Source organism: Littorina saxatilis, linkage group LG3 (assembly GCF_037325665.1).
Source record: "Littorina saxatilis isolate snail1 linkage group LG3, US_GU_Lsax_2.0, whole genome shotgun sequence".
Lineage (NCBI taxonomy): Eukaryota > Metazoa > Mollusca > Gastropoda > Littorinimorpha > Littorinidae > Littorina > Littorina saxatilis.
In genome coordinates this window covers 7867253-8011431 of record NC_090247.1, presented here as the reverse complement: position 1 = coordinate 8011431, position 144179 = coordinate 7867253, and the positions used below count along the sequence as shown (strand labels likewise).

The 144179-nt window shown below is 40.5% G+C and overlaps 7 protein-coding genes and 2 long non-coding RNA genes across 13 annotated transcripts in view; 4 read left to right on the top strand and 5 right to left on the bottom strand.

Moving 5' to 3' along the window:
• LOC138961511 (zinc finger protein 431-like) overlaps nt 1-15851 on the bottom strand; it is an 18645-nt gene extending 2794 nt beyond the window's left edge. The window contains exons 1-3 of one of the 2 annotated variants that reach the window (XM_070333164.1): nt 15498-15851; nt 8021-8200; nt 1-2696 (exon numbers count right to left, since the gene is read on the bottom strand). The exon at nt 1-2696 is cut by the window's left edge and continues 2794 nt beyond it. In XM_070333164.1, coding sequence (XP_070189265.1) covers nt 397-2696; nt 8021-8120 — 2400 coding nt within the window. In that variant the 5' untranslated portion in view covers nt 8121-8200; nt 15498-15851 and the 3' untranslated portion in view covers nt 1-396. The remainder of the gene's footprint in view (nt 2697-8020; nt 8201-15497) is intronic. The other variant, XM_070333163.1, reaches the window with a different exon arrangement.
• A 9822-nt stretch (nt 15852-25673) lies between these two features.
• LOC138961510 (novel acetylcholine receptor chaperone-like) lies at nt 25674-33441 on the top strand. The gene is made up of 4 exons (XM_070333162.1): nt 25674-25809; nt 25997-26132; nt 30101-30252; nt 33045-33441. The coding sequence occupies exons 1-4, from the start codon at nt 25699-25701 to the stop codon at nt 33141-33143; spliced, it is 498 nt and encodes a 165-aa protein (XP_070189263.1). The 5' UTR covers nt 25674-25698; the 3' UTR covers nt 33144-33441.
• A 13045-nt stretch (nt 33442-46486) lies between these two features.
• LOC138961507 (uro-adherence factor A-like) lies at nt 46487-79621 on the top strand. 2 transcript variants are annotated; one of them, XM_070333160.1, is made up of 14 exons: nt 46487-46916; nt 47932-47987; nt 58726-58808; nt 59126-61376; nt 62018-62109; nt 64214-64451; nt 66994-67140; nt 69597-69759; nt 70603-70736; nt 71689-71753; nt 72346-72516; nt 76314-76369; nt 77798-77831; nt 78358-78481. In XM_070333160.1, the coding sequence occupies exons 1-13, from the start codon at nt 46871-46873 to the stop codon at nt 77827-77829; spliced, it is 3534 nt and encodes a 1177-aa protein (XP_070189261.1). In that variant the 5' UTR covers nt 46487-46870; the 3' UTR covers nt 77830-77831; nt 78358-78481. The 2 variants fall into 2 exon arrangements, with proteins under 2 accessions (XP_070189261.1, XP_070189260.1); XM_070333159.1 differs by lacking the exon at nt 77798-77831 and having other exon boundaries at nt 78358-79621.
• Nucleotides 79622-79775: 154 nt separating this feature from the next.
• LOC138961508 (zinc finger protein 493-like) lies at nt 79776-85011 on the bottom strand. The gene has a single exon (XM_070333161.1). It carries the CDS (start codon nt 83504-83506, stop codon nt 81074-81076), a length of 2433 nt encoding a protein of 810 aa, XP_070189262.1. The 5' UTR covers nt 83507-85011; the 3' UTR covers nt 79776-81073.
• Nucleotides 85012-102989: 17978 nt separating this feature from the next.
• On the bottom strand, nt 102990-109364 carry LOC138961506 (uncharacterized). Its single transcript, XM_070333158.1, has 3 exons — nt 106259-109364; nt 105411-105692; nt 102990-105060 (listed from the first exon to the last, which is right to left on the bottom strand). The coding sequence occupies exons 1-2, from the start codon at nt 107406-107408 to the stop codon at nt 105412-105414; spliced, it is 1431 nt and encodes a 476-aa protein (XP_070189259.1). The 5' UTR covers nt 107409-109364; the 3' UTR covers nt 102990-105060; nt 105411.
• Nucleotides 109365-116378: 7014 nt separating this feature from the next.
• On the bottom strand, nt 116379-124889 carry LOC138961505 (uncharacterized). Of its 3 annotated transcripts, none has more exons than XR_011454208.1 (6): nt 124730-124889; nt 123896-124071; nt 123073-123279; nt 121097-121205; nt 120049-120160; nt 116379-117683 (listed from the first exon to the last, which is right to left on the bottom strand). It is a non-coding gene; the product is annotated as an uncharacterized lncRNA (long non-coding RNA). The 3 variants fall into 3 exon arrangements; XR_011454207.1 differs by having other exon boundaries at nt 123073-123187; nt 123896-124248; nt 124730-124884; XR_011454206.1 differs by having other exon boundaries at nt 123073-123187; nt 124730-124881.
• A 6769-nt stretch (nt 124890-131658) lies between these two features.
• On the top strand, nt 131659-137639 carry LOC138961502 (zinc finger protein 431-like). Its single transcript, XM_070333156.1, has 2 exons — nt 131659-131782; nt 133661-137639. Exon 2 carries the CDS (start codon nt 133878-133880, stop codon nt 136131-136133), a length of 2256 nt encoding a protein of 751 aa, XP_070189257.1. The 5' UTR covers nt 131659-131782; nt 133661-133877; the 3' UTR covers nt 136134-137639.
• A 2067-nt stretch (nt 137640-139706) lies between these two features.
• LOC138961504 (uncharacterized) lies at nt 139707-141196 on the top strand. Its single transcript, XR_011454205.1, has 2 exons — nt 139707-139865; nt 140347-141196. It is a non-coding gene; the product is annotated as an uncharacterized lncRNA (long non-coding RNA).
• Nucleotides 141197-141355: 159 nt separating this feature from the next.
• The window catches only part of LOC138961503 (pre-mRNA-splicing factor SYF2-like), a 14632-nt gene continuing 11808 nt past the window's right edge, over nt 141356-144179 (bottom strand). Inside the window, exons 6-7 of the mRNA XM_070333157.1 lie at nt 143332-143430; nt 141356-142318 (exon numbers count right to left, since the gene is read on the bottom strand). Coding sequence (XP_070189258.1) covers nt 142153-142318; nt 143332-143430 — 265 coding nt within the window. The 3' untranslated portion in view covers nt 141356-142152. The remainder of the gene's footprint in view (nt 142319-143331; nt 143431-144179) is intronic.

The window sequence follows — 144179 nt, the reverse complement described above, 5'->3', positions numbered from 1 at the left end:
ATTGCGTTCAGTTTCATTCTGTGAGTTCGACAGCTACTTGACTAAATATTGTATTTTCGCCTTACGCGACTTGTTGTTCTTTTATTCTGACCCTCAGGTTAGCTAAATTCACCCAATATCAAATAAAGGCTAGGGACAGGAGACTTGACCAGTCTGCTATTCATTTTTGACCGAGTAATCTGCTGGGTGGTCTCCGGTGAGTGGTTAGTTTAACGGTCCAATTTGTATGATAAGTAAGTTATCTTTACAAGTGAATACAATGGAACCCCCTTTTAAGACCCCCAATATAAGACTCCTTCCCCTTTAAGATCGTATTACTCAGATTATCTTTTCATATTCATAACCTCTGTAAATTCACCTCCATTTTAATATTTGATTATCCCAGATTTTCGGAGGTCATGGCTTTTCTCCAGTATGCGTTAACATATGCATCTTTAAACTCACTTTATGAGCAAATTTTGCTGAACATCGTGGGCAGGAATGTGGCTTTTCTCCAGTATGTCTTAACATGTGGATCTTTAACCTCCCTTTCTGAGCAAATTTTGCTGTACACTCAGGGCAGACATGTGGCTTTTCTCCTGTATGTCGTAACATGTGGCTCTTTAAACTCTCTTTGTGAGCAAATTTTGCTGAACATCGTGGGCAGGAATGAGGCTTTTCTCCAGTATGCGTTAACATATGCTTCTTTAAACCCACTTTTTGAGCAAATTTGGTTGTACATTGTTGGCAGGCATGTGGCTTTTCTCCAGTATGTATTAACATGTGGGTCTTTAAATTTCCTTTCTGGGTAAATGTTGCTGCACAATGAGGGCAGAGATGTGGCTTTTCTCCAGTATGTGTTAACATATGCTTCTTTAAACTCGCTTTATAAGCAAATTTTGCTGCACACTGAGGGCAGACATGTGGCTTCTCTCCTGTATGCGTTAACATGTGGTCGTTTAAATGTTGTTTTGTAGCAAATGTTGCTGTACACTGTGGGCAGGCATGTGGCTTTTCTCCAGTATGCTGTAACATGTGGCTCTTTAAACTCCCTTTGTGAGCAAATTTGGCTGTACATTGTGGGCAGGAATGTGGCTTTTCTCCAGTATGCCTTAACATGTGGATCTTTAAACTCCGTTTCTGAGCAAATTTTACTGTACACTCAGGGCAGACATGTGGCTTTTCTCCTGTATGTGTTAACATGTGGTTGTTTAAATTATGTTTTTTGGCAAATTTTGCTGTACACTGAGGGCAGGCATGTGGCTTTTCTCCTGTATGTGTTAACATATGCTTCTTTAAACTCACTTTTAGAGCAAATTTGGCTGTACATTGTGGGCAGGAATGTGGCTTTTCTCCAGTATGCCTTAACATGTGGATCTTTAAACTCCGTTTCTGAGCAAATTTTGCTGTACACTCAGGGCAGACATGTGGCTTTTCTCCTGTATGTGTTAACATGTGGTTGTTTAAATTATGTTTTTTGGCAAATTTTGCTGTACACTGAGGGCAGGCATGTGGCTTTTCTCCTGTATGTGCTAACATGTGGATTTTCAAATTATCGTTTTGAGCAAATTTTGCTGAACATTTTGGGCAGACATGAGGCTTTTCTCCTGTATGTGTCAACATGTGGCTCTTTTTGCAAGCAAATTTTGCTCCACGCGTAGACCCATCTAAATCGTTACTTCCTTCTTTCACTAAAGCTCTACTTCTCCTACTGATGGGTGTTCTGAGCACTGTTCCTTTGTCCTTGGTATTGTGGCTTGTCTCTTTGTCCAGTGATCTCTTTGTCTTATGTGAAGAGACCACAGATGTACCTGCAGTAGCTGAACATGTTTCCACCTCAACTGATTTAGTGTCAGTGGATTTCAAGTCACTGTGTTCCATACTCACGACGTTTTGTGCTAAGTCTACTGGCTCTTGTTTGACTTGCACTTGACAATCACAGCCTGTAGGCACAGGAGAGAATGCATCTTTCACACCGCCACACTCACACAAAATTGTAGCAGTGCTGTCTTCAGCATCTGAACTGCTCGTCTCAGTCAAAGCTGGGAATGCCTCTGTCTTGACTTCAGCTGCTGAATTGCTCATCTCGGTCGAAGCTGGGAATGCCTCTGTCTTGACTTCAGCTGCTGAATTGCCCGTTTCGATCAAAGCTGGGAATGGCTCTGTCTTGACTTCAGGTGCTGAATTGCTCGTCTCAGTCAAAGCTGGGAATGGCTCTGTCTTGACTTCAGCTGCTGAATTGCTCGTCTCAGTCAAAGCTGGGAATGCCTCTGTCTTGACTTCAGCTGCTGAATTGCTCGTCTGAGTCAAAGCTGGGAATGCCTCTGTCTTGACTTCAGCTGCTGAATTGCTCGTCTCAGTCAAAGCTGGGAATGGCTCTGTCTTGACTTCAGCTGCTGAATTGCTCGTCTCAGTCAAAGCTGGGAATGCCTCTGTCTTGACTTCAGCTGCTGAATTGCTCGTCTCAGTCAAAGCTGGGAATGGCTCTGTCTTGACTTCAGCTGCTGAATTGCTCGTCTCAGTCAAAGCTGGGAATGGCTCTGTCTTGACTTCAGCTGCTGAACTGCTCGTCTCAGTCAAAGCTGGGAATGGCTCTGTCTTGACTTCAGCTGCTGAATTGCTCGTCTCAGTCAAAGCTGGGAATGCCTCTGTCTTGACTTCAGCTGCTGAATTGCTCGTCTCAGTCAAAGCTGGGAATGGCTCTGTCTTGACGTCAGCTGTTGATAAAGAGGCACATCATTTTTGTGTAATCCATGTGTGTCACAATGAAAAAAGCAACACAACCAGAATCTCCCGATGTGTCAATACATATGAGTCATTCTTCAAAGCTGGTGAATTCTTACGTCGGTCACTTAAAATGAAATTTTCACAGAAGCAAATGTGTATGAAAAATGAGAACAGGCTCGGTACATATATTGGAAGCTACAGTTTATTTACACCATAAGTTGATTTTGGATGATTTGTTGAAAAGTCACTTTGTGAAACGATAAAGGTTCATTCCTGTGCAAATGTTTTTTCCTTTGTGTTTGAGACCCCCAAAAATGAAGTTGAAAAAGCGTTACGTACGCATCGAATGTTGTCACGCTCACTTAGATTTGTCCAACCTCTGTTACAATTATTAATTCTTTTACAATCAAGTCAACAAGTGTAGAAGATGCAAAAAATGACGAATTTGATGTCACAGAGTTTTTTGTGTCACAAGTGATGCATTCGTAACGGCCATTTTCATTATAAAGCTAGAATCAATTCAACTGAATAAAAGCATACATTTTCACGTTTGCCCCTTTGTTTATCACCCAGCCATACAGATGCGTGACACTTTTTCACACAATTTGTCGAGAATAATGACGTCTTTAACGAAGACATTTTGGAAGGGTACATTCGTAACGCCCTTTGCTATCGGCAGATATGCAGACCTGGATTGCTTGGACATATTTCTCAGCATTAACATCAGAAAGTTAACTGGTTATGTGAACTGCTCAGATCATGGGTAAAATTGACACCTCCAAAATAAAATTCTCATTTTCAAGCCATCCATTTGAATTAGAAGGAAACAAAGCATACTATGCTGCTTAGCTTGAAATGAACAATAAAGAAATGAAAGAACCAACAACATTGTTTTGTGTGTGTGGATTTTAAACACATTATATTCACAACACACAGTAGAAAATGGTGACCGATTGGTTGCACAACGACAGTACACTTTTTCAACCCAGTCCAGTACTTTCATAAATGACAGAAGAAAGCAATGGAGGCTTGCATACTACAGTCTTATTGTTTCTCTACGTCCCTGAGTGATAAAATGCTGCAGTTAACTGTCTTTTAAAATGTTATAGCACCCAGCAGATTTGTCTTCCGTTGGTGTCACAAGGTATGGGCAAAATTGAGGCAGGTCGCTTTCTTGCAGAAAATCATTAACAACAAAGAAAAGTCATTTTTTTCTCTCATAGAAATAGAGAAGGTTTACCATAATAATGTGCTTAAAAAAATAAAAACATCTAAGTGTCGGCAGAACACAACTCATTAAAGGCTCAGTAAGCCTCCCATAAACCATCACAGATACTGTCAAGCTTTTACACACAGTAAAAACACTCTTTCATTTAAGCACTTACCGCTTGAGAACATCCTAGGTGCCCAGTATCTGTGATGGTTTATGGGAGGCGCACTGTGCCATTAAGTCAAATAAGTTTGGTGTCACAGTGTTATGAGCGGAAGATTGTGTTCAAACGCTGTAGTAGTGGCAAATTTTATTGAAAAATTGCTGTCTGTATCATAATCAGCACCCATAGACTTTCAATGCACAAAGTATTGTGTAAAAACATGACGCAATTGAGAGGGTGACCTTATTCTTTGTGGCGTCACACTTATCCAAACTGTTATGGGTGGGTTTGATCATAAGATTTGATCATATCTCAAAAACAGGCAATGGTTATGGTGAGCATGTGCAAATCAGGGGTTAGAATCAATAACAGAGCGAGAAAAACAAGAAAATGTTAAAAAATTAAGCAATTTTGCGATGTTCGGCCCGCGTGTGTTATCATTAGGATTACTAGCACCTTGGTACTTATCGTACACATAGCCCAACCATTTCCCTACCTTATTCTTTCAATATCACACGAGCACGCTGCCCACACGACTTACCACAACGTTTTTCCCCAAGCAAGTGACGGAAATGAGGCCATATGAACGGAAACATCGTGCGGATGAACGGAAACATTGTGCGGATGAACAGAAACATCCGGTGGATGAACGGAATCAGTTGACACACCGTGAAACTTAACAAATTCGGATCGTTGAATTAAAATTAAATTTCCAAGCTCAGTGCAGCCGATAACAGGATAAAAGCACATCATTACAAGTGCGGAACACGCACATGACGTCATACTGAAAGGTGATGAATTATGGCTTCTCCTTCCCACATTTTATTTCAAACATAGTAAAAATTGTAAAGGGGTTTCTTTCTCAGATTATATTGTGTCCTCTGTTTATCTCTCTATGTCTCCGTCTGTCTGACTGATTCAATTCAATGTGTAATTCCTTAGTTTTGCAAAAGTAAAACTTAGTTTGATATATCTAATCGATACAGGTCTCTAAATTCTAGAGTAGAAGAAAGTGCGTTTACGAGCAGAAAAAGCCGTTCAAAGTCAAGAATCATGTTTTTGTTTCTCTATTTTCACCTTGTAGCTTCCTACAGACACTAAGCAACAATGTAGTACCAAATAAAGTGCAATATCTTGTACTCTTTTTTTTTTTACCATTATGCAACACTTGATTGAGCCATGATCTGAGCTGTCCACATATTCAATATCATGAGAATGCTATTTGATGGACACTAATCAAGTTGATGTTGTTTGTTCTATTTTCACAGTTATTCCCCTTATCATAATGTAAGAGCAATTTCCCACAAAGTAAACAAAAGGCAAAGTGAAAAGCAAATGCTTATGTGTCTCACCTTTTATCATATGTATTTACAGGAATCAAACATCAAAAATGTGCTTTTCTTTTTTATTTATTGATATGAAGTCTTATATCGCGTGCGTATTTCCAGACTCGGACTCAAGGCGCAGGGATCTATTTATGCCGTGTGAGATGGAATTTTTTACACAATACATCACGCATTCACATCGACCAGCAGATCGCAGCCATTTCGGCACATATCCTACTTTTCACGGCCTATTATTCCAAGTCACACGGGTATTTTGGTGGACATTTTTTATCTATGCCTATACAATATTGCCAGGAAAGACCCTTTTGTCAATCGTGGGATCTTTAACGTGCACACCCCGATGTAGTACAGCGGAACCTCCCTATTAAGACCTCCCAAAATCTGACAAAATCAGGTCTTAATAGGGAGGGGTCTTAATAGGGAGGCTGAACCAAGACCTGAAGGACAGACAGCTAGTGTAAAATGTAAATAAAACCCCTTAATGATGTTTCAGTTCTTTTTTAATGTCACGATTGCCAGCTCAACACATTATTGCATGTGAACACAGAAAGAAACTATTTACGAAAGAAATCAGAAATTTTCCTTTGTGGCAGTGCAGACTTCTTCTTGACATAAATTTGTTGGATCACTCCTTGCATGTTGTCCATGTTTTCAAGTTCAGAAAGAGAAAGAGAGAGAATTGAATTGAACTTTATTTTACAAGGATTTAGATTTAAGGCTACGCCTTTTCTTACAATCTGTCCTTGGGACGCATAGACACACAATTATATAATTAAAAAAAAAAAAAAAAAAAAAAAAAAAATTAAAAATTAAAAAGTTAAAAAGTTAACCAACAAAAGGAGGTCGGAAAACGTGATAATAAAGATGAAGATGATGATGATGATGACGATAATGATGATGATAATGATGATGATGATGATAAAGATGAGGCATGAGAGAGAGAGAGAGAGAGAGAGAGAGAGAGTTTTGTTCTTCGATGACTGTGTACGTTGTTTTTCTTATTTTCGAAAGTTTCCTGTCGCCCCTCTCACCACTCTCCCATCGCGCAAGGACAGAGTCTTTCTCCTTGATGATCGATTGAATTTGGGTTTTTCCCACCTGCAGAGACGTTGCGATGGTGATGCACGTTTCACCCTTTGAATGGCGTTACACGACTTTCATCCGGTCCGCTAGAGTCAGCGCCTTTCTTTTTCCCGATGTTTTTTTTTGGAGTCGATATTTTAAACTCAGCACATGTTGTGTTCTTTGCGGAAATGGACAGTAAAATCGGAACCGGAAGCCGCGAATATGTCAACAGGGCAAATAACGCTTGCGGAGAATGGAGCCTATTTGAGCAGACAACATCGCAGTTGCGATGTGCTCGTCAACTGTTTGCTCAATTTCCAAAACAATATCAAGGTTTGCACAGTTTTAAACTTCTTCTTGGGAATAACAAAGTCGCATTTGACCATGATTTGTCAGTCGTATGTCGGGTTAAGGAGGTAGTCATAGGATGAGACGAAAAACCGAGGTCCCGTGTACACTACATTGGGGTGTGCACGTTAAAGATCCCACGATTGACAAGAGGGTCTTTCCTGGCAAAATTGTATAAACATATATAAAACAAATGTCCACCAAATACCCGTGTGACTTGGAATAATAGGCCGTGAAAGTATATACTCGCCTAACACGCTTGAGATTTACTGGCCGATGTGAATGCGTGATATATTGTGTAAAAAATTCCATCTCACACGGCATATTGTAAACGCCATGAGCCTCCCTCTGGGAGGGTATGTGCGTAGAAATACTCACAAATAACAGAGGATGTAAACAGAGTAAAAAGGATCGGTCATGAAATTTAAAGTCCTAACTTAGAGGAAGTGGTAATAAGGAAGGTCTTAATAGGGAGGCTCCACTGCAGTACCTTCACATGATAATGCCCAAGAGAACGCTGATTTCCTATTTGTTGATCCAAACTTGATCCTAATCAGGCTTATGCAACATGTTGAGACCTTCAACATTAAATATTTGAGAAAATCAGGTCATACAAACAAAAGAGTCTTAAAATGGAGGTAAAGTTACAGAAGTTATGAACTGAACATCTGAAAAAGCAAAGTCTCAAAAGGGAGGAAGACAGCCTTGAATCTTGACATCTAGAGCACGTATCAAGTAATCAATATTGAATGTATAACGGGGATGGACAAATCTCAATAATGTAACTCTCCAGCCAGGCGAGCAACTTCAAAAAAGTCACTAGCCCGCCAGAAATGGTGCTGGCCCGGTGGATTCCACACAGAAAACTTAGGATTGTCACCGTCACAATGTCTCCCCATCGAACTCCCACCACTCCCCCTCCCACCCCCCCCCCCCCCTCCCCGCCGGTTATCAGTATTCACTCTCCAGTGTTCTTGGAGTGATTGATCTCTTTTCTCTTTCTGCCTCTGTTTATTTTCCTCCTTTCTCTGTACCGGTCTTTAAGAAACTTGAAAGTACAACCGAAGAGTCATGCAAGCTACCAGACGTTTTCGACTAGCCCAGCGTTTTACTTGCCCCTGGCGATCGGGCGGACGATTTTGCCATCCCTGTACAAGATCACTGTCCACACAACACACTTACTGCTTGGCATCCTGTCCATCCCATCAGAGGCTGCAGACGGCTCTTCAACAATTTCATACTCGATCTTCACCACAACAGTAGACGGCCGCTTCCTCTTCATCCTGATATGTCAGGTCGTCTTCCCCTGGTAGAGTTGTCTTCCCCTGGTGAGTTGTCCTCCCCTGGCAGAGTTGTTGTTACCTGATAGACACATTCACATAACATATCTATTCAAGTCACTCTAACAAATTGCCAAGAATTTATTATTGCACTGTCACAGCTCTATAGAAACAGCCCTGCCGAAACAGCATTACTGCCGTATATATATAGGGTATGTAGCTAAATCCACGTAAAACTTGGGTTTCATGTGCGTGTGTGCGAGCTTCTTTTTACCTGCGCTATGTCTAGAGTTTAACTAGTCAGTCTGCCTGTTGTTCCAGGTTCTGTTGGGGTAACATCGCTGGATGTATAATACACAGGCTCAACTAGACAAGACCCTTTGGACCAAGGACCTGGGTGAGCAAACGGTTTTATTGTTGAACATAAAGGTAATTCTTTTGTGTATGCCATCGTTTAAAAGACCGCTTTACATTTTTGTAACTGCTCATCATTGTTTGGTATCTTAGAAGATGTTCTAGGTTTTGTTTATATTATACTTGCCTCATCGGCAGTCTACTTACGTATGTCCGTGTAAGAATGGAAATAGCTTATCAATTGAGTTATTCATATTGTATTTGTGGAAGCATAGCCTTTTTAGTCTCCTAGTTTTATTTTAGGGTCTGGAGGTGATGAAATAACCCGGAGGGTTTTGCTGCCACCACGAGGGAGACCGGTGCTAGCATGTAGCCAGACCGCCGTGGGGGGGCCGCGCCCCCTAGAGTGCACTTGTTTGGTCAAGTCTTGGTGTCATTTTATTCTACTGAACATAGTTTCTTTGGCAGTGTAGCCGACAGTGATCTGCTGCGTGAGGCATATTTGAGACCCGACTTCGTAATTATTATTATTGTGTATTTGTCATCGACAAGCGATTAGAGGATTCTTTCAAGTTCAACATATTCTGGACATCATCTTTGGACTACATTGTTTGTGTGTTAGGTGCGAATCCTCGAAGAATTATTAGTCAATGTGGATTGTAATGTATGTGAATATTTGATATGTAAACATTGTGGTTGATTGTGTGTATTCCCGTAATGTGTATCTTAATTATGGATGAATATACTTATCCCAGCGAAGCTGGAGGTATCCCACAAACGCTATACTGTAATCGACTTGAGAAATGTCCATACCGATAATACATGATAAAGAAGAATTCTTTGTGCCCGGCTAGGTGCTACAGTTGAAGATGGAAGTTCACCAAAAATTGGGAGCATACTAACAAAAATACGGTGGGTGCAATAGGCGCCCCCATTTTTTGAGCATACGCCACCCAAGGCCGCTTTGGACGGGTAGAAATTCCGTAGTTTCCAAATCTATGGATAAAGCTCGCGTAAGAAGATTACGTCACGGTCGAAAGTCTTTGACGTCAATTAATGCATCATGACGTCATGCCTCCCTGTAGTCTTTCTCTCTCGCGCGGTGTGTGTGTTTGTGTTCATTTTGTGAACATGTGTTTGTGTTACTGTTTGTGTGTGTGTGTGTGTGTGTGTTGTGCGCGTGCATGAGTCTGTACTCGTATGTGTGTGTGTGTGTGTGTGTGTGTGTGTAAGAAAGAGAGAGAGAGAGAGAGAGAGAGAGAGAGGGAGAGAGAGTGTGTGTGTGTGTGTGTGTGTGTGTGTGTGTGTGTGTGTGAATGAGTTTGTGTGTATGTTTGTGTGTGTATAGTGTGTATATGTGTTTGTTTGTAAAGGTGTGTGTGTCCGTCTGTCTGGGTGCGTATTTGTTTGTTTGTTTGCTTAACGCCCAGCCGACCACGAAGGGCCAAATCAGGGCGGTGCTGCTTTGACATATAACGTGCGCCACACACAAGACAGAAGTCGCAGCACAGGCTTCATGTCTCACCCAGTCACATTATTCTGACACCGGACCAACCAGTCCTAGCACTAACCCCATAATGCCAGACGCCAGGCGGAGCAGCCACTGGATTGCCAATTTTAAAGTCTTAGGTATGACCCGGCCGGGGTTCGAACCCACGACCTCCCGATGACAGGGCGGACACCTTACCACTAGGCCAACCGTGCCGGTCTATGTGCGTATGAGGGTGTGTTTTGTGTGTACAGTACAGTACAGTACAGTGTGTACAGTAAAACCTGTAGAATGCGGTCACTGGACTTAACGGCCACTCACACAATACGGACAGTCTTTATTGGCACGGATCGTTTCCTTCATTAAAATCACTGTACTTAGCGGACACCTCGGAATTGCGGACGCTTATTTTAGGTCCCTACTAAATTGTGTAACTGCTCAATACGGACAAAGGATGTCCGCTTAACTTCAAACATCATTGCGATTGTCTGTCTTCTCTCTCTCGCAAGATTGATTTGAGAAGTAAAAGAAGCTTAATCGGGATTGGTCGGCTTTGAGCTGAAACTGAAACAAGCTTATTAGCGATTGGTCAGCAACCTTTTAGCCAATGAAATGCATCGAAAGTATTCGACGGAAGTCGGTACATTTGTAAACAACATCGAAGATTCTCACACACCTGCACAGCTGATTCACATCTGATTCAGTCGCGTTTTGCCGAAGTTTGAATGAATCACGATGGCTTCCAGGTTGCGGAAGGAACGAAACGCTCTCACTTTAGAGCAACGAATGTCTGTGGTGAAAAAGCTGCAGAGCGGACAATCATGCCGATCGATCGCGCAAGAGCTGGGCTGTGGAAGGACGCAGATTTCAAGCTAAAGCTGTTGTGATAAGTTGTCTTTAGGACCAATTATTTTTACTTTAAATAATTTATATATTCTTGTTCTGCCTGTGTTTACAACAAGTGATAAAGTTTTCTTTTTAAGTCCTTCTCTGTGAACTGGATCTGTTACAACTGGTAATAAAATACTGTATTTCACTGTTTTTACTTGTTATTTTTTTACTCTTAAACATGTATAGCACTTTCCTTTTCGCAACCACATTTGCTTGAACCTGTAAAAAAGGACACCTGCAGAAAAAGGACACTTTTCACTATTCCCAAGGGTGTCCTTATTTGACAGGTTATACTGTATGAGATTTGTATGAATCAACGTGTGTGTGTGTGTGTGTGTGCGCGCGTGTGAGCGTATGTACATGTGCGTATGTACATGTGTGTGTGTGTGTGTGTGTGTGTGTATGTTTGTATAAGAGAGAAAGAGAGAGAGAGAGAAAGAGAGAGAGGTTGGGTGTGTGTATCTGCGTGTGCGTAAGTGTATGTGTGTGTGTGTGTGTTTGTTTGTAAAGGTGTGTATGTCCGTCTGTCTATATGTGCGTATGGGTGTGTGTGTTGTGTTTATGAAATGTGTGTGAGAGAATGAGTGAGTGCGTGTGAGTGTGTACATGTGTAACTTGGGTGTGTGTGTGTGTGCGTGTGTGTTTGAGAGAGAGAGAGAGAGAGAGAGAGAGAGAGAGAGAGAGAGAGAGAGAGAGAGAGGTTTGTCTTTTGCTGGGGTATGCAGTGCCTTGGCGTTGCACTTCTACTTAATTGTTATTTATTTCTGTGTTTGGATTGCGATTTCCGTATGAGAGGGAATGAACATGCGGGAGACAGATCGGAGTCAAATGTGTGTGATAAGTCGTATGCTACAGGAATTAAATTCATGGCACAAATAGACTGCCAACGTTCGAAAATTCAGAATCAAAATTTGATAAGACAACCAATCCACAGGGCAACCACTACCCAGGGGTGTGTCTGAAACTGAAAGACATGGACAAGGAGCAAGTGTCGATTATTTGTCTCACTAAAACTAAAAGCAAGGATATATATATATATATTACCCTTTCACAATCCATACAAACCTGACAAGAGTTATTTCCGAACATCGTCTATTTTCACGCTAAACTTCAACATTAATGATAACCCACAAATAACTTTGTAACCCGATGACCACTACCACCACCAGGTGACTTTTTCGCTATTCTTGAACTTTAGCGTTGTAAATTCATAGCTCAAAATCCAGTGGCATTTTTTACTTATTTTTGATAAAAGTCCCTTAAATCAAGCCAATTCTTTTTTATCGTGAAATTGATTGACGGATTGAGATCCAAACTTAAAGCTTACTTAATTAATTCGGTCGTTTGATCACGAAAACAAGGCTATGCCGATGTTTTTTTTATTAAAACATATGTAAATGAAAAGCATCTGTTCAAACTTCAGTTCATTCAGCTCTTCAAAGGTATCTAAGTTGGCTTGCTATGCTTTCAAGATCAGGGGCCAGTTTCATAAGATAGCAGTGAACCGACTGACAGTCGATCGACTGCCCAGTAGATCGACTGTGGTTGATCGCCGGGTCAGAGACTATAGAGTATACAGAGACGCTTCATCCTTCTTTGCGCTGCGGTGCGAAAGTGAGACTGGCCAGCCAGCGCGCGGGAAAAGAGCCACTCCCTGCCGCACAAGGAAGTTCGCGTATAGCGGCTGCTGTCGGCTGTGTTTATATCACGTTTATATTAACATACTGTCTCAGTTGTCTGTTCTGTCCGGCTGACAGTGCTGCAAAAAGTAACTGAACGAAAAAATATGTTTGTTTGTGAACATCCTTTTTAAATGACCATAAAAACACCGCAGAAAATGGTGTAGAATAAAACTAAATCAAATGTACTTAGGCGGCAATACCCGCTGCATCGCTGTAGTTATGCAAACATGATTCAAGTCAGTGTCTTTTCACGAACTAACCGTCGTTATTTTTGTGTGTTTTAGTCAAATACAAATACATACTGTATACATGGTCACTTAAGCCTGAGAAAATATGTCAGGAATAAATCGTTAACGAAATAGTTCCCGGTCAAATCGGTACCTAAGGCATTTAGTCAACTTGGCGTCGTCAAAGCACCTCTAAAGTGAAATGGGTAGTCAATTGCACGGTGCTAAGAAATTATCATGTAAGGAAAACTGTAAAATACAGCAACTTAAACAACATTATTGTGAGTAGCTGACTTTAATTAAAGAATCTTGATCGATCGCTGATTGTCTTATTTCTTATCGGTTGCTTCTTTCTTGTTCAGAAAGCTTTCTCTCTCTCTCTCTCTCTCTCTCTCTCTCTCTCTCTCTCTCTCTCTCTCTCTCTCTCTCTCTCTCTCTCTCTCTCTCTCTCTCTCTCTCTCTCTCTCTCTCTCTCTCTCTCTCTCTCTCTCTCTCTCTCTCTCTCTCTCTCTCTCTCTCTCTCTCTCTCTCTCTCTCTCTCTCTCTCTCTCTCTCTCTCTCTCTCTCTCTCTCTCTCTCTCTCTCTCTCTCTCTCTTTTTTTTTCTAGTCATAGTTATAGTAAAATAGTTTAGTCCCTCTTTAGGGCGAGGGCCAGATGCAAAAAAGCATATCTATGCTTATTCTTGTCACCCTCGAAAAATAAAGATTTGTCATTGTCATTGTCTCTCTCTCTCTCTCTCTCTCTCTCTCTCTCTCTCTCTCTCTCTCTCTCTCTCTCTCTCTCTCTCTCCCTCTCTCTCTCTGAGTCAGTTACACATACACACACAAACACACGCATGCACGCACACACACACACACACACACACAAACACACATACACACACACACACACACACACACACACACACACACACACACACACATGAATTGAGATGAATTAACGAGGTACGGACCGACTGGATGACACTTTGAACAGCATCGTCACAAGTATTCTAGTTTGAGAAGTTTTCGACTTTTGCGCTTGGACGAAGAATAGAATCAATTGTTCAGTTGTCCTTCAAAACAAAATTAAGCCTGATGTTAATTAAACAACTGCGCAATCACATTGTTGAGCTTGTGTACAGTGTGTGTTTTCTCTGTTCTGGTAGAATACACGCAGTTCGACGCTACACTTTTTACTGATTTTCCGACATTTAACGAGAGAAAAAAAACAAAAAAAAACAATCCTCACTTGCTCTCTTCCTCAGGAAATTTGAACATCCTGAAGCCTTTGGCATGTGAGTTTGAGCAATTGATGGCCAAAGACCATGCCCCGCTGTGTTTTCTTTTTGGTGCGGCCATGGTTGTGCTGCACGATATCGCTACTGCTGTGGAAAGGGAAAGTAGGTTTTTACATGTTTCCGCGTGGTGGCGCCACGGGGCTTCCTGTTTCAATTTTCAGCGCCGAATGAAGCGTCTCTGTGTACTCTACAGTCTCTGGCCGGGTCACCGAAAAGCGCGTTTCATGAGCGAATCACCGTCACCCGCGGACAACCGCAGTCGACCGACTGCACAGTAATCCGAATGGCCAAGTCGAGGGCTAAATTTAGCAACACTACCACTTCCGTTTGCTCATTCGCACGTGGAAATGGCCGATTTCGAAGAAAAACTAGTCTCGGCCCGCTCAAAATAACAATGACCGAGACTTTCAGTAATTCCTTCGCGTGACGTCTAACCCTCTTACGCCATAATGTGACGTCTTCAAGACATAACCCTGACTTGTCTCCTGGATTACTGCGTCATGATAGATACATTTCGAAGAACAATCACAAGGTTTGGCTCACAATCCAAAAAAGTGTGAGCATTCTGCCATTGACTGTGCGGATAATTACATTTATTTTTGGTTTACCGCAGTAAGCCGAACACAGTGTTGGGGGGGAGAGCATCACCGTGTTTGGCCGACTTCCGGTGAGACGACCCGCAGTCGACCGACTGAAATTTTGTTCGTGAAACCCGATAACGTCGGATTACTGTGGTTCTCTCGGACAACTGCAGTTGGTCGACTGTGTTTCTGGCTTATGAAACTGGCCCCAGGTTCTGCAAAATTGGAGGCTCAAATTGCAGTGGATTCATAGCTATGATTATGAATTTACAACGCTAAAGTTAAACATTACCAGCAAGGGTATTTGAGACAGTGACAAAAGGTCAGGTGTCATGTCTACTGTCCCGAATGACACACGATTGCTGACATTTCACCATTGCCAAAAGAATAAACAAATAAGAAATAGGTAGAAAATGAATGTGAACACTGACTTTGATTGTTGATCAGTATTTTCTATGCCACTAACAAATAATCTACTTACACATAGCTGTTTGGCAAATGTATGTTGCATGGGACACACCGACATGAAAGTGGAAGATGTTTTTCCCTCTAGAGAAACTACATATCAAGTTACACTTTTTGTGCTCTTCCATTCCAGTTGGCAATCAATTGTTAACGCATGTTATTAGAAAAAATAGAACGAAAACAGATTAGATAGAATGAAAAATGTACTGGTGATGTCATTTGGGACATACTGACATGAAAACGTCACCTTTTGTCATTGTCTCATTTACTCTTTCCCAATCTATCCAAACCTGACAGTTATTTCCGAACAAACTTCAACATTACTGATGAATTACAGTTATCGCGTAACCCTAGTACGACCAGGTAGCTTTTTCATGGATTTTCTTGCTCGCACCACGTGCTGTATTACCTTTCAGTTACCTTAAGAGTTTCATTCCATTAGTGATCTTCGTTAAATGGCATTGCCTTTGTGGCACAATCATGTGTTCATTGTTGAGGGTGAAAATGCAGCGTTTGTCCCGGAAACAAAATAGTAGTGACTTCCCCTTCCTGGAAATGTCTTTCTAGCGAAGTCCAAGGAAATATACGGCTTGGTGGTCAAATCAGCAGAGAATTAAACCAGCAAGACCATGTCCTGTCGTTGGCTATGGAAACTTCACAAACTCAGATGTTAAAATGAAGGTAAATGGTGACTGACTTCATTTCTTTTTTGTGTGGTCATAATTATATGGGTATGAAATACAGAAAACAGGACATAAACAAGAACAAATGTGGTTTCTTACGGCCTGCACTGCATGCGTGATTCCATGTTGAAGTCGGAGTAACACCATGGAATAATTATGCCCCCGATGGCTTAACGGTGAGGGCGATACAAAAACAACCCATTATAATCATCATCAATTTAATGGCTGCGCAGTACACACTGAGTACACTATGAGTTTTTCTGATGTTCTGTTCATAACCCCTGTTAATGTACTTTCATTTTGAGACCTTCGCCCGGCCTGCTTGTGTTTCAGATCTTGGGAGGTTTTAATCAATCAATCAATCAATATGAGGCTCATATCGCGCGTATTCCGTGGGTACAGTTCTAAGCGCAGGGATTTTTTATTTTTTATTTTTTTACTTTTTTTTAAAACTTTTTTTTAAAGGTGGCTTAAAGGCACAGTAAGCCTCCCGTAAACCATCACAGATACTGTCAGGCTTTTACACACAGTACAAACACCCTTTCATTTAAACACTCACCGCTTGAGAACATCTTATGTGCCCTCCGTAAAGAGAAGGCTTATTAAAGAATTTATTTTTGCGTGGTTTATCTTACCCCTGAGCCATCGTGAACCCGTGTGATCCAGTTTCCTTTTTATATTTAGTCAAGTTTTGACTAAATATTTTAACATCGAGGGGGAATCGAAACGAGGGTCGTGGTGTATGTGCGTGTGTGTGTGTGTGCGTGTGTGTGTGTGTGTAGAGCGATTCAGACTAAACTACTGGACCGATCTTTATGAAATTTGACATGAGAGTTCCTGGGTATGAAATCCCCGAACGTTTTTTTCATTTTTTTGATAAATGTCTTTGATGACGTCATATCCGGCTTTTCGTGAAAGTTGAGGCGGCACTGTCACGCCCTCATTTTTCAACCAAATTGGTTGAAATTTTGGTCAAGTAATCTTCGACGAAGCCCGGGGTTCGGTATTGCATTTCAGCTTGGTGGCTTAAAAATTAATTAATGACTTTGGTCATTAAAAATCGGAAAATTGTAAAAAAAAATAAAAAATTATAAAACGATCCTACGTTTATCTTATTCTCCATCATTTGCTGATTCCAAAAACATATAAATATGTTATATTCGGATTAAAAACAAGCTCTGAAAATTAAATATATAAACATTATTATCAAAATTAAATTGTCCAAATCAATTTAAAAACACTTTCATCTTATTCCTTGTCGGTTCCTGATTCCAAAAACATATAGATATGATATGTTTGGATTAAAAACACGCTCAGAAAGTTAAAACAAAGAGAGGTACAGAAAAGCGTGCTATCCTTCTTAGCGCAACTACTACCCCGCTCTTCTTGTCAATTTCACTGCCTTTGCCATGAGCGGTGGACTGACGATGCTACGAGTATACGGTCTTGCTGAAAAATGGCAGCTACTTGACTAAATATTGTATTTTCGCCTTACGCGACTTGTTATATTTAGTCAAGTTTTGACTAAATATTTTAACATCGAGGGGGAATCGAAACGAGGGTATGGTGTATGTGCGTGCGTGTGTGTGTGTGTGTGTGTGTAGAGCGATTCAGACTAAACTACTGGACCGATCTTTATGAAATTTGACATGAGAGTTCCTGGGTATGAAATCCCCGAACGTTTTTTTCATTTTTTTGATAAATGTCTTTGATGACGTCATATCCGGCTTTTCGTGAAAGTTGAGGCGGCACTGTCACGCCCTCATTTTTCAACCAAATTGGTTGAAATTTTGGTCAAGTAATCTTCGACGAAGCCCGGGGTTCGGTATTGCATTTCAGCTTGGTGGCTTAAAAATTAATTAATGATTTTGGTCATTAAAAATCGGAAAATTGTAAAAAAAAATAAAAATTTCTAAAACGATCCAAATTTACGTTTATCTTATTCTCCATCATTTGCTGATTCCAAAAACATATAAATATGTTATATTCGGATTAAAAACAAGCTCTGAAAATTAAATATATAAAAATTATTATCAAAATTAAATTGTCCAAATCAATTTAAAAACACTTTCATCTTATTCCTTGTCGGTTCCTGATTCCAAAAACATATAGATATGATATGTTTGGATTAAAAACACGCTCAGAAAGTTAAAACAAAGAGAGGTACAGAAAAGCGTGCTATCCTTCTTAGCGCAACTACTACCCCGCTCTTCTTGTCAATTTCACTGCCTTTGCCATGAGCGGTGGACTGACGATGCTACGAGTATACGGTCTTGCTGAAAAATGACAGCTACTTGACTAAATATTGTATTTTCGCCTTACGCGACTTGTTTTTTTTCACAATGTAGTCGTCAGTTTGTGATTTCCAATGCGACTCGCTGTAAACTTATCTGCAATAGCACGTTATTATGTACTTCCAAATCTAAACGCACCAAACGGCTGTGAGTCAGTTACACGAAATCTAGCGACTGTTAGAGGACTGGCGATAGGCATTACCGTCGTCTGCTACAAGAACCACGACCTTGCGGGACCCTGCTTCCGGGCTTTTCTTTTTTCAAACTTTCAAAACTTCGAATTGTGCTGATCTTGTCTTGATGAAAAAAGAATTCTTTTATGATTTAAGAATGTTTGTGAAATAAGCTGTCAATTTATTATTTAGATTTTAAAAGTTAGGTCTAGCGCCAAAACGCACCGTCCGATTTTGTTATCAGACATTCCGCAAAATTATTTCTTTGAAAATTGCTCGCTCTTTACGTAGGATGTTCAAAAGCGGTGAGTGTGTAAATGAAAGGGTGTTTGTACTGTGTGTAAAAGCTTGACAGTATCTGTGATGGTTTACGGGAGGCGTACTGTGCCTTTGACCTTACACAGAAAATGTGATTGTTTCCATTTAGCAAACTTCACCCACATCACATGCAGCAGCAAAAAAATGTTTATGATTGATTTAAGATAAATAGAAAGGTAAAAGCATGATTGATTTAAGATCAATAGAAAGGTAAAAACAAAATGACAAAGTAAGACAAAAACACCAAATAATTTATAATTTTGTAGAGAGTTATTGGGACGCATACTATTATTCTGATTGTGTTGGCCGGAAATTAAAAAACTAATTTGGAATTTTGATGTGTGTGTGTGTGTGTGTGTGTGTGTGTGTGTGTGTGTGTGTGTGTGTGTGTGTGTGTGTGTGTGTGTGTGTGTGTGTGTGTGTGTGTGTGTGTGTGTGTGTGTGTGTGAAGTGCAACAGTTAACAATGACGATGAGACAGAATGCTAAAACACAGATCCTTTTATCTAACAATCTATATCAAATGTTGCTGTGTTAACAAACGTTCTCCGAGCAAACGTCTATCTAATGTTTTTGTCATCACATTGAAAGAATTTCTTCTGAGTAGAATGAAGCTGAATTAAAATGTAAAGAAAAACAAGTCGCGTAAGGCGAAAATACAACAATTAGTCAAGTAGCTGTCGAACTCACAAAATGAAACTGAACGCAATGCAACGCAGCAAGACCGTATACTCGTAGCATCAGTCCACCGCGCACGGCAAAGGCAGTGAAATTGACAAGAAGAGCGGGGTAGTACTTGCGCTGAGAAGGATAGCACGCTTTTCTGTACCTCTCTTCGTTTTAACTTTCTGAGCGTGTTTTTAATCCAAACATATCATATCTATATGTTTTTGGAATCAGGAACCGACCAGGAATAAGATGAAAGTGTTTTTAAATTGATTTCGACAATTTAATTTTGATAATAATTTTTATATATTTAATTTTCAGAGTTTGTATTTAATCCAAATATAACATATTTATATGTTTTTGGAATCAGCAAATGATAAGATAAACGTAAATTTGGATCGTTTTATAAATTTTTTTTTTTTTTTACAATTTTCAAATTTTTAATGACCAAAGTCATCAATTAATTTTTAAACCACCAAGCTGAAATGCAATACCGAACCCCGGGCTTCGTCGAAGATTACTTGACCAAAATTTCAACCAATTTGGTTGAAAAATGAGGGCGTGACAGTGCCGCCTCAACTTTCACGAAAAGCCGGATATGACGTCATCAAAGACATTTATCAAAAAAATGAAAAAAATGTTCGGGGATTTCATACCCAGGAACTCTCATGTCAAATTTCATAAAGATCGGTCCAGTAGTTTAGTCTGAATCGCTCTACACACACACACACACACACGCACACACACACACACACACACACACACACACGCACGCACATACACCACGACCCTCGTTTCGATTCCCCCTCGATGTTAAAATATTTAGTCAAAACTTGACTAAATATAAAAAGTGTAGTCCGACTATATCGGACGGGCTGCCAAGAGACGCCCATTCACAGGCGCGAACCTACTACTGCGCGACACGGAGACTTCTGTCTGCTGTGTTTCCACCCTGGACCGGTTCGTCTCTCCTTATTCAACCTGGACCCCCGGGGCTCCCCCCAAGGGCCCATATTGATGCCGGGCTTAGTGCGGACACCCGATCGACATGGCACGCCTGCTGACAGGACCCCCGCCCTCAAACCGTCCCCACTCTCGGTCTCCAAGTAGCTGGATTACAGGAGCACGCCACAACTCCCAACCGACAGCTTCACCTTCGGTTATACATTTATACTTTTTTTCGTCACCGAATTGCCGTTAAATGTTGTACAAAAATGCACAAAGTGTATTAATAAGGTATGTATTTGCTCAGCTTTCTCACATTAAGGTGTGTGTGGAACGATAGAAAAAGACAAGAAAAGCCCTGACACGATTTCCGGTACGCCATTGCAAACCGGCACACGGCGACGTGGCAACTGTCGTTCTTACAGCTTTGCAACATACTGTTGGTTATTTTTGGAAAAATCGCTACTGAAAAGCGTAGTGCAGTGAGTCTAGTCTAGAAATGTAGTGAAACAACATTCAAATTTGCCATTACACGCGTGAAAAGGGTGATATGGATTTAAAATCGAAATGCAAAGAAAGTGACACACGAAAAAAAGACAAATATTCCCATAGCAAAAAAAGAAGAAAACAAGTCGCGTAAGGCGAAAATACAATATTTAGTCAAGTAGCTGCCATTTTTCAGCAAGACCGTATGCTCGTAGCATCGTCAGTCCACCGCTCATGGCAAAGGCAGTGAAATTGACAAGAAGAGCGGGGTAGTAGTTGCGCTAAGAAGGATAGCACGCTTTTCTGTACCTCTCTTTGTTTTAACTTTCTGAGCGTGTTTTTAATCCAAACATATCATATCTATATGTTTTTGGAATCAGGAACCGACAAGGAATAAGATGAAAGTGTTTTTAAATTGATTTGGACAATTTAATTTTGATAATAATTTTTATATATTTAATTTTCAGAGCTTGTTTTTAATCCAAATATAACATATTTATATGTTTTTGGAATCAGCAAATGATGGAGAATAAGATAAACGTAAATTTGGATCGTTTGATAAATATTTTTTTTTTTTTACAATTTTCCGATTTTTAATGACCAAAGTCATTAATTAATTTTTAAGCCACCAAGCTGAAATGCAATACCGAACCCTGGGCTTCGTCGAAGATTACTTGACCAAAATTTCAACCAATTTGGTTGAAAAATGAGGGCGTGACAGTGCCGCCTCAACTTTCACGAAAAGCCGGATATGACGTCATCAAAGACATTTATCAAAAAAATGAAAAAAACGTTCGGGGATTTCATACCCAGGAACTCTCATGTCAAATTTCATAAAGATCGGTCCAGTAGTTTAGTCTCAATCGCTCTACACACACACACACACGCACACACGCACACACACACACGCACATACACCACGACCCTCGTTTCGATTCCCCCTCGATGTTAAAATATTTAGTCAAAACTTGACTAAATATAAAAAGCAAGGAACACAGACAAGATAAAACAAGTCGCGTAAGGCGAAAATACAATATTTAGTCAAGTAGCTGTCGAACTCACAGAATGAAACTGAACGCAACGCAACGCAGCAAGACCGTATACTCGTAGCATCGTCACTCCACCGCCCGTGGCAAAGGCAGTGCCCGTGGAATTGACAAGAAGAGCGGGGTATTCGTTGCGCTAAGAAGGATAGCACGCTTTTCTGTACCTCTCTTCGTTTTAACTTTCTGAGCGTGTTTTTAATCCAAACATATCATATCTATATGTTTTTGGAATCAGGAACCGACAAGGAATAAGATGAAAGTGTTTTTAAATTGATTTGGACAATTTAATTTTGATAATAATTTTTATATATTTAATTTTCAGAGCTTGTTTTTAATCCGAATATAACATATTTATATGTTTTTGGAATCAGCAAATGATGGAGAATAAGATAAACGTAAATTTGGATCGTTTTAAAAATTTTTATTTTTTTTTACAATTTTCAGATTTTTAATGACCAAAGTCATTAATTAATTTTTAAGCCACCAAGCTGAAATGCAATACCGAACCCCGGGCTTTGTCGAAGATTACTTGACCAAAATTTCAACCAATTTGGTTGAAAAATGAGGGCGTGACAGTGCCGCCTCAACTTTCACGAAAAGCCGGATATGACGTCATCAAAGACATTTATCAAAAAAATGAAAAAAACGTTCGGGGATTTCATACCCAGGAACTCTCATGTCAAATTTCATAAAGATCGGTCCAGTAGTTTAGTCTGAATCGCTCTACACACACACACACACACACAGACAGACGCACATACACCACGACCCTCGTTTCGATTCCCCCTCGATGTTAAAATATTTAGTCAAAACTTGACTAAATAAAAAGAATACCATACTGTCGTAATGACCATCATCAATTCAATCAGCCATCATCATTATCTTCAAGTATCACTGTATATTTCAATATTATCATTTGTTGATGTTCAAAAATAACTAATCATGTACGCTTTGCTCCCCTCACCCCACCCCCCCGCCCCCCTCACCTCTTAAAAAAAAAGACACGAACGCTTTATTTAGAAAAAAAAGAGTCAAATAAAAAATAATAAAGCAGGAAACGTAAAGAAAATGGAATTGCCAAACAAGGAATCAAAATTAATTAAAACAGAAAAGAAAAACAGTGTCAACAGAGTTCTGCGGTAATAGGCCTACTGTCCTGACATAAGTTATGTCAGTTTGCAACAAAACAAAAAACAAAAAAAGTGTAAAAAGAGTGTGGTCCGACTATATCGGACGGGCTGCCAAGAGACGCCCATTCACAGGCGCGAACCTACTACTGCGCGACACGGAGACTTCTGTCTGCTGTGTTTCCACCCTGGACCGGTTCGTCTCTCCTTATTCAACCTGGACCCCCGGGGCTCCCCCCAAGGGCCCATATTGATGCCGGGCTTAGTGCGGACACCCGATCGACATGGCACGCCTGCTGACAGGACCCCCGCCCTCAAACTGTCCCCACTCTCGGTCTCCAAGTAGCTGGATTACAGGAGCACGCCACGACTCCCAACCGACAGCTTCACGTTCGGTTATACATTTATACTTTTTTTCGTCACCGAATTGCCGTTAAATGTTGTACAAAAATGCACAAAGTGTATTAATGAGATAGGTATTTGCTCTGCCGTTGTTTTACATAAAGGTGTGTGTGGAACGATAGAAAAAGAACAGAAAAGTCCTGACAAGATTTCTGGTGCGCCATTGCAAACCGGCACACGGCGACGTGGCAACTGTCGTTCTTTCGGCTTTGCGACATACTGTTGGTTATTTTTGGAAAAACTCATAACTGATAAGCGTAGCGCGTAGTGGAACAACATTTAAATTTGCCTTTACATTCGTGAAACGGGTGATATGGATTTAAAATCGAAATGCAAAGAAAGTGACACAAAAAGCAACAACAACCCAAAAGCAACACACAACAAGTCGCCTAAGGCGAAAATACAACATTTAGTCAAGTAGCTGTCGAACTCACAGAATGAAACTGAACGCAATGCCATTTTTCAGCAAGACCGTATACTCGTAGCATCGTCAGTCCACCGCTCATGGCAAAGGCAGTGAAATTGACAAGAAGAGCGGGGTAGTAGTTGCGCTAAGAAGGATAGCACGCTTTTCTGTACCTCTCTTTGTTTTAACTTTCTGAGCGTGTTTTTAATCCAAACATATCATATCTATATGTTTTTGGAATCAGGAACCGACAAGGAATAAGATGAAAGTGTTTTTAAATTGATTTCGACAATTTGATTTTGATAATAATTTTTATATATTTAATTTTCAGAGCTTGTTTTTAATCCAAATATAACATATTTATATGTTTTTGGAATCAGAAAATGATGGAGAATAAGATGAACGTAAATTGGGATCGTTTTATACATTTTTTTTTTACAATTTTCAGATTTTTAATGACCAAAGTCATTAATTAATTTTTAAGCCACCAAGCTGAAATGCAATACCGAAGTCCGGGCTTCGTCGAAGATTGCTTGACCAAAATTTCAATCAATTTGGTTGAAAAATGAGGGCGTGACAGTGCCGCCTCAACTTTCACGAAAAGCCGGATATGACGTCATCAAAGACATTTATCAAAAAAAATAAAAAAACTTTTGGGGATTTTATACCCAGGAACTTTCATGTCAAATTTCATAAAGATCGGTCCAGTAGTTTAGTCTGAATCGCTCTACACACACACACACACACACACACACACACACACACACACACACACACACACACACACACACACACAGACACACACACATACACCACGACCCTCGTCTCGATTCCCCCCTCGATGTTAAAACATTTAGTCATAACTTGACTAAATGTAAAAAAGAGAGGAAAAAACAGAAGATAACAAGTCGCGTAAAGCGAAAATACAATATTTAGTCAAGTAGCTGTCGAACTCACAGAATGAAACTGAACGCAATGCCATTTTTCAGCAAGACCGTATACTCGTAGCATCGTCAGTCCACCGCTCATGGCAAAGGCAGTGAAATTGACAAGAAGAGCGGGGTAGTAGTTGCGCTAAGAAGGATAGCACGCTTTTCTGTACCTCTCTTTGTTTTAACTTTCTGAGCGTGTTTTTAATCCAAACATATCATATCTATATGTTTTTGGAATCAGGAACCGACAAGGAATAAGATGAAAGTGGTTTTAAATTGATTTGGACAATTTAATTTTGATAATAATTTTTATATATTTAATTTTCAGAGCTTGTTTTTAATCCGAATATAACATATTTATATGTTTTGGGAATCAGCAAATGATGGAGAATAAGATAAACGTAAATTTGGATCGTTTTATAAATTTTTAGTTTTTTTTACAATTTTCAGATTTTTAATGACCAAAGTCATAAATTAATTTTTAAGCCACCAAGCTGAAATGCAATACCGAAGTCCGGGCTTCGTCGGAGATTACTTGACCAAAATTTCAACCAATTTGGTTGAAAAATGAGAGCGTGACAGTGCCGCCTCAACTTTCACGAAAAGCCGGATATGACGTCATAAAAGACATTATCGAAAAAATGAAAAAAATGTTCGGGGATTTCATACCCAGGAACTCTCATGTCAAATTTCATAAAGATCGGTCCAGTAGTTTAGTCTGAATCGCTCTACACACACACACAGACACACAGACACACAGACATACATACACCACGACCCTCGTCTCGATTCCCCCCTCTACGTTAAAATATTTAGTCAAAACTTGACTAAATATAAAAACACGTCCCAGTCTCAGTCACGGTCTGTCAGCCTGTGTACAGAAAACAGCTATTTCTAGTTGCTTTTTGGTGTCAGCAGTCTGGCCCAACCCCTAGGTAATGTATAACTGAGATCCATTACCTAGCAAATCAGCGTGTGTGTTTGTTTGTGTGTGTGTGTGTACTTGGGCAAATGTAATTATTCTTAAATGGTATTATCCCCAGAGTGCGCGTTTTGTGTGTCAAAGAACCGTCTTGCTTTTCTCGTTCTGGACACTCAAGGGACGTAAGCAAAACCGCAGCCCGAGCTGAACAATGGCTTCGATCGTTTTGCGAGTTTTGGCGTTAACGCTTGGCCTTTTCTTTGTATTTGTGGGCACTATAAAACTGACTCCTTCAGTCAACACAGAAATATACAAGGAAATGGTGAGTAGCAATTAAAGTGCGTGCATGCGGTTGTTCTAAACCCCGCTGTCGGCGACTACATCTAACGGTTGGTTAGCAAGAACACATTTCGATAATAAACGCCGTTATGTTATGAAGGCATTCCTTCAAATTTTCGTCACTTAAAATGTTTTATAGTGCTGACAGATGTCTTCTTTTTTTTCTCCAGAGAAAAACATTTATTAGGAAGTCGAAAGTGTTTCCTTTGGTGAAGCAGACGGGATGGAAACCAAATCCACACACTTACCGGAAAGCAGTGGGGACAGCAGAGGTTGTATGCGGTGCAGTATTGGCATTTGTGCCAGGTGAGTATTATTGTGATGATATTTCCATGCCTATTCACAAGCTAACAAGCAACGTGCTTGCAAATTAACTCGTGGAGACCGATAGGGGAAAGTCATAATAAGAGATTTCCAAAGCAGCAGTTAGATTTCCTGTTTTTGCGGCAATCCCCTTTTTATATTTAGTCAAGTTTTGACTAAATGTTTTAACATAGAGGGGGAATCGAGACGAGGGTCGTGGTGTATGTGTGTGTGTGTGTATGTCTGTCTGTGTGTGTGTGTCAGGGATGTCGTTAGACGTCGGACATCGGACATATAACGATGAAAATCCCCAAATGTCCAATTCACTTTGCCGCATGTCGGTCAGATGTCCTATCGTTTTGGCCTGAGCGTGGTCATTGTCCGATATGTACTCCATTACTTTGGACAGCGCGATATTCGTTAATTTTCATTTCAAGATACAAATCTTCTAAAAGAACGAACGCTCTCGTGTTCAGCTGACACTGAAGTTGCCAGTGCCGCGTGCGGATTTGTTCTTTTGTCGGGAATTCTCGAACCGTTTGGGTATAATCGTCTCGGTGCAGCGCACTGATCTAAAAATAGTGGATTATTTTTAGATCAGTGCATGGGCAGGGATGTAGCTCAGTCGGTAGCGCGCTCGATTTGTATCCACTTGGCCGCTCTCAGCGTGAGTTCGTCCCCACGTTCGGCGAGAGATTTATTTCTCAGTCAACTTTGTGTGCAGACTCTCCTCGGTGTCGAACACCCCCGTGTGTACACGCAAGCACAAGTGCGCACGAAAAAATCCTGTAATCCATGTCAGAGTTCGGTGGGTTATAGAAACACGAAAATACCCAGCATGCTTCCTCCGAAAACGGCGTATGGCTGCCTAAATGGCGGGGTAAGAAACGGTCATACACGTAAAATTCCACTCGTGCAAAAATCCACTCGTGCAAAAATCACGAGTTTCAGCCCACGAACGCAGAAGAAGAAGATCAGTGCATGCTACAGGAGTACGGGAGACAACTCCAACTGACTAAATTTGTCGTCTGCTTTTGTTTTCGATACGAGACGAAGCACTGAATTATGCCGCTGAAAAAAACAACTAAATCCTGCAAAAGATCAGCATTAGATCAAACAGATCATTTTGTTTTTCAACTTTTATCCAAATCATGCAGTTTGTAATCAAAGTAAGAGCTCTGAAGTTGTTCATGTTGGTTTCTTTTTTGTGGTTTCTTTGAAACTAAACAAATACAACATTATATGCACACTGTGTTGATGTATTTACTATATTATGTGTGTTGTTCTACAGCGCGCGTGCATGGGTGTGTGTGCGTGTGTGTGTGGGCGCATGACTTTGGAACAATTCCATGGAATGTGTTATAAGCTGTTTGGCGCAAAATCATAATGTCCTATTACACTTTCTGAAAGCGGTCAAATGTCCTATTGATGCTCATATCAAGAACTCAGGACATTTGTCCAAAAGGTATGAATTTGAAGCAACATCCCTGTGTGTGTAGAGCGATTCACTGCATTCAGACTAAACTACTGGACCGATCTTTATGAAATTTGACATGAGAGTTCCTGGGAATGATATCCCCGGACGTTGTTTTCATTTTGCCTATAAATACCTTTGATAACGTCATATCCGGTTTTTTGTAAAAGTTGAGGCGGCACTGTCACACCCTCATTTTTCAATCAAGTTGATTGAAATGTTGGCAAAACAATCTTCGACGAAGGCCGGACTTTGGTATTGCATTTCAGCTTGGTGGCTTAAAAACTAATGAATAAGTTTGGTCATTAACCCTTTCACTGCCAATCAAAAGTTGCGTATGTGCATTCCTGACTGCCAGGGAATATTGGAGTTCGGGGTGTAATAATTCACAAAAAATTCTAGCTCCAAACTGGCAGTAGGTAGGTAAGTAAAACATATGTTATTTTTAAAGGAAATTGAACCAAGAATCTGTTTTTAGTGTCTAATCATGGAAATAATAATTAGTTTGGCTTATAATGATGTTTAAATATGAACTTTTGAAAAATCAGTCCGGCACATCTTCAAGAAAGGATTATAATCACTGTCATCTACCTGTTTCCAACGAATCGTCCGAAAGAAGATCTCCCCCTTCCCCTGTCAGTATCCATAATCATTTGCACCGCCTGTACCGTCAGTCCGGCTTTGTTTTTTCCTACTAGGGCCCAGTCGACTGTCACCGTTAGCCATTTTGACGAGTCGAGATTTCTCTCCCCTACCCTGTCGCCAAGGCCGAAAATAGCCTTCAGACGCAAAACCGCGTCACCATTTATGTTTATTCATGAGAATTAGGTATCCTTCCAAGCCATTGGCTGCTATTTGTGTGTCAGCAGTGATGTATCATTTCTGGAAAATTCCTGAACGGAGAAGACGGGTAAACCCGTCCTAAGGCGCTGCGGCTGCACAAGCGCATGACGGGTATACCCGTCCTAAGGCAGTCAAGGGGTTAAAAATCGGAAACTTGTAATTAAAATTATTTTTTATTAAACGATCCAAAAACAATTGCATCTTATTCTTCGTCATTTTCTGATTCCAAAAACATATACATATTGCAGTGCTTCATTTTGTTTTAGAGCATGAGGGGTCAAATGACCCCTGACCACTGAAAATGAGGGGTCAATTTCATATGGCATGGGCCAACACCATCGAAAAGCAGGAAAAAAAAAATTGTGGGGGGGGGGGGGGGGGGAGTATAAGAGACTGAGAGAGTCGCTCCAAACAGCAGCAACAGTAAATTTGAATAATCTCAGAAGTCGGAGAATCTGTGTCCAAAATCGGAAGACAAACAGAAAAGATGTGATGTCAAACCCATGTGCACTGCACACCCTTACCCATTTTCCCCTTCTCCCACGGGTTCAGTAAAAACAGAAAATATTTACCTTCGTCAGACTCACTGACAGCTACAGGAAGCTTGAAAGTGAGTTTGGTCTGTACAAGTCCAGTTAGCTTTGCCTTCAGCTTCTTCACAGGAGGAGGCGGCATGGCGAAATTGTTCGTGCTCAGTTTTTGAAACACAAGCGGAAATGAAAGACGCTTTCTGATTAGTTCCTCTCTGCAAAGCCAATGAATCAAATTCACTGACACACTTGTAATTCAGTGACTCACTTGTTTAATCTCAAGTCGGCGACCTCCGATCGCTAGCGTGGAGAAATCGGCGACTTAAATGAAAAAAAAAAAAGTTTTTGAATGCGCATAGCACGGCGTCATTTTGAAAAATGACGCGTGAATGGCGCGGGCGCCCCGGCAAAATGAAGCACTGCATATGTTATATTTGGATTACAAACAAGCTCTGAAAATTAAAAATATGAAAATTATGATTAAAATTAATTTTTCGAAATCGATTTAAAAACAATTTCATCTTATTCCTTGTCGGTTCCTGATTCCAAAAACATATAGATATGATATGTTTGGATTAAAAACAAACTCAGTAAGCTAAAAAGAATAGACATACAGAAAAGCGTGTTATCCTGCTCAGTGCGACCACTACCGCACTATTCTGCATGGCTTGTCGATTTCACTGCTTTTGCCACGAGCGGTGGACTGACGAAACTATGAGTGTGTGGTCTTGGTGAAAAAAGCAGTGCGTTCAGTTTCATTCTGTGGGTTTGACAGCTTGACTAAATGTTGTTATTTCGCCTTACGCGACTTGTTAATTTTATACCAATATCATACGAGTTAGGACCTGTTGCTTTTATTTATGTGTTTACGGTTTGTGTTTTTTTTTGGGGGGGAGAGATTTAAAAAAAAAACACCACAGATTCAGCTATGAACAATGTTGCGTTCAGGGATGTACTCAGATTAGCAGTTTTCGATCCAGACTACGGCTCAGCATCTATCCCATGGCTCTCAGTCTCAATCACTTTCATCAAAATCAGATCACTTGATGACATGTCTCTTGGTGGATATTTATAATAAGGTATTTAATTGTACTGAGTGACAACATAATGTTGAATATTTGCAGGTGCACTGAAGGAGGTGGGAAATGTTGCACTGCTGGGCATTATGCTGAATGATATATACGCACACTACTCACTGGATGAAGGCTTGGAAAAGATGAGTCCTAGCATTGTGTTTGCCCTCCTGCTGTCATGTCGCATTATCATTTACCTTCAGGTGAGGCCTTTCTTCTTTTCCCAAATGCATTTCACTGATCTTACAGGTACCCTTCCTGTGTAAACCATCTTTCAGCGTTTTCATTTCATTTCTCTTGCTTTGTTATCCCATCATTGGGAAATTCAGCTCTCCCTCCCTCCTAGTGGAAGTCTTGCAGTAGCAGCAACAAGAGTCGCGCTACCCATGTGTTTACGTGTTTACTTCTGTGTAATTAGCCACCTGCACTCATGGCAGAATGACCAAGGTCTTTTTTAGTTTTACCTGCCACTGTGGTCACATGGGGGTTGGACATGGATATCGTCTCTGAGTCTACACATATAGTTGACCCATGTCTGTCCAGGTCAGATTCAAACCCGTGACTAAAGGATCACAAGTCCAAATCCAATGCTCTTCCAACTGAGCTACCTGTACCAGTGTTGTTCTGATCGAGTCTTCGGTCACTGACTCATACTTTTTTGATCTGACGCCTTGTTCTGACCCCTGGCCGGTCGACGGTCCAATAGTTTTGACATAATCTGGGAAGTTTTCTGACAGAGCAGTGATTTTTGAGTCACTTGAGAAAAAGTGACTCTATGTAATCGGTCAGTGTTAGTCTGTCCGTCCGGCCGGCCGTCCAGCCGGCCGGCCGTCCGGCCGGCCGTCCGTAGACACCACCTTAACGTTGGACTTTTCTCGGAAACTATCAAAGCGATCGGGCTCATATTTTGTTTAGTCGTGACCTCCAATGACCTCTACACTTTAACGATGGTTTCGTTGACCTTTGACCTTTTTCAAGGTCACAGGTCAGCGTCAAAGGAAAAATTAGACATTTTATATCTTTGACAAAGTTCATCGGATGTGATTGAAACTTTGTAGGATTATTCTTTACATCAAAGTATTTACATCTGTAGCCTTTTACGAACGTTATCAGAAAAACAAGGGAGATAACTAGCCTTTTCTGTTCGGCAACACACAACTTAACGTTGGGCTTTTCTCGGAAACTATAAAAGTGACCGGGCTCAAATTTTATGTGAACGTGACTCATTGTGTTGTGAATAGCAATTTCTTCCTGTCCATCTGATGCCTCATATAATATTCAGAACTGCGAAAGTGACTCGATCGAGCGTTTGCTCTTCTTGTTAGCTTTTAAATTTGGACTGATGCATATATTTCAATCGAGGTTAACACTAATTGTTTGGTAACAGCACTGCTTCTGAATATAAGCTGACACAGATCTGTTCAGGCTTTTGCATAGGGTATGAACATTCTTCACTTTAAAGGCACAGTGCAGCTCACAGCCTTCGTTTTGCGTTTTTGTTGCAGCTGAGTGCATTTACAGTTCAAAAATACTCCTATGGTAGTGAAACAAACCCAAAACTACCCAACGACGACATCTGTGAAGCTCGACAGTTTCTTGTTCACGCGAGTGCATAAATTAACCTAGTTATTACGTGGTGTTTGGTCGGAGTTCAATTCAACTGAGTGATTCCGGCCTCCATTTTGTTTTACACAAACTCATGATGACGTCTGACATAGTTTGCTAGTGACGTGTCTTTTTGTGCATGATGTGGTGATCTACCTGATCTAAATTTAGATCCAAAAATAGGCCAAGACCAGCCGGGTCCGAGTACGAAATTAATTCGTAAAAAAATCGCAGTTCTTGACTCTTTGGGTGCAAGTCAATGAAACTTGGTAGTTCTTCTAACGGATAGCTACCTGAGGTATGACTAAAAGCCCCAGGGGCTCCGTGCACCTGGATTTGACAAGTTCAGTATCTTTAAACACATGCCAAAGATCTATTGTCTGGCTAATTCCTGTGCAGAGTAGACTTTCTGTTCAAATTAATGTTGTAAATGGCACACGTGTCAATCTGCTAAATTAATTCAACTAAAAGTTCCCATTCTACACAGAAAGCAGCCAGGCTGTTGGATTTTGGTATGTGTTCAAGTGAAAGGATGCTATCGTTCCATGTAAGGCCAAAAAAAATAAATAGTCTGTTTACGGTAACCCGACCGACCCTATTTTTTTCGCGCGACCCTAGACTTTTTTTTTGCATTTGGGAAAAAAAGGAAAAAAAAATCTTTTGGTTTTTTTTGCAAAATAACGTAAAAATATGGTTTTTTTGGAGGAAAAAAAAAAGAAAAAAAATCCCGACCTACCGAACCTATTTTTTTGGCCTATGTTACCGTAAACAGACCTTTTTTTTTTTTTGGCCTAACAAGCCTGGATAGATTTGTGGCGCTAAATGATTGTGGTTGCGTATGTAGGAACTTGAGGAAGGACGCTATTCTTAAGGGTAGTAAATATTACTTCAGATCTTTAAGGTCAAAAAGAAAAATGTGTCTGTTTCCGGTAACCCGACAGACCCTATTTTTAAGCGCCGACCCAAAAGTTTTTTTTCGCTTTTCGCACACACAAAAAAAGAAGAAAAAAACGGGAGGTAATCGGTCGATGAGACTTCACAATCGAAGAGACTTACCTCCCGTTTCCGTCGTCACGCGAAAAAAACATGGCTGCCAATGACGCCGGGAATCCCTTTGAAAACGTAAGAAAAAGTTTTTAAAAAAATAAATAAATAAATAAATAAAAAAAACGACCGACCAACCCTATTTTTTTCGGCGATGTTACTGGAAACAGACATATTTTTCTATTTGGCCTAAGCATACTGACATTTTCGTAAGTACATATTTTTCAATAGCAATTTGCCTGATATGCTAACAAGTGTGCTGTTAGGTCATGACAACAGATGATAACAGTTTTACTATTTTGGATATATATATATATCTAATCTAAACATGTGACTGTGTGGGCAGGCGCTAGCAGCGGAACCCAAGTCAGTTTTTGACAAGAAGCAGCGATTGGACACGTCAGCCATGGACACCAACAAACCCGAGGAAAAGAAAGAACTGTGACCAGTCCACATACCGCTGCGAGGATTACCTCTCTTCAAAAGCACTGTTAACACCAGAAATAATGCAAACGAGACATGTAACACTATTCACACATGCTTAACAACAACATTTTGAGTCTTGCTCCTTTGGTCACATGACCATAAGATCTAGTAAAGTGTCTGCAACTCTTGACACTGTACCTAAAGGATTTTTGGTTTGAACTGTACTCCTCAAAAGCCAGAAAAACTTACTGTTAGTGCTTACTCAGTGAATATGTTTCAAATAAAAACCAGACAAATTATCAGTGATTCTTACATAGCTTCAATTCCCCTTTTAGACTGTGCCAGGAACCTGAAAGTATCAGTATAAAACTAAAAGGGCGATTGGTCTGACGTTTCTAAATTAAGTTTGTCCTTTCTTGAAAGTACTGCATACCGTAGTAGATTCAGTAATGGCTGTAGGAGGGGGATAATTCAGTAATGGCTATAGGAGGGGGGATAATTCAGTAATGGCTATAGGAGGGGGATAATTCTGATCCCAGACTAGTCATGACAAATGAGAACTCTATATTTTTCATTTTCAACTTCAGTATTATGGACAGTGCTATAGTATTTGTTTCAGTTCCCAGAAATGTTCATCGCTTGTATAATATTTTATTACCAATTCAGTGCCCCATATGGCTTTTTGACCAATCAGGACGGATTCTAGGTGACCCTCTAAATGTTATAACGTTCAGGCAGGGACCCTTTTTGTTTATCACGCTAAAAATTAATAAGACAAAGTAAAAATGTAATTCAACAATATCAGCGTGATTTATTCTAAAGAATGACACTTCAAATGCTGTCAGGTAATACTCTCTTTATCTAAAAAATACTGAAAAGCGAGTTTTGTCGGTGGGTGCGTAACGGAACAGCAAGGCACCGCCCATCGTCTGAGTGTGCAATGCCGACCGCTCACTTGAAATCTAAATGATCAAAGTTCGAGAAAATCAAGTGAAATTGCGCCACTCGCTTTACATCAAATGTATCTTTACGTCATTTCCCATCCGTCTGGAGTCGGTTCTAAATCTGTCGCTCTCTGTTCAACGAGAAAAAGCGAAGCAACCGAAACGCATGTTCAACATGGTTTCTTGTGAGATTGTTGTGTGTCAAAGGCATTTGACCTGTGAATATTCATCACGTCAGGTGTGTTACTCTGATTGGCTGACTCAGGTCACGAGAATTCTTTGACTGACAGGCATAATCAGGTAGAAGCGCTCAAGTTCCCATTGCGGCTGTTCTGTCTAATTCGCGGGGTTGCTTCGAAATTTCTTTTGGTCGAATTAAACGGTAATAAAACCGTTATTTCTAATATGCTGACTGTTAGCAAATGATAACAGACATGTCTCACAAACGATATCAGCATTCGCCTAAAAGGCTCATGCTTGATATCTTTTTTCTCGACATGTCTTGTTATCATTTGCTAACAGTCAGCATATTAGAAATAACTCATAATAACCTGTCATGCTACATGATATTTTCATTGTACAGATACACAGAACAAATTCCATTCATTACATTTTTATTGTTACACCCTAGACCTTTCTGGTAAGGTCATAGAAAGGAAGTGTTCTCGCCCCCGCGGGTTAGGGGGAAGAATGTACCCGATACCCCCCGCGGGTTAGGGCGAAGAATTTACCCGATGCTCCCCAGCATGTCGTAAGAGGCGATTAACGAATTCTGTTTCTCCTTTTACCCTTGTTAAGTGTTTCTTGTATAGAATATAGTCAATGTTTGTAAAGATTTTAGTCAAGCAGTATGTAAGAAATGTTAAGTCCTTTGTACTGGGAACTTGCATTCTCCCAGTAAGGTCATATATTGTACTACGTTGCAAGCCCCTGGAGCAATTTTTTGATTAGTGCTTTTGTGAACAAGAAACAATTAACAAGTGGCTCTATCCTTCCCCCCCCCCTCCCCCCCCCCCTTCCCCCCTCCCCCCTCCCCCCTCTTTAAGTTATGTAATGAGATTGAAAAAAAGGACCATACAGTGTGATATACTTTCAGTCTTTTTTAATTCACAAATCTGTATGCTGCTGAAAAATGAGGTGCCCAGTTTTATATTTTCTGTAGTTCAGTAGCCTATGCCCACACATTTTAAATTGTGTGTGCAAAATAGTTATCTAGTATGATAGCAAACTTGAGCCTGATAGACCATATTATCAAAAACTTCAACTGGTGTAATCTACCAAATTGTCTGTTTTTCAACCAGCTTATATTTTATTTTACCCAGGTTTTTCTCTTCTTTTTTAATTAGTGCATATAATGAGATACGCATTCGTGCTGTACATAATGCTTGAAAGGTACATGTTCTTCTCTTTCAACTTGTTCTGCAGTTTTTGTTTCTTTGGTTTCTACATTTTTCTTTTGTCTCATAAGATGAAATTGACCTATTTCTGCCAAAATATGGAATGCTCATGTCAATTTTGGTTTGTTTGTTTTTTGGCAGGGGAGGGTTATTTTAATTTAAAAAAAAAATTCTTTCAGTGAATAGATAGCTGGCTTTTGCCCCAACCTGCCACACTGAAAATGTAATGTGTGTGTTTGTTATCTTTGCTTACTGACAAGATTACACAGTAACAAAAAAAGCAGTTTTGTATGTATCGCATGGATACTCATGTGTTAAAGACTCTTATTCACTTATTTTACAATAGTTTCTTAATTTGTTCTTTTGTAGTTTCTCATTCTAGTGCAATGGAAATATGTGTTTGATCTTGTGAATCATTTAAACCGATCTCACAAAAATATTTCATTTAATAATAATAATAATAATAATAAATGAGCATTTATATAGCGCAACATCATAACTTTACAATTATGCTCTTTGCGCTTGACACATTTAAAATTAAAACACAGTTATACAAGCATTTACATCTACATTCATAGTCAGCAACGCTTAATTAAAAGCATACACCATCAAACATACATACTAAAGATTCTTCCACTAATTAAGTAATAAAAACATGAATAAAATAGGTAGTGAAAACAAGGAAATACCAGCTGAATACCCTTAATCAAACAGAACATGTTATCAACCATACTGAAAACAGCCCTAGATGTTTATATACATTATCAAATTATCACTAAAACAACAAATACACTACTTGTAGCCTACTGATGGACTGAGAAAACAAAATCAGGGGTTGTATTTCTTGAAGAGGTGCGTTTTAAGTGCTCGTTAGTAAAACCAAGGAAATACCAGCTGAATACCCTTAATCAAACAGAACATGTTATTAATACTGAAAAACAGCCCTAAATGTGTATACACATTATCACATTATTACTAAAACAACAAATACACTACATGTAGCCTACTGATGGACTGAGAAAACAAAATCAGGGGTTGCTCGTTTGAATGCTTGGGGTGACTGAGAGTGGCGGATGTGAAAGGGGAGATAATTCCATTGTGTGGGCGCGCAGAAAGTAAAAGTGCGTTGTCCGTATGTTTTGGTTTTGGTGTGTGGAATGGTGAGGATGCGACAGTCAGAAGAGGCACGGAGTTGTCTTGCTGGAGAATAGACGGTGAGGAGTTCAGAGAAGTAAGCAGGAGACGAGCCAAAAAAGAAGTTAAAGCAGAGGGTGGACAGTTTGTAGTCAATGCGGGCTTGAATAGGTAACCAGTGCAGTGTGTGAAGAAGTGGTGTTGCGTGATCTCGTTTTCGTGCTTTCAGAATGAGGCGTGCTGCCGAGTTTTGGACTTTTTGTAGTTTATGCAGGAGGTACAGAGGACAGCCAGAGAGAAGAGAGTTGCAGTAGTCAAGTTTAGAAAGAACAAAGGCACAGACAAGAGCGTTAGTTGTTTGAGAGGAGAGTGTGTGGCGAATGGTGCTGATCTTACGAAGCTCAAAATAAGCTGCTCTATATATGTTTGTTAAGGGTCATGTCAGATGAAATAATAAAATGATGAGTATGGATTAAGGTATTCTGTCAGTGTCATGCTAAATTACATGTATAAATGTATAAACAGAAGCTTACTATAAAGTAGCAATTCCTCCAGTGTTAAAAACTAGCAGGGACTTAGTTGAAATGCTAATACTATTAATGCTGTAAGTGCAACACCACTTTCTCTTTCACTTTTTTTTCTCACTTCTGCCTTTATGACTCACCCAAGTAATCAGGAGAGTCGTAGTAATGAGGAGTTTTAATTAAGTCGTCTGGCTGGCTGGCCGTGAACAAAAAAACTGAACGTTTTGTTTTTCTCAGATGTTTTTCATGTTAGACTTAGAGCCTCTGATTTTCACACATTGGTAGGTTTTAAAAGTCTTCAAAGAGGACAAAAGTTGGGTGTACCCGAGTTTATATTTCAAGGTCACAGTGGGGTTAAGTTTAAAAAAAAAATTTATGTTCAATAATATTCACCAGGAAATTGATACATGTAGTGCGGTTGCAAGCTTAGCATTTATTTTGTATGCATGCTGAAGCATACTCTTTCTGCTGAGTGTCAAATGTCCTGAATATTTCCCAGTTTTCCTTTTTATATTTAGTCAAGTTTTGACTAAATATTTTAACATCGAGGGGGAATCGAAACGAGGGTCGTGGTGTATGTGCGTGCGTGTGTGTGTGTGCGTGTGTGTGTGTGTGTGTGTGTAGAGCGATTCAGACTAAACTACTGGACCGATCTTTATGAAATTTGACATGAGAGTTCCTGGGTATGAAATCCCCGAACGTTTTTTTCATTTTTTTGATAAATGTCTTTGATGACGTCATATCCGGCTTTTCGTGAAAGTTGAGGCGGCACTGTCACGCCCTCATTTTTCAACCAAATTGGTTGAAATTTTGGTCAAGTAATCTTCGACGAAGCCCGGGGTTCGGTATTGCATTTCAGCTTGGTGGCTTAAAAATTAATTAATGACTTTGGTCATTAAAAATCGGAAAATTGTAAAAAAAAATAAAAATTTATAAAACGATCCCAATTTACGTTTATCTTATTCTCCATCATTTGCTGATTCCAAAAACATATAAATATGTTATATTCGGATTAAAAACAAGCTCTGAAAATTAAATATATAAAAATTATTATCAAAATTAAATTGTCCAAATCAATTTAAAAACACTTTCATCTTATTCCTTGTCGGTTCCTGATTCCAAAAACATATAGATATGATATGTTTGGATTAAAAACACGCTCAGAAAGTTAAAACAAAGAGAGGTACAGAAAAGCGTGCTATCCTTCTTAGCGCAACTACTACCCCGCTCTTCTTGTCAATTTCACTGCCTTTGCCATGAGCGGTGGCCTGACGATGCTACGAGTAAAATGGCATTGCGTTCAGTTTCATTCTGTGAGTTCGACAGCTACTTGACTAAATATTGTATTTTCGCCTTACGCGACTTGTTATATTTAGTCAAGTTTTGACTAAATATTTTAACATCGAGGGGGAATCGAGACGAGGGTCGTGGTGTATGTGCGTGTGTGTGTCTGTGTCTGTGTGTGTGTGTGTGTGTGTAGAGCGATTCAGACTAAACTACTGGACCGATCTTTATAAAATTTGACATGAGAGTTCCTGGGTATGAAATCCCCGAACGTTTTTTTCATTTTTTTGATAAATGTCTTTGATGACGTCATATCCGGCTTTTCGTGAAAGTTGAGGCGGCACTGTCACGCCCTCATTTTTCAACCAAATTGGTTGAAATTTTGGTCAAGTAATCTTCGACGAAGCCCGGACTTCGGTATTGCATTTCAGCGTGGTGGCTTAAAAATTAATTAATGACTTTGGTCATTAAAAATCTGAAAATTGTAAAAAAAAATAAAAATTTATAAAACGATCCAAATTTACATTCATCTTATTCTCCATCATTTGCTGATTCCAAAAACATATAAATATGTTATATTCGGATTAAAAACAAGCTCTGAAAATTAAATATATAAAAATTATTATCAAAATTAAATTGTCGAAATCAATTTCAAAACACTTTCATCTTATTCCTTGTTGGTTCCTGATTCCAAAAACATATAGATATGATATGTTTGGATTAAAAACACGCTCAGAAAGTTAAAACAAAGAGAGGTACAGAAAAGCGTGCTATCCTTCTTAGCGCAACTACTACCCCGCTCTTCTTGTCAATTTCACTGCCTTTGCCATGAGCGGTGGACTGACGATGCTACGAGTATACGGTCTTGCTGAAAAATGGCATTGCGTTCAGTTTCATTCTGTGAGTTCGACAGCTACTTGACTAAATATTGTATTTTCGCCTTACGCGACTTGTTTTTTCTTATGTGAGTAGCATTGATTATTGTTTGTTACATGGAAGTTATTAGCTTCTGTTTGAGAGAAATGATTGTTTTGGGGTTTTTCTTTGGTTGTTTGACTTTCACGTTGCAGCACTAAAATGGCTGAGTGTACATGGAGAGTATGAAAGGGGATGGGAAGTTCTTGTCTCTTCCCTGAGTTTTTGTATTTAAATTAATGTATGTGTTGACTTACGGTTCTGTATTTACTTAATTTGTTGTTGTTTTTGTTTTCCTGTTTTTTTCCCACGAAGATGAATTTGTGTGATGTTTAAAGAATACTCATGTGCTTAGTGTTTGTGACACCATTCAGTGTTCAGTGAATGAAATGGGAATAGATGTTTTATTTGCATACAGGTGACTGGTATGAGCATAATATGTTTTTTTGCTAAAATGTAATGGGACTTCTGTGAGTGTGAATATTTATGACACAATGCATGCTTTTTTCAATCTGTAAATACCTTTAGAACTTTGCATAATATGGACTAAGAAATGCAACATCAATAATTCGAATTAGGGAGGAGGAAGAGGGGGGGGGGGGGGGGCGGGGGGGTTCAATGGGTTCAGCAATCTTCAAGACTGAGACGATTTAATGCTCTTACATACATGCTCACAATGAAAATTAACATATGATGCTCATACAGCTAAAGTTGCTTGTGGCTAATTTTGTTTAAGGTAAAAGGTTTCTCACATTTAAATCCAAGAGCATTTAGAAGTTAATTGGACACACTTTTGCTTTTATTTGGTGTGAAAAATGGTCTTCTTAAACTATGTCATATATGATATAGAAGTGATTTCTAAGATTCCAAGGCTCAAATTAGCATACGAAGCTGTTTCTTCAAAATTTGTTTAAAAAAGAATCATAGAAGAATGGTAAGGTGTATTTGTTATTGTTCCTTTTTCTTTTACTTTTAGTTCAGCAAACACTAGGAGAGTGGAAAAAAATCATCTCATTTCTGTTTGAGAATACAACAGGTTTACTTGTCTTGGATAAATCATTGGTGTGGTTGTGTTTATATCCTTGGAAGGTACTGCTTGCAAAGTTTGTGTCCAAAGATGGCTTCATATCTCTCACAATTGCTGTTCATTGTTTTGTTTACATTTTTACCCAATTTTCACCCAGTTCTCGTTTTACCTTGTGGATCTGCTGTTGCTTTGTGATTCATCTCTTGCTGAATTTGTCTGTAAGTGTAACTTTGTGCATTGTACAGATTGTCTACAATGTTTCAGAATTGTTCCTCAACTTTTTAAAAACATTTTTAGGGTTGTCAACCTGAATTTGTGTTGATTGCTTGACTGTGTAACTGGAGGATTTTTATCTGCGTTGTCCTAGATCTGTTTTTCTTGCTTATTTGTGCACATTTGTTTCCTATTTTCCAGAACCTTTTTCACATTTATGTGTGTTTGTTCCTATAGGTTTGTTCTTCTTTCCTTGATGAAACTGAAATGAGTGTCTATTTCATTGAGAAAAACAATTATTTCTACTCTTTTGAAATTGTAGGTTAACTGGGGTCTGCACAAAGCTATAACTTGTATATGTAAATATGTGTTTGCACATGTTGAATTTCAGCCTGTTTTCTCATAGAGGCAAATTTACAGTGAGTGTTTAAGCCAAAATGCTTTAATTTGAGTACTATACATTGTATTTCAAGACATATGTACAAAGCTGTCATCAGAACCTGTACTGAACTGTAGTAGAATGTGTGTGTGTGTGAACTTCTGAAAGTTTATTTTGCTTTCCATATTCTTTTAGGTGTACAGGTAATACAGACAACTTATGTTGTTTACTCACATTGATTGTAATGTTCTGAGTACTGTATTAGTTTCATCAAAACATGACTCTCACCCTTACTCAGATGAGAAATAATCACCCCAAAAGTCTGAGCACAAATTAGTATGAACCAAAGAAAATGAATAAGTTACTTGGAGCGGTAGTACGAATGTTGTTTAAGGCTGTCCTTGATTGAGCCCGAAGTTGACTATGTGAAGACTTCGCCAAGTCTTTTTACCGAAAACTCAGTGCTGAAGGTCCGTGCGGCCAGCTTCGCAAAGTATTATTCGCGTAGTCGACTTGGCCCAATTAAGAACAGGCTTTAGCATTGGCAGGCGGCAAAGCATTTGAACCTATTTTATTGCCCAAAACATTGGCGTCATTTTAGCAGAGCTCCCAAGCTTTCTTAGAGGGGAAGGTGGGGCAGGAAAAGTGATGCCTGGGACTACATTTGTAACTTAAACTTCCAAAAATTGCCGAAACTTTCATTGCCACTTTAAACACATTTGCCTAAGAAAATAAATCCTAGCAACTTTCCAGGCATTAGTGATGCCTGGTAAAAAATGATATTAATGAGATTGTATTTATGAGCTGAAACTAAGATCAAAGAGCAAATCCAAAAACAAAGAGACTGCCGTGCCAACGTTCCAAAATTCAGAATCAAAAAACAAAGATCAAAGAGTGTGAAAGAAAAAACTTACATGTAAGCTGTTTTTTTTAAGAAGTCCTGCGTAAGGTTGTGTCTGAAGCGGTTTTCTCACCGTCAGGTGAATTATTCGGATTTTGCTACAGTTGGAGAATGAAATGAAATGACCCAGACCCATTTCATGTTATTTTGTGGTTATAGTGCAATACAAAGCTACCACATTTATTAGCACTGGTGTGAAAGTTGTAAATGAGACGCAAAGTGAAAACTGTGCTACATGTATTCGTAACCAATCTTACTTTCTGAACACACACTGCTAGTAACCTGATCAAAGTGGTGCTAGATAGAAATATAGCATGAAAGAGAGAGAAACATAGTGAGAAAAGAGATGGAGAGTGTCAACCTTTGAGAATGACAAAGCTACAGTCCAAAGTATAGCTACAGTGTTAGTTTTCTGTCTCCTTTCTTCTTTTTTTCTCAGTTTTGTTTTGTTTAGATTTGTGCGTTTGTCCATGTGTTTTTAAATTATTTTTCATCAAGAGAAAAATTATGCGCATATGCCAACAAAATGTATACAACATTTTACTCCAACATTGTCATTCTGGTGGAACTGTCTAGGTTTAATCTGCCAGACAGATCAAACCTTCTGTTTTAATAAGCTGCTTTTCAACACTAAATATTCAAAGTTTTAAGATGCGGTCATGTCAGGGCACTCACAGCAAGTACAGATGGATCGCGATTTCTGTACTTTGTAATAGGCCTGGGTTTGCTCAGTTATTAAAAAAAAATCAAAGTCCCTACCTCTGATAGAGGACTTACTCCTTAGTAATGCTCTTGCGCAATAGTCAGATGATTTTTAAGTTTTCCATTTCTTAAAATGTCCACCTCAAGTTGTATGCTTATGATGGCAACATGAACTGCTATTCTAGGATAAATTTAGAAGGCCGCAAACTCCCCAGCATTTCTCATCCCAACCCAGTGGTCAGGCTGTCTGTTGTAGACTCATATTACACAGTACTGGGTGGCCGAGTGGTAACGCACTTGCGCTCGGAAGCGAGAGGTTGCGTGTTCAGGCCTGGGTCAGGCCGCAATTTTCTCCCCCCTTTCCTAACCTAGGTGGTGGGTTCAAGTGCTAGTCTTTCGGATGAGACGAAAAACCGAGGTCCCTTCGTGTACACTACATTGTGGTGTGCACGTTAAAGATCCCACGATTGACAAAAGGGTCTTTCCTGGCAAAATTGTATAGGCATAGATACAAATGTCCACCAAATACCCGTGTGACTTGGAATAAAGTGTAAAAGAATTCCATCTCACACGGCATTAAGTCTCAGGGCTTGGAAACATGAATACACGCATGCAGGAAAAAAAAAATGGGTAGCGCCGTATACTGTATGGCAGCTCGCTTTCCCCAGGGAGAAAGCAGCCCGAATTTCTGTGAGGTTACCCTCATGGACTATATAAAATCTTATCCTTATCCAGGGCCGGACCCAGGGGGGGGTTCCAGGGGTTCCGGAACCCCACCCCTGGAAAAAGCATGTACCTTGCTTTGATTTTTACTAATTTTAGCACCAAAACAATGCTGCTCTTAACCCTCAAAACAAGGCCCAGAATGCACCAGATTGCACAGATTTTAACCGTTTTTCAAAAATTTTCCGGGGGAACATGCCCCCGGACCCCCCTAGTTCGCGCGCCTGCTTTGCAGGCGCGCGCTTGAGGCTTCGCCACTTTGCTGATTTGCCCCCCAAAAAAGGAGGAACCCCCCCCCCTTACAACTCATTTGGTCCGGCCCTGTTATCCTTATCCTTACTTTGGATAACTCAGTAGCTCTTGTTGTTTTTCTTCTTTTCTTCTTCTGGGTTGTCTTCACGTGTGGCGTACATATTGATACACAATGTACAGGGTATTTCAAGGTGTTCTGCCTGTGGATTTGTCTCAAACTTACTACAACAAAGCATATAAAGTTTTCACTTATGATAAGGTGAAACAGAGCTGTGTGTTGAGAGCTGATGAACAGAACAGGTTGATTTAGGCGGAACAGCTTTTTGTTTTCGTAAGTTATCTGTTGGACAGTTATTGCTTTTTTCTCTCAGTTTTAGATTAAATGGCTGCACAGGTTAGTCTTTGTGCCCCCCGCGGGTTAGGGGGAAGAATTTACCCGATGCTCCCCAGCATGTCGTAAGAGGCGACCAACGGATTCTGTTTCTCCTTTTACCCTTGTTAAGTGTTTCTTGTATAGAATATAGTCAATTTTTGTAAAGATTTTAGTCAAGCAGTATGTAAAAAATGTTAAGTCCTTTGTACTGGAAACTTGCATTCTCCCAGTAAGGTAATATATTGTACTACGTTGCAAGCCCCTGGAGCAAATTTTTGATTAGTGCTTTTGTGAACAAGAAACAATTGACAAGTGGCTCTATCCCATCTCCCCCCTTTCCCCGTCGGGTTATAACCTTCGTGGTTGAAAACGACGTCAAACACCAAATAAAGAAAGATCCATAGAATGTTTGTTTTCCAGACGGATCTTGTAGAAGAAAGATCTTTTCTTTACCTTTAATTTATATTTCATGTCAGTTACTGCTAATTGCTTCATTGAATTCATCTGTAATTGATTGTAATAATTTGATGGAAACAAGAGTGACAGCTAGGACAGAAATATGGTGGGTTTTAATGCTGTTTTCTTTTGAAAGTTTTGTGGTTCTTTGATTTCTTCGGCAAGTAAAAATGTCTAGGTGCGAGTGTTGTCCGAATTTCAGTATTTTTTCCTGTTTCGTTGTTGTAGTGTGACAGCATTATTCTATTACATACATGTTGTTTTACTTTTCCATTTTACACATGTGTTAGTGACATTCAAGGTTGTCAGTGACTGTGAGGTTGTATGTTGAATAAATGCTTTCATTCACGTTCTCATTGGTCATTTTTGTCATCCCGACAAATGAGCACTTTGTGCAGGTGTGTGTGTGTTTGTGTGTGTGTGTGTGTTTACATGTGTGTACGCATGAGGGATGAGAGAGAGGTGAATTGTTTTGATGCTTTCAGGGTAAAAAGGACTCCACCATTCTATTTTCATGATGCACAAATGAATTTGTATAATTGCCTAGCGACCTTGGTCGGAACTCATTTGGACTCCGTGACCTCATTACTTTTGCTTACAACAAAGCAAACTATTAGTGCTAAATGTACCATACTTTTCACGAGGAGCTCGGCTTCAAAGTATAGAGGACTTCCAATGATTGATAACAACATTATTTTATTTATACACAAGGCACTATCAAGTGTAGAGCCCACTGCAATTTTAATGTCTGAGTAGGTTGAGTACATGTAGTATTGCAGTTCTGAGTTGTATTACTGATATGAAGAGTGCATTGATGGAAAGGAATGCTGGAGAAAAACAGAGCAAGGAAGACCAGTTAACCCCCCGCGGGTTAGGGGGAGTCCCATATTGGTTGGGACGATAAAGAATTTACCCGATGCTCCCCAGCATGTCGTAAGAGGCGACTAACGGGTTCTGTTTCTCCTTTTACCCTTGTTAAGTGTTTCTTGTACAGTGTATAGAATATAGTCAATTTTTGGCTCACGTAAGTGTAGCCTATGCGATGATAAACTTTGTCTGTCTGTGCGTGCGTGCGTGCGTGCGTTCGTGCGTGCGTGCGTGCGTGTGTGTGTGATAGAAACTTTAACATTTCCGAGTCTATGGATAAAAGCTCGCATAAGAAGATTACGTCTCGGTCAAAAGTGTTTGACGTGTGTGATAGAAACTATTTGAAGACGTCACATTATGACGTAAGAGGGTTAGACGTCACGCAAAGGAATTACTGAAAGTCTCGGTCATTGTTATTGTGAGCGGGCCGAGACTACTTGGCCGATCCAGGGTCTCGCTTTCTTGCACAGTTTCACCTGCTTACTGTGTGTGTGTGTGTGTATGTGTGACGGAGTGATTGAGTTTGTGTTACTGTTTGTCGATTTCTTACGTGAGCCTTGAAGGCTTCGCCTCTTGTTTTAAAGATTTTAGTCAAGCAGTATGTAAGAAATAAGTCCTTTGTACTGGAAACTTGCATTCTCCCAGTAAGGTAATATATTGTACTACGTTGCAATTCCCCTGGAACAAATTTTTGATTAGTGCTTTTTGTGAACAAGAAACAATTGACCTTGACAAAGCAAGACCACCTATCTACGTACAATGACACAGATGATCATGCACACAAACACTGCACATGCACACGCATAATATGTACATTCACATAAATACTGGACTATTTTGAACAATTAGACTAAGTTTGAGTGTTGTCTTCCTTGTTATTAGGCGATAAGTAAGTATGCTAGCCTCTGATCATGACAGGAAACAAAGTTTAAACAAATCATTTAGTACCTATACTATTCCCTAAAGATTGAGTATAAGTTGTTTTCTTTAATGTTTTCAGTTTTTTTAATATGGTTTGAGTAAAAACTAGCAATACAAAAGTCACTCCTAGCAATGTTCTAGTTGTGGCATTTTTAGTAAAAGAGAAAAAATGGAGAGGGAGTAGGGAAAGGTGTGGGTTTGATGGTTATTGGAGAAGTAATTTAGTTTTAAAGGCAGTGGGCCCACAATCCGGCCAAGGTTCGCGCATCAAGGGGGACAACTTTTAGATGCCTTGCGCATGCGCGTCGATGGGCGGCCATTTTTGTTTGAACTAGCAACAGAAGGTCTGTGTGGGTTTTTTTCTCCATTATTTTTTGTTTTGTTTATTTACAGCATCAGCCTCCAACATTTCAATTTGAAGGGCAGAAATAATCAGCTTTCACCTGTAAAGGTGAATCTTGACGTTCTTTGTACACACACAATGCTTGTTTTTTCTTAGCTGAGACTGAGAGAAAAAAGTTAGATGTAGTCTCACCCAAACTTCAAACTGACAGTACTCAACGTTTACATTCCACTTTTTTTCTTTATTTCTTCGCGTGTATTCATCCTTATAGTTTGTTTTATTTTGGCGCAATGGAAGCAGTGGTCTTTTCTACATGAATTCAGTCTCTTGTCAGAGAAATCAGTCTTCAGTTTTTGAAATACTCATACTACATTTCTGAACGGGAATCACAATGACGTTTTTAATGAAACGCGTTGTCACTGCTTCTATTTTGGAAGGTACTTTGTGCTTTATGTTACTTGTTATCGTCCTTAGTTTTATTCTGTGCATTTATGAAAATATACGACATAAAGAAAAAAAATAACTCAGCTGTTCTCTTTATGCACCCCCCACCCCCCTCTCATTCACACACACACACACACATTCACTCACTCACTCACTCACTCACACACACACACATACACAAACACACACTCACACACACACACTCACTCACACCCCCACTCTCTCTCTTTCTCTTTCTCTTTCTCTCTTGCACACACACACACACACACACACACACACACTCACACACATGTTTATAAAACAGAAGCTTTGAGCAGGGTTAAACCCTGGATACATGCGCTATAGAAATATTATGCATTATTTATTATAATATGTTTTCTATACATGCATGATTTCCATACTCCACACTAAGATCAAATGACATTTCTGAGCTACATAAGGTTGAAGTTCTCTTAATTTTGGAACACTGACCTTTTGACAAAGAAGTAAATCAGCTTGAAAAAGTATGAACAGTCAATTTTATGACACCAGTATTATGTACAGCTAGCAGACCAGGGAACCCATACGATTTTGCTGTACGTCTGATTGTCTAAAATACGATCAGTACGGTCGGTAAAAAAAAATTCTACGACAAAAAAATCCTACACTATTTTTCTTTACTAGCTCATCACTGTCATTCACTGTTTCTTTAATGATCAATAATAACTGTATAACTCGACATTTGATCAACGGTTACAGCTTTTGTCATTAAACATTGAAAGAAGCATTTGTTTTAAAATGTATTGGTAAACTTAATCAACGGTGCAACGGGCGCGTGCGAAGCATATGTTTGAATCATCAATGTTCAAATGTTGTGTGGTAATAAACTTTTTTTTTTAAACCACCAAGTTTGTTTGAGAATACTCCAAATACAAAACAGGTCTGAGCTAGACTGTTTCTAGCGATATAATCAGTAATTTCTCTAATCAAATGCCTGTTTAATTTGTTCCTTACAAATTTATCATGCAGATAACACCTACTCAGACGTTATAGCCTTTGCTTTGCTATCTCCTGATGAAAGAAGAGTATATCTATGATTCTTGAATTTCCTGCATTTCTGTTCTGTTCTGAAAACATTCTGTTGTTTAAGAAAGTTGTTTTTTCTTTATTTTATGTTTTGGTTTTCAAGGACATTTGGAATGGTTTTCAGTGCTAAATTTGGTACATTCATTCCACACCTTGAAGCTGATTCTCTCCATATTAATTGATTCCACTAGCTGTCTTCCTTGCTAGTTTGTTTTATTAGGTGATGCAAAGAAGATGGTTTTTGCAAGAGAGTGCATGGGTGAAACTGATCAGAAATGAAAATAAGGAAAATGAGGCCGGGGTCCAGGGGCCGCCCAGGCCCTGGTGGGGTACAGGGGCAACGCCCTGCTAGGGGGCCCAGGGGGGCAAAGCCCCCCCCCCCCCCCCCCGAAGAAAACGAAAAATCAGGCTTTTAAGGGTAAAAGTAGGCCTTGCCTGGTATCTCAAACACACAATTTTGCACATTAAACAATGGTAACAAATGCCAAGCTGTAGTCCGATAATTTGCGCGCCCAGTGAAACAAAGACTCAGCGATGTTCGGTCACTGTGTTAGGGGAAATACGGATCGGATCGCCTGCGAAAAAAAAATAATTTTTTTTTTTTTTTTACAGATTTTGAAAATAAGGAATTCCTTATTTGACCAATTTCATTTGGCGGATTTCCGCCCTGAGGCGGAAAAGTTTCACCCATGAGAGTGGGTTAAGTGTTCTGAATTACTTTTGTTGATGCCCGCAGGAGCGGTGACTCTACTTGAAATGGTTGGGAGAGGTGGCATGGCCCGTTGTTGTTACCATTCTTACGAGATCAGTTACTTTTGTTTTGTTTTGTTTTTCCCTCCTGATTTATGCATTTTCACATCTTTTCTTGTTCATGTGTCATACACGGTGTCAATAGGAAAAACGTGCACTCGAGAAGGTTTTCACTTGAAAAACAACAAAAAACAACGATGTCCCTTTCAACCCGTATGGGGCCCCACATGATGTTAATCACATTCCAACATGTGACAGACTGACCAATCGACCAAACCCATTCGTTCTTCGAGAGAAGTTTAGCGGGAAAACCTTTTCAGTGCCTCTGTAATACAGACGAATCTATGTGCTATGGCGGGCAAAGTGTAGCAGACAACATTATGGATGGATTTATCATGACTCACAGCCATCTAGTTTGACCGTTTCTGGAATCTACAAATAGTTAACTATTTTGTGTTTGTGTTAGAATGTGTAATCAAATGTTACCAAACAGAATAAAGTTATTCGACATTGATACTGTTTGTTTTAACAAGAACACGTACTACCCACCCACCCACCCCCCTTTTCAAGTGTTCTTCCATTTTCTTTTTCTCGTCTGGTGATGCCAGTTCACCGCTAGCTCTGTCGCTGCGCGAGACCCCACAGTCATTGCGTAAACCGCTCCGACACAAACTGGCCGATCGGCTCATCACAAGGGCTTGAATCAAAGCGCCGATTGGTCGAAGTATCCTTTTCCTAGTGTATGGTCTCTGCTTCGACAGAATATCTGACACCTCTCACTACAATCAGTCCCTCATCAGTGTTGCTGAAATACAAAATATAATTTCTTTGTTTTCCCCTTACAGGCAGATGTCCATGTTAGCTCAGTTGTTAGCGATAAGCGCTGCTGAGCATGAGATCGTCGGTTCGACCCCTGCCATAACCTTTCTTTTTTTCTTTTTTAAAAATCTGTTTAACTTCTGTTGTTTTTTTAATTTTTTTCATAAAATTGCCTTTCATTTGTAATTGCTCTATTTAGAATTCTACTTTATTCTAAAGCATTTTGATGATTGAACAGAGATTGAAACAACAATGCTATAGTGAGTCACGAGTCACTACAAACCAAGCTGCAAGGTGAAGTACTGGTTTCGAGGCTAGAAGCAGCATTTATAGTTGACAAAACTTCTTCCGTACTCACTGAAATAAACATGGAAAATCAGCAATTTGTCGTGCATCTGATACAGTTTATACAAAAATAAACAAAATTTCACAGGCACAAACTGATGCATCATTGCATACACATTCTTCTTCTTCTTGTTGATCACAACATACACACTCTTCAAAACCACGACTCCTCGTTTGCATTCCTCTTTTTAATTCCACGTTCCTGCCTCGTCCCAAAAACGGCACAAGAACAAATGTCCACACGATAAAATAATACAATCATAATGTACAGTCAGACATGTGCACATCTACGGTTTCTCCGTAATTTCTCCGATTTTTATATGCAGAATACGGTGCTACGGATTTTTAAATAAAATTCCGAAATTCCGATGGTTTACTCCAAAAAAAAGTTTTTGTACTTTTTTTCTGTTTTAAGATATTTTGACCAATTAGTTGGCCGTTGCGCTGAAAAGACGTTTTCTGATTTACCGGAAGCGCACGTGTTCTCAGCATTGAGTCTTTGTTCTTAGACTTTGTTCGTCCAGCGTCTGCGTGGCAACTTGTGATTGAAGTGAAATATGGAAAAGAAAAACAAGTCGCCTAAGGCGAAATTACTACATTTAGTCAAGCTGTGGAACTCACAGAATGAAACTGAACGCACTGCATTTTTTCACAATGACCGTAGTCCGCCGCTAGTGCAAAAGGCAGTAAAAGTGACGAGCCTGTACATGTTTAGCGCGGTAGCGGTTGCGCTGTGCTGCATAGCACGCTTTACTGTACCTCTCTTCGTTTTAACTTTCTGAGCGTGTTTTTAATCCAAACATATCATATCTATATGTTTTTGGAATCAGGAACCGACAAGGAATAAGATGAAATTGTTTTTAAAACGATTTCGGAAATTTAATTTTAATCATAATTTTTATATTTTAAATTTTCAGAGCTGGTTTTTAATCCGAATATAACATATTTATATGTTTTTGGAATCAGAAAATGATGAAGAATAAAATAAAAGTAATTTTGGATTGTTTTATAAAAAAAAAATTGTAATTACAATTTTCAGATTTTTAATGACCGAAGTCATTAATTAAGTTTTAAGCCTACATGCTCAAATGCAATACCGAAGTCCGGCCTTCGTCGAAGATTGCTTGGCCAAAATTTCAATCAATTTGATTGAAAAATGAAGGTGTGACAGTGCCGCCTCAACTTTTAGAAAAAGCCGGATATGACGTCATAAAAGACATTTATTGAAAAAATGAAAAAAACGTCTGGGGATATCATACCCAGGAACTCTCATGTAAAATTTCATAAAGATTGGTCAAGTAGTTTACTCTGAATCGCTCTACACACACAGACACACACACACACATACACCACGACCCTCGTCTCGATTCCCCCCTCTATGTTAAAACATTTAGTCATACATGTAACTTGACTAAATGTAAAAAGAGTGCGAGATTCAGATAGTGAAGAGGAGACACCAGCTCTGTCACCAAAGAAGAAGAAAACGGCACAACAATGCAGGCGAGGAAACGCCAGGCTTGCTGCTGTCAAAAAAGCCTTTAGGTCACCTACGCTAACAAGATGGCGCGAGCTTCCATTCAAATTAGCTTAGGCAACGAAGGTTCGATGACGTCATCCAATAGTCGCATCACAGAAGGAAATGTACACAGGCTGAACGTAGCCCATTTTAGCTCGACTTACATTGACAGAGAGTCTTGAAGAGAATGATAATAACAAAGTCATTAACAGAGTGCAGACCTCAATGGTCGTAAGAACGCACAATTTTTATATTTAGTCAAGTTTTGACTAAATATTTTAACATCGAGGGGGAATCGAAACGAGGGTCGCGGTGTATGTGCGTGTGTGTGTCTGTCTGTCTGTCTGTCTGTGTGTGTGTGTAGAGCGATTCAGACTAAACTACTGGACCGATCTTTATGAAATTTGACATGAGAGTTCCTGGGTATGAAATCCCCGAACGTTTTTTTCATTTTTGAGTCACTTGAGAAAAAGTGACTATGTAATCGGTCAGTGTTAGTCTGTCCGGCCGGCCGTCCGACGGCCGGCCGGCCGGCCGTCCGTAGACACCACCTTAACGTTGGACTTTTCTCGGAAACTATCAAAGCGATCGGGCTCATATTTTGTTTAGTCGTGACCTCCAATGACCTCTACACTTTAACGATGGTTTCGTTGACCTTTGACCTTTTTCAAGGTCACAGGTCAGCGTCAAAGGAAAAATTAGACATTTTATATCTTTGACAAAGTTCATCGGATGTGATTGAAACTTTGTAGGATTATTCTTTACATCAAAGTATTTACATCTGTAGCCTTTTACGAACGTTATCAGAAAAACAAGGGAGATAACTAGCCTTTTCTGTTCGGCAACACACAACTTAACGTTGGGCTTTTCTCGGAAACTATAAAAGTGACCGGGCTCAAATTTTATGTGAACGTGACTCATTGTGTTGTGAATAGCAATTTCTTCCTGTCCATCTGATGCCTCATATAATATTCAGAACTGCAAAAGTGACTCGATCGAGCGTTTGCTCTTCTTGTTTATATTTAGTCAAGTTTTGACTAAATATTTTAACATCGAGGGGGAATCGAAACGAGGGTCGTGGTGTATGTGTGTGTGTATGTGTGTGTGTATGTGTGTGTGTGTGTGTGTGCGTGTAGAGCGATTCAGACCAAACTACTGGACCGATCTTTATGAAATTTGACATGAGAGTTCCTGGGATTGATATCCCCATACGTTTTTTTCATTTTTTTGATAAATGTCTTTGATGACGTCATATCCGGCTTTTCGTGAAAGTTGAGGCGGCACTGTCACACCCTCATTTTTCAACCAAATTGGTTGAAATTTTGGTCAAGTAATCTTCGACGAAGCCCGGGGTTCGGTATTGCATTTCAGCTTGGTGGCTTAAAAATTAATTAATGACTTTGGTCATTAAAAATCTGAAAATTGTAAAAAAAAATAAAAATTTATAAAACGATCCAAATTTACGTTTATCTTATTCTCCATCATTTGCTGATTCCAAAAACATATAAATATGTTATATTCGAATTAAAAACAAGCTCTGAAAATTAAATATATAAAAATTATTATCAAAATTAAATTGTCCAAATCAATTTAAAAACACTTTCATCTTATTCCTTGTCGGTTCCTGATTCCAAAAACATATAGATATGATATGTTTGGATTAAAAACACGCTCAGAAAGTTAAAACAAAGAGAGGTACAGAAAAGCGTGCTATCCTTCTTAGCGCAACTACTACCCCGCTCTTCTTGTCAATTTCACTGCCTTTGCCGTGAGCGGTGGACTGACGATGCTACGAGTATACGGTCTTGCTGAAAAATGGCAGCTACTTGACTAAATATTGTATTTTCGCCTTACGCGACTTGTTTGATAAATGTCTTTGATGACGTCATATCCGGCTTTTCGTGAAAGTTGAGGCGGCACTGTCACGCCCTCATTTTTCAACCAAATTGGTTGAAATTTTGGTCAAGTAATCTTCGACAAAGCCCGGACTTCGGTATTGCATTTCAGCTTGGTGGCTTAAAAATTAATTAATGACTTTGGTCATTAAAAATCTGAAAATTGTAAAAAAAAATAAAAATTTATAAAACGATCCAAATTTACGTTTATCTTATTCTCCATCATTTGCTGATTCCAAAAACATATAAATATGTTATATTCGGATTAAAAACAAGCTCTGAAAATTAAATATATAAAAATTATTATCAAAATTAAATTGTCCAAATCAATTTAAAAACACTTTCATCTTATTCCTTGTCGGTTCCTGATTCCAAAAACATATAGATATGATATGTTTGAATTAAAAACACGCTCAGAAAGTTAAAACAAAGAGAGGTACAGAAAAGCGTGCTATCCTTCTTAGCGCAACTACTACCCCGCTCTTCTTGTCAATTTCACTGCCTTTGCCATGAGCGGTGGACTGACGATGCTACGAGTATACGGTCTTGCTGAAAAATGGCATTGCGTTCAGTTTCATTCTGTGAGTTCGACAGCTACTTGACTAAATATTGTATTTTCGCCTTACGCGACTTGTTTGTTTTCTGATGGTTATAACCGGAACTTGCTTTGGATCATGGGGCAGACAACTCCCGTAAACCCTTCAAGGCTTACTTCCCTTCTTTGTTGCCGTTAGTTTCATGGCTGACGAACTTCGGAACAGCTGTTACTTTTCGTTTATGTAATATTTAGGGTTTGCTTTACGTGCAAAGTAATGAAGTATGAAGAGCAGATGACAGAAGAGCACTTGATATCTTTCGTGTATGTCTTATAATTTGGTTTGCTGAACGTGCTTCGATAGCTGCATGTGAATGTAAGTAACAACTATTCGTCAGCCATGAAACTAACGACAACAAAGAAGGGAAGTAAGCCTTGAAGGGTTTACGGGAGTTGCTCCATTATCGAAAGCTACTTCCGGTTATAACCATCAGAAAACAATAAATTATGCGTTCTTGCCACCATTGAGGTCTGCACTCTGTTAATGACTTCAATTGTTATTATCATTCTCTTCAAGACTCTCTGTCTAATAAGTTGAGCTAAAATGGGCTACGTTCAGCCTGTGTACATTTCCTTCTGTGGTGCGACTATTAGATGACGTCATCGAACCTTCGTTGCCTAAGCTAATTTGAAAGGAAGCTCGCGCCATCTTGTTAGTGTAGGTTCCTAAATGTCAAAAAAGCTGCTGCCGGAAAAGCTGCTGGCAAATGAATGTCAGAATGACGAGACCAAAGACATTTTCAGAACAAATATTACAACAGTGTTGATATTTCACCTTGGCTTGTTAATAAATAGTAATTCCCATTCTACTGCGTCATAGTGTTTCAGTTTGTGTGCTTTGTGAGCAGAATTATGTCTTGAACTGTCGTTACAGCTTACTACTGAAACATTTTAAAAACTGATGAAATTTGGTTTGTTTACTACTGATGAGCGTTTTGAGTGTGCACAGGTCTGTACAGTACATGTACAGCATGTTCTATCCATGATATAGAACCGTAAGGGCGGGGATATAGCTCAGTTGGTAGCGCGCTGGATTTGTATTCAGTTGGCCACTGTCAGCATGAGTTCGATCCCAGGTTCGGCGGAAATTTATTTCACAGAGTCAACTTTGTGTGCAGACTCTCTTCGGTGTCCGAACCTCCCCCCGTGTACACTACATTGGGTGTGCACGTTAAAGATCCCACGATTGACAAAAGGGTCTTTCCTGGCAAAATTGCTTAGGCACAGTTAATAATTGTCTACCTATACCCGTGTGACTTGGAATAATAGGCCGTGAAAGGTAAATATGCGCCGAAAAGGCTGCAATCTACTGGCCGTATAAAATTTCATCTCACACGGCATCACTGCAGAGCGCCTAGAACTGTACCCACGGAATATGCGCGATATAAGACTCATTGATTGATTGATTGATTGATTGTAAGAAGCAACATTTAGTTAATTGACATTTGTATGTGAATGCAGCACTGGTGCAGAAACAGTCGACCATTATTTCTTTGAATGCCCAACTTATTTGCAAGAACGCCAGGATACCATTTATACCATTCAGAGTCGTTGATTTAAAATGTCATATTATAAGAAGGGGATATGAATGCAAGTCAGCTTGAAAACATTAAAGGCACAGTGCAGCTCACAGCCTTCGTTTTGCGTTTTTGTTGCAGCTGAGTGCATTTACAGTTCAAAAATCCTCCTATGGTAGTAAAACAAACCCAAAACTACCCAACGACGACATATGTGAAGCTCGACAGTTTCTTGTTCACGCGAGTGCATAAATTAACCTAGTTATTACCTTGGTGTTTGGTCGGAGTTCGATTCAACTGAGTGATTCCGGCCTCCATTTTGTTTTACACAAACTCATGATGATGTCTGACATAGTTTGCTCAGTGACGTGTCTTTTTGTGCATGATGTGGTGATCTACCTGATCTAAATTTAGATCCAATAATAGGTCAAGACCAGCCGGGTCCGAGTACGAAATTAATTCGTAAAAAAATCGCAGTTCTTGACTCTTCAATCAATCAATCAATATGAGGCTTATATCGCACGTATTCCGTGGGTACAGTTCTAAGCGCAGGGATTTAAAAAAAAAAAATTATTTTAATTTTTTGTTGTTGTTATGCAATTTATATCGCGCACATATTCAAGGTGCAGGGATTTATTTATGCCGTGTGAGATGGAATTTTTTTTACACAATACATCACGCATTCACATTGGCCAGCAGATCGCAGCCATTTATCCTACTTTTTTTGGCCTATTATTCCAAGTCACACGGGTATTTTAGTGGACATTTTTATCTATGCCTATACAATTTTGCCAGGAAAGACCCTTTTGTCAATCGTGGGATCTTTAACGTGCACACCCCAATGTAGTGTATACGAAGGGACCTCGGTTTTTCGTCTCATCCGAAAGACTAGCACTTGAACCCACCACCTAGGTTAGGAAAGGGGGGAGAAAATTGCTAACGCCCTGACCCAGGGTCGAACTCGCAACCTCTCGCTTCCGAGCGCAAGTGCGTTACCACTCGGCCACCCTTTGGGTGCAAGTCAATGAAACTTGGTAGTTCTTCTAACGGATAGCTGCCTGAGGTATGACTAAAAGCCCCAGTGGCTCCGTGCACCTGGATTTGACAAGTTCAGTACCTTTAATATATTTAAAACCGTTCAGGAATTGTGTAAGACTTAAACTTGCTGGTTTGGACAAAACCTCTCTCTCATTCTCTCTCTCTCCCCATGTACTTCTTTTATTTTATTCTCTTCTTCTTCATTCCAAAGCTTTTGAGTGTTTTTGCATATTGTGTAAGTGTACTAGACTGTCTGCTATGTTCCTATCTATGGTTGTAAGTTTGTGTTGAAGGCAACACCATACGCCGTAGGCTTGTTGTTTTCACTTCATGTCAATGCAAACTTCATGAACATATGTAATACATGAATAAAACATTGTTTTAAACCAACCGTACGAAGCACATTCTTTGATCATCTATCAAATTCTATCTGCGCTCAGAGTAAGTCACAGTTCTGCTTACTTCTGCCAACAATCTCAAACCGTACCCTACCAAACAGCACATAATAGCGTCAATACAACCAATCACCATCAATCAATCAATATGAGGCTTATATCGCGCGTATTCCGTGGGTACAGTTCTATAAGCGCAGGGATTTTTTTAAATTTGTAAAAAAATATTTTATGCAATTTATATCGCGCACATATTCAAGGCGCAGGGATTTATTTATGCCGTGTGAGATGGAATTTTTTTTTACACAATACATCACGCCATCTCCAGAATAGAATTGTATCTCTTTGGTCAAACGCATCACAATCTTGCAGCCAATGCATGGCTGGTCCAAATCGTATATCTCACTCCCTACTGTGCGATTTTTCCTATGCTTTCCACTGTATACTGGCCATTTGTATTAGTTGGTAAAACAATCATTACTAAAGAAGTACTCAACACAGATATTTGAAACTTTCAGGGTTTACTGTTGATATGTTGATGCCCTTCAGTGCAAAGTTTCAAGTGTTTTACTTAGAAAATAGCTGATTTAGGTGGGGGGTATAAATAACCCTTTTTCTAGCATCAAAATTACGCTGAACGCAGGGCCATCACTTCAAATTCGCGTGGTTTACTCACTCACTACGAACCACTGCTATCGCAGTGGTCCCATGCACACCACTTCCCCACGAACCACTGCGATAGCAGTGTTGCAGCATGTGGCAGTGTTTCAGCACGTGTCGTACTGGTAGACACCATTGTTGTTATGCAAATTTGCACAAAGCCAGCGAGTACGAAATCAAACCTCGCGTCATCGTTCTACGGCAGACAGAAGTGAAACTAGCTTGGTAATTTGCAGACGATTGGTTAAACTTGAGAGCCAGCCTCTCTATTTTCGTACAAAAATTGACGTCATTGAGCTAAAAAAAATCCAAAGGTCAAACACTGCTATCGCAGTGGTTCGTGGGGAAGTGGTGTGCATGGGACCACTGCGATAGCAGTGGTTCGTAGGGAGTGAGATATCCTTTAACCACATGTACCATTGTATATTCAGTAATACAGTACCGCCGTTTCAAATACTCTGCAACACATGTAAGTTTTGTAACCCAAATACAACATGATGGAGTCCGTACATATAACCGTTTCTTTTATTGTAACTCAGATTCGACCCCTGTTGATTTTAATCAACCAATTTTCTTGTTCCTACATGTAAGTTTTTTCAAATACTTCGCAACACATGTAACCCAAATACAACATGTGTCCGAACAATACCGCTTCTTTTATGAAAACACAGCTTATTATTCGGCCATTGTTGATTTTAATCAACCAATTTTCTTGGTTTTTTTTGTTTTGTGTTAAATTCATCTTTGTAGGTCACAACTTCTTTGGATATTTCGGTAGAAGTGTGTTCTGCTGGAGTCTGCCCAAGGAAGATTATTTTTCTCAACTTTGTACATTGTGTCGTAATATGGACCTGTTTGTAACAGATTTATTGTCATCACACACACACACACACACACACACACACACACACACACACACACACACACACACACACACACACACACACACACACACACATCATTTCTATAAATTCAAATCAAGGTTGATTGCAATGATCACCGAAATGGTTAAACATCTTATTCTTGACAACAGGTGTGCTAAAGTTGATCTTTCTGATAACATGAAATGAGCATACATTCGTGCAAGGACCACTGCTGTGTGTGTGTGTGTGTGGGGGGGGGGGGGGGGGGCTGACTGACTGACACCCACACACAAATGAAGAGAGAGAGAGAGAGTTGAACCTGCTGATTCTTTTTATTGTACTTTCAGTGGGTAGTCAAGAACCTTCCCCCAAATTTTGAACATGTTGCTGCTATTCAGATTCAGAGAATATGGAGAGGTCATAGAGTCAGGTAAGTTTTACAAAGAGAGAGAGAGTATATGTGTGTTTGAACGTGTCTGTTCGCGCACGCGTGTGTTTCAACATTTCCATTTACCTATCTAAATGTTCTCTTAATCACGTTGTAGAGGTACCAAATGTTGATGCTTGCTCACAAGAAAATATGAAAACTTCAGATAGCTCAAAAGTGGACATTTCTGGACCACATGATGTTTTTATTCAACACACTTACAATCAGAATTTTAAAACGTTTTTTGTTTAAAAGAAGAAGAATGTTCTTGATGCTGTCTCTTTTGACTGTGCCTTAAAGAACTTTCTTCTTGTTTGCAGACGGATAATCGGTGATTTCTTTGCATATGTACGAACCCAATTGGAGAAAGAATCTCCAATTTCGGTCTCTGAACACAACGCTGAACTAAAAAACAATCCTCGTCAAAGCAGACCTCGCATCAGAAAACAGCAGAGTCAGGAACAACCAGTTTCCACATCTGAGGAACAGCTGAGCACAGAGCAGTCACCTTCGACCAAACAGCCGAGTATTGATGAACAGTCCTCGTTTCAGGAGTTCAGCACAGGACAGTCCTCTTTGTCTGCAGAAGAGCTGAGCACAGGACAGTTCTCTTTGGCCAAGCAGACTAGTAGTAGTACAGAAACGTTCTCTTTGGCGAAAAACTACTCTTGGACTAAACAGAAGAGCAGAGATATCACAAAAAAGCCAGGCGTAGAACATTCCTATTCTTCGCATGAGCTGCCCACAAAGCAAGTCAGTTTTGCTAAATTACCTGCAAGCATAGAGAGGCGATCTTTTGGAAAACTGCAGAGCACAGAACAGTCCTGGTCTGGAACAGAGCAACCCTCTTTGGGCAACAAACGAAGCCTAGAACGGGTCTCATCTGCAACACAGTCGGACATAGCACATCCCTGTTATACCAGACAGCAAAGTGAGGACCTGTCCCTGTCTAGAAAACGGTCAATTACAGAGGACTCCTCTTTCAAGCAACAACCAAGCTCAGACCAGTCTCTTGGCGGTAGGCAGCCAAGCTTAGAACATCCATTAGTTGATAAATGGCTGAGCTCAGAACATCTTCTACTTGCCAGAACGCAAAGTGTGGACCTGCCCCTGTCTAGCAAACAGTCAATCACAAGCACTGAGCAACCTACCCCTATTCCTCCAGCCGGTACTGACAGACCGCTCGTCCAACCTAGAACTGACCAAAGCTTGGGAGAAGTGGGCACAAATAACACTGACAGGCTGGTCACCCAGGTTCTAAAGGGAGAGTCTGTGGAGGAAACACAACCAGAGAAACAGCAGGAAAGTGAGCCGCTTCAGCAGACCAGCTTTCAACCGCCACGTGAGCCAGTGCTTTCAGAGAAAGATTTATCTTTGAAAACAGAATCGGCAGAGAAGATACTAACAGAGGCACAGCCGGAAAGTAAGCTTTTTCAACAGACTAACTTTCAACAGCCAAGCGAGCTGCTTCCAGAGAGGAAATTGTCTGTGGAAAAGGAATCAGTGCAGAAGGTACAACCAGAGAAACTGCAGGAACAGACCAGCCTTCAAGAGCCAAGCGAGCTGCTTCCAGAGAGGAAATTGTCTGTGGAAAAGGAATCAGTGCAGAAGGTACAACCAGAGGAACTGCAGGAACAGACCAGCCTTGAAGAGCCAAGCGAGCTGCTTCCAGAGAGGAAATTGTCTGTGCAAAAGAAATCAGTGCAGAAGGTACAACCAGAGAAACTGCAGGAGCAGACCAGCCATCAAGAGCCAAGCGAGCTGCTTCCAGAGAGGAAATTGTCTGTGCCAAAGAAATCAGTGCAGAAGGTACAACCAGAGAAACTGCAGGAGCAGACCAGCCATCAAGAGCCAAGCGAGCTGCTTCCAGAGAGAAAATTGTCTGTGCAAAAGAAATCAGTGCAGAAGGTACAACCAGAGAAACTGCAGGAACAGACCAGCCTTCAAGAGCCAAGCAAACTGCCTCCAGAGAAATTGTTTGTGCGAAAGAGTTCAGTGCAGAAGGTAGCTGTGAAACTTACGCTTTTTCAACAGACCAGCTTTGAAGAGGTAAGTGAGCTGTTTCCAGGGAAGGAATTGTTAGTAGAAAAGGAATCAGCACACAATATACAACCATCTGTGGAACAGCAGGAACGTAAGATTTTTCAACAGACCCGCTTTCTAGAACCAAGCGAGCTGCTTCCAGAGAGGAAATTGTCTGTGGAAAAGGAATCAGTGCAGAAGGTACAACCAGAGGAACTGCAGGAACAGACCAGCCTTGAAGAGCCAAGCGAGCTGCTTCCAGAGAGGAAATTGTCTGTGGAAAAGAAAACAGCAGAGGTGATTCAACCACGTACGGTGTTTCGACAGACTAGAACTCAACCAGCAAGTCGACTGCTTTTAGAGAGGGAATTGTCTGCAGGGACAATACAACCACAGAAACAGCGGGAACGTAAACTGGTTCAACCGACTAGTTTTCAACTGCCAAGCATTCTTTTCAAAGAGGCCAGCCCCAGGCATTTAACTGCTGACAGGCATCATAAACCAGACTTAAAGGAGGAACCTGCAGCTAAAAGAAGGAAGATGACGAAGGTGAGGTGATAAAGGAAATGGGTAGCACAGATTAGACTTGAAAAGGAGAATTTGTGTGGGAGAGGGGGGGGGGGGGGGGATTTTGTTGAAGACAGAAAAAATGGAATATACATGTACTTTGTACCAAGAATCTCGGGCCAATAAATTTAAGAGTGCTTAGTCGATTTACACAGAGATATACAGTTGAATCTTATATTTTTTTAAATTTCAGTGTACAGTAATAGAAATTTAGTCAAGCTAATAGGCATGACATGATCAAGCTTCTTTCATGAACAGATCGAAGGAAGTGAGGGTGGCATATTGTGTGTGGGAGCATGAAGGGGTGGGGAGAGGGAGGGAAAGTACAGTAGAACCCCTCTTTTAGAACATTAGGTCTTAACAAAGGAGGGTGTCTTAAAATGGGGGTAAATTTACAGAGGTTCTCAACAGAAAGTCTGAGAAAACAAGGTCTTAAAAGGGAGGTAGTCTTAAATTCGGGGGTCTTAAAAGAGGGGGGGGGGGGGGGCGTCTATTGTATAAAACTGTATATGCCAAAATCTTCCCCTAATGAGATTGATGTATCATTGAGCTATAGGTATTAAAGCCTGAAAAGGTTGTGGACAGTTTATCCACAACTACACATTATCCCATGTGTGTTACAGAAATCTGCAGCACGCTTAGCCCTTGAGGCTTCCTACGACAGATATGTACAAAAAGCTCTCCAGCAAGGGAAAGCATCCAAAGATATGATGCAGTAAGTCTGGATCTAGTCCCCATTTTCAGTGTACTGATTCTTCTTCTTCTTCTGCGTTCGTGGGCTGAAACTCCCACGTACACTCGTGGTTTTTTTTGCACGAGTGGAATTTTACGTGTATGACCGTTTTTTACCCCGCCATTTAGGCAGCCATACGCCGTTTTCGGAGGAAGCATGCTGGGTATTTTCGTGTTTCTATAACCCACCGAACTCTGACATGGATTACAGGATCTTTTTCGTGCGCACTTGGTCTTGTGCTTGCGTGTACACACGGGGGTGTTCGGACACCGAGGAGAGTCTGCACACAAAGTTGACTCTGAGAAATAAATCTCTCGCCGAATGTGGGGACGAACTCACGCTGAGAGCGGCCAACTGGATACAAATCCAGCGCGCTACCGACTGAGCTACATCCCCGCCCCAGTGTACTGAGGAATGATATAACAGAAGAGAAGACTGTTGACTTTTTCAACCTGCCTTAGGCCGGCTCGCTTGAGTTAGAAAATACATTTCAATTCCTTTCTACATTGATACATGAACATTGAGACAATTGTGGTTTTCCTTTGTAGAGGTGGCCGGCTTGTGTTATGGTTGGTACATGTAATGATCAGGGTTTTTCCCCCATTATAAATTAGCAAGCTGATTGAGGTAAACCCAACCCAGATAAAGCAAACAAAAGAAAAAAACAAGAGGCGAAGCCTTCAAGGCTCACGTAAGAAATCGACAATCAGTAACACAAACTCAATCACTCCGTCACACACACACACACACACACACAGTAAGCGTAGGTGACACTGTGCAAGAAAGCGAGACACTAGATCTAGATCTGTCTGTCTGCATGTGTAGCCTACTTACAGGGACACGACTGCCAACTAGTCTCGGCCCGCTCAAAATAACAATGACCGAGACTTTCAGTAATTCCTTCGCGTGACGTCTAACCCTCTTACGCCATAATGTGACGTCTTCAAATGTTAAAGTTTCTATCACATACACACACACATACACACGCACAGACAGACAAAGTTTACCATCGCATAGGCTACACTTGCGTGAGCCAATCACCAAAACAAAAAAAGTAACAAAAAACAAGACGACAATGAATAGCAAGAATTTAAACAAAATTTTGTTGCATTCTGTACAGCCATTTTTTGCACTAAAATTTGTTCTCAAGATGCAGGACTTCTGCTGGACTAGCTAACGTTATTTAACAACTGTTTTTTAATTTTTATATTTAGTCAAGTTTTGACTAAATATTTTAACATTGAGGGGGAATCGAAACGAGGGTCGTGGTGTATGTGCGTGTGTGTGTGTGTCTGTCTGTGTGTGTGTGTGTGTAGAGCGATTCAGACTAAACTACTGGACCGATCTTTATGAAATTTGACATGAGAGTTCCTGGGTATGAAATCCCCGAACGTTTTTTTCATTTTTTTGATAAATGTCTTTGATGACGTCATATCCGGCTTTTCGTGAAAGTTGAGGCGGCACTGTCACGCCCTCATTTTTCAACCAAATTGGTTGAAATTTTGGTCAAGTAATCTTCGACGAAGCCCGGACTTCGGTATTGCATTTCAGCTTGGTGGCTTAAAAATTAATTAATGAATTTGGTCATTAAAAATCTGAAAATTGTAAAAAAAAATAAAAATTTATAAAACGATCCAAATTTACGTTTATCTTATTTTCCATCATTTGCTGATTCCAAAAACATATAAATATGTTATATTCGGATTAAAAACAAGCTCTGAAAATTAAATATATGAAAATTATGATCAAAATTAAATTGTCGAAATCAATTTAAAAACACTTTCATCTTATTCCTTGTCGGTTCCTGATTCCAAAAACATATAGATATGATATGTTTGGATTAAAAACACGCTCAGAAAGTTAAAACAAAGAGAGGTACAGAAACGCGTGCTATCCTTCTTAGCGCAACTACTACCCCTTTCATTCTGTGAGTTCGACAGCTACTTGACTAAATATTGTATTTTCGCCTTACGCGACTTGTTTTTGTTCCTGTCTTTTGGAAGTAAACTAAGTTGTGTGTGTGTGTGCGTGTGTGACTCATTAGCCTGAAATCTGTTTCTGTTGATCATATTTTTGTATGTTTTAGATTTGCAGAGTACTGCGCCTACAGATTACAGGTATGGTGGCTGATGAAACACCGCAAGTTCCTGAGGGAACGTATGATGAAGCGCTCCCTGGCCCTGCGGAAAAAGATGGCACTACACTCGGTGTCAGACATGCAGGTAGAGATAACAGAAGCTCATGTCGAGAGAAGGAGAAGAATTGGGCCTCTGACAAAAGGGGACGCTGCTACATCCATACAGCGAGCCTGGCGCAGGCACATTGTGAGTGTGTTAGAGGCTGGATGGGTGGAAAGGGGAGGAGTGCAGAAAAGGGAGAGAATAAATGCCTGGGGAAGCAGGAAAGGGAGAGAATAAATGCCTGGGGAAGCAGAAAAGGGAGAGAATAAATGCCTGGGGAAGCAGAAAAGGGAGCTTCTGGCGGAAAGGGAGGCTGCTGTATCCACAAAGAATAGATGATGAATGCCTGGGCGGGGATGTAGCTCAGTCGGTAGCGCGCTGGATTTGTATCCAGTTGGCCGCTGTCAGCGTGAGTTCGTCCCCACGTTCGGCGAGAGATTTATTTCTCAGAGTCAACTTTGTGTGCAGACTCTCCTCGGTGTCCGAACACCCCTGTGTGTACACGCACGCACAAGACCAAGTGCGCACGAAAAAGATCCTGTAATCCATGTCAGAGTTCGGTGGGTTATAGAAACACGAAAATACCCAGCATGCCTCCTCCGAAAACGCGTATGGCTGCCTGAATGGCGGGGTAAAAAACTGTCATACACGTAAAATTCCATTCGTGCAAAAAACACGAGTGTACGTGGGAGTTTCAGCCCACGAACGCAGAAGAAGAAGAAGAATGCCTGTGAGAGAGAGATTGAGTGAGCAAGTGTAAGAAGGGTGGGGGGGGGGGGGGGGGGGATATATTAATTAACAGTAATATATAACGTTCAATAATGATATTGACTGCCTTGCCAGTGATGTTCTTAGAAAATGTTGAGATTCTTCTTCTTCTTCTTCTGCGTTCGTAGGCTGAAACTCCCACGTACACTCGTGTGTTTTTTGCATGAGTGGAATTTTACGTGTATGACCGTTTTTTACCCCGCCATTTAGGCAGCCATACGCCGTATTCGGAGGAAGCATGCTGGGTATTTTCGTGTTTCTATAACCCACCGAACTCTGACATGGATTACAGGATCTTTTTCGTGCGCACTTGGTCTTGTGCTTGCGTGTACACACGGGGGTGTTCGGACACCGAGGAGAGTCTGCACACAAAGTTGACTCTGAGAAATAAATCTCTCGCCGAACATGGGGACGCACTCACGCTGACAGCGGCCAACTGGATACAAATCCAGCGCGCTACCGACTGAGCTACATCCCCGCCCGTAGAAAATGTTGAGATAAGTTCCTTGTCTGTATCATAAGTGATTGTCTGTATCATAAGTGATTGTCTATATCATAAGTGATTGTAAGTGATTTATCACAAGTGATTGTCTGTATCATAAGTGATTGTCTGTATCACAAGTGATTGTCTGTATCACAAGTGATTGTCTGTATCACAAGTGATTGTCTGTATCACAAGTGATTGTCTGTATCACAAGTAATTCTCTATATCACAAGTGATTGTCTGTATCATAAGTGATTGTCTGTATCATAAGTGATTGTCTATATCATAAGTGATTGTAAGTGATTTATCACAAGTGATTGTCTGTATCATAAGTGATTGTCTGTATCACAAGTGATTGTCTGTATCACAAGTGATTGTCTGTATCACAAGTGATTGTCTGTATCACAAGTGATTGTCTGTATCACAAGTGATTGTCTGTATCATAGTGATTGTCTGTATCACAAGTGATTGTCTGTATCACAAGTGATTGTCTGTATCACAAGTAATTGTCTGTATCACAAGTAATTGTCTGTATCACAAGTAATTGTCTGTATCACAAGTAATTCTCTGTATCACAAGTGATTGTCTGTATCACAAGTAATTGTATCACAAGTGATTGTCTGTATCACAAGTGATTGTCTGTATCACAAGTAATTGTCTGTATCACAAGTAATTGTCTGTATCACAAGTAATTGTCTGTATCACAAGTGATTGTCTGTATCACAAGTAATTGTCTGTATTACAAGTAATTGTCTGTATCACAAGTAATTGTCTGTATCACAAGTAATTGTCTGTATCACAAGTAATTGTCTGTATCACAAGTAATTGTCTGTATCACAAGTAATTGTCTGTATCACAAGTGATTGTCTGTATCACAAGTGATTGTCTGTATCACAAGTGATTGTCTGTATCACAAGTGTTTGTCTGTATCACAAGTAATTGTCTGTATCACAAGTGATTGTCTGTATCACAAGTGATTGTCTGTATCACAAGTGATTGTCTGTATCACAAGTAATTGTCTGTATCACAAGTAATTGTCTGTATCACAAGTAATTGTCTGTATCACAAGTAATTGTCTGTATCACAAGTGATTGTCTGTATCACAAGTGATTGTCTGTATCACAAGTAATTGTCTGTATCACAAGTAATTGTCTGTATCACAAGTAATTGTGTGTCTGTCCACTTAAAAGACCACTGGGTCCAAGTACAGTCAATGTAACGTTTAGTTTTGTCATAAATCAAACACTCCAATCACCTACCGTTCTTTTTACATTTAGTTACATTTAGTTAAGTTATGATTATTGATTCGATATGTTTGCATTTTCAGGGTTTCCTTGACATCTACTCTACATGGATTGTAGTTGTGGATAATTTCAGGCATTCACGTATTTGTGCACATTATCAGGATTAATCTGCAACTTTGTTTCTTTGCAGGATATTCAAGTGTATCGGTATTATCGTGATCTCATCAACTTCAGAACGAGGGGTGACCCATCAGTAATGCTGCGGTGTATCAACCCTAACGAAGCAAATCTACTGGAACCAGGCTCTGGGACTGCAGTCAGGTTTAGGCTGGCTGGGGTGAGTACAGGCACATGAAAATAGAAGCATTCACTTCAGTAACATGGGGAGAATATGTTCTTGATGACTTGAAGAAATCCAAACCAGATAAGACTGTTCACATTTCAGAATCAAGACTAAAAAAACAAAAAACGTGAGAGGTTAGTTGATTGCATGTTCAATTATACAATGTTTGATAGTTTTATTTTGTCTATATTTAAACTTTTTACAAACTTATCTTTGTTGTTTCTTTAGGACTTCTAATCACTGGCTTCAGACGAGATTTGGGCAGTGCAGACTTTTTATTTTTTCATGTTTATGAAATCATTATATCACAAAACAATAATGCTTTGAAGAGATTTCAGGTATCCTCCTATGGCAAATATACAGCAATTATACACCAAATAAATTGATTAACTCTTACCAGTTCGCTCCCTTGCCCATCGTAAGCAAGCTTACGATGCCCCCCCTGTAGTTTTCCACTGACCAATTATCTAATTATAATTTTTTTTTTTGTTTTTGTTTTTTACATTGGATGGGTCGGACAGTGGATAAACTCATATTTAAGACACACTTTATGACTGAAACAAGCTGGGTTTTTGTTATAAGTTAGTTATAGAAATGCATTATTAGGAAATAAAAAAATAAAAATCTGTTAACGGTAACATAGGCCAAAAAAATAGGGTCGGTAGGTCGGGACTTTTTTTTAATTTTTTTTTAATTTCCCCAAAACATATTTTTAAGTTATTTTGCCAAAAAACAAAGCCCCCCTTTTTTTTTTTTTTTTCAAATTTTTTTTTTCAAATTTGTTTTTTCAAAATTTTTTTTTTCAAATTTTTTATTTTTTTTAAATTTTTTTATTTTTTTTTTTTACCAAATGCCAAACAAAAGTCTAGGGTCGCGCGAAAAAAATAGGGTCAGTCAGGATACCGTAAACAGAATATTTTTTTGGGGGGGGCCTTAGGCATGAAACGTCCAACTTTGAAATTTGGGTGGGGGTATTCAGGTGACAATAACTTTTTTGTTTATCAGCAAAACTCTATAAAACTTTGCTATGTTGTGTAAAATGAATGCCCAAACAGACTGGTTAGCAGCATATCTAAAATAAACTGAACACAAAAAAAATTTCTTCTTTGTGTTTGTCACGTGTTCCAAAAAATGGGCGTACAAATTTCAACAAAAATCATGTTGTCACCCCCATAAAATTTTTACCTTTAAAGATAGCACAATTCTCTTTGCAAATATGAAAAGCTTATTCATTTTCCTTTCATTTGATATATAACTTTCTATATTTCATTTAGAATATGACCCCAGATAGCCACTCGGCAAGTAGGCACCAACAGCACTGTAAAATATGCCCTAAAACCCCCGAACTGGTAAGAGTTAAGTTGAAAAGAAATGATTGTCCTCTGCTTGGAGATGGTCGTTTGTCAGAGGGTCCTTGCATTATACACTCACTGCGTAGTTCATTTGCAAGGACACCGGCACCGTTGGCCTAGTGGTAAGGCGTCCGCCCCGTGATCGGGAGGTCGTGGGTTCGAACCCCGGCCGGGTCATACCTAAGACTTTAAAATTGGCAATCTAGTGGCTGCTCCGTCTGGCGTCTGGCATTATGGGGTTAGTGCTAGGACTGGTTGGTCCGGTGTCAGAATAATGGGACTGGGTGAGACATGAAGCCTGTGCTGCGACTTCTGTCTTGTGTGTGGCGCACGTTAAATGTCAAAGCAGCACCGCCCTGATATGGCCCTTCATGGTCGGCTGGGCATTAAGCAAACAAACAAACAAACAAAATTTGCAAGGACAGTGGAACCTGCTTTTTAGACCTCCAAAATCTGACACACTCAGGTCTGGAAAGGGAAGTAGTCTTATCAAATGGAGATAAATTTACAGAGCGTATGGTCAAACAAAATTGAAAACTAGAATCTTAAAAGGGGGTTGGTCATAAGATGGTTGAGGGGCGTGGACGTAGCTCAGTTGGTAGCGCGCTGGCTTTGTAGCCAGTTGGTCGCTATCAGCGTGGGTTCGATCCCCACGTTCGGCAAGAGATTTATTTCTCGGAGTCAACTTTGTGCAGACTCTCTTCGGTGTCCGAACACCCCCGTGTGCACACATGCGCACGAAAAAGATCCCACGTTCACAGCGAAAGTCTCAGGGCTTGGAAAACACGAAGACACGCATGCATCATCTCTCGTCTCTGATTATCATGATCGTATTTCGATACTTTGACGAGACAAACCCAATGCTGGTGTGTCGAAGAAGACAGCCACAGCGGGCTTGTTCGAATCAAAGTATCACACCATATCTTCAGCGTATTACCAATACCTGTCCCAATATAGACCAGTTGGTCTAAGAGGACGTTAAACCCTAATAGTCAGTCAAGATGGTTGAATCTTAAAAAGGGGGGGGGGGGGGGGGATCCACTGTACCACATAGTTCATTTGCAAGTAATTAATTAACCTTGTGGTGTTTGATTGCAGGACCGGTTCCCTCCAAACATCTACTACAAGATCTTCACGCACCGCCCCATCCAGGACCTGTGTGCCAACAGCCCCAAAGACTACACGCGTCCCGAGGCCAAGAAACTGACCGTGCGACACAAACACAACAAGGTGGCCAAACTCCCTCCTCAAGAAGATATCAGTAAGCCAATCTGTATTTTCATCGCTGATTCTGAGATAGACGCAATAGCCTCGGTCTTCAAGCTTGAAGGTTGGGGGTTCGAATCCTGGCTGCGCCTGGTGGCTTTAACCGTCACCATGCTTCCTGGGTTGTGGACTACCCAGAGCCTCACAAAAGTGTCTGTATCTGTGAAACTATTGGGAGTTTTTGACTGATACTTCATGTTATCCTCAAACACCATAGGACCATCCCCTCGACCATGCACTTTCTGAAGGATTACCTTTGTAAACAAACAAACTAAGCAATGACCACATTTGAACTGGACAGTCCGTATGATGTGGGTCGTGGGCGACCCATATGGAATTAAAGAAGGATTTTACAATGTTTATCCCTATTCAGATGGCGTGGGTCGTGTACGACCCATACTCTGCAAAGAGGCGATAAAGTGTTTATCCCCATTCGCATGGCGTGGGTCGTGTACGACCCATAAGTTTTACATCGATTCCTTGTTCTTTAGTATGGGTTTACACGACCCAGTACATCATCCAGACTGTGTAGCCGAAAGTGTGATCCGGTGAGGGTTCAGATGGGTGGTCATTTTTCAGATTTTGTAGATCAAGCTATTTGCAGACCTGCTATAGTGCCTTATCCCCCTCCGTGTGTACACACGAGCACAAGACCAATATGCGTGCGAGAAAAAAATCATGTAATCTGTGTCAGGGAGCAAATAAGTTTGAGTTGTGTTGCCAGGGTACACATTGTTGAGTGATGATGCCCTTGGACAAACAATTATCATGGGTGCTTCATTTGTGCTATGTAATGATTGATTGATCGATGAATAATTGTCTTTTTTCCCCTTTTCAGCCCAGGAACACTGGTATAAACGATGTGAGAACAACGGATGGCGACTGGTGTCAGACCGTCTGGTTCATCACATCATGAATGACCCCGTCACATGGGAAAGCTCCAAGAAAACCTACCACTTTCATCATAGCAAGGTACAGTGGAATCTCGACAGTCTTAAACTCTTATTTACTCAGTCAGTAGCAAGGTACAGTGGAATCTCGACAGTCTTAAACTCTTATTTACTCAGTCAGTAGCAAGGTACAGTGGAATCTCGACAGTCTTAAACTCTTATTTACTCAGTCAGTAGCAAGGTACAGTGGAATCTCGACAGTCTTAAACTCTTATTTACTCAGTCAGTAGCAAGGTACAGTGGTGGAATCTCAACTGTCTTAAACTCTTATTTACTCTTCAGCTGGGACTTCACATCGGAAACCATTTACTTGTTTGGATTACTGGAACCAATGCCTGGATGTTCAGATTATTCCTTCATAGGGTGGGGAGATAATCTGCTCAGTCAGTAGCGCACTGGCTTTAAAACCATGCAGTTTGTTGTGGGATGGAACCTCGGGTCCCGCTAGGGGTTTATTTCACAGACTCAACTTTGAGCAATTTTTTCTTCTGTGTGCACGCATGCACACGGTAAAGATCCCACATTCACAGCAAAAGTTTCAGGCCTTGGAAAACATGAATACACACAATATATGACATCTGCAGGTAAAAGGAAAGAAAAGTTACCACCACACGGTATGGCATTGGCAGCTCATTCTCCCAAGGAAGAAAGCATCACACATTTTCAGGATGAAAACCTTACAGGACTATATGAAATGACCTTACAGGACTATATGAAATGACCTTACAGGACTATATGAAATGACCTTACCTTTCTACATTACCTTTCTTTACTTTCTCAGTTTGTAAAAATTTTTTTTAGGTTGTTCAAGTTTGAAGATTGAAAAGTATATCTTTGAGGTGGCTTTGAAAAGGTTTCATCCTTTCAAACCTTGACTATTGAACTAATTACTTTTTCATTAGATATTTGAAGATGTTGATTTCAAAAGAGAGACTATGTGTTTTTTCAAAGAATGTATTTATTTTCTGTTGCAGCTGAAGAGAAAGCAAGATGTGGAAAAGCAGAAGAAATCCAGAAAAATTGATTGGATGAAGAAAATGTAAGTTGTTGATGTTGTCACTTCAGGGAAATAACAATTACATGTATGAAACTCTGGTTCTTTGGTTTCAAATTTGCTTTATTTCACTTGCACTTCAAAGTAAAATAAATATGTTCACGCTGTTCTGATTAAATTTTGAGCAAATAGTTTTTTTTAAAGTCTCTCTACGGAACATTATGTTGGTTCAGTATGTAAGCATGCATAACATTAGTTGTAAAACTATCTAAACTCCACATTCATTGGGTAAACAGGCTGGCTAAAGTCTCCTCGGAACTGCAATGTTCCCAGGAAAGTGACCATCTTTCCGAGGAAAAAATTGAGAGAAAAAAGATCCTAGCCAGTCGAACAAATTGCCTTTAGAATTGATACATTTCGTTTAATGTCCGGGGGGCCTTTGCCCCTGCGCCTTTCAAAAAAATTGATTCCAAGAAATAAAGTTGCTGGCGAGACTGTTAAATTGTCTTTAAAATTGCTAAATTTTGTTTCATGTCCGGGGGCCTTTGCACCAACCCCAACCGGCCAGTTTTTAGAGGTATTATTTTCCGCAGCTTTTCTCCAGCCTGAAATATTTTCCAAATTGAATTTTTCGCAGGTACAAAGAGGGCATGCTGCATGCGAGAGCAGACGACCCTGAAACCGTCCAGCTGATAGAGGGCGCGACAGCAGGCATGATCGCCACGGTGGAGAACCAGGGACCAGAAGCCTTGGAGGACTGGGAGGTGGATGAACTGCTGGACTGGACCACCTCACTCGACTTTGAAGAGTGAGTGTCACAGGGAGGACACTTCACATCTGGAAATTAGTCAATCCTTTCTTAAACAGGGATGGCCAAATCGTCCGCCCGATCGCCAGGGGCGAGAAGAACATCCTTTGGGCTAGTAGAAACCGCCTGGCAACTCGCCCAGCTGGCCAGTGAAAATGCTGGTCCAATGCAACACTTCTGGTTGTGCTATCTAGTTTCAAAGCGTTATAAACAGTGCAGATGCAGCAACTGTGGAATGTACCGGGCCAGCGAAATGTATGGCGGGCTGCATGACTTTCTTTGAGTTACTCGCCCGGCTGGCGAGTTTAAATTTTGAGATTTGGCCATCCCTGTTAAAGGAGGGGAGCCCAGTAGCTTAGTTGGTAGAGCACTTGACTTAAATTGTGATACGCAGGTCATGGATTTGAATCTGGACCAATTTTATGTGCAGACTCTGAGACGGTATCGATGTTCCTTCCCCGGGTCACCAATGGCACGTAAAAGGCCTTGGTCATTCTGCCATAAGTGCCGGTGGCTGATTACCCCCAAACATACATACACCTGGGTAGCGCAACTCTGTTGCTGCTAGCTTTCCACTGGGAGGAAGTGACCAGAATTTCCTAGCAACGGGACTATAAAGTAATACAAAAAAAGGGAACTGTAATCCCTGATTTTGAAACCACTCGGGGTGTCTGAATCGTAGAAGAAAACTTGAAAAAGTCTGAGTGGCTGGATAAGTCTCTGGGCACATTTTTCCTGATTTCAAAACATCAACAACTCTCCTCCTGGTTTGATCAAAGACAGCCAACAGAGTGGATGCCTGAAACCTTTGAACTGGATGTCTCGTGTCATTCATGATTACTCTCATTGTGATTGTCTTAATCATTAATGCCTTCAAGGTTCACACAGCAGGGATGGTAGTCAGGGGTCGACACTAACTTATTTGGCCTGGGGCCACACTGGCCCCAGAGATGGAAATTGCTGGGGCGGAAAACAAAAATCTGGGGCCCACTCTCAGTATTCACATGCGGCAATGCATTGTCGGTTTTTCTTCATCGTACTGAAGCCAGGGAAATTCTTTCAACCATTTGACATTGAAATTACGACAGCGCTTCACGCTTTTGGCTGCATCGGTCTCCTTTTTTCGTTTCTCTCCACCCTGTTCTTCATCTTCATTTCCATGTCTTTTTACACCAGGGATGTGTCGCCACATTTTGCGTTTGGCATTTGAAGGCGATACTTATCTCTCACGCTAAAGAGCGCAATCTGGGAGTTATTTCCCTTGCGGCATTGTCCTTCGACGATTTCAATGTTTTTTTTTCTTGACTGCGGCATTGATCGTAACGCAAATTTCAGTGACGACTTTGACTGGCGATTTTTAGTGATTGGCTCTGGCATTGGAATTTTCGGTTTGTCATTGTCAGTTGGAATTTATCCTGGGGCGGAGTGGGCCCCAAGCTTCGGCAATGTTTGGGGCGGAACACAAAACTCTGGGGCGTTCCGACCCCCGCCCCCGCTAGTGTCGAACCCTGGTAGTACTGTCACATAATATATATTTCCATGCATAATATGTAGATGACAGTTTCTGTCGTACCTAATTGATTAAAGTATAAGTCGTTCACGCCTATGAGAGCTCACTATTCATATAATGCTCAACCAATAGAATATTACCGAACTGAAATGTGGTTTCATAACTCATAACATTTTATTGATCCCACAAAGGAAATTAACTTGGTCATCAGCACATATAGGTCATTAATTAATAATTATAAAAGAATAAGAGAAGAAAATTCATAAAACCCATGATAACAAAAAAAATATCTAAAGTAATATATGTACAACTACAATACCCTTTTTACTTGCACACATGACACACCGACACACCAACACACATGCATACATACCTACATACATACCTACATACATACATACATACATACATACATACCTACATACATACATACATACATTCCATGTTAAAGTGTAGTTAAGAACATCACAGTAAGTATATCATTGTTTGGATTAACAGATAAGTTTTTATGTAAATGATGATAACAACAATCCATAATTAACGCTATTGCACTACCAAAAGAAGAGACCAACCAAACACATAAAACCAATCCCAGTAATCATCATCAGTTATCACAGGTATCACAGTAGATTAGCCATTGATTCCTCACCTATAACTGAATCAAAACAACATCTGACCAGGCAAATTTCACAATTCCAAATTATCTAAAATGTCGTTAAGTATACAGTGGAATCACATACCCGTTCAAAACATTAAAAATCTGAGAAAGTCAGGTCTTTAAAAGGTGGCAGAGGTAAATTTACACAAGTTATGAACAGTGTGAATGAATGCAAATGCGCTAGTACGCTATCATACAGGAACAAACAACTCCAAATGTAGGTTCCTTCCACTGTATTATACAGGTATGACAAACATACACACAAATACACACAATCATGAACATAAATGTTAGGTATTCAAAAATCAGGTACTCACAGGTTTGGATGCAAAAACAAAGCGAGATTACAATCCCGTGCACAATTTTACTAACAAAACCCTCTACCCTTCACTTATGTGGAGAAATACTACACAAACAGTCCGTGAACTCACATGCACACGATATCTACTTTACTGGTATCGAATCACGACTCGTGTGTTGTCAGAAAAAACAGTTACCGTTCATATTCCGGCAGACTCAAATCACCGTCTGCTCTGCCTACTAAACACTCATATCTTATGTACTTAAAGATCTTATAGACATATTTTAACTCTGTTCATACACAGAATTACACAGCGTCTATGGCCGTTCACTAGGAAATGTATCTGAATACTAATTCCTTCCACTGGCGACCTCGGTCTACTCAGTTCCTTTCGTCCTGTGACCTCTATGGTTCAACTATACGGACAACTATAACCTTGCAATAACTTCGCGAAATCCCGTCGAATTTCAGCTATGCTAGTCTAGAGTTATGATACTTCGGCGGCTTCTCAGATCCTTCACACTCGTCATCTGGCCGCTATCTCCCTCTCAGACCGGTTATACGACGCACTGCACAAACATAAATAGCGGACATCTGGTCTTAGATATCTGTCTGCTATGTTTACAGTTTACAGTGTTAGTCGATTCAACTTATGCGATAAACACTCTAGCGATATTCGAATGCTTATTCCATTTACCTGTTAAGTGCTTTACTGTCGTATCTATCCCGGCTTCCTTCCTCCCGGCCGATTACTTGGACAACCCCTCAATGTCCAAGGACAGTGGTAAAGTGTAACAATACCCTAGATGCGATTTACAAGGTCAACTATCCCCGGTCAGTGAGCTGAACTCACAGTGCGTGCAACACACTTTGCTATGTCACGCTATATCTCTGGTTAGCGCTCTAAAAGCGTGGAGGATATCACTGTCAAACTTTGCCTGTTACAGTGTTATTCGTGATTTCCTTCACAAACAGAAAATCTGAAAAAGGGGAGTACTACTGTATCTACGGAGAACAGAAAGTGCTTTACTCACAGAATTATACCTTCACGTACACTTTCTACCCCACCTATGTTGACCAGGGTTTTTTGGCCGAGACCAGCTGTGCTGCAGCAGGTCACTCAGAATTGTTGTAACTGTGTAGTAACTGTGTAGCAACACGCTGGAATGCAGGCTTTAGATCGACGTTACAGGAAGCGACTGAAGCTAACAGTCTGAGCGGATATATCCGTACCTGGTCAGATAGAGCCATATGAGTGGGTACGGATATATCCGTACCTGGGAGACAATGAGTTAAGAGGTAAAAAGATTGTTGCCTTTTGTTTTCAGATACTTTGACACATGGAAGAACCTTGCAACCAGCGCTGCAGCAGATAACAAATTAGGTGAGTGAGAGGGCGTGGTGGTAAGATGTCGGCCTCCTAATCGGGAGGTCGTGAGTTCGAATCCCGGTCGCTGGTGGGTTAAGAGTGGAGATTTTTCCGATCTCCCAGGTCAACTTATGTGCAGACCTGCTAGTGACTTAACCCCCTTCGTGTGTACACACAAGACCAAGTGCACACGGAAAAGATCCTGTAATCCATGTCAGAGTTCAGTGGGTTATGGAAACACGAAAATACCCAGCATGCCTACTCAACGAAAGCGAAGTGAAGCTGACTATACTAGAGTATATGGTGTGGGGAACCCAAATGGGCAAACGAGCTCACATGTAACCAGAAAATTCTGGAACGCTGAAGAAGAAGAAGGTGAGAGAGAACAAAAATTATAAAGTAGCTGCAGTAACATTTCAAACAAGAAGAGCAAACGCTCGATCGAGTCACTTTCGCAGTTCTGAATATTATATGAGGCATCAGATGGACAGGAAGAAATTGCTATTCACAACACAATGAGTCTAGTCACATTCACATAAAATTTGAGCCCGGTCACTTTTATAGTTTCCGAGAAAAGCCCAACGTTAAGTTGTGTGTTGCCGAACAGAAAAGGCTAGTTATCTCCCTTGTTTTTCTGATAACGTTCGTAAAAGGCTACAGATGTAAATACTTTGATGTAAAGAATAATCCTACAAAGTTTCAATCACATCCGATGAACTTTGTCAAAGATATAAAATGTCTAATTTTTCCTTTGACGCTGACCTGTGACCTTGAAAAAGGTCAAAGGTCAACGAAACCATCGTTAAAGTGTAGAGGTCATTGGAGGTCACGACTAAACAAAATATGAGCCCGATCGCTTTGATAGTTTCCGAGAAAAGTCCAACGTTAAGGTGGTGTCTACGGACGGCCGGCCGGCCGGACGGCCGGCCGGACAGACTAACACTGACCGATTACATAGAGTCACTTTTTCTCAAGTGACTCAATAAAAACCAATGACTGTATTGCTGTTTTAGTCTTGTCCTTTTCACCCGCAGTCTCACATTCAATATTTTAAAAATAGAAGTTATGTCTTCAAAGTATATTTTGTTCATTTTCAGTTCTTCTTCTTCTTCGTTCATGGGCTTAGACTCCCACGTTCACTCATGTTTTTAGCACGAGTGGATTTTTACGTGTATGACCGTTTTTACCCCGCCATTCAGGCAGCATACGCTGATTTCGGGGGAAGTTCTTATTCAAATCATTAACAACATTTGTTTATTCAAATCATAAACTCACAGTTCTTGATCACAAACAAGGGTCAAACTATTTCCCCCACCCCCTAAAATTGGAATGCATGTTGGTTATAGTGACACAGTATTAGCAAACGGGGGAGAGACATGATGTTAATTTAGTTCAGTACAAAGAATTTGCTTAATGCTCATAAAGAGTAATCAAAAATTGCAGGTGCTGTAAAGAAAGAATTCCAAAGACTGTGAAGGTATCACAATATGACATCTGATTTACACATTTCTTGCTTTTGGATTTTTGTTAAAAGCATGAACGAATTTGGCAGTTTGCCTGTTTACTTTTTATTTTGTTTTCGTCTTTAAGTTCCTGTATTTCTTTTTTTTTAAGGAGTTTCTGTTCATTTTAAGAATTTTCTGCATGCATGATAGCTTATCCATGCAATGACTATGTATAGATTTTCGTAATAACTTCAACAGCAAGTATAGTATTACCAGCAGCAAATGATACATTGATAGGTGTGTTAATTTTAGCACAACAAGTAAGATGACAATGACAAGTTAACAGGTACACCAGTGCACACATGTATGTACAAACAAACACGCACACATGTATGTACACACAAACACGCACAAAGCTTAGCACTGAATTTTGGGTAAAGAGACTTCACAAAGTTTTCGCTAAGTTGACCTTGGTCTCAATGAAGGGCAGCCTTTACAGGGAAGCACAAGTAGAAGCTTTAGTATCTTTGTGCAACGGATTCTGTTTTTGTCCCACAGACAAACCCATGACTATTGGCGCCAACAATGCAGACCCTTACGAACTGACTATTTCCACTGCGCCATCACGGTTCCAATCCACCCGCCAGTCTCGACACACACCAGCGGTTCAGTTCATGTGAAGACTTAATGCAGCAGAAGTCGTATTTTGACAGTCAACACATGGTTGAGTTTACCTAGCACCTGCAAGTGCATTATTTTGTTTATTTCTGGTCCAGTTGTCAATGATTTAGCAACATGGACATGTGATTTTGTGTGTTTTGCGTTAGCAGGGAAAGAAGAGGCAGAATAATTCAAGCAGTTGTGTTTGCCGAAGGATGGGTTCTGTACTGTCAAGGGGTGTAAATATTGCTTGCATTATCATCGTTTGAAACGACAAACAAAGTACTGGTTTCACTACAGTGAAATAATTAAAACACAACACAGCCTGTGAAATCTGTTTAAAAAAATGTGCTCGCAGTTGTTATCTTGTTTAGTTCAGGGAATATTATGCTGCTTACCGATTCCGTCCATGCTTTTTTAATTTTGTTGAATTATTATTATTATTTTGAATTTGTGTGTGTGTGTGCCCAGGTAACAAAGACGCATTGTAGCAATAAACAGAACATAGAGTTGTTTGTGGGCAGTGTGATATTTTTCATATCATTCCCTGGTCAAGGCATTGTACCTTTTTGTTTTAAATACAGGGATGCGTCCAGGCGTGTTAAAATGTGTGGGTGTGTGATACCATTTCAGATAGCAAACTTGTGTTGTGTGTGTGTGTGTGTGTGTGTGTGTGTGTGTGTGTGTGAAAGGGGATGAGGGCGAACAAATACATGTATACCAGTCTTTCGGATGAGACGATAAACCGAGGTCCCTTCGTGTACACTACATTGGGGTATGCACGTTAAAGATCCCACGATTGACAAAAGGGTCTTTCCTGGCAAAATTGTATAAGCATAGATAAAAAATGTCCACCAAAATACCCGTGTGACCTGGAATAATAGGCCGTGAAAAGTAGATGCAGCGCCTATAGGCTGTTGATCTACTGGCCGATGTGAATGCGTGATATATTGTAAAAAATTCTATCTCACATGGTATTAATAGGTAACATGCGCCTTGAGTCGCCTTGTGTGGTGAGATACGTGCGCGATATAAATCCTCGTAAATAAATAAATAAATACCAAATTGCACTTGGAGCTGTTTTTTCTGATGGTATACATGTCTCAAATATTGTATACCATCCATAACCAGAGTGAGAACAAAATAAATTTAATCACTTACAGTTGTGTGTGCATAGTACCATGTTGGTTAATTGTCAGTGTGTGTGTGTGTGTGTGTGTGTGTGTGTGTGTGTGTGTGTGTGTGTGTGTGTGTGTGTGTGTGTGTGTGTGTGTGTGTGTGTTTAAATTACAAACACCATTTTGTCAAAAAAAGATCTGACGTAACAGAAGAATCCTTTTCATATATATTGCATTTTAATGAGCAAAATCAGAATCCATCACTCAATTTTTCAGGCTGACAATATTGCAAATGTCACTAGCTGCCACTGAAACCACATGAAATCACTCAGAAAGATGAGTAATAATCTGTTACATATTATCTACATTAGTGATGATTAACCTCAAACACATCAGTACAATTAAAGCCCTAATATCTTAGCATGTACAACATCTACCGAATGGATTCAAAACTCTCCACTTAAACTATACTTGTCAAGCCTATTTGGTAAATATCACAGCAATATTTGAGTTTTCCCAGAAAATTAAAGAAAAAAAGTTACGAACAAAACTAGTATTTTATAAACTACCACACTACTTCACATGTAAACATGTTATCTTTCCGCATTTGAACCAATTATTCCAAAAATTAAAGCCACAGATGAGATATTTCATATCTGAGATTACTCTAAAAGACAGACATTTCCCACAGAACTAACTAAAACAGAGGTATCATTCGGGGAACAAAACACCCTGAAATCATTTGGACCTATAAGGATGCACCATTTCACTAAAGTTGCTGTTTGCCTGCAGGCGAAACCTTCGACACACACAAATCTGTTCAAATTCAGTTTTAATGAAACAAATTGAAAGTTTGTATCCTGAATATCACCAAAATAAACCTGACATGACAGGTCACCTGCAATGTGAAGACACTTGGCTGGTCCCAAAAGGTGTCCTTTCATAGCAAAATCAGTGGAACCCCTCTTTTAAAGCCATATGTACTCGATGACTATACACGCTAATTGCTTTACCAACAGCTGGAGACAGACTAAATTAAGTTCCCTGCAAAATATTGTGGTCTAGGACCCCTTAAATGTTGAGATATTTGAATTTTCATTTTGATCTGGATCGTCCTATTTATAGATTTGGCAACACATGTAACGTTGATGCAAGGGAGAGAACACCGCGGCTTTGTTGACATCCTCACTTTTTCAGAGGCTAGAACAAGCTGTAATGCATGTATTATGGTCCGCCCATGGTGACGTATCGTCATTATATGGTCTTATGGTGCGTTTGACATCGATTGTGGGCAAACTACACTTTGTAAACACGGGAGTGCGTTAGTATGCCTTTAAGATCAGCCAATTTGAGAACTCCTCCCTTTTAAGACCTTGTTTTTTCAGATTTTCTGTTCATAACCTCTACAAATTGACATTCATTTTATGACTCCCTCCTACAAGGGGGGGGGGGGGGTGGGGGTTGTTCCACTGTACCACTGTACTACATTCCAGGAATCACTTGCACGTCAGGATGCACCAGCCTGTAGTGCTGCTGCAGGTATACTGCTTGCGCGTCAGACCTTTCCCACAGATCACACACCTGAAAGGCGACCTGTTAGGGTCGTGCACTCGGGCGTGACTCTTCAGAAGAGACTGGCGCCTGAACGCTTTCTGGCAGACGTCGCACTTGAACGGTTTGTCGGCCGAGTGGGTCAGAAGGTGGTTCTTCATGTTGCACTTGTAGGTAAACGTCTTGTCACACACCGGGCAGGAGAAGCTCTTCTCTCTGTGTTGTTTCATGTGATGGGAGACGTACTCCCGTCGCTGGAAGCTCTTGTGGCAGATGTTGCAGGCGTACGCCATTACCGCCTCCCCTCTTTCAGCGCCACAGATGGACATCGTATAGTTCCTTCTCGATGCTCCTGGGGACTTGGCTGGGTCCTTGTGGGTCTTCAGGTGGTGGCAAAACACTTCTATGTGCTTGAAGTTCATCTGGCATTTGTTGCAGGTGAACACCAGCATGTGATTGTCTGGGTGTTGTGGACATGTGGTATCTATCAGTGTGTGACTGCAGATGATGCACTGATTGTTCAGATGCCTGTTGACTGCCTCCGTGTCCAGAGTGTAGCCCAGTTCTTGTACAGTCTTCAGGCGATTGTTGAAGTACACCCCTCTTTGGTGCCTGGACAGCATGTGAGCGTGGAGAGCGTAGTCTGTGCTGAAGTCTTTGGAACAAACATCGCACTGAAAGACAGTGTCGGAATGCTGCCTGATATGCCTCTGCCATGACGTTCTGCGGACAAAGCTTGCACCACAGACTTCACAGATGTGCGACTTGACACCTTTGTGTGCAGCCAGGTGTGACGCAAGCCCCTGGTCACTTTTGAAATTCACACCGCAAACATGACACACTCTTGGAGGCCTGTTGCTGTGGCAACGCATGTGGCGCTCCAAATGCAAGGTGCTTTGGAGGTTCTTCCCACACACTTTGCACTCTGTTGGGACGTGCTTGGAATGGAACATCAACATGTGTCTTCTTAGTGAGTTTTTGGACAAGGTTTTACCGCACTTTTCACAGGGATGCGTTTTCTCTTTCTCAAGCTGGTGCTTTGTGTCACCATCCACAATGGAATGGGTGTTTCTCATGTGGTAGTTTAAAGTAAATTTTCTTCGGAATTTGTTACCACAAAGATTGCAACAAAGAGAAGGAGCCATTTCTGTAATATGAACCTCCCTGAGATGATCTGCAATGTGTTGTTTGGCACATTCTGTGAATGTTTCAGAACAAAATATACACTGCAGCAAAGTTTCACCTGTGCTCTTCTTTTTCATTCTAACTCGATGAACAGTTCTCATGTGTTCCTTTACCAGCCTTGACGTACGGTACATTTTCCCACAAACTTTGCAGCCTAGAGGCATTTGTTTGGAATGTATGAAATGAATATGATGCAGAAGAGTTCGCCTGGAGGCATATTTCTTGCTGCACTGATCACAACCATATGTTTTCTCTGCATTTTCAAATTGTTTGTCACGATGGCTACTTATTCTGTGTCGTTTCAGCTGAATTTGGGTTTTGAAAGACAGACCGCAGACAACACATTTATGGGTAGCAAGCTTTCTATGTGAAAGCTGAGTATGACATCGTAATCCCTTTTCTGAAGAAAACTCTTTTCTGCACTGGTGGCACATAAACTGTCTTCTCTTGCTCTCTTCTTCTTTTTGGTTACATTTTCCAGCAAAGTTTTCATCTGCATGATCTTTTGTGTGAGAATGATCGTCATTTTCATTACAGTCAAAACATCCTTGCTCAGAGTTAGAGACAATGTGAACTCTTTCAACATGATCCACCAAGTGCGCTTTTGTGCTGAACCTACTACCACACTTTTCACACTCAAACATTTCTTTTTCATGTGACAAATCAATATGTCTTTCATGTTCATGTTCTGATGAGTTCTGCGTTTCTATCTGAAAGCTATTGACGACCTCTCCTTCGTCTGCTTTGTGACGACCAGTGAAAACCTTCAGACTAGTACATGAAGCGGCAGACAGTGATTTTGATACTTGCCCGCCATTGTTATTCTCCGCATCAAAGAAGACTTTAATATCACTGACGTCATCATGAGGACCACCTTGTGGCCCTCTTTTGACAAATGTGTCAATAGACGGACTATTACTTTGGGAATAACTGCCTTTCCCAGCGTCAAATGAAGGTGAGGCAGTATCATTTTCATCACAGTTCAAGCAGGTAGAGTCTCTGCTGAGATTTTGAAGGACCTCAAGCAGCACTATCCCATGAACAAACCCAGCCCAGTACCTAAAACGCTGCTCACAAAGCTCTGAGCATACACCGATTTCAGTCTGGAAAGCCAGCCTAATTTTCCTGTGACTAACAGTATCTGTGATTTGTATCTGCCTGTGGCACACACTGCAACCTTGTGAACCAGCCATCTTGCTGCAGATGTCAATTATCCTCTAGGACAAGAAGGAATACTTGTACTTGTGCGACGTTGTACTGGTTTATAGAAAACCTGTTTGCCGATATTGGTATGAAAATAAGCTGCTGTGCGTGGGCTCTAGCATAACAGGCAGCTTGGGATGTATATATTCCTAGTAGATTTCCAGTATGTGTCTAGTTTTGACTTGAAGGCTTTGACGGTGTCGACTGCTATGACATTGTCTGGTAGGCCAGTCAAGGACCACTCTCTCTGAAAAAAAAGTTCTTCGCACTCTTGTACTTTTGCAAAGTTTTTGAAGAGTTTCTGACTGTTTCCTCTTGTGTCATGAGATGCATCTTGATACATTTCTAACTCTTATCTTTCATACATCTATAGAAATCTGTAATGACACAACTAAGCCATCGTGGCTGCCAAAAGTCTGTGTGATTTGTTTCCGCTTGACGAAAAATAAACCCAAGACTCAACGCACTCCAATCTCTGTCGTTTATCGCAATCTGTGAATCCTATTTGATAGTGACAGCGGTGGGACAAATATTGTCAATCTCCTTCTTCATGTGCATGTTGAGTGTTCCATGATGATCAAGTTGAATAGCTGTTGCTTCTTGCATGTCCACCCTCTCCTGGCCTGAGGACAAAACAACGTCAAGACATATATACTGTAAGAACAACAGCCCGACAACCAGATTTTACCAATTTTATTAGCATCATATTTTTTAGCCTACAATGTATCTATTTTACTCCATTCTGACCATTGCGTCTTTTAGCTTTCTGAATTCGTTTCACACACACCGTGACACACACACCGTGACACACACACGTATACAAACACAAACACCAGCGTCTATTTTGCTTTTTTCATTCTCTGTGGTTTATCTTTTTGTTTCCTTGTTTTCTCTCATGCAAAATGACGGGCTGAATGAAATACACTCAGTGTTCAGTTCACACGCCCTAGAAGCCGACAACACTGAACGTTTCTACTCGCTTTGAGATAGCCTACGTTCTAGCACACAGTAGCAGACGACCGATTCTGCTGCAACTTGCAGTTATCATTCATAAGTTTGAAATGTTGAAAACAGAAATGTTCAGATTTAAGGTATACTATTCAAAGCATTCTGATTTTCATGCGCACAGTACCTGTGAACAGCAATATATATATATGCAAAAAGAAGGCAGTAGAGGACCATAAACTCGAAATTCTTAGCAGAAGACCGGAAGTGACACCAATGGGTGATCTTTCGTCTTTTTACCCAAAGACAGATAAACACTTTTGTCGTGACGAGCATGCTCTGGCTGTAACCTCATTGAACCTTAAAAGCTGGGCATTGTGTCTGCCTACATTTACAAATCATGTCCCATATAGGACCTAGTTACCTCGGAAGACGTCAAGCCTCAATAGTCAGTCAGTCTACCTACATAATTATGCCAATGACAGTAATTAAGTAGACGACGCGATATTTTCATGTATTCTTGACATTCTCTCTTTTAAAATAAAAATTGCACCTCTGCACCCAACTGTAACATTCTGCTAAAACATAAGAAGTCCTGAAGAAGTCCAGACTGCCTTCACCGCCACCAACACCAGAGCCGGTCAGCCCAACAGCAGCCCCAGCAGTCTCGGCAAGCCTGCACCAGCTGATGTCCAGTCCGATGTGCCACCAGCCCCGCCAGCGCCCAGTGCCTACACCACCAAGTCAGGCCGTCAGCACCAGCCAAAATGGACATGTAGTTCTCACCAGTTTACTGCGGTGCACCATCATTTCTTGAAATGATTGAATGTTAGACAACAAACACATATGTACAAACATGCAAACACCTTACACTAGGACTGTGCTATGTTTTTTTTTTTAAAGACACTGTTGAAGGATGCTATTAACTAATACCGACCCGCATCAAATTTCCTTTGTGTAAAGACACTGCAGAAAGACACTGTGTTGAACTGCAAGCACGCATCAATATTTCTGTGACTGTGTGCTAAGACAATAATAAGTGTAATCAATGTCTCATTACCTACAGTATTATTGCAAACAATTATAATTGCCATTCTAATACCAGACAGTATTAATGCTAACTCTATGTGAAAAAAAAATCTAGTCAATTCTTTATTTTACATATTATGATAACTTTCATTTGAAAGAAAGGGAGATGTAACATTCTGCTAAAACATAATCTATGTTTTATGTCCAATACCAAATATCTGTACATGGGAGATAACCACCTACTTTACATCTACTATAACCAGAAGAGTGGTTCCCCCTCTTCCCTAACTAAGATGGCTGAATAAACACACATGTATTTTACCTCTGTCTCCTGAGTCCACAATCCGAGCGAATCCTTCATAACACACACACCATCAAACATTACACCAACAACAAACGCTCGGAATCTCTCTCTCTCTCTCTCTTAGACAGAGACCACAACAATGCAGGCCTGGACACAAACAGGTAGAGAGATAGACAGATACACAACATTTTGATGGACAGGAGTCAGGTACATGTACATGAAATAGCAATTTTATTTGCATTATAAAAATGTTGAATGAGAGCAGAAATCAAAGTTTGTATGAATAGATTCTATGAAATAAACGTAATCTTCTTCTGCTGCGTTCGTGGGCTGAAACTCCCACGTACACTCGTGTTTTTTGCACGAGTGGAATTTTACGTGTATGACCGTTTTTTACCCCGCCATTTAGGCAGCCATACGCCGTTTTCGGAGGAAAAATAAACGTAATTATAGCTACATATATATAAACTAGAGGAATACCCGGCTTCGCCGGAGTGAATCGCAAGACAGAGACAGACAGCGTGGCGGTTCACCACAATCACCTTTGAAGGCGAAGTCCTCTTAAACGGGATTGAGAATTTTAGAGCTTATTTCTAAGCCCTATATTATCTGTTATGGCTTCTCAAATGCCAGAACATACAGACAGACAAAAGCCGCCAGACCCCATCACAAACAGAACTCTACAATCCACAGGTGTTGCCTCCACACACACACACACACACACACACAGAAGCCGTATATTTTTGTTTGTTTGTTTGTTTGCTTTACGCCCAGCCGACCACGAAGGGCCATATCAGGGCGGTGCTGCTTTGACATATAACGTGCGCCACACACAAGATAGAAGTCGCAGCACAGGACAGAAGCCGTATATATCTATCTATATATAAATATAAAGAGATAGATGACAGTGGATTTTTCGATAAATAGGTTCGACCTTTGCACTTTTACAGTGAGGACAACTTACGGGTACATGCAAGGAAAGCCCACAACTTCTAAGGCGAACAACTCTGCAGAGTCTGCTGTGAAGGGCGACGGTAGTCTCCCTGTCACACTCGACCCCCTTTGAATGAACTTTGTCCCCAAAGTTCCGAACCATGGACCCGCCAAGCTTAGGTCCCTCCCAGGTGAAATGGGAACAGCACGAAAATGATTCAGTGGCCTGAACATTTCATGTCGAGTCCCATCGCTGTCGACGACGCCAAATGTAACCGAGTGCCGAAACACCACAATCACCTTTGAAGGCGAAGTCCACTCAAACGGGATTGAGAATAACTGTTATGGCTTCTCGAAGGAAGGCCTGAACATACAGACACACCAAAGCTGCCAGACCACATCACAAACAGAACTCTACAATCCACAGGTGTTGCCCACACACACACACAAACACACACAGAGAAGCCGTATATATGTATCAATATCTATAAATATTTAGAGATAGATGACAGTGTATTTTTCGCGTGGCTATAAATTGATACGACCTTTTCACTTTTACAGTAAGGACAACTTACGGGTGCAATGGAAGCGTTCTGGACAGTGCAGTGACATTCTAAAAATAGTAACGTAGTAACGGGAATATGGATTGACGCCACACGAAGGAAGGGAGATAAACGCTGAAAACACTGGAGAAGATAAGGAAGAGTTACTGGGAATGGATCCAGAGAAAAACCAAAATCGGTTCAGCGCGCAGCGCTGAGAGCACGTGTTGAAATATCTCATCGAGCAGGTTATGTCCGGGGTCTACCTGAATATGCCCACCAAATTTGAAACAGATCCATCGAGAACCTTGGGCGTGCATCGCGGACACACACACACACACACACACAAGTCGTATATATATATAGATACATGTACTTACAATTCAAGGCAAACATCTTATATAAAATTCTGAAATCATATTCTCCACACCATAAAAAATTGATGAGGTGAGATGAGAAGCAATACTCTTTTGTGGTACATGTATAACAGCTTAATAAAAAATTAAAAAAACTGAAATAAACATCACGGGTAGTTAAAAGGAATGTTAATTTCTTTTCCCTGAACACAAACAAATCATATACCATGAGCAAAGATGAACAAAAATGACTCTTTTTCTTGCAATGAATATGGCACATAGAATTTCTTGCATTAATATTTTTGAGAGATGGAGTTTTACTGAATCCAAATAAGTATGTTAGAAAAATATTCATCCCCCATGCGGAAGGTTTAGGGTTCGAATCATAGCCACATCAGGTGGGTTGAAATCAGTTTTTCCAGTCTCCCAGGTCAGCTTATGTGCAGACCTGCTAGTGCCTTGTCAGTAGCCCCTCTACGCAATCGCAATAATCTATAAATCTAAAAATAGCCCCTCTACGCAATCGCAATAATCTATAAATCTAAAAATAGCCGATGACTAATAATATAAATCTAAAAATAGCTATAGAACTACTTCCGGTTCCGTTTTGGTGTATATGACTAAAAAATATAAATCTAAAAATAGCCGATGACTAACAATATAAATCTAAAAATAGCCGATGACGTCAGGATCATAAATAGAAGCAATAAGAATGCCACCATTTTGAAATATACACCGATAATGACACAATCTTTCATCATTGAAATGTTTTGAACGACGGCCAACTCGATCGGCGTTTAAAAACCGTTAGTGGCAATTGCTGTTGCAAATACTTTTCGTGTTTGTTTTACTATGAATTGATCATTGTAGACGACACTCGCGTGTCCCCCGCCCCCCCGTTCCCCCGCCCCCCCGTTCCCCCGCCCCCCGTATTAGCGTACGTATTGATCATTCGAGTCATAACACTCCAACTATCAACATCACAGCGAACCAAAGCTGAATAACTGAATAACTTAAAAACATCTGTTGCTTTTTGATTGAGGGGAGGTAGATTAAAAAAGACCACTCGGTCACATGATAATAAATTAAACCTTTGTATTGTGAATTTAATACACACTATTATGAAGCCAGTTAATGATGATTATTCAGCTGAGAGAAGCACTAAACAGTGACCTGGCTAGTGTTGATATAAGATGTCAACTCCAGGGCCCAAAATGTTTTTCACGTCAATGAGACAGTGTATTATAACGGAAATGTGTACACATGATTAGTAACTTTATTTAAACAATAAGAAGAGAGAAATCACGAATTGTTTTCAAGTGCAACCAGAACATCGTTGTTGGTTATATTCAAGGTATGTAACTTAATATTTTACGTTGATTCCATGCGTTTTTTTTTGTTTTTTTGTTGTTGTTGTTTTAAATGTTTACTGGTTTAATGTCTGCATGCTGATTGACTCCCTGACTAACGCAATGACAAACTGACCGAATAACTCAATTACTAATCAATTCATTATATGTAACTGACTGACTGACTCACTCACTAACTTATTTACCAATCGACTAAATACCTCAGAAATGACTGATTATCTAAGTCACAGATAGACTCATTACATTCGACTATACGAACTAACACACTGACTGACTGACTGATTGATTGACTAACTCACTGACTAAACGATTGATTTACTATTCAAAATAGACACATTGACTGACCGACTGACTGATTAACTGACTGACTACATCGTAATGCTATATTAAATACAACAACAAAAATGAAATATAAGACGATGCATTCATTTTTTTTTTTTTTTTTTTTTGTGCAGTTCCACAAACATCAACCATGGATGCACCCGACCCCAATCAATGTTAGCAGTGTTTGAAGAGGTTCACAGCCAGGTACAATCTTCGTCAACACCAGCGACAAGTTCATCAACAAGATCGACCGCATCTCTGTGAAATATGCGGTAAAACATTCGCGAGGTTACATGACCTATTAAGACATATTGAAATACATGATAACACAAAACGTCAGGGTAGGAAACGGAAATCTGATCAGGGACCACGACTAAATCAAGAGAAGCGAAAGAAGAAGAATAAACCGTTTTGGGAGAGACAACCACAACCTACACAACAAGACAATGAGGATCTACTGAAACTTTACAGAGACAACAACCACTCCATCAAACATCACCGACGTCGCGGTCATCATCAACATTCCTACACATATCAATGGGAGGACTCTGAAATCAGACCTGACTGGCGTGAAGATTTACAAGATATGTTCGACGATCAACAGCATCGCTTCAAGATCAATCTCAGTCACGGATTAATACTGAAACATAAAGAGAACGGAAATTTGAAGTACTTCCACCCTTCCATTAACAATGAACCCGTTTTTCGTAAACCGAAAGTTATTAACAATAGGGACGATTTCAACCGATTTCTTGACAAGCTCGAAGACAAAGACATATTAGAATACGCTAAACAACAACGGCCAGACTCTAAATGGGGCGTCTATGGAGCGACATGCACATCCTTCGTCATCAACCCAGTGACTGATTTTCCTATCGGATGTAGTAATTGTCGTATCCCCGAGGAAATTAGGAATTGTCCTGGTATTAACATCTTGAATAAAGACGAAAACCATTTCTTTGAATATAACGATAATCTCTGCTTTTTTTAGGTGTCTCGCGTTACATCAGGGTACATTGTTACACTCACTCACCAACCCCACAAAAGCTCTATACAACAGATGGCGGGAAAACAGTGATCTGGATGATGATGATGATAACGATTTTGAAGGCATCACGTTAGAAGAAGTAGAAGCAGCTGAAATGTTATTTCAAGTCAACGTTGACGTCTTTGAGTTCTCGGGTCAGTTAAAACCTTATAGACGCAGCCGCGCGCAATTCACCAACAACCTAATGCGCGTCTTGTTAGTGGACGACAACCACTTCTGCTTTATAAACGACATTGACGTGGCGACCAAAAGCTTCTGTTGTGAGAAATGTGGCAAACTATGGAAGGATAAGAATCATATGGGAGGACTTCATCGACACGAAGCAACATGCAACGGTGGGGAGTCAAAACACCGGTACCCAGGAGGTGTATATCGACCAAATCCGTCAGTGATGGAACTGATACGGTTGAATGGAATCGACGTTAGTCAAGTGGAGGGAGTGAGAGAAGACGGTCACTACACATTCCCCTTCTTTCTAACATACGATTTTGAATCGTACTTTAGCCCCTTGGAGGGTGAGACAACCCAAAGCACGAACAAGACAGCCGAACATGTTCCCATGAGCGTCTCCGTCGCCAGCAACGTCCCTGGATTTGAAGCACCAAAATGTTTCATATCCAATGGCAACACACAAGAACTCATTGACGATATGATGATGTACATGAGTGCTGTCTCGGATGAATCATACTCCCTGCTTCAACAACAATTTGAAGACGTCTTCAGACAACTGAGTGAACGGGAGGCGACGTCTCCAACCACCACAACACGACGCCATTCTAAATGCGTCTCAGGCCTACCAGCGGACACGTTGAGAAAGAAGCTTAACAGCTACCTGCGTGAGCTACCTGTTGTAGGTTTCAACTCAGCGAAATATGACACGCAAGTCATCAAACCACACCTGTTCGTCAACCTCACATCACCTCAGGAGGATGACGACGATGATGATGACGATGCAGAAGGAAAGGTTGAGACAAACATCAAGTACGTCATTAAACGTAACAACGCCTTCTTGTGTTTGGCTACGAGGAAATTAAAGTTCTTGGACGTAATTAATTTTTTAGCACCTGGCTTTTCCTACGCCAAATACTTAAAAGCTTACGGCGTCGAGGAAGAAAAAGGTGTCTTCTGTTATGAATACATCACCTCTCTTGAGCAACTCCAAGAAACAACCCTACCACCGCAAGAAGCCTTTTATTCCAAGCTTAAAGGAAAAGGTATTACGAACGAGGAATACGCTCACTGCCAACTCATTTGGGAGGAAAAAACATGACGACGCTCGCGGATTTCCTACGCCATTACAACAACAAAGACGTAGTTCCTTTTGTCAAGGCACTTACGAGACAAATGGCTTCTTACACCGACCTGGGTTTGGACATGTTGAAGGACGCCATCAGCATTCCCGGTCTCACGCTCAAATATCTGTTCAAGACAATTTCAACGGACGTCTGTTTTCCACTCATTAATGAGAAACACAAAGCGCTTCACGAACTGTTAAGAGAACAGATGGTGGGTGGTCCGTCCCTTATTTTTTCACGTCATTTGGAAGTTGGGGAAACGAAGGTGAGAAATGACAAACCTGTAATGACAGTAGAAGGATTTGACGCGAACGGTCTTTATTGTTGGGCACTAAAACAAGCCATGCCGACGGACTACCCGATCATTCGGAGCAAAGACAACGGCTTCCAACCCCAAAGTCTCGATCCATACGGCGTTCAAGAACGAGAATGGGTCGAGTACATGGCCTATTCGCTTCAGAAACATGTCCAACACAAGTACAACGTCCAGCAGCATGTACTCGGAGATAGATGTCTCCCAGTTGATGGGTGGATAGCTGAGACTAACACTGCTCTTCAGTATCATGGATGCTTCTGGCACGGACACTCAGCATGCGCCAAGACAAAAGGGAAGACACACAACACTGTGAACGGGAAAAGTTTTCAAGAACTTCGTGAGAAAACGGCGGAAAACACTCGTTACCTGCGAGAGGAAGTGGGGGTCCACGTCATTGAACAATGGGAGTGTGAGTGGGAGAAGCGAAAGACTGAAGACTGGGAAGTGCAGGATTTTATCAGCAATCTCTACAAACGAGTGGACCCGCTCACAGACTACCCCATTGCGAAAGAGGACATCGAAGAGGCTGTGCAAAAAGGTAGTCTGTTTGCGGGTCTCATTCAATGTAACATTGAGGTCCCAGACCACCTACAGGAGCATTTTCAAGAGCTACAGCCGATATTCAAAAACACTAACGTGTCCAGAGATGACATTGGTGATTTCATGCGCAAGTATTGCGAGACCAACAATCTCCTCCGCCAACCCAGACGTACTTTGGTTGCAAGCTATTACGGAGAGAGGATCTTACTTGCCACACCTTTGTTGAAGTGGTATTTGGAACACGGACTTGTCATTACCGACGTGCAACTCGTCTAGAGTATCGACCGATGACGTGCTTCCAGCAGTTTGTGGACACTGTGGCGGCTGCACGACGTGAAGGAGACAGTGACCCCAGCAAAACCATCGTGGCAGACACCTTCAAACTTCTCGGCAATAGCGCGTGAGTACGAATTTATTAAAATGAAATGTAATCACGTAACATCGTAATTTTTTAAGACATCTATAAAATGTACAATAGCAGGCTATTCCATTGGTAATAATATATGTTTACGTGGTTTCTTTGTTTCAATGACATCATCAAAGATATTTACAATATTGTAATGTGTGCAGGTATGGAAAAACGCTGACGAATCTGGCGAAACACACGGATGTGGTCTACACAGATGACGAGACCACCATTAAGAAACTTATCAACAGCAACCGCTTTCGGAAACTAACTCACCTCACTGATGACCTAGTGGAAGTCGAGAGTACCAAGGCTACAGTCCGCTGGAACCTACCAAATGTCATTGGATTTTTCGTCTATCAGGTATAGAAACTACTACACTATTAATTTAATCACGAAACACTCTTACTCCAATTAGTTCAAAAACCAGATTTGTTATGTTTTTGAGGCTTTGTGATCGCTAACATATAAGAACAAGTGTGTGTGTGTGTGTGTGTGTGTGTGTGTGTGTGTGTGTGTGTGTGTGTTTTAAATAGAATTAACTGTGATGTGTGTTGGTGTGTTCCAGTACGCCAAGCTGAGGATGTTGGATTTCCACTACGAGGTCATCGATAAGTTCATGGACCGGAGCGATTATCAACTAGCCGAAATGGACACAGACTCCTTGTACATGGCCCTTTCGACACCAACACTGGAAGATGCCGTGAGACCCGACATGCGCGAGGAGTTCTACAAGAAGTACCACATGTGGTTTCCAGCCTCTGCCTGTGATACGCATAGGGAGGACTTTGTTCGCACGAAACTCAACAATCAACAGTGGCTACCCCATCCTTGTTGTGAGGCAAGACGCAAGTTTGATAAAAGGACACCGGGTCTTTTCAAACTGGAGTACAAAGGAGACAGCATCGTTGCTCTTTGTTCCAAAACGTACATATGCTCGTCAAAGGATGGACCTGACAAAGTCAGCTGTAAAGGTCTAATGAAGAACATCAACCCGCTTGATAAACAACAATATCTTAACGTTCTCAAGACACAAACGCCTGATGGCGGTGAAAATCGTGGGTTCCGATCAGATGGGAAACGTGTGTACACTTACACTCAAAAGCGACAGTCCCTGTCCTTTTTGTACATCAAACGACGAGTCTGTGATGACGGTGTGACCACTCTCCCTTTTCTAAAATGATTTGCGAGACGTATAAACGCATAAACAAAAAACGAAGATGTATCATTCATCATCATGGATTCCCGGTGGCAACATCCGTTTACGAGTCTCATCGCTGGAGCCACAGGCAGTGGGAAAACCCAATTCGTAATGACGTTTCTACGGAGTGTACAGTGTATGATGCAACCTGTGCCTCAGCGCATTGTATGGATTTACGGACAATGGCAGTCGGCTTATGACGAACTCAAGGAGTGGTGGAAGGAAAATGAAACGGACATATCCCTTGAATTTGGGTCCGGTATTGAAACCATTGAGGAGGTTTTGTTGTTGACCCCAAATTATCAAAAGAAAACATTGTTGGTGTTAGATGACGTCATGCATGAAGCTGATGAACGGGTGACGAAGTTGTTTACCAAAGGCAGCCACCATTTGAACCTCAGTGTCATGTTTCTGGTGCAAAATTTGTTTCACGGCGCTAACAAAGAACATCGAACGATCAGTTTGAACACACAATATTTAATTGTCATGAAAAACCCTAGAGATGGACGCCAGATAGAGTATTTAGCCAATCAAATGTATCCTGGGCAGTCTCATTTCCTACGTGAGGCCTTTGCTGATGCCACCCGTGACACACCGCATTCATATTTAATGTTGGACTTGAAGCAGAGTACTCCAGATGCAATGCGTGTGAGGACCAACATTTTCCCGACAGTCCATGAAACATGTTCTTTACCATCATCATTATCGTCTTATCTTTGCACCGCCGACACTGTGTATGTTCCTTCCAATCGGAAGGTATAAAATCGAGTACCTACCTATATCCATGGACATTCACGCGCTGGTAAGGATGAGGGATGTGTACAAATATGTCATCCCGTAAAAGCAAGTTGTTGAAACGTTATGCAAAAACCCTGTGATTGCTGAGTCAACCAAACGTGTGCCCTGTTTTAAAAACTTTGATTCTGAAAGGTGGATGTGAAGAGAAAAATAAGGCTGGTAGCTTCATCGACTGTCTATCGGAAATAGCTTCCAATATTTTAAAAGGGAACGTGCCTTTGACACCTTACCAACAGGGAGTGCTTCGTCGACATAAGCAGACCTTGCGTGTGCTCGCCAAGAAGAAAAAAAATTATCAACAAAAAAGGAAAATCGTCGCCGCTGTTCAACAACGTGGAGGTTTTTTGGGTGCGTTGCTGGCTCCTCTTGCTGGATTGTTGGGCAGCTTGTTGTTTGGAAAATGAAACATAGTCGTAAAATGATCTTGGTCGACCCTCGTTGTCTTCATGTTCAACACCAACAACAACAACAACAACAACAACAACAACAACAACAACAACAACAACAACAACAACAACAACAACAACAACAACAACATAGGAGACCTCTACCACCTCCATGGAGTGACCCGATGACAGCTACGGCAAAAAACATGAGGGAATTGGATGCGGAAATGCGAAATGTGTTGGAAGGTGAAGACGACAATCCAGATGATGTCACATCCAAACGCTACAATGAATTGATGAATCGATTTTTGAACTATGGACAAAAACGACGCCGAGATGTTGTAGGAGAAAGCAACATTAATGACACTTCTCAGCAAACAGATCAAACTACTTTCATCACAAAACAAGTTCTGGAAAGTGTTCCCAGTCGGTTTCGTACAAAGGCGCGGTTACTTTTAGACAAGATACGCCTCCATCCAGATGTGGTGACGTGGAACGATCGTGGACAACTGGTTGTTCGCGGCCAAACTGTTTCAAACACCAATATAACGGACTTGGTCAACGATGTAGTTCGAGCACGAAAAGATTTCGAGCCTGTTGGATGGGAGACGTTTGCGACGGCTTTAAAAGACATTGACGTACCCCAAGAGTTCATTGGACATCGTAAACGTTGGAACTGGATGCAAAAACAACAACAACAACAACCTTCAGGAGTAAGCCGAAAACAACGACGACTACAACGTGTGGGCGATGTCTCCCCGTCGACGAAGAGAACCAGATCAAAATCGCCGCAAAGGTGGGAGCAATGGCGGAAAAAGAAGGTCTAATCAAAGTTGGACGCAAAACTACTACGATCCTAAATCAGCGGGTTCTTTCGGTGGAATACAGCGCTTACGTCGGAAAGTGCAGTTGGATGGAAAGTCGACCAACGGTTTGGAAGACTGGCTCCAAGGTGAAGACACATACACGCTTCACAAACCTGTGCGCTACCGATTTCCCCGCAGACGTGTGATCGTCGGAGGGATAGACGATCAATGGGAAGGCGACCTCGTCGATGTCTCATCTCTCGCTAAGTTCAACCGAGGATACAAGTATCTTCTCACTGTGATTGACGTGTTGAGCAAGTATGCCTGGGTGGTTCCGTTGAAGGATAAAACGGGGACAACCCTTGTGAAAGCATTCACCAAAATATTGAAGCAAGGGAGACAACCCTCTCTCTTACACACAGACAAAGGTCGCGAATTTATCAACTCGCGATTCCAGAGCTTTTTAAAAGACAAAGGTATCGGGTTTTTCACCACCGAGAATGACGACATCAAAGCCAGTATTGTGGAACGTTTTAACAGGACTTTGAAATCGCGCATGTGGCGGTACTTCACTAAACACCGCGGGGGAAAGGAACAGTCGCGTATGATGAAAGATTGTGTCATTATCGGTGTATATTTCAAAATGGTGGCATTCTTATTGCTTCTATTTATGATCCTGACGTCATCGGCTATTTTTAGATTTATATTGTTAGTCATCGGCTATTTTTAGATTTATATTTTTTAGTCATATACACCAAAACGGAACCGGAAGTAGTTCTATAGCTATTTTTAGATTTATATTATTAGTCATCGGCTATTTTTAGATTTATAGATTATTGCGATTGCGTAGAGGGGCTATTTTTAGATTTATAGATTATTGCGATTGCGTAGAGGGCTGGATGGTGCATTTCTATACTACTACTCACACATCTACGCACACGAATTGATTAGTGCTTTTGTGAACAAGAAACAATTAACAAGTGGCTCTATCCCATCTCCCCCCTTTCCCCATCTCCCCCTTCCCCCGTCGCGATATAACCTTGAATGGTTGAAAACGACGTTAAACACCAAATAAAGAAAGAAAGAAAGAACATATACATTCACACACACACCACCCTAACCCACAACTACGACAATTTGTGTCAGACTTTTTTGAACAGGAAAATATGCCTCTGTTCAACAGTAACCAAAACATGGAAGATGTTTTTGAAACTTTACAGAAATGTAACACTAGCCTATCTGTGACAATGTTGCTTTTGAATTGAACCCACATTTGTTGAACAGGAGAGAATGTTCCTGTTCAACAGTGCCCAAAACACTGAATCTGACGTTTTTGAATCTTTTCTGTCATCTAACTGAATCTGACGTTTTTTCTGTCATCTAACCCAATTGCTCATGACTTCATCGATCTTGAACATGCCTACTTTTCAAAGAAAGACAGACAAAAGCGAAATCTGCATGTTAGCCATCTGCCTGAAATGGTCAATGCACTTTTGTAAAATTGTCACAGCTGTTATGCACTTTTGTGAAATGGTCAGTGCTGTTGTGCACTTATGCAAAACTTGGTGCTGTGCTGTTTAGTGCAACTTGCTACTATATAATCGCTGTATGCGCTTTGTGGTAATAATGCACTGTTGTGAAAAGTTTGCGCTAAATGTTGGCACCCTCCTGTAGATGCACCATGCGGAACTGAGCTCAGAAGGCACGAAATCGCATCATGTTTTCTTTCTTTTTTAGACCATTACAAGGGGACGGGAGGGGGGGGGGGGGTAGTGTAAGCCCCATATTTCCTTAGCTGTCTCAGCATTTTGTCTTCCATTTTTTTCCGCCCTACCACTTTTATTAGGTGTGCTACGTCCCTGACTGGACACAGACATCAAAGGTGAACCCGGCTACACACCATAATAGCGGGCGAAAGTAAACCGAGAGACGGATCAAAGCGTTTGAACACATTCTTCTTGCAACCGGTGTCAATAAAAACACCCAGGCCGCGTCGAGTGTTTTCGCCTATAACAACCGCAAACTTCAAAGAGGTATCGGCACGCGCGCCACATTGAGTGGCAGAAAGGGGCGGCGCCTAAATCCATAGATCACGGCCGATACCCACAGCGCGCGGCAGGTGATTGACAGGCGAAGAGCGCTCCTGCTGGCGACTTGGCCGCTCAGGTTACCGCCTACGTCCCCACCTTCTGTGCGTGCGTGCGATATCCCTACACAAAACAAAGTAGTTCTGAGGAACCTTAGCCAAGTTTTCCGGGTTGATGAAGTAAAATGTCAAACTCTTGACAGAGATATTCTTGTATACGACTCACGTTACACACGGGGTGCAAAAGCTTTTTCAGTAAGATGCATTAACGGAATAGAGTGTCGTAAAAGTTGTCGTCTGCAAGCGTATGAAGTTTAATGGCGCCGCATTATGTCCGGGCGCGCGAAGAGGAGCGACAGAACGACTCGGATCGCTCTCTCACCAGTCAGTCATTGGGTTTGGTGAGGCGTGTTATTGTGTAGTGTTGCGAATGCGGCGTGTATGTACACACAGCCATGCGGCCACCGACGGCCGATCAGAGCAACAGCGGTGAGGGTTCTTCTCGCTGGCCTCGTGGATGTGGTAGTAGCGCTGGTGGTGGAAACGCGACACTGTCGTTCATTCACCAGCATGACGTGACACGGGATGGATATGGATATCGATACTATACTACAACGTACAGCCCTCAGTGTTCTAACGGAAACAGACAAAGTGTGACGATGACGACGACCCCACAGTGTTCTAACGGAAACGGGCAAAGTGTGACGATGACAACGAGGAGTAGCAGGAGGATGGTTCGGTCCCCGAGGTTACCAAGGAGTGTGACGGTGGTGATGGAGACGCTGTGTGTCGCCATGGTGACGGCGACGGGTGTCTCGGGGCTGAACCTGGACCACCCCCACATGGCGGGCCGGTGCGAGCCGGTGACCATCCCCATGTGTCTGGACATGCGTTACAACATGACCCGCATGCCCAACCTGGTGGGCCACACCTACCAGAAGGACGCCGCCATCCAGGTGCACGAGTTCATCCCGCTGGTCCAGATCGGCTGCTCGCGCTTCCTCAAGTTCTTTCTCTGCTCGCCATAGGCTGTACGCGCCCATGTGCACGGAGATGTTCGAGGAGACGATGATCATCACGGCCTGTAGGTCTATGTGTCTGGAGGTGAAGTCCAAGTGCGAGCCCATCCTGCAGCGATTCAACTTCCCATGGCCAAGCATGCTGTCGTGCGACAATCTGCCCGAGAAGAGCGACGCGCGCAGCAACCTGTGCATGGAGGCGCCCAGTGTCACGGACGAGCCGGAGTACGTGGCGGGCACTCTGCGCGTCAACCTGGAGGAGAACGTCGGTGACTGGAAACAGCTTTTCAAGGAGGGGGTTCTTAATAGGTCATGTAACCTCGCGAATGTTTTACCGCATATTTCACAGAGATGCGGTCGATCTTGTTGATGAACTTGTCGCTGGTGTTGACGAAGATTGTACCTGGCTGTGAACCTCTTCAAACACTGCTGACATTGATTGGGGTCGGGTGCATCCATGGTTGATGTTTGTGGAACTGCAAAAAAAAAACAAAAAAAAAATGAATGCATCGTCTTATATTTCATTTTTGTTGTTGTATTTAATATAGCATTACGATGTAGTCAGTCAGTTAATCAGTCAGTCGGTCAGTCAATGTGTCTATTTTGAATAGTAAATCAGTCGTTTAGTCAGTGAGTTAGTCAATCAATCAGTCAGTCAGTCAGTGTGTTAGTTCGTATAGTCGAATGTAATGAGTCTATCTGTGACTTAGTTAATCAGTCATTTCTGAGGTATTTAGTCGATTGGTAAATAAGTTAGTAAGTGAGTCAGTCAGTTAGTGAGTCAGTCAGTCAGTTACATATAATGAATTGATTAGTAATTGAGTTATTCGGTCAGTTTGTCATTGCGTTAGTCAGGGAGTCAATCAGCATGCAGACATTAAACCAGTAAACATTTAAAACAAAAACAAAAAAAAACCGCATGGAATCAACGTAAAATATTAAGTTACATACCTTGAATATAAACAACAACGATGTTCTGGTTGCACTTGAAAACAATTCGTGATTTCTCTCTTCTTATTGTTTAAATAAAGTTACTAATCATGTGTACACATTTCCGTTATAATACACTGTCTCATTGACGTGAAAAACATTTTGGGCCCTGGCGTTGACATCTTATATCAACACTAGCCAGGTCACTGTTTAGTGCTTCTCTCAGCTGAATAATCATCATTAACTGGCTTCATAATAGTGTGTATTAAATTCACAATACAAAGGTTTAATTTATTATCATGTGACCGAGTGGTCTTTTTTAATCTACCTCCCCTCAATCAAAAAGCAACAGATGTTTTTAAGTTATTCAGTTATTCAGCTTTGGTTCGCTGTGATGTTGATAGTTGGAGTGTTATGACTCGAATGATCAATACGTACGCTAATACGGGGGGGCGGGGGAACGGGGGGCGGGGGAACGGGGGGGCGGGGGACACGCGAGTGTCGTCTACAATGATCAATTCATAGTAAAACAAACACGAAAAGTATTTGCAACAGCAATTGCCACTAACGGTTTTTAAACGCCGATCGAGTTGGCCGTCGTTCAAATCATTTCAGTGATGAAAGATTGTGTCATTATCGGTGTATATTTCAAAATGGTGGCATTCTTATTGCTTCTATTTATGATCCTGACGTCATCGGCTATTTTTAGATTTATATTGTTAGTCATCGGCTATTTTTAGATTTATATTTTTTAGTCATATACACCAAAACGGAACCGGAAGTAGCTATTTTTAGATTTATATTATTAGTCATCGGCTATTTTTAGATTTATAGATTATTGCGATTGCGTAGAGGGCTGGATGGTGCATTTCTATACTACTCTTGTCCCCCTTCGTGTGTAAACGCAAGCACAAAACCAAGTGCGCACATAAAAGATCCTGTTAACTATGTCAGAGATCGGTGGGTCATAGAAACACAAAAATACCAAGCATGCCTCCCCTGAAATTGGCGAATAGCTGCCTGAATGGCGGGGTAAAGATGGTCATATAGATAAAAACCAACTCATGCACACGAAAAACACAAGAAAGTACTTGGTAGCAGTAGTCTAGCCCATAAATGCAGAAGAAGTATAGTGGTAGACTGCATCTGTCATGTCAGGCCCCTCTGAAGTGAGGACACCTCCAAACAGAGGACACGTGTACTTTGTTTTGTCCCATTTTCTATTAATTTCACAGAAGTATGCCTTTCATTAACGACCACCTGCAACATAGGGACACTTTTGGCTGGTCCAGAGTATCCTTTTACATGTACAGTGGAATCCAGTTATAACGAACCTGGGTATAAAGAAATCCCTCTTTTAACAAACTGCCATAAAGAAATCCCTCTTTTCCATTTGAACTATGCCTCTCTCTATGGATTATATTATGAAGCTGTTGAAAACATGCAGAGATTGTACTCTCCAAGGAAAGATCGATGGGACGATCATTTGAAGGTGAGTGGGAAAACTTGTCTTAAGGCCATTTAGGGTTGAAACTCTACAGCGAATTGCTGATATAACAAACTAAAATGTATCTCCCTTGAGATTCGTTGTACCCGGACTCCACTGTACCACAGGTATCACTGTAATTTGAAACCTCAAAGAATCAACTAAAACAGCCAGAAACAACAACACAGCAACAAATTCAAAAGACAACAATCAAGGTCAAAAGAGCTCAGCTAAAATAGGTAACAAAACCAAACAAAACAGACATTTGAAAGTATAAAATCACATATTATGCAAGCTAAATATTGCTGTATATATTGCTATAAATATAGAAACAGTATTGCAAAAAAAGAAGCACCAAAAACAAAAATCACTACTTGTTCTGAAGCATCAGCTTGGATAAAACACACACACACACATACACACACATCAATGTGACAGTGCATGAGAATACTGAACATATTTTGGCAAACATAAACTGTTCAGCCAATCTGAAAGGATGAACGCTGATATTGAAACCCCAGCTAATTCATGGCTGTGTTCCCGGGGAACAAGAAATCTACCAGGTGCAGCAACATCAGATTTAGGAACCCTATCACTGGAACGTGTGATAAACATACAAAGACCTTTGTTTTTAAGCCTGAAGACTTTGCATGATTTTCGAAAGTTTCATTGGAAGGGTTCATACTGACGGTTTTATACACAATAATCCCTGATAACATGGCCATCATGTAGCTGGGGCTTTAAGCCTGTCATTAATTGGGCGAAGTCGACTACGCGAAGTATGCTTCACGAAGCTGGCCCCACGGAGCTTTAGCACTGAGTTTTGAAGTCGACTTTGGGCTCAATTAAAGGCCGCCTCTAATGCAAGACGCTGAGCTGAAGTATGTCGTTCCGACAGTTTGTATTATATACATCTCACCGTCATCTGTCTGAATCTTGCTTTAACACTAACGATGATTTGGGGGAAAACTTGAATTTTTGCATGAAACATCTTAATGGCACAGATTACAGGACATCAAAGATGATGAATCTGTATCACAATGTTCATGTTTTCATCCCATTTTGAGCGTTTCTACTTTTTGCCCTAAACTCATGATGTACAACTTTGGTTTGATATTCTCTTGCACTGTCACATATATTTTCTTCTCCGGACGTCTCCGAAGGGAGAGGAATTAGCACATCTATTGCTATAAAATTGTGATCTTTTCAGCCACAATCAACAATATTTTTGCATATTTCAAACTTGTATGTTTCCTTTCGATTTGATTTCTTCGTTTTGTTTTTGTTTTTGCCATTGTTGCTTTATAGGGAGGAATTAAAACAAACACATGGTCTTTTTTTTAACAAGCATAAAAAAGGCACAAAAAAGGCACACATCTTCAGCAGCCTCTCAAATTGACTTGAGTTAGGTCTACTGGAAGCACAGGCACTCGAAAAGGTGTCACCAGAGCTTAAAGATTAATATGATGCTACGCGGGTATAGTTTTAATGCAAGCACATTTTATACACCCCATGCACATAATAGGCCTAATGCAAAACCTAACAAGGGGTGGATAGATTTCAATCTGAAAATTAAGTCTCACTTAAACAAGCAATCTTTGTAAAACTACCAAGTGAAATAACTCAGTCAGTAGTGGCGCTGGCTTAAAACCGCTATGTTGCTATCGGGGCGGGTTCGACCCCCACGTTCGGCGAGGGATTTATTTCCCAGAGTCACCTTAGTACTGACTCACAGTCACACCCCTAGTGTGCACGCATTGGTACAATAAATATCCCAAGCTTACAGCGAAAGTCTAAGGTTTGGAAACATGAATACACGCATGCAGGAAAAAGAAGAAAAACAATGGGTAGCACAGTACTGTATGGCAGCTCCCTTTCCCCAGTGAGAAAGCATGCGAATTCTAATGAGGGTAACCTCACAGTACTATATTATACCGAATTTGTATCCATATAAACTCATTTGAAAATGTCAGCATTCTATAGTACACGTACATGTACTGTACTCTCACTAAAGTTCCATAACATGTTTCCATTTAAAACAAGGCAGTGGTTAAGCAAAATATTCTGTCACAGAACACTGTACGTAGTACAATCAGCTCAGATAAAATAAATGTTCTGACAAACAACAAGAAAAATAATCATTTATACCTCTCTTCTGAAAAGTATTCTGCGGTCAATAACAGTCAGTAACGTTAAAACTGGAGTGATGTTGTAGATAGTTGCATGATGAAAAGTATTCTGCGGTTAATAACAGTCAGTAACGTTAAAACTGGAGTGATGTTGTAGATAGTTGCATGATGAAAAGTATTCTGCGGTCAATAACAGTCAGTAACGTTAAAACTGGAGTGATGTTGTAGATAGTTGCGCGATGAAAAGTATTCTGCGGTCAATAACAGTCAGTAACGTTAAAACTGGAGTGATGTTGTAGATAGTTGCTTGATGAAAAGTATTCTGCGGTCAATAACAGTCAGTAACGTTAAAACTGGAGTGATGTTGTAGATAGTTGCGTGATGAAAAGTATTCTGCGGTCAATAACAGTCAGTAACGTTAAAACTGGAGTGATGTTGTAGATAGTTGCGTGATGAAAAGTATTCTGCGGTCAATAACAGTCAGTAACGTTAAAACTGGAGTGATGTTGTAGATAGTTGCGTGATGAAAAGTATTCTGCGGTCAATAACAGTCAGTAACGTTAAAACTGGAGTGATGTTGTAGATAGTTGCGTGATGAAAAGTATTCTGCGGTCAATAACAGTCAGTAACGTTAAAACTGGAGTGATGTTGTAGATAGTTGCGTGATGAAAAGTATTCTGCGGTCAATAACAGTCAGTAACGTTAAAACTGGAGTGATGTTGTAGATAGTTGCATGATGAAAAGTATTCTGCGGTCAATAACAGTCAGTAACGTTAAAACTGGAGTGATGTTGTAGATAGTTGCATGATGAAAAGTATTCTGCGGTCAATAACAGTCAGTAACGTTAAAACTGGAGTGATGTTGTAGATAGTTGCACGATGAAAAGAAATCAGCCACAAATGTTTTTCTAGCATTACAATGTCTTTGTGAAATGAAAAATGTCTTCATAAAGACTGCCAACATAAACAAATATCTGCACTGTGTCAAATTGGATCCCTTCAGTATCAATGGTTGGTGAAGGTTTGTGCTCTGTGCACAGAAAGATCGATGGAACAGACAAACCGACAGGCATGTCGAGACCCAGGATCATTCTGATCCATTGTCTGGTGGTTCTGATTCTTTAGCTGCTGGCACAGATCTCCAGCAAAACTGCAAATTCTGTGTTCAGCGAAGGTTGTCAGCAACGTCTCTCAGCCACCAGACAGTAGATTACGCAAAATATTTTCCAGCCCGAGGCAGAAGATAAGATGTGAGTCATGAGAAGATCCAGCAAATCCAGCCAAGGAGCAGCAAAACTGCAACAGTAAAGAAGCAACAAAATGTTACGCAAAAAATCATACATGATATCGATGCATTATTTTTAATTCATATATATGACCAACTTTATCATTACGAATACTCGGAATAGAGTTAAAAAAAAGTTCCACAAATGAAACAGCCAAAACTGAAGAATTTGAATTGTGTTAATATTGTGTTTCCTTTCCATAATGAAAAAATGTGGGTTGTAGTTTCATTTCAAGGCAGAAAAGAATTCTTCTGTCTTCAAATTTTGCTCCCATTCCAATACCCTCTCCACTTTTCCCACAGAATAATTCTGTGTTTTGCGCTTTATAAGCGTTGATTATTATTATTAATTCGCACTCACATTAAGCTCGGTAAACCTTGATCTTTGCATCCACGTGTCTGCCACAGACATCACAGTCTTCGACACTCTCTGAGCACATTTGGCAACAGATGATGTGACTGCACGGACCGAACAAGATGTCAGCTGGCTGATCACGACAACTTCGGCACAGGCCTCTCGTTGCTGCAGGTTCCGGAGACGCAACTGGACCTTGAGGATGTGCCTGCAGGGTTGTCTGGCCTCGGGCATTCACTGCAGGTCTGTCTGCACCACCTCTCTCTACCTGCTGGCCACCAACAGCACCTGCAAGAAACACAAAACAGTATCAGTGGTTCCGCTAGGCGTTTGTAGCTTTTTGATATATATTATTATATATTATTGCATACTGATACTTACAATCTGGTTACTTTCACTTTATTCTGGTTATATGCTCGACACGCACAGTAACCAAGTGATGAGAACTACTGCATAACCTTGTTACCTTAAAATGTAACATAACATGTTTTAGCACTATAGGCAAAATACTAGTTTGTGAAAGAACATATCAAACAGAGAGAGAGAGAAAGTCTTCAAAGATCATTGAATAAAATTCTGGTGACAGAGTGAAACAAATTTTAAACAAAACCCAAAGCTGCTTTGAAACTAACACAGTGATAGTGTTGCAGATATAGTGGACCCCCCCCCCCCCCCTTAAAAGACTCCCCAATCTAAGACTGCCACCCTTTTAAGACCCTGTTTTCTCAGATTTTCTGGTCATAACCTCTGTAATTTTTACCCAATTTTAAGACTCCCTCTGTTTAAGCCCGGAATTTCTCAGTTTTGTTTAGGTTTTAAAAGGGAGGTTCCACTGTACAGACAAGACTCAGTACCTTCAGCATCGTCATGAAACCGCTGCCAAGTCGATCTGCCAGAAGCTGCATCAGATGCAAGATGATTTCTGACACTTTCCCCAGCTGAGGCATCTGCATTTCCTGGTGGCAGCCGTTGACGTGGTGGAAACCCATAGTGGCCAGGGTTTGCAACACCTCGCAGATTGTGTACAGAAGGTGGCAGACCTATCTGTGGAAGAGAGAGGTTTTGCACGGGGTTCAGTGGCTGGGGTTGTCGTGCAGAAGGATTCTGAACAGGATTGGCAACACCACCCTGGTTGGCGTTGACAACAACACTCAGATTCTGAATGGGTAGGGGTGGCTGAGGTAGTGGTAGCAGAGCCAGAGGATTTGGGTTGGGGTTGACAACATTCAAATTCAAATCTTGGAGAGATGGGAGGGACTCAGGTAGAGGAGGAAGAGGGCACCGGCGAAAAGGAATATTATCAGTGTTGAATTCACAGCCAGGCAGATGACTTGTTCCATGATGCTGTCCGCATGCAAAGCAAAGCGCTGCCTGTAGGGTTGTGCTGTAGTAGTAACCCTCAGCAGCAAGAACAATAACTCTTGTCCTCGGGGGTAACATGTCTGAATTTCGTTGGAGTGATGCCAGCCTCAAACACTCATACTTCATGGCGTCACAAGCGTTTAAGAACACAGGTATAACAGGGAGGAGGGTGATTACAGTGTGTGTACAAGGACTAAACTGGAATACCCAGGACAGGCTGCCTTTCTGGAAGGCCAAAACAGGACATACCCCCCGCAGACCTTTCTTCAGTGCAACATATTCTGTGTCCCAAATCTCCTTACTGATATACTTTAGGGCAAGGTTTTCTCCCTTGTTAGCATCTTCAGTCTCTTGCTTGTTCCATGTCAGGGCAAGGTTTTCTCCCTTGTTAGCTTCTTCAGTCTCTTGCTTGTTCCATGTTAGGGCAAGGTTTTCTCCCTTGGTAGCATCTTCAGTCTCTTGCTTGTTCCATGGCAGGGCAAGGATTTTATTAGGTGTAGCACTCCTGATCGCTTTACTGTTTGGCCTCCTTAAGATTCCTTGTATCAAGACGTTGCCCCATTCTAATGGTATCCTGACCAGCAATCTCAGAAGCTTACGTACAATCATAATTAACTGAAATATTGCATGCCAGTAATGCATACTGAAAAGTTGGACAATCTCACCACAAACAAACTGGGTAGGAGGAACGCAAAGGAAATCAGTGTTTCTGTAAACAATGTAGCTGATGTCGATAATGTTCTGTTATCCCGTTTGTTTTGTCCTTGTGGCATCAAAAATGGATCTGGACGAACGACCTTGATTGACCCTGACTGTACGTGCCTGTCGTATCGCACGAGGACAAATCACCTTTGCATAAGTTTTTACCCAAAGACTGTTTTTTGGTTGACCGTCAGTAAATGGTTGTTCGATATATCCAACAGCGTTAGTCAAGATTGAAGGCGTATCTCTAGCATGTGAAAAAGCAAAGCTAAACTCAATTCGTTCTAATTAAGTATGTGTGGGACATTCGGTTCACAGTCGCGAAACACTGAGGTCTTTCTGTCTTTTCTGGAAATCACAATCACAATGCCACTCTCAGCCAAATATATACGACACCGGAAGAAAGTTTAGACAATAAGGCACGATCAAAAGATCGTTACACTAGGCCATTTCAAAGTTAGGAAAATTAATAGTACTGATCAAAAGATCAGATATAGGCCTCGCGGCCTTAGACATCTGCAATTTATCTTATCTTATCTTATCTTATCTTAACACCGTCACCGGTCGACTTCCTGCCCGCAAGCAGTCACTGAGTCAGCGCTCCCGGGTCGTTCGACTAAGATAGTAGTAGTAGTAGTAGTATATAGGGGCGGCTATATTTGTTAGCCGAAGGCCGCGAGGCCTTATTGGTGCCCCTTCTTTGTCAGATACTTTGCATGCCTAAATCCCTATTCTTTCAATGCTTTCAATCAAAGTCGTAAAAAAGGTTAAGAAATTTTGGAGAATTGTCCAAGAAGTTTTTGAAGGCGTCTACTGTGGGTGCGAATTTTATGTTAGCGGGTAGTGCATTCCAATTGTTAGCAACTCTTTGAGAAAACGAAAACTTGCGCTTGTTAGTCTTACAGTGTTGAACAAAGATTTTTCCGTGGCTGTTTCTGGTGTTGTCTGTCTGCTTGAATGTGAATATTTTGTGCATGTCAATGTCATCCACCCCATTTATAATTCTATATGTTTGTATTAGGTCACCCCTTGTCCTCCTTCCCTTCAGAGAGTGGAGGTCTAGGTATTTGAGTCTGTCCGCGTAAGACTTATCCCGGCACTCCTTTAGAATTTTAGTTGCTCGACGCTGCACCCTCTCAATTGTCTGAGACTGTCTCTTGAGGAATGGGCTCCACACCACATTTGCATATTCCACCAGTGGTCTCACAAAGGCTTTGTATAGCTTTAAGAAGGTGTCCTTGTCAAGAAATGAGAACGTTCGTTTGATAATTCCAATCCTCTGATTAGCTTTTGACACAACTCCTCGAATATGCGGGTCGAATGACAAATTGCTGTCAAAAACAACACCGATGTCCTTTTCCTCATCACATACATTTATTTTTTCAATAGCATCATTGACAGTCATCACGTAGTCATATTTGGGATTCTTTTTACCAGAATGCAGAACATTGCACTTTGAAACATTAAAAAATAATTTCCATTTATTTGTCCAATCCTGAAGTAAGTGTATGTCTTTTTGCATGACTGAACTGTTTGTTGCTTTATTGTACAGTTTTGTATCATCCGCAAAAATCTTCACTATACCACTAACCACATCTGGTAGGTCATTTATAAACACTGTAAATAGAACCGGCCCCAAAACGCTGCCCTGTGGAATTCCGCTGAGAACTGCTGCTTGGTTCGACGTTGCCTGTCCAACTCGTACCCTCTGGGACCGGCCACTCAGGAATGACCGAATCCAGGGAAGGACGCTGGAACTAAGCCCATACGATGCAAGCTTTAGGAGTAATCTCTCATGCGGCACAGTATCGAAGGCCTTCTTAAAGTCACAGTAAATTATATCTATGGCTTCACCTTCATCAACGAATTTTGTGAGGTCTTCCATGACCTCTATGAGTTGAGCGACACAAGAACGTCTTTTTCTAAAACCATGCTGACAGTCAGCATATAAATTATTGTCTGTGAGATAAGACACTATAGAATCCCGAACAATGGACTCCAATACCTTGCATGTTACACAGGTTAAGCTTACTGGTCTGTAGTTACCTGGTTCTGACTTGGTACCCTTTTTGAAAATAGCGGTTACCTCCGCTGTTTTCCAATCACCTGGTATATTTCCAGATTCCAAAGATTTGTTGAACAGCAAGCATAATGGGATAGATAGTTCATCACACAACTCCTTAAGTACCTTTGATGGGATTAGATCAGGCCCTTGGGCTTTATTTTCATCCAACTCTTTCAGTTTCTTTTTAACTGCTAAGGGTGTCACTCTTATTTCAGATAAGGATGCCCCATCTGAATAGCAGCCTTCCGTCATAGTCGGGATGTCTGACACGTCCTCGCGTGTAAAAACGCTAGAAAAATACTCATTTAAGGTTTCTGCCTTACCCATATCGTCAACCACAAAAGATCCATCCACCTTTTTCAAAGTGCTTATACCTGTAGAAGTCTTCATTCTCTCCTGGACGTACTTCCAAAACATCTTAGGGTTTATCTTCCCTTCTTTTGCAATCTGTTTTTCGTATTCCTTACGGGATTTTTTCAGGTCTTTTGTACAAGTATTTCTTATCTTAATGTATCTTAGGTAGTCATGTCCGGACTTTGTGCATAAATATCTCTTATAAGCGCTATGCTTTTTCTTTATCTGCCTCATGGCTTTATTATCCAACCACTTAGGTTTCATATTTTTTTTATGTGTTTTCTTTACCTTGGGAATACACTTTTCCATACCATCATGTAGCACGGTCTTTATGCAGCTCCAGGCCTCCTCCACGCCGAGTTCGGCCAGATTTGACCAGTCATGCTCCTTAACTATTCTTCTAAACTTACTGTAGTCACCTTTCTTAAGGTTATAGTTATATTTCGCCTCCTGATTTTCTTTTTGTTGCGCAATGTACAACTGGAAACTTAAAACATCATGGTCACTCTTGGCCACAGGGTCAAGGTGATCAACATCAGAAATTAAATTTTGTTCATTAACTAGAACCCAATCGTCCAGGGTCGGCCTCTGGCCCACTCTCCGTCTGGTAGGTTCCTGAACCTTCTGAATCAAAAAAGAGTCAAGAATATGCTCTATTATGTTGTTGTTCTTTTCACCTGTCCACACCCCATCCCAACGAACACCTGGGAAATTAAAATCACCCATAATACATACTTTGTCGTACTGTGCCACTTCATTTGACCTCATCATTTGGAATAGTTTGTTATCGTTCTCCTCAGAGCTGGTGTTAGGACTACGATAAATACAGCCCAACAGAACACTTTCCTTGTTTGCACTGTTAAAGGTGCAAAAAACGCTTTCCTCAAAGTTACTTACGTTAACATCATCGCACTCTCGTGCGTTCAACTTACTATCCACATACAAGGCTACACCTCTTTTGTGATTCTTGTTCATAAACATATCATAGTTGGGAATTATAAACTCTCCCTCATTAAAAGTTTGTGAATTTTTTGCCTTAATTTCTGTGAGTGCAATAATCTTAGGCTTAATTTGGTCAATGCGGGTCATAAACTCATCCTTCTTGTTCAAGAAACCATCAACATTTGAGTAAACAACTTTACATGCATCTGTACCACTATTTACCTTCTGATTTTTTCTTTTTGTTTCCTTAGTTTTATGTACACTATTTACATTTCTTTTGTTCAGTCATTCGGGACGGCCATTGGACGTGCCTTTGCTGGCAGCAGTGGCGTCGTCCTTCACGGCAGTCTGTTCGTTGTTGTCAACAGTCTTGGTCCATGTCTTGCGCTCCACAATCTTCCCCTGTCTGATCACCAGGTTCTTCTCTCCTGCAGCCACTCTTTGGTCCAGCTCCACCCTTAGGTCCTTGTACTTCTGCCTCTGCAGGGGAGTTTGGTCATGGTTAATGTACACTTTTTTGTTTCTGTCATTTGTTCCTCGATTCAGGGTGGGAGCTTTTCTCATTATTTCCTTCTTTTTCTCCTCATTTCTGATTGTGACTCTGAGCATTCTGGGGGCGTTGCCCCCCACCTTCCCCAGTCTGACAGGTTCAACAACATCTCCCTCTTCAATATCCACCAGCATACCAAAAATGTGTTTGGCAGCTTCTATATCATCCTTCTTCTTCTCTTCAATCTCTATTCTGGTACTTTCCTTCACGTTCACTAGGATCAAGTTGTTTTTCCTCTTCTCTACTTCTTTCTGTTCCTCCATCATCGCTGCTAGCTTTCTATCCACAACCTCCTCTATCTTCTCCTCTAGTTTCTTACCCATCAGTCCAGATTCCAAGTGTTCCAGTCGGGTGCCAAGGTTCTGCATCATTGGGATCAAATCCAGGAGCTTGTCCATCCTGTTATCGTAGTGTGACTGTGGGGGACTCTTCTTGTCAAGACACGGCATGCAAACCCACTGGAGATTCGGCAAACGCGGATCCGACAAACTCCCGAAAACGTCATCTTTCAGGCCGGTGCAAGTCTGGTGTGCCCAATTTTTGCACACATAACACTCGATAGCATTTCCATCATCCTCGTCGTCGCATGGAACATCGCACACAATGCACTGGAAGCCCAAGTAAAAAAGTACCACACTATGTACTATAGTATACTATAGTAAAAGTACTATGGTATACTATAGTTTACTATAGTACAAGTACTATGGTACATTGAATTGTACTATGGTATACTATAGTTTACTATAGTACAAGTACTATGGTACATTGAATTGTACTATGGTGTACCATAGTTTACTGTAGTACTAGTACTATAGTAAACTATAGTACAAAAAGTACCATAGTACAATACATTAGTGTGTACTATAGTACATTGTGGTACATGTACTATAGTAAACTATAGTACAGTTAAATGTACTATAGTATTTTGGTCACTTTTTTGCAAAAATGTACTCTAGTAAACTATAGTTTACTATAGTAAACTCTAGTTTACTAGAGTACATGTACTATAGTTTACTAGAGTAAAATGTAGTACAGCGTGGTATTTTGGTCATAGTACATTTGTACTATAGTACTTGTACTATAGTTTACTATAGTACAGCGTGGTACTTTTGGCATGGTAGATTTGTACTATAGTACTTTCACTATAGTTTACTATAGTACAGTGTGGTACTTTTGTTGCTGTATATTTTGTACTATAGTACTTTTACTGTAGTTTACTATAGTATACTGCAGTACTTTCTTGAAAAAGTACCATAGCCTTAAAAATTACACTGGATGTAAATGTGGCCCCAATTTTTGCTGAATCAATTGTGTTGTGTGAATTGAATGTGTGTGTGCACGATCAGGCCACTCGCTGCTGTCAATCTGTCACATTTGGTAGGAAAGTAAAGGTTCATCACATGTTTTAAATTTTATTTTTATTTTTCGGCAGAGCATTAATAGTCAAACTTATGTAAGAACATTTTAAAATATCCACTAACATGTAAAAGACAATTAAATAATAATTTTAAAAAAGGTGTCCATCTTGCACAGTGAGTAACCAAGCTGTTGATTTTTGGTAAATGTCCCAATGCAGAAACAGTTTTAATGCAATTTTTTATAACCCTGTTAACCAGAACAAGTAACAATAAAATGCACGAAACAGATTTATTATAGCAGTAGCACTCTTCTTTGTGGGAATTCATCTTTAGCACAACACATATTTTATCAAAATTATCTCCCCTACAGCCAAGTTAAGGGAAGACACCACAGTGAAAAAAGTGATTTTTTTGTTCCCTGGTCATTTCCGTTTTCTTTCTGATTTTGGATTTTGAACCTCTTCTGGTTACTCTGATATACTGATTTTAGATCAGAATTAATCATAAACGGTCAAAACGGCTAAATGAACAATGTATGTGTATGCAATTGTGTATTGAACAAACACAAAACAGCAAAAAAATGCGTATGTTTGAGAGGTGACTGCGAGTCAAACACATCGTCAACGGTGGTCACGTTAGCATGACTGGAATGAGTTGTCTTTTCTTTGCTACGATCAGTTCATACCGCGGACAACGGGAATTTCCGTTTACGGATTTCGCGCCGTTAGTAACAGCAACTAGAAGACATTCCAATGAGCCGAAGAGAACCGATGAAGATTCCGGGAAATTCCGTATGAGCAATTTTCGCTGCTGACCAATCGAATCGCGGATATTAAACTTCGTTTATGCTCGGTCTCGTTCGGTTCGATTCGGCCTTCCCAGAATGCAATATTCTTCATTTCCGCCAGATCTTGCCAAAGGCGATGTGAAATATCTACAGCTGCGATTTTCCTGGGATATCTTTGTGGAAACTTCAGTTAAATACACGTTTTGCCCCGATTTCAGTGCTTGACACGCAAAGGAGATGATTATCGAGTAAAATCAGATCAGTTGTAGAGGCTGGCGTGACGGAAGTTTAAAAAGAAAGTGCGAGTCGATAGTGTCGTCTGCTATTGCTACGAACGAATCGGAAGATCAAGTTTGTGCATTCTTCTTCGTCCAGAATGAAAATTGGCTGGAAACTATGCTGCTGCCCTTGCAACAGCTGGGACGGAGCAAGAAATCACCATCGGTGGTGTACGTTTGAAGCACGTTGCCATGAGTGTTTTGAGCCACGACTTATTTTAGAGTTGCTGAGCGGAATGCGCACGGCAATAAGGACAACACGGAGTTCGCCATTTATGGCGACGAGAAGGCAGACCCAATATCTTTCCTCTGGAAAAAGCAAATTAACTGCTTAGAAAAAGAACACTCAATACAAAAATGACTTTGTTCAGCCATGGTGCAACACCATGCATCTCCTGGGAAATCTGGTGCAGTTGAATACTAGCCCAAGCAGAGCAGGGAAGATTCCAAGCAGCTGATAAGCAAGATGGTAGTAGGTAGGTAATTACAATATCTTTTGACAAACATGTAGAAGTTTATATATTTGTTTGGTTATGTGTGCGGCTCTGTGTGTGTGTGTGTGTGTGTGTGTGTACATGTGTGACTGTTATATGCTGAAGAACAGAATCTAAGTAACAACACCCTGATGCAAAGAAACTGAATAGGATGCAAAGTCTGTTATGTGCTGCTACTGTGAAGCTTGGTTGTCACAAGGTTTGTCAGGGTTGGAGCAAAACATCTGTTCTTTCCTCATTTATTTTCTCGAGCATATTATATATAGGCCTAGCTTCCTCCTGTGATCACAGTTTTCTTGTGGCTCAAACAAACATGCATTCACATGGCTAAGTGAGTGAACATTGCTTGTGGTCATACTTCCCATGCAGACCATATGGTTTCTGCATGCAATGTATGTGCAATAGCTGTAAACCAAACCTGCACTGCCTTCGCAACATTCACATGATTTGTCAACATCTTTTTGTTCACTGCTTGACTATCAGCACTGACATGTGCATGCGCCCAAATATCGTGTTACATGTATCACATTACAATATCTTTTTTCAAGTGTGTGTGTGTGGGGGGGGGGGGGGGGGGGAGGGGGGGGGGAGGGGGGTCATTGTTGGGAAAATGTGAATAGCAGTATTTGAGTTTGTCATAGACATATTAATTTTGAATTTATGTTGTCTCTCTACAGATGCAGAGGTGGAAGCTGGAGAGGAGCTTCCAAAGTACCCATGGCATTTCAAGGCAATTCACAGAAGTCAACCCAAATATTGTAGTATAGAAAGTAAAGGACACTGCCATATGACTCCCTGATTATTCAAAGCAAGTCCAAAAGAGGTCCAAGATAAGAGGCTTCACTGGTAACAAGTTGGGAATTATGGATGGGCATACTTTACGCAGCGTGCACGTAACGGATAAGAGTTGATCATTGTGACCTTGGAACAGGTTCCTTGGTGCTTGCTGAACACTGGCTGGTTTTTTTTAAAATTTTGTTGAATTTTGTTTCCGTTTTTCTTGTGGAACTAAGCAATACCTGTTGTTTTGTTAGTGTTGTTTTGTTACATGTTTCATAAACGTTTGTGTAAAAAAAATACATTTTCTTCACGTTTTGTGTATTTTCTCAAAACTACTCTTTTGTCACTTCAAAAGCCTAAGGCTTTTTTTCTAATAAACTTGCGTTGTTGAAACTTTGCATACATCTCGAGTGCGTTATTTCGCAGATTTTGTTAGAGCGTTTTGTTGAATTTTTTTTTCCGTGAGAAGTTATACCATTTTTGGGGGCGGTTTTTCATAAAATTCAAGGTCACTCATTTTTATCACTGATATCTTTTGAATGACTGTAGATTTCAAAAAAAGCCTCTAACAAAAGTTGGGTATTGTGCTAATGTATAAATAACAAGCACCAAAACAAAATTCCTTTCGGTTTTGTAAAAGCCTTAGGGTTTTAAAAAGTGGCAGTTTGGTGGCCATCTTGGATTGCTACCAAGGCAACCGCTGATCCAAAAAAATTTTTTTTTTCATTTTCTCAGGAGATGGACTGAGTTCTTTAATTGTGCAACAATTTTTGACCCAACACTTATGAAACAAAAAAAATCACTTTTAACACCAGTGCCTGCCCTTAAATTTCTATGATTAGCTTTGAAAGTGACCATGCCTACATCAGTACATGAAAACTCTGTGAACAATCAAAGGAGACAATGATTGTCCCTATTATTGACCGGAACTCTACCCCAATCTGAACTTGAATAATGCAAACTATCAAGCTGACTTGATGTCATCTAACCCTGTATGTGTGTGACCTTACACAGATAAAGTTATTGAGTTACTTTCTTTCTTTATTTGGTGTTTAACGTCGTTTTCAACCATTCAAGGTTATATCGCGATGGGGAAAGGGGGGAGATGGGATAGAGCCACTTGTCAATTGTTTCTTGTTCACAAAAGCACTAATCAAAAATTTGCTCTAGGGGCTTGCAACGTAGTACAATATATGACCTTACTGGGAGAATGCAAGTTTCCAGTACAAAGGACTTAACATTTCTTACATACTGCTTGACTAAAATCTTTACAAAAATTGACTATATTCTATACAAGAAACACTTAAAACCATATGTACTCGATGACTATACACGCTAATTGCTTTACCAACAGCTGGAGACATGCTAAATTAAGTTCCCTGCAAGATATTGTGGTCTAGGACCCCTTAAATGTTGAGATATTTGAATTTTTATTTTGATCTAGATCGTCCTATTTATAGATTTGCCAACAGAGGGAACGTTGACGCAAGGGAAATAACTCCGCGTCTTTGTTGACATCCTCACTTTTTCAGAGGCTAGAACAAGCTGTAATGCATGTATATGGTCCGCGCATGGCGACATATCGTCATTACATGGTCTTATGGTGCGTTTGACATCGATTATGGGCAAACTACACTTTGTAAACACGGGAGCGCGTACATATGCCTTTAACAAGGGTAAAAGGAGAAACAGAATCCGTTAGTCGCCTCTTACGACATGCTGGGGAGCATCGGGTAGATTCTTCCCCCTAACCCGCGGGGGGTTATTGAGTTACAACGATCTTGCTTCAAACACATTCAAAATAATACCATTTCTCTGTTATTATTATTATTTTCTGTGAACTTAAAAGTTTATGAGGGTCAATTTTACATGGGTCACATCTACAGGTCATCCAACTTCAATAGCCTGTAAAGTATCAAAAATCTAGCTTTCAAAACATTTCAGAAAAATAAGAACACATGCTTTCGCAACACATCCTTGATATTTGTCAAAAATGTGGTTTTGAAAAAATGCCAAATGTGGTCATGTTTGAAATTGATCAAACCATAGCAGTATGTTAACTTTGTAAAGTCTATCCCGAAAACCATCCAAGAAAACAACAATGTTCAATTCTGTCTACCCATTGTAAGTCAGCCTAATTATGCTCCCCATCAGTGACATTCTCCTGACCTGGTGAGTCAAAATTCACTAAATGTCCAATGGAGAGTTTTCAGCATGCAACCAGAAAGTATATAGTGTGGCGTTATGTCCCTTTTTTTCAAAACAGGGTTATATATGTGGCAATAATCACATGAAATGTTCTCTGTCCTCCACATCTGTTTGATTTGTGATTGGTGTCCAGATTATTTGCTACAGGCATCTGATTAAGTTTATTGTAGCTGCTGTCCGGTTCCCTTTGCCAGTGATATCTGCTTTCCTGTTCTGTAACTTGTATTCATGTTCGCCGATGGCACCCGCTGAATAGTTTTGGTTGTTCTCCAATGGCATCTAGCTAGCTGCTTTGACGTCTGTAAGTGGTATCAAGGTCCTTCACCATGCAGTCATCTGCTGGAAGTGAACAGGAGGCTCTCTTGCTTATGACACCCACACCAGAGCATGGAATGAAACCTGCAATGACACAGCAGTATGACTGAGAAAGCATGCAGACTGAAGCAAAGAGGGCCAAACTTTAAGAGAATGATAATGAAACCTAACTTAAAGTGCCGTGGCTTTTAGTGCATATATATCTAACTTTTAAAAGTTGTGTCCGTCTCTGTGTGTATCATGATGACTAAAGGCTCCGAAACAGCTGCACCGACTGAGACGGTGGTGGGGGTTTGAAACGTGCGGGTGCGTGTATGATTGTGCTTGCGTGTGTGCAGGCATGAATGTCTTTGTCAGTATGTGTGTGTGTGTGTGTGTGTGTGTGTGTGTGTGTGTGTGTGTGTGTGTGTGTGTGTGAATTTATGAATACAATTGAAGGCACAGTTTGTCTGTTTGTTTATTTGTTGCTTAACGTCCAGCCGACTACGCAGAGCCATATCAGGACGAGGAAGGGGGGGATGAAGGGGGCCACTTGTCAAGCGATTCCTGTTTACAAATGCACTAACCCATTACTTGTGTCCCAGCAGGCTTTAGTAAAACTAAATTAATACCTACTGGAAGATTACCAGTTTCCAGTATGTTAAAATGAAGGCACAGTAAGCCTCCCGTAAACCATCACAGATACGGTCAGGCTTTTACACACAGACTACAGTACAAACACCCTTTCATTTAAACACTCACCGATTGAGAACATCCTAGGTGCCCTCCATAAAGAGCGAACTATTTTCAAATAATTTATTTTTGCGTGGTTTATCTTACCCCTGAGCCATCGTGAACCAGTCTGATCCAGTTTCCCTTTTTGACTCACATGCGAAGCAAAAGTGAGTCTATGTACTCACCCGAGTCGTCCGTCCGGACGTCCGGAAAACTTTAACGTTGGATATTTCTTGGACACTATTCAGTTTATTAGTACCAAATTTGGCAAGATGGTGTATGATGACAAGGCCCCAAAAAACATACATAGCATCTTGACCTTGCTTCAAGGTCAAGGTCGCAGGGGCCATAAATGTTGTCTAAAAAACAGCTATTTTTCTCATTTTTCCCATTTTCTCTGAAGTTTTTGAGATTGAATACCTCACCTATATATGATATATAGGGCAAAGTAAACCACATCTTTTGATACCAGTTTGGTTTACCTTGCTTCAAGGTCAAGGTCACAGGAGCTCTTCAAAGTTGGATTGTATACATATTTTGAAGTGACCTTGACCCTGAACTATGGAAGATAACTGTTTCAAACTTAAAAGTTATTTGGGGCACATGTTATGCTTTTATCATGAGACACATTTGGTCACATATGATCAAGGTCAAGGTCACTTTGACCCTTATGAAATGTGACCAAAATAAGGTAGTGAACCACTAAAAGTGACCATATCTCATGGTAGAAAGAGCCAATAAGCACCATTGTACTTCCTATGTCTTGAATTAACAGCTTTGTGTTGCATGACCTTGGATGACCTTGACCTTGGGTCAAGGTCACATGTATTTTGGTAGGAAAAATGTGTAAAGCAGTTCTTAGTGTATGATGTCATTGCTAGGTTTAGTTATTTGACGTCAAGGTCATGTAAAGGGCAAGGTCAAGCATGTGAGTCGTATGGGCTTTGCCCTTCTTGTTTCACAATGTAGTCGTCAGTTAGTCATTTGAATGCGACTCCATGTGAGCTTATCTACAATAGCACGTTTTTATGCACGAAACAAACGGCTGTGGTTCACAAAAACTCTAGCGATGGTTTTTGACTGTTGAGAGGAACGGTGATACATGTATATGCATAAACCGCCGTCTGCTACGACCCTTGCGTGACCCTGCTTCCGGGCTTTTCTTTTTTCAAACTTTCACAACTTCGAATTGTACTGATCTTATCTTGATAAAAAAAGAATTCTTTTATGATTAAAGAATGTTTGTGTGACAAGCTGTCAATTTATTATTTAGATTTTAAAAGTTAGGTCTAGCGCAAAAACGCACCACGGTCCAAAAACATTCTGATAATCATCGATCCACGGCTATCGCCAGTTTACATCGATAGAATGAGACCCGAAGGGAAGTAACTCATTTTTGACCTGAGTTCAATCGGCAAAATTAATTCTTTAAAAATTGCTCGCTCTTTACGTAGGGCACCTAGGATATTCCCGTTTGGTGAGCGTTCAAATGGAAGGGTGTTTGTACTGTGTGTAAAAGCCTGACAGTATCTGTGATGGTTTACGGGAGGCTTACTGTCCGGGCGTGATTTCCGGTATTGAATATTCATAACAGCCGTCCAGCACCAAAACGAGGCGCCATTGTTGTAGAGGACCAAGTCCACGAAAATAAATTCTTTGAAAAGACACTCGGGGAGCTCTGTGATGGTTTACGGGAGGCTTACTGTGCCTTTAATGTATATACATCTATACACACCCAAGAAGATAAGGCGCTCAGCAGGTCTGCACTCATGTTGATCCATTATGTCGGAAACAGGCAGAATTGGATCCTCCACCCGACAGTCACTGAGCTACAGTGCTGCTCTCAGCTATAAGCAAGAGAAAGCAGCTTGAGTGTTTCATCGCATATAATTCCAGTGTTTGCATACTCCATAGCGATTAGCTGAAACTATTTAGCTAAAACATTAAACTATTATCAGTGGAATACCAAAGGGGTGGCATATGTCATCCAAAATATAAGGCAATTTAAAGTGTGATTGACGGGACAGAAGCGTTTCAATGATACAAATAGAGAACACTACATAGTCTACTGTGTGTTACTGGGTTTACACAAGTAAAAGTGAATATTTTTTCTTCTTCTGTTTCTTCGTTCATGGGCTTAAGACTCCCACGTTCACTCATGTGGATTTTTACGTGTATGGCCGCCATTCAGGCAGCATATGCCAATTTCGGGGGAGGCATGCTGGGTACTTTCGTGTTTCTATAACCCACCGAACTCCCACATGGTTTACAGGATCTTTTCCGTGCGCACTTGGTCTTGTGCTTGCGTGTACAATGCGCCCGTCGTGAATATTTCAATATTTGAAAAGCAGTAAGTGTAAATCTGGTGCCACACAGCAAGCCATGAAGTATTCTGTTTTCAATTCCTATGTACCGGAGAGATAACCCATGTAGTAACTAAACCATACACGCACATATGGGCATATCATTGAGGTCATGGCAAGCTGGTCTGGCAGGGACCTTATATATTCCACTGCTCATGATTACAAAGTCACAGATGCAAAGTCATTCTCGTAACACGTTTGGGCTTGCCATTTTCTCGCGAGTGTTTTGAGAATGAAGTTTGTCTCGGAGATTTTGCATAAGCAATGGAAAATGACATCCCTGACAGACATGTTGTTTGAACCAACCTCATTTACATGATAGACACGCCTGTGAAGAGATGGTTCATTTATCACATCATGACACATGGGTGGTATCTCTCAGGTAGGCAAAACAATATATACCTAAATGCACCAATTTACCTCAAGCACTCAGCAGGTCTGCACATATGTTGATCCATTAGGTCAAAAAACCACCAGAACTCGATATGTTGTCCTAAAGTCACAGATATAGTGGAACCCCCCAAGGATCCTGAAAAAATAATTAACAAGAAGAGCAAACGCTCGATCGAGTCACTTTCGCAGTTCTGAATATTATATGAGGCATCAGATGGACAGGAAGAAATTGCTATTCACAACACAATGAGTCACGTTCACATAAAATTTGAGCCCGGTCACTTTTATAGTTTCCGAGAAAAGCCCAACGTTAAGTTGTGTGTTGCCGAACAGAAAAGGCTAGTTATCTCCCTTGTTTTTCTGATAACGTTCGTAAAAGGCTACAGATGTAAATACTTTGATGTAAAGAATAATCCTACAAAGTTTCAATCACATCCGATGAACTTTGTCAAAGATATAAAATGTCTAATTTTTCCTTTGACGCTGACCTGTGACCTTGAAAAAGGTCAAAGGTCAACGAAACCATCGTTAAAGTGTAGAGGTCATTGGAGGTCACGACTAAACAAAATATGAGCCCGATCGCTTTGATAGTTTCCGAGAAAAGTCCAACGTTAAGGTGGTGTCTACGGACGGCCGGCCGGACGGACGGCCGGCCGGACGGCCGGACAGACTAACACTGACCGATTACATAGAGTCACTTTTTCTCAAGTGACTCAAAAATGAAGAGCCAACACTTGTACAAATTATCTGTCTTTGTACATACAAGCACATACACAAATAAATCTGCTTGCACTATGCTGGCTTTAGGCATGTGTAATAAAATTATTTTGGGGGAGCTTCTCGATTCAACCGGGAACTTTTGTTGTTGTCAAAAGCAATTTATGCCTCAAACATTCTCCCACTCTAAGACTGAACTATGCATTCAGTATGTGTTGATATCTGACTTAAACTCACAAAAATAACAAAGGCTAGTTTGTAAAAAGACACTTGTTTGTTTGTTTATTTGTTGCTTAACGTCCAGCCGACTACGCAGAGCCATATCAGGACGAGGAAGGGGGGGATGAAGGGGGCCACTTGTCAAGCGATTCCTGTTTACAAATGCACTAACCCATTACTTGTGTCCCAGCAGGCTTTAGTAAAACTAAATTAATACCTACTGGAAGATTACCAGTTTCCAGTATGTTAAAATAGGCTTAACCTATCTACTGCTGGACTTACATCAGAACACTAACAGATTAAACTATACATGAATCGCGAGACAAGCGGCAAGAGAAGAGATTTTTGGAAAAAATACAGGTGAATGAGCAAGAAGGCAGAAAAAGGAAAAGAATTCATGAAGAAAAAGAGAGCATGACAGGAAAGAGGAACCAAAAATCTACCTAACAGCAAACTAGAAAGCTCCTGCGGTTCCAAAAACAGGAGGGGCCTTTAATTTCATAACCGCAGTGCCCCACTGCGGGAGTAAAAAGACACTGATTTGAAAAGAAAATTTAAATTCAATTACATATTATTATGTATTATATAATCTGTTCTGGGGCTTTTTTCCAGGTCTTTTAAAAAAGGATGTTCACAAACAATAACAAACACATTTTCAATCCAATGAATGTTTGCAGCACTGTCAGCCGGACAGAAATGACAGTATGTTGACAAAGCCGTGATAAAAACATAACCTGCAGTCCTACCTTAGCGCAAAGAAGTATGAATGGTCTCTGTGTACTCTACAATCTCTGACTGTGGCCCTATGTAAAGGTCGAAAAGAGCTGGCTGTGCTTGGCCATTAAGAAAAATTTCAGTTAATTCAGATTTGTACAAGGAGAGCATAAAAGCATATATTCACAGCATGTATGTCTTGTTATTGCTATTGGTCTATATATCTATGCCACAATGACACAGCAAATACGTACATTCATACAGACATATTCATTTACTCATATAATTTAAATTATATAGCACCACAGGAATATGTTAATATCAAAATCTAATATGAAATTTCCTACACACACCCATGAAGTTCAAGCCCTAAGCAGTTCTGCACACATGTTGATCCAGGAGGTCCAAACACACCCTGCACTTGTTGTCCAACAGTCACTGCTCCAGTGAAACCCTCCATTTAGGACCCTGAAAGATATAACAAGTTCCATAAAGTGATACAAAACTCTTTGTTGTTGTCCTTATCTGCTGAAGGAGCACCTCCTGTCGCTTCACAGCATCTGTAACACAAGAGAGGACTGAGTATCCAGCCAGAAATTTCATGACTGTATTTTTATAATGATGATCAACAAAACTTTTTAGGGGCTTTTAAAATGATATGACAAATATAAAGTCAGATGCACTTCACCCATTGTTATACTTAAACATAGAACTAAGGCTTGCTCATACAGTGGAACTCCCCTTGTTAGACCTCAAAATATCTGAGAAAAATAGGCCTTAAAAAGGACCCCTGGGTGTCTTAAAAAGGCCGTTGATTGATGATTCACAAAGGTTATTCACAGAAAATATGAAAAAAGCAAGGTCCTAAAAGTGAGTGTGTCTTTAAGTGTGTGTGTCTGTCTGTGCATCATAATTAAGGGCTAAACAAAAACAAACACACACCCAAGAAAAGCAAAATTTGTTTGAAAATTTGATCAAACTCCAAGACAGTGAATCAAACAAGAAATGTCCATCACTGATTCAGACGCAGTTTATATTTGAATGTATGTGTGTGTGTTGCAAACATTACACAAAAGTGGATCATAAATACCAAATTCAGCTAATGCTAGTACCGTATTGCAAATTACATTAAATTTGAAATGAAATTTTATAATTTGTTGTTAATAATTTACTTACTGGTTAAAGAGTACAACTTTTCACAATTTCAGCACAGAGAATGGAATCCTTGGTGTCTGCTTCCTTTTCTATCTGAATGACTCATTGGTACAGCCATCTGTCATCACCCTGCCGACTGTTTTTTTTTACCTGGAGTCCAGAAGCTTCCCCACCAACTCAGGCAGTTTTGTTTTTCACTAAAAGTAAAAGAATAAAGGTCAAATAGATTTGCACAAAGGAATAAAAAGAGGTTTTCTAGTAATCCAAATAAAGCATGCAGAAATAAAAACACAAAAAGTAACATCAAACAGTTTTGCCTCTTGTGCCCCCAAGACACTGGAATAATTACAGGCCACCAGATAGGCCGTCCATCACTGAAAGTGAACAGAAAAACTTGATGTTTAAATATGTGTGTGTGTGTCAGTGTGTGTGTGTGTCAGTGTGTGTGTGTGTCAGTGTGTGTGTGTGTGTGTGTGTGTGTGTGTGTGTTATAGTTTTTATAGTTTGCCCATAATCGATGTCAAACGCACCATAAGACCATGTAATGACGATATGTCGCCATGCGCGGACCATATACATGCATTACAGATTGTTCTAGCCTCTGAAAAAGTGAGGATGTCAACAAAGACACGGAGTTATTTCCCTTGCGTCAACGTTCCCTCTGTTGGCAAATCTATAAATAGGACGATCTAGATCAAAATAAAAATTCAAATATCTCAACATTTAAGGGGTCCTAGACCACAATATCTTGCAGGGAACTTAATTTAGCATGTCTCCAGCTGTTGGTAAAGCAATTAGCGTGTATAGTCATTGAGTACATATGACTTTAAGACAAGAGTTTAAAATGTCACTTACTTGTCCCTGTCAGTGTAAACTTTCAGCACAAAGAAGAATGGAAACATTGGTGTTTTTGTCGGTTCCGTTCCAATTGAATGATTTGGTACAGCCATGCCATCAAGTTGATCAACCAGCTCACTGTTCTTGTTACCAGTTCAACCTCTTTTCCACATTGCCGACAGATTTTTAATCTGAAAAAGTCACGTATACATGTTTTCAAAATGGGAATTTACAAGTAAACAGTTAACGAAATAGTCCGCTTCTGTCACGTACTCCCCACGAACACCGCTATACGTGGGGCAGCCAGATCCAGATAGAATCAACAAACAAGTAAAACTCAAAGTAAAAACATCAAACTCAAACTCAAAGAGAAACAAGTCGCGTATGGCGAAAATACAATATTTAGTCAAGTAGCTGTCGAACTCACAGAATGAAACGCAATGCCATTTTACTCGTAGCATCGTCAGGCCACCGCTCATGGCAAAGGCAGTGAAATTGACAAGAAGAGCGGGGTAGTAGTTGCGCTAAGAAGGATAGCACGCTTTTCTGTACCTCTCTTTGTTTTAACTTTCTGAGCGTGTTTTTAATCCAAACATATCATATCTATATGTTTTTGGAATCAGGAACCGACAAGGAATAAGATGAAAGTGTTTTTAAATTGATTTGGACAATTTAATTTTGATAATAATTTTTATATATTTAATTTTCAGAGCTTGTTTTTAATCCGAATATAACATATTTACATGTTTTTGGAATCAGCAAATGATGGAGAATAAGATAAACGTAAATTTGGATCGTTTTATAAATTTTTATTTTTTTTTACAATTTTCAGATTTTTAATGACCAAAGTCATTAATTACTTTTTAAGCCACCAAGCTGAAATGCAATACCGAACCCCGGGCTTCGTCGAAGATTACTTGACCAAAATTTGAACCAATTTGGTTGAAAAATGAGGGCGTGACAGTGCCGCCTCAACTTTCACGAAAAGCCGGATATGACGTCATCAAAGACATTTATCAAAAAAATGAAAAAAACGTTCGGGGATTTCATACCCAGGAACTCTCATGTCAAATTTCATAAAGATCGGTCCAGTAGTTTAGTCTGAATCGCTCTACACACACACACAGACACACAGACACACACACAGACACACGCACATACACCACGACCCTCGTTTCGATTCCCCCTCGATGTTAAAATATTTAGTCAAAACTTGACTAAATATAAAAAACCAACCAGACGGCCCAATGGTCACTGTAATTGTATCAGATTCAGATTCTCACAATGGTATAAACTTTGCAAATCTCAAAAATAGTCGGATACGGGTAGTGACAGTGATAGTGAAAAAGAGTTGTGGGAGCTGTAAAGAATAATTATACGTACTCCTCACTCGATAGTCGATGACTTGGCAGTTACAGAACTTTGCAAATCATTCGATAACTCCTGAGCGAATCTAGATACGATTACGTGGAAAACTCTTGAAGGCTTACTTCTCAGTCCAGATCCGTCTTCTGCTCTCTGAATTATGGTTAAACTCTCTTGGTGGGTTCCTTTCGTGATGTTGTAGCCCGCTTTTTTCCAATCTCCCTGGTGCAAACTCTTTCTTGTGAGTTGAAGTTCGTTCGTTGAAAATCAGTTACTAGTGCTGTCCCTTGATTTACTTCGGAGTGGTCTCCTCTTCGATTTTAAAGGGACATAACTCTCGCATGCTAACCCTTTCTTCGTATCGAAAGTAGCCGGCTCAGTTTGTTTTTGTTTTTGTTTGGTCTTGTGTTTGATGACTTTGATAGTCCAATATTTTATGTATATATATACTCAACCAAAACTTAAATGTTTTTACTAGCTATTCAATTGTATGAGTTACAGTTCCTTTTAGGTACTGCTCTGTTCATTTTAGCATGTGCATGGATAAGCAACGCACACAAGTGTGTGTGTGTGTGTGTGTGTGTGTGTGTGTGTGTGTGTGTGACGGTGTGTGAGTTTACGCAGTATGTGTGTGTATGGGGGATGTGTGTGTGGGGGGATGTGGGGGTATATATATGTGTGTGTGTGTGTGTGTGTGTGTGTGTGTGTGTGTGTGTGTGTGTGTGTGTGTGTGTGTGTGTGTGTGTGTGTGTTTCGGTAAGCGAATGTCAGCGGTTTGTGTGTGTGCATGCGTGTGGGCATGAGTGCGGCATGTGCGTGTGCGTGCGTGTGTGTGTGTGTGCAGTCTTTTGCTTACGTTTACAATTATTCTCTGTATATGTTCCAAGGCAGGGTGGACTAGGCAAAGAGGAGAGAGGGGGGGGGGGGGGGGGGTTGCCAGCGGTGGTCCAGGAGGATGTGCCCCCTGAAGCTGATGGGTAGGTCATATTCTGAGATAGGAAAATGGTCGCTCCTTGCATGAAACGGCATAAAATAAACAATAATAAAAAATGTTTTAAATAAGTGAGGTACATGTTTAGGCTAGGGGGGGGGGGGGGGGTTGCGCAACCCCCATAACCCCCCCCCCCCCCCGGTAGTCCGGCCCTGCAAGGACAGGTTGGAAGATGAGGCTAAGCCTAAAACCTTTATCCTGACGTAATAATATCCTCTCTCTCTCTCCCTCCCTCTCTCTCCCTCTCTCTCTCTCTCTCTCTCTCTCTCTCTCTCTCTCTCTCTCTCTCTCTCTCTCTCTCTCTCTCTCTCTCTCTCTCTCTCTCTCTCTCTCTCTCTCTCTCTCTCTCTCTCTCTCTCTCTCTCTCTCTCTCTCTCTCTGTTAAGCATTCGATGTGTACATATTCTATAACTTTTTTTTTTAAATCTCATAGTGTGTGTGTGTGTGTGTGTGTGTGTGTGTGTGTGTGTGTGTGTGTGTGTGTGTGTGTGTGTGTGTGTGTGAATCTCCGTGTATATGATGTGATTAGAATAGGGGAGCCTCTCTGCATGGGTGAAAAAACTTGTTTGTAATGCTTGTATGCCACAACGCTCTCTCTGTCTCTGTCTCTCTCTGTCTCTCTCTGTCTCTCTCTCTCTCTCTCTCTCTCTCTCTCTCTCTCTCTCTCTTTCTCTCTCTCTCTCTCAAATTATTTAAAATGAAACAATATTGTACACACAGCAAACTTCAGTCAACTTCAGGTCAAACCAAGAACTTTGCACTTGATCCTACATGAAGAATTATTTTGGCAAACGTTAAATTTAACATAAACAAGAAGAGCAAACGCTCGATCGAGTCACTTTCGCAGTTCTGAATATTATATGAGGCATCAGATGGACAGGAAGAAATTGCTATTCACAACACAATGAGTCACGTTCACATAAAATTTGAGCCCGGTCACTTTTATAGTTTCCGAGAAAAGCCCAACGTTAAGTTGTGTGTTGCCGAACAGAAAAGGCTAGTTATCTCCCTTGTTTTTCTCATAACGTTCGTAAAAGGCTACAGATGTAAATACTTTGATGTAAAGAATAATCCTACAAAGTTTCAATCACATCCGATGAACTTTGTCAAAGATATAAAATGTCTAATTTTTCCTTTGACGCTGACCTGTGACCTTGAAAAAGGTCAAAGGTCAACGAAACCATCGTTAAAGTGTAGAGGTCATTGGAGGTCACGACTAAACAAAATATGAGCCCGATCGCTTTGATAGTTTCCGAGAAAAGTCCAACGTTAAGGTGGTGTCTACGGACGGCCGGCCGGACGGCCAAGTGACTCAAAAAGGTATTGTTTCAAAATTTCACTGCAGACCATTTTACTAAGCGTTTCGGGCGGGCGGGAAATAGCTCAGTCGGTAGCGGCGCTGTCTTCAAAACCAGTTGTCGCAATCGGCGTAGGTTCGATCCCCACGTTCGGCGAGGGATTTATTTCCCAGAGTCAACATCGTGCAGACTCTCCTCGGTGGCCGCATGCACACGATAAAGAACCCAAGTTCACAGCGAAAGTGTCAGGGCTCGGAAACATGAATACACGCATGCAGGAAACAAAATGTGTGGGTATCGCCGTATACTGTATGGCAGCTCGCTTTCCCCATGGAGAAAGCAGCCCGAATTTCCATGAGGGCAACCTCACAGGACTATATAAAATCTTATCCTTATCGTAACCTTATCCTTTAACTTTTAAAGCAATTGTTAAATTCTCTTTTGAAAACTTTTTTGTGAGAAGCGTTCCAAGGTAACGTTAATGAAATATTAATTTCACATTTGATGCTAACTGTTTACAAAAAACTAACTATACAATTTATGTACATCTTACGTTACAAAAGTCCTTTCTCCTAAGTGAATATGTGCGTACCCACGTGTTTGTGTGTGTGCACGTGCGAGCGTGTGTCAGTGTGACTGTGTGTGTGTGTGTGTGGTGTGTGTGTGTGTGAGCACAAAGTATTCCTACGTGTATTTTGCAAATGCACAGTTAACAAGTTTGAAAATATCTCATGTCATCTCCAACAAACGGCTTAATTCACACACACGCACGCACAAAACATAATAAATCTTATATGTACGACTACCTTGTAAAAACACACACAACACGTTTACATGCACAATTACTGGTGATATCAAACACAATTTTAAAAACAATGTTTTTTAATCAACTTAATTTCAACAACAAAATTGTTATGCTTAGCTGATAAGTTATATTAATAAAACAATAAAAATAAAAACACAAAATGCATGTATACTATTACTACTATACTGTACCGCAGTACTATGTACTGTTGTACTATAGTACAAAATACCATAGTACAAAGTACCACAGTGTACCATAGTACAAAGTACTTCGTACTATAGTACTACTGTAGTACAGGGTACATTCACAAAAAAGTACCATAGTACAAAGTACTAGGTACTATAGTACTACTGTAGTACAGGGTACATTCAATAAAAAGTACCATAGTACAGAGTACTATGTACTATAGTACTACTGTAGTACATGGTACATTCACTAAAAAGTACCATAGTACAAAGTACAAAGTACTCTACTGTACCACAAAGTACTATAGTACAGGGTACATTTACTACACAGTACTATAGTACAAAGTACCATGTACTACAATATGTACTAGAGTACATGGTACATTTACTATAGTTTACTATAGTACAGGGTACATTTACTATAGTTTACTATAGTATACTATAGTACATCGTGTGGTACTTTTTCAGCTGGGAGGCGGCCAGTGTGGTTACTTTTCCTTTCGTTTTAGCCGCAGCGCTCGCGGACGATTTTCTTGTACCGACTTTCCCGGTTGCCTGAGGCCGTGAACCCATTTCTCGCGGTTGGGAAAATTCGGTGTAATGGCTAATAGTAAGAGTAATAGTTTACTCACCCTTCTCAAGTGCACTAGGTATTACTGTTAGTTACTGCAGGGTTAGTAGAAACGAAGTTTTTATCCAAGCTAGTAGTAGTAGTGAACACTGTGCAGACCGGTTCGCCGGTTCAAACTTCAGTCACAGCCCAAAAACTGCATGAAACGTCTCTAAATGCGGGTGAAAGTATCGCCCAACACTTCAGGCTCCATTGTGAGCCGAATACTACAACCAAAATACAGAAAAATAGTTGTTGGCAGCCAAATTTTCCTAAGATTTTGAGAGAGCTAAAAAGTTGCCGCCATTTTGACGCATGCGCAGAAAACAATGAAACGAAGAACCTGAAGAAACTTTGTAGTTCTCGCTTTTTTTGTTTCTGAAAGAACATGACCTAGTAAATGTCAAATGACACAGGTTTGACCATGAATGACACAAACTGCGAGCGACCGAGTTCTACTCATGACAACATGGCACTTCCAGCACTGCAAATAAAAAGTAGGAAGCTAAATATAGAATTGGAAATTCCACCAGAATGATTCGTCTTTTTACTGCAGTTTACCCTATAATTTTCCCTTACCACACATTGCATGCATGGGGGTGGGACGTATAATTGTTTAAACTGCCACAACAAAGATCGGATGCAACTTTTCTCAATGTTTGCAAACTCAAATTTGTGTTACACCTTGTGGTTGCAGTTGTTAATGTGTGATAGTGTGTGTGTGTTTTAATCCCCCCCCCCCCCCTCAAAACAAGAACAGCTTCAATCACTTGACAGTAAATACAGTGACCATTGTGTTTTGGTGTGTGCCTCACCTCTCATCCTAAAAGAGATTTTTATTTACTTGCATACATGTATTTTTAGGGCTTTCAATTCATCATTGACTTGAGAAAGATTCAAACAAAATGAGCACCACTTGTTGACCATGGCTAATCCCTGCACAAAGCTGTGGGTTTGAATTTTTTGTATGTATTTGTTTGTGTGTGGGTGTATGTGAATGTGTGTGTGTGTGTGTTTGTGTGTGAGTGCAATGAAATATGAACTTCAACTGTACAACTGAACAGTACATGTGGTGATTTTTGTCCGTATGGTTATAATTGTTTTATGTAGGTTGTACATTAAGGGCCTAGAGCCATAGGTTAGGCACTTAAATGTCCAGTTATTATTATTATTATAACTGTATGTTGTTCAAAACATTGTGTCTCATAACTCTATAAGAAGCAATCAGTCTATAGAATCTAAGAGTGACAAGCACTGTCCTTTTTGTGACGATTTTGATCAATTCCTTGAAGCCTGTAAGGTATATTTGCAGAATGACTGTATGTTATAGCAACTTGTTTGTCCTGCTCTTGGTTGTTATTTTTAAAAACACACATATACAACCAACATGAAGGCAGAAAAGAATGCTCAAACACACACACACACACACACCAACCCACACACAAACAATATATAACTATGCGCTTCACTGGTAGCAAAGAACATGCACCGATTCATAAGCAGTGAAACATTTTATTTTGTTCCATTTAACCTCCTCTGAACAATAAATGTTTGGAAATATCTGTGTCGGTTTTTTTTTTACTGGCTGGTGAGGCAAACAATATGCCACCTACCAGTGAGGCAAACAATAACATATAATTGAATAGTTCTTACTTTCGATTTTCAAACAGTACAATATGACTTTCAATCTGTTTGCAGATAGCAGAAGAGCACTTCCGGTTTGTGGAATATTTCGTCTACTTTATATATTGAGGTAAACGTCTTGATCTCAACTCTTCTTGGTGACATACAACGATGAATCCTTGAGAAGAAAGTTGGTAAGTGGGGAAGAACACCAGATCTAGTTGCTCAATCTGCAGAACTTTAGAAATTAGTGCGGAAGTCCGAAGTGTGTTAAACTTAAGTTTTTAGTGTCCCAGCATGTAAGTTGTAACCAAAGGCGTACACTGAACAGACGGCATGAAGGGGTCCATAGACCTACATTAGGTCCCTGAGGGGTCGAACTCGATCCAAAGTGAGTGTATTTCCTGGAAGTGTTTCAGGTAGAAACCAGATTACACTCTTGCCCTACGTGAGACTGCCCCATGGCTGAGTTGTGTTTCACTTTGGCAAGAATCTGAGTTGCTAACATGATCAAAAGTAACATGTACTTTGCTACCAAGCATTGTTGGAATAATTATCAGGAATATCTCAGAAAAGCAATACTGCAGGGCATTGGTCAAGTGGTCATATTATTGTTGCTTAAGCGTTACACAACTTTAGCTTTAAAAATCCAAATGTCCCGTTAATTGGACTTTATTCACTTTAATCCAGGATAAAATGTGATCTTTTTTTGCACTTTGGCATATATATAATATATTTTTCTGTCACTAGTGTTAGTGTTTTTGATTTGACAAATTTCTTTTTTGAGGGTGTAGCAAAGTGACATGACACCAGGAACCAGGAGATAAAAAAAACCACAAAAAAAACAACAACAACCGGAAATGCACCCAGTGCTTTTCTTTGTACACAGAAAAGTCACCACCAGGAAGTGCACCCACTTTGATTTGAAATAGACGCTTTCTGCTAGTGCTACACTGAGAAAACCTGTTTCCATTCTAAAAAGGGATATCAACACAGTTTTAATTAAGTAGCATTGTTTCAGGGCAGATGTTGGTAAGGCCCCAAAAAAAAAATGTCTGTTTCTGGTCACCCGACCGACCCTAAATTTCGGCGCCGACCCTGAACTTTTTTTTTCCAAACTCAAAAATTTTTAATTTTTTTTGGTGGTAAAGGACAGGGTGAGAAAATGAACAACAAAAACGTGTGAAAACGAAAGTCCGCTGACGATTTGTAAATGTGTTGAGTGTCTTGTCTCTATGTATAGTGAATCCAGTCTCTTTGCGCGATTTTTAAAGTTAGTTTTATTGGTCTACATTTGGGGTAAAAAAAAAATTAAAAAATAAAAAATTAAAAAATCCCGACCTACCGACCCTATTTTTTTTTAGCCATGTTACCAGAAACAGACAATTTTTTTTTTGCCTTACTAACACGCTGGCGCATAAAATTTAAAAATGATTCATAAGACTTCCCTTCATCAAGTCAAAGGGTGCATCTAGAGTACAGTGGTAAATTCTTAACTCTGATGGCCCTATATTGCTACATTTACCTTCTTTGGACAAATATATCAAGAGTGTGGGAGGGGGGGGGAGGGAGCTATCTCCATATCCCCCCCAATCTAACTTGGACTTAGTCCCTTCAACTATGTTCCATCAGACTTTGCCTGAGAGGTGAAATGACAAGGCTGAACCTTGTGCCACAAAATAAATATAAAATGTATGAAAACCTAATCACTCAGGTTAATCACAGCTGTCAAACTTTTTGTGTGCAGGGTAGATGAAAGGCAAAGCCAAGGACTGTCTCAAACGTCCTCAGACTTGATGGAAAAATAAATCCTACTAACATCCCTGTTTATGGACAATTAATCCATATGCGTCACATTACTTGTATTTTAGACAATTGACATGCCTTAATTTCTAGTTTAATGCATGAAAACAAGTGAAACAAACAAAACCAACCAAACAAGCAAATTAGGAAAGAAAAAATTAACAGACTAAGGAATACAAACAAACCATCAAGCAACAAAAGAGGACTAGAGAAAGGAAATCTACAATTTTGTGATATATAGTAATTTATTCATTCATTCATTTTTTCAGATGCTGAACGATGACTTGTGATTCCTGCTGGTTCATCTGTGACTGTTTTCTTTGCTGACTGCACAGGAAGAGCAGCATGTTACACTGAAGAACAACATGTGTTTGTTTGAGAACATCAGTGAATGACACTTGTACCATTTACAAGCCACCAGTTTCTCTCTGCAGTGTGTACTGCAAAGTTTGAGAACAAAGAAGTGAAGTCTATTTCTGAAACGGTATGGAGGTGTGCAGTATATGCTCAAAACATTTTAATTTAAGCAGCATTGCTAACACTAACACCCATTCACATCCGCACACCGTGACAGATGCAGAAAAGACAAAAATGTGCTCAGAGTTATGCAGATGGGTTTTTCAGTACATACTTGGCTTTGCGCATGGTTTTCTCCTCTGCGACACTGTACGCATACTGACTGAAAATCAAGCACACGCAGGCTTTGAGAACACCTCAGCAGCACCTATGCCTTTACGACACCCTCAGAAAGAAGACACAGATACTGAGGGTGTCAAGAACAGCCAACTAGAACCAAGAGTAAAGGCAGAAAAGGCACCGTCAGATGTAGAAGACTTTGATTGCACTGTGAGTTTTCAGGGCGATGCTCAGTATGACGATAGCACAGATATTAACGAAGATATCGCTGACGCTTGGAGTGTGCACAGAGAAGGGAAGAATTCAGTGGCATCAGGAAAGAAAGTGAGCCGCAAAGAAGCAGACCATGTTGTTCGAACGAAGAAAACAGATGTTCATAAACAGATAAAGATCAATAGAGACCAAAGAGCAATAAACCCAAAAGCTGCTCAGAGTGTAAAACAAACCAGACAAAGAAAGAGTTTGAGGAATGCGAGGAAGTCTGTGATGAAGCAAGAACAGAACCTCAAAGGAGTAAAGAGGAAACAAGAAAAGAAAAACTCCGTTAGTAACTCACGAAAGCAAAAAATTGCAAAACTGGCGAAAAGGAGTGAAGCAGAAAAGAACCTTGAAAACACTGATGATGAAGCAAAATTAGGATCAGCTATTAAGTGTGAATTCTGCTCAAAGCCTTTTAATGCCAAACGATTCTTGCAGCGACATCTAAACCGATTCCATCCTGAAGAAATAACAGTCTGCTGTGAAGTGTGTGGTGAGCTGTGCAAAAATGAAACGTATTTAAATGTTCACATGAGGAGAGAGCACAGCCTACAGGGTATGGAAGGGGAAGAACTCTACCACTGTGATCAGTGCCCAAAGTCTTTCAATGCCAGCAGGGGGCTCTCTCTGCACAAAGAATTTGTGCACTCACATGAAAATCCTGTCAACTGTAAACTTTGTGACCTAACTTTAAAGAACGAGATATACTTAAAACGGCATATGAAGCGCTCCCATTCTGATTCAATCATCTGTGATATATGCGGTGCTAAGTTTAAATCACGGTTGGGATTGAACGCTCATTTATCAGCTCACAAGGGGGTGAAATCCTTTTTCTGTGAGGTGTGTGGAATGGGGTTTGTACGTAAGACTTCCCTTCGTCGTCATGTTCAGCAACACAGCGATGAAAGTTACGACTGTGACTCTTGTTCTTCATCATACAAAACCTTTGGTTCTCTTAGTCTTCACATGTTACAAATTCATCAGCGAGGTACATACTTTGAAAACCGTCTCAAGAGCATGGAAAAATTAGGGTGTGTTGTCAACAAAGAAGCCATCCAACGCCATCGGAACCGCCAGTGTGTCACATGTGGCGAGACCCTAGTTGCAGGAATCTGTGTCACGCATCCCACAGAATATGCCCTGATGTTCAAATGTCATCTCTGCGAACTGACTGCCGATCACGTTGACGATCTCTTAGCTCACCTGAAAGATCACAACGACGGAACTTCATCTTCTTCCATCAGCGTATCTTTTGGCTGTAAGGTGTGTCGCAAGGTGTTTCCCAGAAAGCTGTACCTCAACCAGCACATGAAGAAGCATCATCCTGGGGCCAGCATGTCAACGCTGAGCATGAGTGAAGCCACGCTCAGCTACGTGTGCCATGTGTGCGGCAAACACTTCCAGCAGAAGCAGTACCTGTACGTGCACATGAAGCAGCATCTTCAGCCTCGCTCCTTCGCCTGCAGCATCTGTGACAAGAAGTTCACCTACAAGTGCAACCTGAAAAACCACCTCACCACCCACTCGGAGGAAAAGCCTTTCCAGTGTGATGTCTGTTTTAAGCTTTTCCGTCGCAAAGAAGTGTTGAACAGTCACAGGCTTGTGCACAACCCCAGCTTGTCTCCGTTTAAGTGTCACATCTGTGGGAAAGGCCTATCCCGCAAGCAGTATTTGAAGAAGCATTACCAGATCATGCACCCCGAGACTCAGGAAGGGGGAGGGCCACTGAAAGCCCAGTCACAGTTAGCACCTCCAGAGCAGCTGCAGCAACTAGAGCAACCACACTTACAGCAGCTGTCACTACCGTTACCACAGATCCATAATACTGAACAGTTTACAAGCCTGTGATCTGAGATTGATACACTGTAATGTGCTTTCTTACTTTCGTCTGTGATGAGAGGCAGCTTCTTTGAACTAGAACTTTGAAATGCAAAGTAAACGAATCTTGACCAAAGTAACAGCTTTAAAAAAATCTAGTCTGTGCTGCTCTGTATCATTTGACAAATTTATGTGACATGCTATCACTTAGACTTTGTGTCTGTGATGAGAGACAGCTTGTTTGTACCAAAACTTCAACTTATTTACTAAACTGAACTTTAATCTAGCTTCAAAGTCATATGACAACGAGAGTGTGGTCAGCAGTGTTGTGTTTTCCAATGAAGAATTTGCCACACAGCAGATGATCCTTTATAAGATCTGTTGGAGAGAGATACATTCAAAAAACATCTATTTAGTGTTTAGTGTTCATTAATCAAAGGCACAGTAAGCCTCCCGTAAACCATCACAGATACTGTCAGACTTTTACACACAGTACAAACACCCTTCCATTTGAACGCTCACCAAACGAAAACATCCTAGGTGCCCTACGTAAAGAGCGAGCAATTTTTAAAGAATTAATTTTGCGCCGATTGCTCAGAGACAATTGGACCGTGGTGCGTTTTGGCGCTAGACCTAACTTTTAAAATCTAAATAATAAATTGACAGCTTGTAACACAAACATTCTTTTTTCATCAAGACAAGATCAGTACAATTCAAAGTTTTGAAAGTTTGAAAAAAGAAAAGCCCGGAAGCAGGATCATGCAAGGTCGTGGTTCTTGTAGCAGACGACGGTTTATAGGCATCGCCAGTTCCTCTGAACAGTCAAAAGCCATCGCTAGAGTTCTTGTGAACCACAGCCGTTTGTTTCGTGCATAGTGAGAGGTACATAATAACGTGCTATTGCAGATAAGCTCACATCGAGTCGCATTCAAATTACTAACTGACGACTACATTGTGAAAAAGGGAAACTGGATAACACGGGTTCACAATGGCTCAGGGGTAAGATAAACCACGCAAAAATAAAAATTGCTCGCTCTTTACGGAGGGCACCTAGGATGTTTTCGTTTGGTGAGCGTTCAAATGGAAGGGTGTTTGTACTGTGTGTAAAAGCCTGACAGTATCTGTGATGGTTTACGGGAGGCTTACTGTGCCTTTAATTTAGTATTTTTCTTCTGAAATATAATTATTTTCATCTGAAAGCAATATTTTTTCTTGGCTGTTGCTAAAAAAAATGTATCGGTATTGCAGTGCATTCCCCGTCCCCTTCGTGGTTGAAAACTATGTTAAACACCAAATAAAGAAAGAAAGCAGTGCATTCCGTTCTCTTTAACAATGTACTTGTATCACTAAATGCAGACCTGAGGTTCTCTTTTCTAAGACTAATACATGTATATATATGTAAGGACAAAGACCATTCTTGGAAAGTGTGTTTTTCACACTTTATGCAAATGTTATGCAAAGAGCTTTATTCTGTTTTTCCATTTATTGCAACCAAGAGGTAATCACAGGGGAAGAAGCTGTGGTCAGTACTCAAGATGTGGAAGTGGAGCATATATGAGGCTGTGCCAAAAGGTGCTCTGGGAGACCCCTGTCAAATTTGCACATTGATATTTTGTTTTGTAATCATACATTTTTCCTGATTTAGCCTCACTTAGCTTAAAAGTATATCAAAGATACAACATGCACAACATTAAGGTGCATGTTGGCCTTTGAAAGGGTTAAAATACAAAATAATTACAAGATCCAGGTCCGAATGTTGATCCGGAAGTGGGGACATTTTAGGGGACCCACAAACAACGATTTTTTGTTTTTTATCTTTCAAGTTGAGAGTCATTTTTTTGTAGATGGGTGAAAGAGGAGAGATTCAGCTTTTTAATCAATGTAAAAAGCAGAACAAAATTCTTCCCGAAATGTGTGAAAAACGGTTTTTTTAAAAGCTGTTACGATCGTAACCTATCATGTCAGATGTCACACCAGCAGAAAAGGTTGACGGCAGTGATTTGCTCCAGAAATCTCTCTAGAAGAACACAGAAACAAGTGCTGCAATCTTAGTTTGACGTTTAGCAACGGTGAAAACAGCACTGATTGTTGTATATATTTTATATCAGGCATGTTTTTTACGGAGTAACTTCGTCATGTCAGAGTGTTTCGATCGAACATTTAATAATTCTGGCCGCGATTTTACTTCTACCGGATGTTTGTCGCATCGCAGTAAAAAGACATTCCTTCCCACAATGCCTTTCGCGCACTTTTCCCTCCAAGATGGCGTCGGTAACACGCAGCGGTAAGTATCAGTTCCATGTCAGCTTTTTCTTGTAAGTTGCGGTCAACAGAAAGTTCAACCCGAAAAAAAAAAAAATACTGAGTGAAAGTTCGAAACCTAAAATAACCTTTGGAACCGTGTTAAACAGTTTACACGGCTATCATATGCAGGAAACAAACTCAAAAATAACAAAGACTGCCTCAAAAGTGTTAAGTCAGGCTTCGATCGAAACTCCTGACACAGATATCAAACTGTCAACCGAAACTTTGACACGGCTTCGCTCGTGTCATGTGGGAACGTTTGGCTCTGGCCTTCATCAGTCAGCACGATATGAGCTAAAAACGGATCAAAATGTCCCTTTCTTTCCACAAACGGGCTAAGTTTGCGATTCCCACCATTACTCTGGCAAAACTGCTAAATTTACATTTACTGTCGGATGCAACACATGACATCATGTCCATTCTAAAAATGTTACCTCCGACAGATGAATGGTATGGCTGGCAATCTTTTCTCCAGGCATGATCAATGTTATTGTTTCTGACAGCAATGAAAGGACTTCACCAAATGAATAAACTTGGTTTTTGATCAAAACTGTGCTTTGCTGTTCTTGAATTCAAACTGCTAGTAATTGCTATCTGTCGGATGCAACACATGACATCATCATTGCACTATATTGTGTTCAGTTTCTATCAGCAATCAGTACATTTTAGTTTAAACACCTGCTACATGGTTATATAAATGATACAAGTAAAAATTTGCTCAAATGATATAGGTTTACAACTAATTTTACTTGTCTTTCATGTCCATTGTTACATCCGACAGATTCCCAAAAATTACGATTACACATCATTTTCTCAAAGTCGCTTTACTGAGTTATCTTTTTAAGACTGGAATTGTATGTCCAAATGACTATTCTTTCACATTGTGTAAGTGTTGAAATGATACTGTTACTTTTATTTTCTTATAAAATGTCCCCCTCTGACAGAGCACCTTTTGGCACAGCCTCATATAAGAATGCCCATGTGTGAATGTGTAAGTGGAGCGTATAAGAATGTGTAAGTGGAGCGTGGTCGAATGTCCATGTGTGAACGGGTAAGTTGAGCATATAAGAATGTCCATGTGTGCAATGTGTAAGTGAGACATAGATGTGTTCATGACTGAATGCGTAAGCACAATGCAAGGAATGGCCAGAAAGGTATGTGGGAGGTGTGTTTATAACCTGCCCTGTTATATAGTGCTATATGTCTTATGTAAAAACAATGTCCTGTTTGTATTATTGTTATGTACCACGCCTGAATTTCTCTATGAGATAATAAAGTATTCTTATTCTTATTAAGATTGTCCCGTTATCCTTGCTCATTGAAATGAATAAATGTGTTGTTTTTGTATTCAGTTCTACGCATAAACCTGGCATTTGCTGCCAAAACAGGAACAAGAGATAAGGGTTTTACTGTGTTTGGCAGCTTTAGCATGGAACTCTTAGATTTAGAACTGCATTGGTGGGTGTGTGGAACTCTTAGATTTAGAACTGCATTGGTGGGTGTGTGGAACTCTTAGATTTAGAACCGCATTGGTGGGTGTGTGGAACTCTTAGATTTAGAACCGCATTGGTGGGTGTGTGGAACTCTTAGATTTAGAACTGCATTGGTGGGTGTGTGGAACTCTTAGATTTAGAACTGCATTGGTGGGTGTGTGGAACTCTTAGATTTAGAACTGCATTGGTGGGTGTGTGGAACTCTTAGATTTAGAACTGCATTGGTGGGTGTGTGGAACTCTTAGATTTAGAACTGCATTGGTGGGTGTGTGGAACTCTTAGATTTAGAACTGCATTGGTGGGTGTGTGGAACTCTTAGATTTAGAACTGCATTGGTGGGTGTGTGGAACTCTTAGATTTAGAACTGCATTGGTGGGTGTGTGGAACTCTTAGATTTAGAACTGCATTGGTGGGTGTGTGGAACTCTTAGATTTAGAACTGCATAGGTGGGTGTGCATGTATGCGTGTGACAAATTTTCTTTGATTCTTGTTATCTTCTTCTTCTTCTGCGTTCGTGGGCTGAAACTCCCACGTACACTCGTGTTTTTTGCATGAGTGGAATTTTACGTGTATGACCGTTTTTTACCCCGCCATTTAGGCAGCCATACGCCGTTTTCGGAGGAAGCATGCTGGGTATTTTCGTGTTTCTATAACCCACCGAACTCTGACATGGATTACAGGATCTTTTTCGTGCGCACTTGGTCTTGTGCTTGCGTGTACACACGGGGGTGTTCGGACACCGAGGAGAGTCTGCACACAAAGTTGACTCTGAGAAATAAATCTCTCGCCGAACGTGGGGACGAACTCACGCTGACAGCAGCCAACTGGATACAAATCCAGCGCGCTACCGACTGAGCTACATCCCCGCCCCGTTTCTTGTTATGAATTGCAATATTCCTTCATGCTCTGACGGTGCAAGTTCTTCTCCTGTCTTACTAGTGGTTTCAATGACAATTCTCTCATTTCTGAAAGCTAATGGTTTTATGTTTTTAAGGAAGTGAACTTTGTTGGAGGTTTCATTACAATGAAATATGATGCAAGTTGTATCATAACTGATAACAAATCAACCTATATAAGCCATTCTGATATATATTATTCATTTGATAGCTTGACAATTTGTGTCGGTTAACTGGCACACGATCATCAAATTGTAAAAAAAACCAACAAAACTTTCAGCCTTATTCAGTTGTATGCTGCTATGGATTGCTTTTCTTCCCCATGCAGACTTCTTTGTTTTTTTCTTCAAGTATTTTTATGTGAAAGAATGTGAAATAATAAGAAATATTTTGACATCAATCCCTGAACTTGGTCAGCACTCTTTGAAATACAAAATAACAAGGGACTGCTGTTTGCTTTAATTTTATTGTTTATTTACCCATAAAACAGCATGATTATATACAAACGTCTTCAAAATACTCTTTTATTTTAATTTTGTTGTTGTGTAACCCCCCCCCCCCCTCCCCCCCCTAATAATTACACAGTCACACACACTCTTGCATACATAGGCCCTCTCCCCTCCCTCTCCCACACTTGCATGCACATGAATCTTCCCTCTCTCTTTCCTTCACACAAAAGGAAGCAAAGGTGGCTACCTCAGTTGATTCTTCCACGTTTTCTCCACCCTCCACCTAACTCCAGTCTGTTACAACACAAATTCTGTTGAATATTAACACATTATTACATTTACAAGAGGATACAGCATCTAGGAATATGATCAAATGTTTACACAACAAAATTAAAACATAAAAAACAAACCCACCTAAAACAGTGATGCAGAAATACACCTGAAAATGAACTGGGTGAGCAGCGAGTTTCTGCTGTGGCATTTTTCAAATGTACAGTTGTTTAATTCAATATCATTTCAAAATATATCATTTGCCAATAACTTCTATTATAAGCCTACTTATTAAATTGACTTGTCAGGTTCGTCTCAAGCCTTGAAAATTTAGAAAGACAACCTATATCATTTTTCAACTGTACAGTTCAATTTAATATTATTGCAAAGTATATCTTTTGCCAATAACTTTTACTAGTTGCTTACTAACTAAATTGACTTGACTACTTTGTCTGAAGCCTTGAACATGTAGAAAGACATCTATCAGGGGAAAATATCCAAAACATATTTGGCTTGAAATTTTTGTGGGCTAGTGAATTTAAAAAGTTAAAAACCGGCAAACTGGAGGACATTTTGTAACTTGCACAATCGCTGTAGAAAAGAAGTGATACACAGAACATCAACAGCCCCTTGGTGATCAGACAGCTGTTCCCCTCTCCAAGTTCTGTTTGATCTCGGCGGTGTACTCTCCGTAGAAACGCTCCAGCTTCTTGTTGAACTTCATGTTGCGCTCGTTGATGTAGCTCACATCCTCCTCCTCATCGAAGCGACGTCTCCTGCTGTACTTCTGCCGCTTTTCAATCCTGTAAATATATCATTGTTTGTAGATAGATTAGAAGTTGTTAGGCATAAAATCATGACATTGTAAAAAACTAAAATCCTGAAACGATCCCCATCAACAGAAAGGTTTGAATAAAATTATGCAAAACTGTGCTATCTGAGGATTTCAAGAATGATATCCATGGAAATCATAATCTCAAGCCTGCTGGTATATATATGGCCACAACTCTTTGTCATCCGCTTAATATTGCTTCATAAGAAAGCATACCCCCCCTCCCCTATCTTTCTCAATGTTCTCATTGATATGTGTGTGTGTGTCCACTCATTTGGACAAGTATTTGTACATGCATTGTGATGTCAGCAAAAAAAGAAACCACATTCAAACAGACAAACCTTTTGTTCACAATGGTTGTATGGGTGCAAAAAGGCCGGACTGTACAGGAATGTGTATTAACGTAGATCTCTAAATTCACTGAATTAGGATGAAAAGGTTCTGTCAGTAGGAATCGTGGAAAAAAAATTTCTTTTCAAAAAGCTTAATTCGCTGATTTTTTTTTTATATAACAAAACAATTCTTGTCAGTCTGAACGGTAGGAGATGAGTACTTACCGTTGTAACGGGCATAATTTACTGAATTAGGGTGAATAATTCGTCATAAATGGTAGGAGATTAGTACTTACCGCTGTAACGGGCATAATTTACTGAATTAAGGTGAATAATTCGTCATAAATGGTAGGAGATGAGTACTTACCGTTGTAACGGGCATAATTTACTGAATTAAGGTGAATAATTCGTCATAAATGGTAGGAGATGAGTACTTACCGTTGTAACGGGCATAATTTACTGAATTAAGGTGAATAATTCGTCATAAATGGTAGGAGATAAGTATTTACCGTTGTAACGGGCATAATTTACTGAATTAAGGTGAATAATTCGTCATAAATGGTAGGAGATGAGTACTTACGGTGGTAACGGGCATAATTTACTGAATTAGGGTGAATAATTCCGTCATAAATGGTAGGAGATGAGTACTTACTGTTTCTCAAGGTCGGTCACCATTTTATCCACATTGTCCTCCGGATCCTTCCTCTGGTGCAGACCCAGTGTGTTGGCTGTGGCGTAGAACTCTTCACCCCTGCATGAGACACACAACACGTTTAATTAACCTTCACCGTGGGTCGTGGACGACCCATAGCCTCACAAAATTGTCTTTATCTCTGAAACTGTTTGGAGTTTTTAATTGAGACTTCATGTAATCTCTAATCACCTTATGACCATCCCATTGCCCAACTTTTGAAAGATTATCTTTGTAAACAAACAAACAAACGATGACGTAATTTGAACTACACAGTCCGGATGATGTGGATTGTGGACGACCGATATGGAATTACGTAAGGAATTTTACGCTGTTTATCCTTATTCGGATGGCGTGGGTCGTGTACGCCTATACTTTTTACGTTGCATCCTTCTTTGGTAAGTATGGGTCGTACACGACCCACATCATCCAGACTGTGTAGTCCAACGCGTGATCCAATGAAGGTTAATAACATCATCTGGGAAGGGGAATTTGATTTGTTTATTTACAAAGATCATCCTTCAGAAAGTGGTTGAGGGGAGGGTCCTATGGTGTTTGAGTCTGAACCTGAAGTCTTAATCGTGAACTCACAATAGTTTCAAAGATACAGACACTTTTATGAGGATCTTGGTCCTCCACGGCCAAGGAAGTACAGAGTCCGCCTTTGTATTATTATAACTTGCCTGTTGTGAATCTTGTTCATCCACTTCAAAGATTGATAGACCAGGATGCTAGAGAATGTTTATTTGGTCTGTTTAACATTTCACAAATTTGCCATTCTTGTTAATGAATTAAAGCAAAGTGGTTTC

Coding starts and splice junctions, on each gene's coding strand:
- LOC138961510 (XM_070333162.1), top strand. CDS start 25,699: ATGGCTTCGATCGTTTTGCGAGTTTTGGCGTTAACGCTTGGCCTTTTC. Junction 25,810..25,996: donor CAGAAATATACAAGGAAATG/GTGAGTAGCAAT, acceptor TTTTTTCTCCAG/AGAAAAACATTTATTAGGAA. Junction 26,133..30,100: donor AGTATTGGCATTTGTGCCAG/GTGAGTATTATT, acceptor GAATATTTGCAG/GTGCACTGAAGGAGGTGGGA.
- LOC138961507 (XM_070333159.1), top strand. CDS start 46,871: ATGACGTTTTTAATGAAACGCGTTGTCACTGCTTCTATTTTGGAAG. Junction 62,110..64,213: donor GCATCCAAAGATATGATGCA/GTAAGTCTGGAT, acceptor TGTATGTTTTAG/ATTTGCAGAGTACTGCGCCT. Junction 67,141..69,596: donor TCAGGTTTAGGCTGGCTGGG/GTGAGTACAGGC, acceptor GTTTGATTGCAG/GACCGGTTCCCTCCAAACAT.
- LOC138961508 (XM_070333161.1), bottom strand. CDS start 83,506: ATGGCTGGTTCACAAGGTTGCAGTGTGTGCCACAGGCAGATACAAATC.
- LOC138961506 (XM_070333158.1), bottom strand. CDS start 107,408: ATGCATTACTGGCATGCAATATTTCAGTTAATTATGATTGTACGTAAG. Junction 105,693..106,258: donor GTTTCATGACGATGCTGAAG/GTACTGAGTCTT, acceptor TGTTTCTTGCAG/GTGCTGTTGGTGGCCAGCAG.
- LOC138961502 (XM_070333156.1), top strand. CDS start 133,878: ATGGAGGTGTGCAGTATATGCTCAAAACATTTTAATTTAAGCAGCATT.